This window comes from Boleophthalmus pectinirostris, unplaced genomic scaffold, assembly GCF_026225935.1.
Source record: "Boleophthalmus pectinirostris isolate CB_2022bp ecotype Guang Dong unplaced genomic scaffold, ASM2622593v1 HiC_scaffold_21, whole genome shotgun sequence".
Lineage (NCBI taxonomy): Eukaryota > Metazoa > Chordata > Actinopteri > Gobiiformes > Gobiidae > Boleophthalmus > Boleophthalmus pectinirostris.
In genome coordinates this window covers 5,507,117-5,629,012 of record NW_026571175.1, presented here as the reverse complement: position 1 = coordinate 5,629,012, position 121,896 = coordinate 5,507,117, and the positions used below count along the sequence as shown (strand labels likewise).

General features: G+C 37.0%; 3 protein-coding genes and 2 long non-coding RNA genes across 7 annotated transcripts in view; 3 read left to right on the top strand and 2 right to left on the bottom strand.

Annotated features, from left to right (window-relative positions):
• Positions 1-2,239: 2,239 nt before the first annotated feature.
• On the bottom strand, positions 2,240-18,130 carry LOC129410108 (uncharacterized). Its single transcript, XR_008632732.1, has 5 exons — positions 18,016-18,130; positions 16,630-16,807; positions 15,663-15,726; positions 4,506-4,549; positions 2,240-4,416 (listed from the first exon to the last, which is right to left on the bottom strand). It is a non-coding gene; the product is annotated as an uncharacterized LOC129410108 (long non-coding RNA).
• A 5,608-nt stretch (positions 18,131-23,738) lies between these two features.
• Positions 23,739-41,894, bottom strand: LOC110162165 (prolyl endopeptidase-like). 2 transcript variants are annotated; one of them, XM_055157532.1, is made up of 15 exons: positions 41,584-41,894; positions 39,536-39,610; positions 38,872-39,005; positions 38,651-38,781; positions 38,082-38,294; positions 37,339-37,460; positions 35,909-36,014; positions 35,063-35,254; positions 32,390-32,587; positions 31,625-31,728; positions 31,119-31,255; positions 30,631-30,725; positions 30,330-30,461; positions 29,600-29,756; positions 23,739-25,633 (listed from the first exon to the last, which is right to left on the bottom strand). In XM_055157532.1, the coding sequence occupies exons 1-15, from the start codon at positions 41,743-41,745 to the stop codon at positions 25,339-25,341; spliced, it is 2,253 nt and encodes a 750-aa protein (XP_055013507.1). In that variant the 5' UTR covers positions 41,746-41,894; the 3' UTR covers positions 23,739-25,338. The 2 variants fall into 2 exon arrangements, with proteins under 2 accessions (XP_055013507.1, XP_020782682.1); XM_020927023.2 differs by having other exon boundaries at positions 41,701-41,894.
• On the top strand, positions 41,839-48,538 carry LOC129410124 (uncharacterized). Its single transcript, XR_008632741.1, has 4 exons — positions 41,839-41,974; positions 42,230-42,281; positions 44,466-44,563; positions 48,343-48,538. It is a non-coding gene; the product is annotated as an uncharacterized LOC129410124 (long non-coding RNA).
• A 24,106-nt stretch (positions 48,539-72,644) lies between these two features.
• prdm1b (PR domain containing 1b, with ZNF domain) lies at positions 72,645-93,201 on the top strand. 2 transcript variants are annotated; one of them, XM_055157534.1, is made up of 6 exons: positions 72,645-72,841; positions 79,602-79,721; positions 85,790-86,033; positions 88,990-89,882; positions 90,317-90,445; positions 91,446-93,201. In XM_055157534.1, the coding sequence occupies exons 1-6, from the start codon at positions 72,671-72,673 to the stop codon at positions 92,004-92,006; spliced, it is 2,118 nt and encodes a 705-aa protein (XP_055013509.1). In that variant the 5' UTR covers positions 72,645-72,670; the 3' UTR covers positions 92,007-93,201. The 2 variants fall into 2 exon arrangements, with proteins under 2 accessions (XP_055013509.1, XP_055013508.1); XM_055157533.1 differs by lacking the exons at positions 72,645-72,841; positions 79,602-79,721 and adding an exon at positions 84,991-85,088.
• An 8,104-nt stretch (positions 93,202-101,305) lies between these two features.
• crybg2 (crystallin beta-gamma domain containing 2) overlaps positions 101,306-121,896 on the top strand; it is a 101,921-nt gene continuing 81,330 nt past the window's right edge. Inside the window, exon 1 of the mRNA XM_055157455.1 lies at positions 101,306-101,644. Within this exon, the coding sequence (XP_055013430.1) occupies positions 101,409-101,644 (236 nt within the window). The 5' untranslated portion in view covers positions 101,306-101,408. The remainder of the gene's footprint in view (positions 101,645-121,896) is intronic.

Sequence of the window (121,896 nt, the reverse complement as noted above, 5' to 3'; positions counted from 1 at the left end):
TTTCAGTTTGAGATACAACACAACTCAACTCCACTTATGTTTGTGATGAGGAAAAAACATTATAACATAGATCAGACACACATATTAAAAGGTCTAGATCAAGAGTCTCCAACCTGTAGCTCAGGAGCCACCAGTATCTCTCCACCACCTTCCAAGTAGTTTCTGAATCATACATATTGTGTTGAATAAGTAAAACTGAATTAATTCAATGCCTCTCACTATGGTAGATTTATAATTTTGATGCCTAACTTTATGCACTAAGAAATGGATAATGGTTTATCTTTTGTAGGTATCTAACTCAGGGTGATCAGATTTTCAAAATAAAAAACTGCGACATCTTCGGTTTGTGGTGGTTGGTAATAATAAATTTGTGAATCCAGTGTGTAATTAAGAAAAACTTTTCTGCACTCAGCCCATTTATGACTAACATGTGATTCAGTACAGTCACATTTTCTTTGCGTTTTGGTCATTTTTCAGCACCTTTTCTGTATTTTACTTAAACAAATTACAATTTATGCCTCTCTTTACTGTTGACAGGGATCAAATTGGTCAAAAATAGGGACACCTGGGACATTTCTTGTATAAAACTGGGACAAATCACTGGTTTTGGATAAATCCGCTGGGACAGGGGACACAGGGCTCAAAACTGGGACTGTCCCGGGGAAATAAGAATGTCTGGTCACCCTAATCTAACTGTACCTCTTCTAAGGCTCACAGAGGCTCTTTTATATACTAAATTTTTTGTGAATGCTAAAACTAGTAGCTCTCTGGCATTTTTGTTTTGTAATGGTAGCTCACCGGAGGAAAAAGGTTGGAGACCCCTGATCTAGATTAACCCCTGCATGATTTGGTTTTCAGAACAGTTGTTAAGATTTTACTAGTTTATATGATCTATTTCTTTGTTGTAAATTCAGAAATCAGATAAATATAACATGTCTATTTGGTGGGAAATCCATGTATATAGATTCAGAATCTTGTTGAAGACTAAGGTACCTGGTAAAAGGCATACTTCACTGGATTAAAAATAGTCCTCAGTTGTATGATGGGGCTGATTAAGACCCTCACCTCACAGCTCAAATGTCCCTCGTTTGACTGACTTTTGGAGTGGGGCTTTATTGTCTACAGTTTGCATGTTGTCCTTGTCTGGTTTTCCTCATCAACCAAAAAAATGTACAGTAGGTCAAATCCTCCAGCTGAAATATTCCTGACCAAGACTAGCTCCAGATCTGGCGCTATTCCACAACTGCCCGCTACTTCTGACAGGTTACCCCCGGCAACACTGAAAGATGGGTCAAATGCAGAGGATGAATTAGCCTATTATGTGATTACAGTATTTGTACAGTATTTTATGTATTATTATAGTTTTGACAGTATTATTAATAGGCTACATCTCTACACTTAGATACCTCCACTCTGTCTGTACACGCACACTGATTCAAGTCACCTCCATCTCTGCAGTCCAAAAAATAACTTCTTTGTCCTCCATATTTTTTTTGTACATTTCCTGATGTTTTATGCACTCCCCCTCCCCCCTCTGCCGCGCTCCTCTTCTATGGACACTCTGTTCGCTTTTGGGGTTTGTGTATGTTTGTGTGTGTGCGTGCATGTGTGTATGTGTGTGTGTGTGCGGGTGAAAGGAGGAGGGAGGGGGAGAGAGGGAGGGAGGGGGGAGAGGGGGGCCTGTTCTATAATCACCAATCACAAAACAGAAAGGGGGGGCGGTGGTCGTCATGGAAACCCCAATTGCTTTTTTATCCATACATGTACAGTCGTCGAATTGCGTATTGCATATTGCATGTTATGATTTATATGGGGGAAAATGAACCAGGATAGGAGGAGTTACATGTGTGTGTGTATATATGTGTGTGTGTGTGTGGTTGGAGAGGGAGAGAGGGAGGGAAGGGGGGGCATTTTTTGTCTGGTTGTCATGGCGATGGGGTCAGATTTCCACGTTAAGTGAAAATGTATATATATATACACTATGCTATAAAAACAAAGACGACTCCACCCAACAGGCCTACTACTGCGTGAAGTATACTCTGCAGACTGTGCAAAGAGAAAGATAATGAGATCCAATATGTCTGCTGCCAGAGATAATCAAAAGTGCAGAGGAAAAACAAATACATAATAATAAGGATGTGTTTCAGATGACATCACGACACCCTGTGAGGTTTAAAACCACAGTATGAAAGCTTTTAGTCAAAACACTCAAGTAAAAGCATGGTTGTGTTTATTGCATTGAAAAGCATTTGATTTTACTGTTCCATTTTGGTGCTGTATCAAGGGTACTCACTGCCAGCTCAGTCCTGCATCATCAGAGGTATAATACTCCCTACAACAGAAACATAGCTAGACTGGAGTGGACAACACTATCACAATGTTTGGAGGGTCCATGTCTCCAGGTGCTGGGTCTAGTACTGGTGCTCAATTTATACTTTGCAGTGACGTCACGTTGGGGGTGTTCCACATGTATCTCTATTGGCGAAATGTTCATCAGTTACCATGGTGACACAGTGTATACATTAACAAACAGACAAAAAAGTTTTTCGATAGTATGTGGTTTTAAAGGTGGGGGTAATAACTGCAGCACGGGTAATTCTTGGTGTATGGAAGAATCCTTCTCCTCCAGACTTTAACAGATGGACAATTTGATGAAAATACTCTCCTATGAGACATTATTGGCTTGGTTGAATGATAACATGGACATTTTTGTAAAATCTTGGGCACTGTTTTTGATTGAAATGCCTTTGACAGGTTTGATTGCTCAATTGTCTAAAACACATTTAAAACTGGTACATTGACAAAAGTCTTTGTTTTTCCACTGTATGGATGTGGTATCGGCCTTTTTATTTAGAACTGAAATTACTTGTATTTGTATCAGGTTAAATTGAATGGAAATTAGAGAGTTACGGAGGCTTGTCACATGCACTTTTACTTTTGTTATGGAGTGCACTTGCATATGCATATATACAGTTAAATTTGTTGTTTTATTCCTTTGGCCCAAAGTAATGTGCTGCTGTCTGTTATATTACATGGTAAAAACTGTAAAATAAAATAAAAACTTGAATTACAAAAAAAAAAAAAAAAGAAAAATTTTCAGGAGCTTGTGATCAGTCTGAGTGTTCATGGTTCTGTTTAGCAGTTTGATTTTCAACAAAAAGTTAAGAATGACTGAAAAACTAATGATAGTGAGCTTGTGACTGTAAAGTTACGTGTGAGAGACTTATTTAACAGCACAAATCACCAAACCTGCTGTAGTTTCATCTAAGTCAACTCTTTCTGATTGTAAGTGGACCAAACAGAAAGGCAAAGACAAGGTATAAAAATAAATTTAAATTCAATAAAGTAAAAAAAGGAGATAAAATTAAGAAAATCATGAACAAAAAAGTCGGGCCCAACTGGGGTAACTCAGATCAAACTGAACAGAACAAAACTAACCCAATCAAACAAAGGAACGAGGATGTGTAAATACTTGAGGACCAACTAAAGCTAAACACAAGAGGAAGGAAGGAGGGAGGAATTATATTAAAAAATTAACTAATCTACTAAGTTATCAAAGTAACAAAAAGGCAAATAATTATAATACAGAAAATAATAAGTAATAATAAAGTGACCTTAACACAAACTAAACAAACTAACTTAGTAACACTAACTAAATAGTGTTCCCTCCCTCCTTGTTGAGTCATGATGGTTTCTCCTGAGGGTCCTCTGTCTGGTGCTCAAAAAAACAAAAAGAACAAGTGTAAGTAAATCAGACTTACAGTATATTAACTAAAATGTGTGCACTCAAACTAGAATATAAGTCTAAATAAAGGAATTAAAGTATGTGTAATGTGATTAACTTAATGTAAATGAAATTAAATGAAATTATACTGACACTATGGAGTGGTGGCAGAGGTATCCACCACACTGATTAAATTGTATAAAAAACCTATTAGATTAAAGTATAATTTGAGTAACAGAGCTGCAGACAGAGTGGTGCCTACAGTTAGCCTCATACCTCCAGGAAATGTTGATGACATCAGCTGCAAAGTATCAATAAACCTGCGTTAGAACTTCAGCCTCATGTCTCTTCTCTTCAACTCTCAAGCTACTACAATGTATTCTTCAACACTGACTGTGAGTGGGCTTGCATCTCCACAAACCTGACTCTTATTCAACCTTTGTTCCATAAAAATATGGTTTCTTTGGCTATAATATTCTACAATATGGCATAAAACGTATCTATCTCCATGGAGAATGTTTCAAATTATGGTTTTAACTTTCTGTTTCCGTATCATATAATCATGCAGGTGATGTGGTACCTCCAGAAAGTTCCATACTGTACCTTTAAATAGGTAAGGGTTTGGTGACTACAGTGGGATAAAGTCACCAGTATAAATTACCATCAGCGTTCTTCACCTTTTGTGGAGTTTCCTTTTGGATATTAAGAGGGATACAGATTACTAGGCCCTATATTTATCCAAAATGAGTCTGATTTAAGAGAATGTAAACATGATTCTCACTTCGTGGACAGTTAGTGGTTACTTCTTGGTTAGAGTCAGTTGAGCTATAAAAAAAAGAGAAGAAGAACATTAACAAGTAAACAATAAGCCGTGGAACAACCTGATAAGTGACTACTGGTTAGGAGTGGGCGATATGCCAAAAAAAAAAAAAAAATCATTCCACGATTTTCTTGGAGCCAGATCACACTTTTGATTTATTTGCAATTCACATTTTCTTAATCTTTACACCATGTCTGCGAGGTAAATAAAGCCATCTGCTGTTTCTGAAGGTTCACTCTTCACTGAATTACAATAAGACCATTTCCACAAAAGCGCATAACCACACATGGATGAAATCATGACTCGATCACCACTTCGCCCAGTCCATCTGCTTACACTACACTCTCAGAATACTTTTGAATTCTAAGTTTAGTATTAAGCGTCGTAATCATGAATCATATTTAGAACCAAGTTGGACAGCTCATAGTGTTGGCATAGTGTCAGTGTCTCCCAAAAGCAGCTCTCAACTATGTGGGAGATCATGGATGTTGTTTTAAAGATTGGCAAAACTTGTGTGGTGAACTTAAAGAACCTATATTATTCCAAAAAATGTATTCTTGTGAGCTGCTGTTACCTCCTCAAAAACATACCCAGAGTTGTGTTTTGTTTCATTCACACATGTTCGAGTAACATTTCATCTCCAAAGCTCAAAATGCTCTGTCCACAATCCGTGTTCATTCATTTTTCAAAATAAAACCAAAAATAAGAAAATAAAAAAAACAACAGTTTTCTTCATTATTTGTCTCCAAAACCAAAATGAAAAAATTGGATAATGATTTTATTTTATTTTTTTAAGTTTTCGATTTTGTGTTTAAAAGGCCATTTCCTGTTTCTGTGACTTAAACTGTGATGCCGGACTGAACCAGGACTTAACCAAGACTTAACCAAGACTAAAACAGGACTAAACGAAAACTAAACTGTTTTCAATCCTGGTCTGGTCCTGGTCTGGTCCCAGCGTCAGTCCTGGTCTGGTCCCGGTTTGGTCTCGGTCTCAGTCCCGGTCTTAGTCCTGGTCCTGTTCCCGGTCTCAATCCTGGTCTCAGTTCTGGTCTGATCCCGGTTTTAGTCCTGGTCTCAGTCCTGGTCTGGTCCCTGACCTGGTTTAGTCCTGGTTCAGTCCTGGTTCAGACATCACAATTTAAGTCACAGAAACTGAAAACATGAATCGTTCTCTGTTTTTTCATTTTGGTTTTGGAGACAAATAATGAAGAAAACTGTTGTTTTTTTGTTTTCTTATTTTTTGTTTTATTTTGAAAAATTAATGAACAAATGATACATGGATTGTCCACCTTAACAACTTCCTTTTACATGAGATGAAACAAGCCACTACAATATAAAAGGAACCTACATGTTTTAAAAAACCCAGACTCAGAGCCAAGGTTATGGACACTAATGTGAAAAGAGGAAACTTAACAAAGATATAAAAGAATCAAGTACAATGATGGCATTTTAAAAAAACACAAAAAATCAAAAGCAATGTGTACGTATGAAAAAGAAAACAAATTTGTTGTGCATAATAATGAATATTTCTGTTTGCAGTTGTTTAATAAATGTGCCTGAACTGAAATGTACAGATTTAATTGTTTTAAAGTAACTATTGGTGTTAATGTTTTGTCTTGAAAAGAAAAAAAATGGGCAGATAACATAAGACGACTCTTCTTTCTGCTCCTTTTCATTCATTTCTTGTATGTTTGATGTTGTGACACTGTTGACGTCTTTTTATACTTTATGAAATAAATAAATAAATAAATAAAAATGAATAAATAAACCTTTCTTTTACTAGAGGTGGGAAATCATCCAAATGATTCTAGTGAAGGTGTGGAGTTTAAAAACACAGTGGAGCACTTCCTGTATTACCACATGACATCACAAGTTGGAGGTGAGTGTTTTCTATTTGTGTGTTAAACATGAATGAAACAAAACACAACTCCAGGTCTGTCTGTGATCAGGAAACATGATAACATCAATCAGAAAATAGAGCAATATGGGCCCTTGCTCCATTTTTGGCAACACTTGATTTGAAATAGATAAATCCGATAAAACATTTAAAGGATGGGTAACAGCAGAAGGCCATCACAAATTCACATTGTTCAGTCTGGGTCTCAATAATTTACATTTGGAGCTGGGTGGAAGGGGGAAGGGGCTGGGCTGATGGAGGGAGGTGAGGCTTTGTTCCTGAGTTTTTGATCAAATCGCTGCAGCAGACCCCAAATCTGAATGCAGTTTCTCCGATAAACCGCACTCAATTGCAATTTCTGCTTTTGAATCTTGATTTGCATAATACAATTTGATAATGAAATGTCCAGCGAGCCTCGAGGTAAAATGCTGTAGATTCAAATGTAATTTACTGGGAACAATGTCACAGTTGTTACAGGTTAAAGCAGGGTTGTATTTGTCACTTAAAGGACCCGTATTACACAAAATGATTTCTTGTGAGCTGTAACACATATCTGGAGTTCTGTTTTGTTTCATTTACGCATGTTTGAGTAATCCTGCATTATTAGTCTGTCTACATCTCCAAAGGTCAAAATGCTCCGTTCCAGTTTGATGTCATGTAGTGGTAGTTTTCAAATTGGCAATTCCAGGGTTGAAACTATACATATGATTCTAGTGAAGATGTATGGAGATTAAAAACACAATGGCGCACTTCCGGTATTACAACATGACATCACAAGGTAGAGCAGAGTGTTAGTGATGCAGAAACAACATTAGAAAATAGATCAGATTTAAAGGTGCACTATGGAAATTGTATAGAAGAATCACAGGAAATGTTTCACAGTAGAAACTATAGTTTGCCAGTTCATATTGTTTATTGTGTATTGTGAATGTAAACCATAAATTGCAGTTCTGAGCAGTTTCTTTCTTTTGTCAGAATTGCAAACAAAATATGGTCTCCGAACTTCTCAATCTGTTTTTATGAATTCATTCCAACTACGCCATCTTGTATTGTCATGGTCATGGACTTTGTATGGCGGTAATGTTTTACTGAAGTGTGGCACTGACTAAACTTAGGTGTTTTTTGGCCGAAAGGGTAAAGATTTTATTCGTTTTGGCCTTTCATGCTCACAGAGCCGGCATTTCGGGTGGGAGAAAATGGTGTTCCAGAGTGGAGAAATCTAAGAACGCCGGTGTTGTGTTGTAGCCTGATTCATCAGTCTGACCTCGCAGCATTAGAATTCTTTCGCTCGATGGTAGGTGGGTGCTTTTTTTCATTTGACCAATCGCTGATATTTAATCGTGATGTATGTAATGCGCCGCTAACGGGGCTAACTGGTATATTAAGCTTTTTCCAAATCCCGTAGGAAGAAGGACAATAACGTTTTTTCCCATGATAAAATTCACCAAACATTCTCGTTGTTCCAGCTTTAAATCCTCGATCTCGGGAATCATTGCCAACACTGAATATATGGCTCTTCGCTGTTTGGCTGGTGCCCGAACTCACACTTCTCACAAACCATCTAGTGTATTCCGATTCCTGACCTAGTCGCTGGAGACAAATGAAATTGAGTGGAGGCACTAGGTGGCGCCAGCCTGGCTAGTTGCGTTGTAGTGTGGAGAAGCATACCACAGCTTTTGGAAAATGATAACATCACGACCCCGTCATCGCCACGTGAGTTTGTTTGTTGCGGAATAGGAAGGACTTTATGTGCATGCACTCTGTAGTATTGTGTACAGTGGCTCTGGCTGTATCCTGTTTACAGCACCACATACAGGTGTGGCATGTGTATTATATCATTTTCATTCCATGTTCTATTGTCGTCTGGACGTGAATATTTATTGATCTGACACGTGTGGATGCAATTTTTTTTCAACCCGCAAAATAATAAAAAAAAATATCCAGGAGCGTTGTTGTATGGATGTACCCAAACGCATCACTGTAGAAATTGGGGTCAGGTTGGGAAGGACATCTGGCATAAAATAATGTTTAAAAATGTGTACTTTCAAACAGGGTTACAGCTAACAATTATTTTAGTAGTTGACTAGTCAGCGACATTTTATTTCGATAAGTTATCAAATAGTCAAATTGTTATTTCTATTGTACATCAAGTTTAAGGTGCAATTTATTATCCCTGTAGGGAAATTAGTCCTCTGCATTTGACCCATCCTTCAGTGTCTCTGGGTTAAACCTGGTCAGGACTAAATCAGATGGAGGATTTGACTTCTGGTTTTGGAACTTTTATATCAGCCAAAAAAAGTAAAGGTTAAAATATGGTGACTGGAGGCTTTTAGATAGAGAATACTTAGAAATACAGTGATATTTTCTTTTCTTCTTTTCTTTTTCTTCTTCTTTTTGGACATTCCAATTTCACTATCACTGTCTTTGTTACAACAATTATTTATTTATTTTTGTATGTGCTTTCGAGTCTAGACAAAGATTATGATTACAAGTACGATTATTATGATTAATCACCGCAACCCTACTTTCAATCTGGTTCTTTTTGCCTCCAACTCAAATGATCTGCACCGTATTTGAAAACTGTACACAAGTTGGCTGTTCAATTCCCATAACCTATCTCCTATACTTACTGTAAAAGAGATATTCTATTGTGTTGTCGCCCATTCAAAGCTTAACACTCATTTTTTCCAAATTGTGGTCTAACCCAGCACCCACATACAAGCCGAGCGACAGTCCTTTCCACAGAGATTCAAATGGAACAAATGTCTTGCATATTACTGAGTATGAAATCGAGAATCACATATTTTTCGCCGCTTGGGACGAGACATACTGTACCATATTAAACAGGAAATCATAGTGACGAGCACGGGAGAGGGGGAGGGGTGAATGCAAAGAAAAGAGAGAATTAGCCCTGCGCGATTATTATGGGATGGCAGAGACTGGTGCACAGAGGAGGAAGTGTGTGTGGGCGGTTATTTATGCCATTGCGGGGACTCAAATCTGTATGCGATCTACGGCTTGAAAGACGGGAAAACATGTAATTGCGATTTTTCCATCTCGAATTGAGATAGCGAAGGATTCTGTCCACAGTTCACATTTAAAAGCTCCTACATCACGCTTATGTGTTTTGTTTCGTTCACACATGTTTGAGTAATGCTTTATTATTAGTCTGTCCGCATCTGTTCCACCTTGTGATGTCACGAAGCGGTAGTTTTCTTTTTAACACCTACGTTTTAGATTTTGTTTAGTAGGATTCAATGCTGAAATGATCCGAATGACTAGGGTGAAGGTGTATGGAGTTTAAAAACACAATGGAGCACTTCCTGTATTACCACATGACATGAGTGCTTTCCTTTTTAAAGAAGAGCCTAAATAAGTGGGATTTGTGCGTTAAACATGTGTGAATGAAACAAAACACAACTCCATGGGCCCTCTAAACATGTTCAGGACAAAAAGACTGAAATCTGAGCTGCCAAACTGATACAAGAATTGAATTTCAGAACATGTTTGTACACATCTAAACTTCAGGGTTAGCTGTGTTTATGCAGAATAAAATGGGTGATTTTGTTGTTTGTGGAGGAAATTATGATTCTAATTCAAATTCCGATTTTGGTTGCGATTAATCTCGGAGCCCTATGTGGACAAAAACAGCTCCCCATGATGTAAATTCTTAAAGGAACTGTACCAGATTTTTCCCATATATTTGAGCAAAATGATATAGATATATTGTACAAGCAGAACTTGAGGTCAAAATAAATCCACGGTCTGCGTCTAATTATAAAGCGTTTTGTTGGCCTATAATGAGGAAGTGTGTGTTAACATGCTAGCTGTTCTTAGTGTTACTGTTATGGGAACCGTCCACTCTGGCCTCTGAAAGTTTAAAAAAGAACTTACAAGTCCTGGTTTAGCTCTGCTTTAGTTCTGGTTTAGTCCTACTCTAGTTATGGGTTAGTCCTGATTTAGTTCTGGTTTAGTCCTAGATTAGTCCTGATTTGGTCCTGGTCTAGTCCTACTTTAGTCCTGGTTTAGTACTAATTTAATCCTGGTTTAGTCCTGGTCTAGTTGTAGTTTAGTTCTGACATAGTCCTGGTTTATTTCTGGTTTAGTTCTAATCTAGTCATTTTTTATTCCTGATCTAGTCCTGGTTGAGTTCTGGTTTAGTCCTAATGTAGTTCTGGTTTATCCTGGTTTAGTCCTGATCCAGACCTGGTTTAATCTTGGTCTAGTCATGGTCTAGTCCGAGTTTGGTTTTAGTTTAGTCCTGGTTTAGTCCGGGTTTAGTTCTAGTTTAGTCCTGGTCTAGTAATGGTCTAGTCCTGGTATAGTCGTAGTCTAGTTCTGGTTTAGTCCTGGTTTAGTTCCTGGTTTAGTCCTGATATAGTCCTGGTTTAGTCCTTATCTAGTCCTGATGTAGTCCTGGTCTACTCCTGGTTTAGTCCTGGTCCAGTCTTGGTTTAGTCCTGGTCTAGTCCTGATTTAGTTCTAGTTTAATCCTGATCTAGTCCTGGTTTATTTCTGGTTTAGTCCTGGTTTAGTTCTAGTTTAATCCTGGTCTAGTCCCGGTTTAGTTCTAGTTTAGTCCTGACCTAGTCCTGGTTTATTTCTGGTTTAGTTCTAATCTAGTCATGGTTTAGTCCTGGTTGAGTTCTGGTTTAGTCCTGATGCAGATCTGGTTTATTTCTGGTCTAGCCGTGGTTTAGTCCTGGTCTAGTCCTATTCTAGTCCTGGTTTAGTCCCGGTCTAGTCCTGGTTCCAGTCCTGGTCTAGTCCTGGTTTAGTCCTGATCTAGTCCTGATCTAGTCCTGGTCTAGTCCTGGTCCTGTCCCGGTCTAGTCCCAGTTCTCACATGGCGTTTGTGTAATTGTGCCTTAGTCAATATAATGTCCCCAACAAAGCACGGAAACCCAACATGTGTGTGTATATGTGTGTGCGTATGGAGGGGGGAGTATTATGGGATGTCGTCTGGTGGGGGAGGGGCAGAATAAAGATGGGGTAATAAGGATCAGAGGTGGGGGTAGAGACTGGACCAGGTCTGGATTTTGGTGACAAGGTTTTGGGGGTAAAGTCAGGTTGGTTAGATACTGAAATTTATGCAACCAGTGCGCTGTGAGTCGTAAAGGACGCTTCTTCCACTAGAATATAAAAAGTGAACACGTACTAGAGCTGGATTTCTATGTTAAGAATTTATTACTGTTTTTTTTTTTTGTTTGTTTGTTTTTAAAGCCAGATGGCCTTCCAAATCGATCTATGCATTCAGTGTGGTATAAATTCTATACTAAGACATGGTACTACTGTTAATGAAATCACAAAATGACAATACAAGACAAATGACTTCTTCTATTTATCCTTCCTAATATAAAAGTACTATAATTTACTTTCTATTGTAAAGACCGCTTAGTGCAATGATGAAACAGTAAGCATGAAGTGTAAACCATGTACTTTATCCTATTGCTCAATCAAAAGTTCCAAAGTCCAATTCCAATTTTAGATTATGTCTGAAGTAATATTTCTACGACTAGTAGTAGTACCATTAGAATAGTGGTAGTATTAGTAGCTGTAATACCTCGGGTTTAGTAGTTTAAGACTGTTTTACACTATGGCATGTTTTATTGTCTTGAATTATTTACAAAAAGCAATAAAAACAGATTTGCATAATTACTTGCGTCATATGCGACAATGTTATGACCATCAGGGTTTTATATACAGGAAGTTCCATATAAATACTATACTATATTGAGGTCAAACTTCATAACAGTTACACCCTAATTAGCCTTTTAGTCTAATTAGTCTAATTAGTCTTTTTCTTCCCACATGCTACAGAAATGAACAATAAAATGTATGTATAGTGGATATGATGAAGAAGGGAATGAGTAATATTTTCATTGCACTAAGCCAGACATGTCAAACTCAGGCCCGGGGGCCAAATTTGGCCCATAATATAATTATATTTGGCCCGCAAGATTATATCAAATATGTATTAGAGCTGTCTGCCGGCTACAGAGTTATTATTTTATATTATGCTTGATCTGGATTCAATGTTTAAGCAAAATGATTATTAAACATTTACTTAAATAACAAAAGGTTTAATATTACATATCTCGAAAAAAGAGAAAACATGCAGATGTTGCTGAAATTTTTCAATAAATATTTAGTTTGACCCACGATTTGGTGCCAGTTTTTAATTTCGGGCCTCTGTGAATTTGCGTTTAGCACCCCTGCACTAAGCCAAACATTTTAACCTTCAAGCCTCAGTTGATTTTAAAATGGTACTTATCTGTTTTTGCAAATAAACTCTTAAAATTCTTAATTCATAATGAACAAATAGTGTATTAAGAATGACCATGCTTAAAAACAAATTATTTAAGGAGTTAGGAGTCAAAAGATAGAGTTTTAATTAAGAAGTTACAAAACCTGGATCATTCTTAAAACTATTTGTTTATTATGAATGAAGTCTTGTTTCATTATTTTTTATTAAGACTACTAAAGTGTAGTTATAGTGTTAAAGAGTAACTCTATATTATGTTGACCATTCCACTTAGAAACAATGCATGTACCTATTTACTTGGGTTTTACTTTTATTATGGTTTAATTCTAACATCTAAAATCATAATTTATTTATAATGTATTCTTAACTGTGTACTTGCCCCTATATATTAATATAAAAAAAAGATATAAAAAGTTACTGAGCCTGAATCATTCTTACTAAACTCTTTGTTCATTATGAATTAAGTCTTTGTTCATGCTTTATTAAGGGTAATTAAAGAGCTCATGTTACGCTACTTTCTGAAGCTAAGTTATAATGTTTTCTCATTACAAACATACCTGGAGTTGTGTTTTGTTTCATTCACACATGTATTTTTATTTCACTCATACATTAACACACAAATCCTGCATGTTTAGACTGAGTTCTTCTCTCAAAACAGAAAACACTGTTCCAACTTGTGATGTCACGTGGTAATACAAGAAGTGCCACACTGTGTTTTTCAACTCCGTACACCTTCACTAGAATCATTTGGTTGATTTCAATCCTGGAATTTCCCATCTCTAGTAAACATCTCCCATCTCTAGTATCTTGAAATTTACCGCTTCATGACATCACAAGGTGGAACAGAGCATTTTGAGGTTTGGAGATGTCGACAGACTTAAAATAAAGTGTTACTCAAATGTGTGAATGAAACAAAACACAACTCCAGGTATGTTTTTGATGCGCTAACAACATTATAACATGGCTTAAAGTTCACAAGAGTCAGTTTGGTGTAATATAGGACCTTTCAAGTACAGTTAATATGTATTACTTCATATTTTACTGACCATTCCACTTTAGAACCATGGTTATTATTTTACACTGACTTCATTCTTGCATCTAAAATCACACTTTATAATGTATTCTTATTGCTGTCTCCTCCCTCTACATGCTTGCAACATCTGATTAGACTTGAACTTAAGCTCTGAGACAATCCTCTGGGGACAGACTGTACGGGCCTCGCTGCTGTCGCCGCCATTTTGAGTGTTACCTCCTTAAAATAACGCAGTGCACGGTTCCTTAGCCTCGTGCACATGATTATAGCCTCGCACGCCCATCCCCCACTGAGTCTGCCTCTCTCTCTCCCTCTCTCTCACACGCACGCACGCGCACACACACATGCACACACACATGCACACACACACCCAAACTACCCCCCACACCCCACACACCCCACACACACTCACCCCCCTCGCCTCCCCGTTCGAATTCATAGTGCACAAAACAAAGGGCAGACCATAATATTCGCCGTCGCCGCACAGTACGCATGGCAACCGGTTATGTCATAGAGAAATGAGAGGAGACGCGAAGGGGCCTCCGAGTGTCTGGGTCGTAAAATACTGTAAATATATGTGACTCATTCCCACAGACAGTCGCTTCCATTGGTTCTGAGAGTGTGTATGTAAATACACATACAGTACTAGAAATGAATACTACTGTGTACTACTTCTACTATGGAAGTACAAGGTGATTATATGGATTGTGAGCATTCAAATCTAATCTTTTTGCAGTACTTTCCACTACTGCTATACATACTACTACTATAACCAAACCACAAACTACTATTAGTACTGATGCAGACAGACAACAACAACTACGACTACTACTACTACTACTACTATTAAAAGCACAACTTTTAGTAAGCAAAATAAAGAGTCATTCCTTCTGATAGTCAGTTAGGTTCACTTTAGACTATTATACTACTACAACTACTACTGCTACTGCTACTGCTACTGCTACTACCACTACCACTACCACTACCACTACCACTACCACTACTACTACTAATACTATTAAAAGCACAACTCTTTGTAAGCAAAATAAAGAGTAATTCCTTCTGATAGTCAGTTAGGTTCACTTTAGACTACTATGGTAAATGGTCACATTTTTCTATAGCGCTTTTCCACGTTCAAGGCACTCAAAGCGCTTTACAACAAGGAACCACTCACCCATTCACACACACATTCACACACCAGTGTACGCAGACACTGTGGGCAAGGTGGGTTAAGTGTCTTGCCCAAGGACACAACGACAGCATTCATCTGTGGGAGCTGGAATCACACCAGCAACCTGTGGGTCAGTGGATCTGACCACTCAACCTGTGATGAGCTGGATTCGAACCGCCAACCTTCAGATCAGTGGGCAAATGCTCTACCAACTGAGCTACTGCCGACCGTAGTACTGCTACTGCTACTGCTACTGCTACTGCTACTACTACTATTAGTACTATTAAAAGCACAACTTTTGTAAGCAAAATAAGGAGTCATTCCTTCTGATAGTTAGTTAGGTTCACTTTAGACTACTTCTATTACTACTAATACTACTATTACTACTACTACTACTGCTACTACTGCTACTGCTACTTACTACTACTACTACTACTACTACTACTACTACTACTACTACTACTACTGCGATTACTTTCAATTACAACTGCTACAAATACTACTACTACAACAAAACCGATACTTACCACTACTTACCACTACTACTATTAGCATTAACTCAAATACTACTACTACTACTACTACTACTACTACTACTACTACTACTACTACTACTACTACTACTGCTCTAACATAACTGTGCCCCTTTCTAATGTGGTTTTAAACTACAAATGGGAAATACACTGGCTGAACAAGCATCATATAATTTGCAAAAATATGAGCTGTATCGGATTATTTTGGTAAATACTTACTTGTTAAAGACTTGATAGGACTTGAAACTCAAAACACTGGAGTTGGGATTTGACTTGGATTTACCTGAAACAAAACAGAGAGTAATGGAGCGTTCACTAAAACCACATTAAAATCAGGACAGAACTGAGACTAAACCGAGAACTAAACATGAACAAAGCCAGGGCTAAACCAGGACTAGAATAGGACCAAACCCTGTCTACATCGATGTGAAAAGCTCCTATATTACACAGAATAGAAACTTCTGAGCTTTAAGCCATGTTTTAATTCTGTTACTTCATCAAAAACATACCTGGAGTTGTGTTTTGTTTCATTTACATACATTTTTGAGTAACCCTGCATTATTAGTTTGTCTACATCTCTAGTTCCACCTTGTGATGTCATGTAGTGGTAATTTTCACGTTGAAATGATCCAAATGACTCTAGCAAAGGTGTATGAAGCCTAAAAACCCAGTGGGGCACTTCCTGTATTATCACATGACATCACAAGGTGGAACACTGTCTGACTGAGAGAAGAACTCAGCCAAAATATGTATATACGTGTGAATGAAACAAAACACAACTCCAGGTATATTTTAGATAAGGAAACAACATTATTAACAACACACACTATAGGACCTTTTAACAAGAAAAAAAGTATTTCCAGCTAATAATACCACTCAACAGAAGTTCAAGTATTCCGAAATACTTTGACAAAAAGACTGTAGTTAATTAAATATAAAGATGACACGCTCCATTTACAAAATAGCCAGATATAGCACTTCTGTATCCCTCTGCTAATGAATTATTAATGCAAGATTTCTATAGACCTAGGGCTCCATTCACATAGCATCCAAACCTTAACCTAACCTTCACTTAACTCTCTTAGTGTTATTAAGTGTCTTATCTGATAAAACACTCTATCCTGTTAGCATGTGTGGTTAGTTGCCATAATTCAAGTCTTAAATACAAATCAAAACGGATGAATACCTCGTCACTGCTCATATCCTTCCCCTCCTAAAATAGAAACCAATGAGATGGGCAGAGTTACGTCATGATTTTGTGGTTCTGTGCACTTCCTGTTTAGTTTTGAGTGATATAACACAGTTTGGCACTTCTTTGGAACCTCTGGTCTCAAATGGCTCATGGGACAGTTACGATTCTTCTCCTGTAAAAAAATAAAAAATAAAAAAATCACATTAGAAAAATCTTGTGTAAAATATATCCATTGGTTTCAACTTAGTGTTACATGGAGCCATTCTGAGGACAGTTTGCCATGAAAAAATATCATATTTAGTTTAATTTGTTGGTAATTGCTATGGCAACAGCCCTAACTTTTTATCATTTAGAAAACTATGGATATACGAACCAGGAAGCACTAACCAATCAAGGTTCCAATGTGAATTTATTATGTAACTTTCCTGGTGGAGAGCGCATTACCTGCTTGTCTCTATAGATATGTTATTATTTTGCTATTAATGTTCCACAGTACGGCATTAAACTTATCAGTCCTCACCAGGCCATGTTAGAGGTCAAATTTGTGGAGAGGCGCTCCGACCCTGCTCACAGTAAAAACACGTTTTCTAGGTATATTTTCTGAAATTAAAACACCTATAATTGAATAAATGCTGACAGATATGTTTAAATCCATATTGTGGAACATTTCAGGCAAAGCGATACTATGGAGACAAACACATGACTTTCCCTCCACCAGAAAAGTTACACAATGTGCCTTTAAAGTAGTCTACAGCAACATAATCAGTGGAGTTATTGATTTGAAAGTCATGTTTTTAAGCTTCTTGAACACACACAGCTCTTCTTTTAGTGACAAAGATTGAATTTATAGCACTGAAGTATGATTTTTAGTTCTTATTCTGCAAATATAGTCTGTAAAAACGCATGAGTCTGTAATAAATGCACTGTATGTCTATAATTTGTTTATGGTTGTTTTTATTGTCTCACTATGGAAGTATAAGTATTCAATCAAATTTATTCGTAGTACTTTCCCCTAGTGCTGTGACAACCAAACATAAACTACTATTAGTATACACCGGCTACTACTATTACTAGTACTAACCTTACTACTACTATTGCTACTACTGCTACTGCAATTACAACTACTACTTAACAAGTACAGCTGCTACTGCAACAAAACAAAAACTATTACTTTTAGTACTGATTATGCTGCACTTTGAGCTTCTGGCACATGTTTTCCAATGTGTTGTTTTTACTACAATTGTCAAATAAATTACTCTAACTAAAATGGTTGGTGAGTTTTCTTTAAGTAAGCGTGCATAGAGTTTTAATCACGAAACTTTTGATTGTAAGACAAATTCAGCTTTCCACTCTTGCACAGGAGTAGATCAGCCCTGTTACCTCCTGCACCTTTTAACCAGTAGTTCTACAGTAGCTCCTCTCTCACTCATATCTTTGTTTAGTCAGACGAGTGCACGTGGCCGGCCGTGCACGTGAGCCTACACACAAGAACAAGAAAAAAAAAAAAAAAGAAGAAAAAAAAAAAAAAAACCCCGAAGGGTCAGGTTTCTGCTCAATCCCATGATGCATCACTTCTCTTCCTCCTGGCTCCTCCCTCCAGCTGGTCGCCCAGGGCAACGCACTCATAATGAGGTCAGATGGACATCCCATAATACTCCGCCGCAGTGGCACAGAGCCGTGTCAGAGGTGTCAGGGAGAGAGACAAGATGGCCGACACCAAAATGACTTCACAACCTGCAAGAGATGGGGTCAAAAGAGTAAAGTTTATCAATGAGAAATCTGATACTGAGAAGCGCAGGGATTATTATACTCTTCATCTAAACAACAGTAAAGTCATTCTGATTGGGAAAAACAAATAGAAAGAGAAGAGTGAACTTAAGCCTCATAAGTGGAAGTACTTAAACCGCCTATATTACGCTACTATCTGATCTAAGTTATTTTTCTTCACCTAGAGTTGTGTTTTGTTTCTGCATATTTAGGCTATCTCTTAAATAGAAAACACGCTGTTCCACCTTATGTCATGTGGTATAATAGAGGAAGTGCTCCACTGTGTTTTTAAACTCCATACACCTTCACTAGAATACTTTGGATAATTTCAACCCTGGAATTGCCCATCTCTATTGATCTAAAGGTAAAAAGTAGCTGTTCAGATGAAAACTACCACTACATGACATCACAAGGTGGAGAGATCATTTTGAGCTTTGAAGATGTAGAAACTCAAAAACTGTTAAAGGGTTACTCAAACGTGTGTAAATGAAATAAAACACATCTCCAGGTGTGTTTGTGATGAAGTACCAATGTTAAAACATGTCTTAAATCTTGAAACTCCAAAAAATCCCTTTTGTGTAATATAGGACCTTCAAAGTTGCACTATGTAACTTTTCTGGTGGAGGATTAGTCACTGGGAGTATGCATTTTTTCATTTACATGTGTTTTATTGCCAACATACTTTGACAAACATGCACTCTTACTATGGGGGGGTCACTTCTCCACTGATCTGACCTGTGACTTGACCTGGTGGTTTCAGCTGCTTGTCTCTATGGATATATATATATATATATATATGCTGTGGAAAATTACAGGCAAAGCAATAGCACCTCTGCAGAGACAAGCAAGTGACGGATTGTCCACCAGGAAAGTTTCATGGCGCACCTTTAAATTATGTACTCAGACTGAAGTAGAGGTTGTCCAAATTGTTTTAACTAAAGTAAAACAAGAACAAACAATCCCACTGAACTTTTAGCCTTTACACCAAAAGCCACTGGAATTGCTCCCTGTCCGTGTGTAGTTTTTGTTACAGTATAAACTAAAAACACAGATACACGCTGTCTACATCCTGCTCGGAGTAAGTGATATGCAGATTTAACCAATCACAGTGAAGCGTGACCTTAATGAAAACACAACTATAACACTGATTGAGTGTTTAAAAGTGGAAGTTTCACCAAGATGCTCTTTAAACTGAAGATCAGAGTTATTATAAAACAAAAGCAGAGGCACTCAATTTGTTTACAAACCTATCTATAACTATGACCAAATCCAGGCCTTATAGATCCATGATTGACTTGGAGATTGGACAATTTTTCTTTCATCCCACGGCTCTCAATTAGCAGCGGCAACAGCACAGCCTGGCTATCTGCAACCTCTTTCTTTAATCAAAGGGTCACTGTCCCATTTTACTGCATCCATAAATCTTCTCTTTGGTCTTCCCCATCATGGCAGCTCTAACCGCAGCATCCTTCAATAGCTACTCTTCCTCCTCTGTACATGTCCAAGCATCTCAATATCAAAATTGAATCTCAAAAACATTTTAAATAAGCTGTCTTGACATATGTATCTCTGTTCTAGTCTGCTCCTGAGTGTAACTACCTCTGAAATATATTTTACAACAAATTCCACAAATAAAAATCTAATTTTTTTTTTTCTGATAATTAAAAATAAACGTCAAAGTCTTCTATGTGATAACTGTAAATCTCCACATGAGGCAGTGCTGCAGTTATAGTAACGCCGCATGCGCGAGAAGAAGACAGAACATGGCTGCCGACTGTGTTTGTTTACATTTTTAGCATTAGCCACATGCTAACACTGCTACACACAAAAAGAGACATTGTGCTTGTTTAAACCACTTATTCATCATTATTTATTTGTAACATAAAATCGAATACTTATTTGAAGATATTTAAGGCCGTGTAACTGAAATTTCGAAATTATATTGTGTTGTTTTCTTGCCATACTCTGATTTGTTTTGGTTAGCATTAGCCTTTAGCGTGTTCAATTAATCCTTCGATTTGCATATATAAATGGTTTGAACATGTACTTAAACGTCTAATTTAGAAACGTATTTTGTATGAATAAATATATTTACTTTATGTATGTTAGTATGACAGTAATAAGCCACAAATTAAGCTAGGAATCGATCAAAACAGGCGAGTGATCACACCAGTAGAAGGCGTCATTGCACTTGTGGATTTGAACTTGCGCACTGTCAACTTTACGTCCCCAAAAAGAAGACGTGCATCCGCAGAGGAGCAAAACAAACACGAAGAGGCAAAAAAATGGCGCAAAGAGAGCGACTCAGGGCGATGCTGAACGAGCGCCTGGCCTCGACTGGAGACGGCATCTGCGACCTTTTTGAAGGCAAGATCCGAGAGTACGAGAAGGAAGTGAACTTTCTCAATGAGGAGTTCAATTTACGCCAGAAAATGCTGGATGCAGCTATGAAGCAAGGTAAGCATTCTTCACATAATTCAATTAAGACCACTATTCTTTATGGACATTTTTAAGACATTGCATCAAAATACTGCATGCACTGAATCATTAGCGACTTGCCACCATCATGAATTGATTGCATAAAAGTCAAGACAGATTATATGCATGCATACTCACTCATATTTGTACTTGGGAGAAGGAGTTTTAAATTAGAATTATGCCTTTTACTTTGATGCATTATGACTGCTGTCTGAAATCTTGCTGTCTACTATGGCCCCTTTAAAGCGTGGGGCTATTTTCAGATCTATATTTTAATGGTGTTTCCTCGTCAAAAACATGACTGCAGTCGCTTTTCTTTTAAACACATAAATCCTGTAGATTTAGGCTTCTTCTCTCAAACAGAACACGCCACCTTGTGATGTCATGTGGCAATACAGGAAGTACTCCACTGTGTTTTTAAACCTGGTAAATTGTCACATTTTTATAGCTCTTTTTCCACCTTCAAAGCACTCAAAGCGCTTTACAACAAGGAACCACTCACCCATTCATGCACACTTATACACCAGTGTATTCAGACACTGGGGGCGAGGTGGGTTAAGTGTCTTGCCCAAGGACACAACAACAGCATTCATCTGTGGGAGCTGGACTCAAACAACCAACTTATGGGCCAGTGGATCTGACCTCTCAACCAATGATGTTTATGTCAACAGTGGGATTCAAACCGCCAACCTTCAGATCAGTGGACAAACACTCCAAATGAGCTCCTGCCGCCCATTAGACCTTCATTATCTTTTCATTCACTTCAATCATTTGGATAGTTTCAGCCCTGCAATTGGCAATCTCGACAGAAACAAAAGGTAAAAGGTAGCTCTTGAAAACTACTGCTTCATGACATCACAAGGTGGAACAGAGCATTTTGATCTTTGGATTACTCGAACATGTGTGAGTGAAACAAAACACAACTCAAGGTATGTTTTTCTGGAGATAACATTATAAAATGGCTTAAAGCTCACAAGAGTCAATCTTGCATAATATAAGACCTTGAACTTAGTAGGAATGCATTTTTTATTAATAATTTTGGCATTTCACTCCAAAAATGTGGTTCTTCAAATAAGATTTACACATTGGCATTGTCTATCAAGTCTGTGTGATAAAATATTACTGAAATGGTTTGTCACTGTAGAGCACATATCACTTCATATAAATTCACTTATGTTATCAGAATATGTTGAACTTTGTGCTAGTTTTGTTTCATATGGATTAGCCTAGTAATGACATAGACATTAACAATAAACCATGATAAAACATCTGCTTTTTGCAATATGTGTCATGGCAAAATTGACCATAGATTTCCTGCCCTCCAGCTAAATTTAAAACTGTTAAAACCGGCTCTATAGAATGATGTGGCTTGTCAAGTTTAGGGTTGCCAAAAGTATTGAAAATCAGATACTACTCTACACTAAAACTAGTATTGACTATAGACTAGTATACGCCCATGGACCACTATGGAACCTACCTGGACCACTGAGGGATTACACAAATATAATGCCACATGGGAATATTAAAGAAAGTACTACAATTTAATGCTGAAAATAAATGACATTCTGTTGTCTAAAGATTTTTTTTTAAATTATTATTATCATAGTATTTGAATTGGTATTGAGTCTATCCCTTAGTATCAAAATAGTTTTCGAAATTTTTGTATCATAAGTTAACAACACTAGTCGAGTTACTATCCAGTGCTGACCTTTATGTCTTTGTCAACAGGAATGCCGGTGGTGATGTTGTGTGATGAGGACGAAGCAGGACCCAGTGAAAATGCAGCATCTCAAGATTCACCTCAAATTGAACAAGAGACAGACAAACCTAAGCAACAGAAGGACAGCTCTTAAATCAGGACTCAAGTGACCAAAACTGTCACATCATTATATTTTTTTGTCTCCTTCCTGGGACCATGCTTGCATCTCTAAGGATACCAGAATGAGCTCGCCAGTTCAGTTGAGATTGTGATGTTTTAAAAGAGGACTCATTTTTAAAACCTATGATGTAAAACATCTTAAGAAACATAAAGTAATATGTGTCTACCTTCTTGAAAAATACTTTATGCTATATGTCATTTAATGCTGACTCCAATGAACTGGACATAGTTTTTGTTGTATTGTTATAATGATGCAAAAAGCTCTCCTTCCCGGGACCATGCTTTTGGATACCATAATGAGATCACAGATTCAGTTGAATGTATAACGTATACATTCTATCCTTGGTGACTGGAATGGATTCATTTTAAACATCTGTGATCTAGAAGTTGATCTATAAGTGTTGCTAAAGACTTAAATGTTCTTCACAGAATGAAAACAATATTATTTCACATATTATGTGATGTAAAGTTTATAAAGAAATTATTTAGTTTGCCAGGATGAATAAAAAATGCAATTTTTTTTTTAAAAGAGAAGCTCAAAGCTGTTTATAGTAGATCTCAAAAAGGCAGAATAAATCAAGATTTGTTTAATGCTTTATTTAAACACTTTAGTGTGAAGAGATAACAGCTCAAATGTGATTTCACTGCTCTCTGGAAGTTTTGTGATTAAAAAAGAGCTGGGTGAGTTTGTAGTAAATTTAAATGACAGAATAAGGGGAAAATAAGCCCATAATGATCAACAGATCTTGTCGGTCATTGGACTCAATGGACTGGGCCATGAAAACAAAAATAAAAACATGTCACTCGTTCTGTCAGTATGTTTTAAAAGGCAGCTGGTCTAGGCACCAGCAATAATAAAAAAGCTTTGAATTAAAGGTTGAAAATATGTTACTAACTACTATTACTTTGCATTGTGACAAATCCAAATAGGCAGTACACAATCAAACTTTCTGAATACAACACCATGAAAACACTGCAATTTTAAATTTTCAAATTTTGACTTTATTTTTTGACATGTCAGGTCAGTCTACAGTTTAGTTTTAAATTTCACACATGTAAAAGCAGTAAACATTATAATCCCTTTAAACCCCTTTTAGTGCAAATTCATAGTCATACAAGGACATTTAACAAATAATTTACTACAAATGATTTTGCACGACATTTTAGGATACAGTTTCCAAAATGACAGCATTGTACATTTACTTTGGTTTACTCTCATTCTAACACAGAACTAAGTTTAAGGCACATGTAGACTGTTCAAGGTGCACCATGTAACTAGATTGGGTCTGCCATCACTTGTTGCCATGGAAATGTTATTACTTTGTATAAGAATACTACACAGTGTGGCTTTAAGCTGCATAGTGCACCTTTTGGCAGTTATCCAGCCAAGTAATAATCCATGTAAAAAATGCATGTGTGAACATAACAAAATTGAAAAACGTCCTATATAATGTTTTTATCAGGCCTTTTGAACTATATTTCACTTTACACTTTACTGTATAATGGTATATTGTATTTATGGAATTTGGGAACAAGAATTACTGTATTGATTTACAGGCATACAAACATGAGATTACTCAAATGTGTGAGTGAGGCAAAACAGTTAATAAGGGTAGGCAATAATAACAAAATTATATCTGTATATTTTTTGTTTTTTTTTCATCCACATGACAATATTCAGACAATATTATGGCAACCAATCACTAATTGGATGAGTGGATAGTAGGCTACAGTGGTTCTCAAACTGTGGCTCACCAGATTCTTCAATTGACAACTGAACACATTTTTGTCCTCCTTTAGATTACTCCTTGGTTAGAACTAGTGTAGCTTTTGTGTAGTTGGATTAATATAGACTTTTAATAACCCTAATTTAGACCTGATTTAGATTTGGTGGTCTAGGGAAAACCAAATATTTTCTTAGGTGGTACTTGGTATGACAGGTTTGAGAACTACAGTGCTGTACAGAAATTGGCTGAGATTCAAGTACTGCACAACAGATTTTAAGTTTAACCTTTTTTTTGTCTCCAAAACAACAATTATGAAATTATAAATTTTTAAAATATATTTCCACCTCTGTTTATTGTAAAAAAAAATAGATTTACAGACGAAATTATTGTACGTTTTTGGGATGAATGATTTGAATATCCAATTAAGATTTTTTCTGACAAGCATTGTGATTAGATTTGCGATTTATAAAATTTCATCTTTCAGTTATTTTACCAATTCTCCCGGACACGCTAAAAATAAGAACTGACAAACTAATACAAGAATCACATTTCAGAACATGTTAGTACAGATCTAAACTCCAGAGACAGCAGTTTTATAAGCGAAAAGAAAAGATAATTTTTTTTTTTTCTTCTCAGCCCTACTTTAAAAGCCCAATATTTTCTTGTGCTAAAACATTCTTGTACACGTCGTGGTTAAGATTCAATATTGCACAAATGTGAATTGATTTGGACTAAAACACAGAAGTGCAGAATTATCCCTTTAAACCCCTTTTTGAGAGATTACTCTGCTAGTGAATTTGCGATTGACATAAAAAGATGCTTTACTCTAGATGTGTGTACTGTTCTGTGGTTTCACTCTCTCCAGTCCAGCCCCAGAGTCTCTGCGACGAATGAGAAGATGTGTGTGTCCTCCAGAATGGCTTTTGCTGTGGGTTTACCTGCCCCGTGTCCGCTCTGGGTGTCCACTCTCACCATCAGAGGCTGCTTCTGCTGAGGACTGCTGCCCACACCGTACTGCAGGGTGGCGCTATACTTCAGGGTGTGCAGGGGAACCACGCGGTCGTCGTGGTCCGCCGTGAGGAGCAGGACGGCGGGGTACGGGGGGCCGGTGTAAGGGGGTGAGGGGAGATTATGGAGGGGGGAGTATCTGAGGAGAGAGGAGTTAAACTTTAGACAGATTTTAATAAAAAATAAATATCGTTTTAGAATCACTAGTTTTACCACCAGCTTTTCTTGATGATATTGGTTTGCCTAAAATATCCCACAGTATTACTTTTACTTATATTGCATTTATCCAAACACACCTTTTATTGCTCAAAAATATCTGGAAAAAAGTGCATTCCTACTGTGAGTGGGGTGGCCTCTTCACAGATCTAACTTGTAACTGGGCCTGCTGGCATAAATCAGCCAAGTGTGGAAAATTCTAATCAAAGCAATAACCATGGAGATAATCAAGTGGTGTAACCTCTTCCAGAAAAGTTACAAACTGTGCCTTTAACTAAACTTAGACTAGAGCTGGGCAATATTAGCCTGATTCATCAGTCAGGTTTCCACGAAGTGAAACCGGCTGCACTGACTTGTTCCTTGGACAGAGAGGTCATATTTGGTCTGATATGAGCCAGATTTAAAAGATCTAAAAGTCTCTGCCTGGGACACAAACTATGGACTAGGCCTGTCACAGTCAATACATGACGGATGGAATAATAATAATAATAATGATAATAATAATAATATTATTATTAATAATAATAATAATTAGGGGTGTCAAATTATCGCGTTAATTGCGATTAATTAATTACAGTCATATTTAGCGCATTATGTTTTTTAATCGCATTAATCTAATTTTTAATCTCTAACTTTACTGTTTCTGTATGTGAGTTGCTTTATTATAAAACCTGTTTTTATGTGTTGTTGGGACAACAACAACACACACACACACACACACAAAATAAACATTTATACATTTTTTTTATTTCGGTAATTCCACTCATTGCCGGACACCCACACAAAACGCGCGCAGTAAGAGCGATATAAACGTCATGTTAACGTTGGCGGCGTCAGGTCGAAGAGCCAGTAGAACAGAGCAGCAGTGCACAGGTAAAAACACATTCGTGTCTTGGAAATTATTCTCCCGACGTGAAATATAAAAGAAAATAACAAATATAATATCGCCTGAAAACAACCTGCATAGGCTCATGATGTCTGCACTACTGTCCTATAGTGACCTGCCACATGAGGGGACACGCACACAAACACAAACACACACAAACACACACCTTCATCATCGTCATTAACCTGAGAACGCGCGGACCACGTTTCCTTCCGTAGACACTGCGCGAACACCGCTGTCCTCCCGTGAGCCGCGTGTGGACTGTGTTTTCTCACGTACGCTGCGTAAACCGCGCTTCCTCCTGTGCGCCTCTAAACCAGAACTAACACCAAGGCTAAAACCAGGACTAAACCAGGTCTAAACCAGGACTAAACCAGGACTAAACCAGGTCTCAACCAGGACTAAACCAGGACTAAACCAGAACTAAAACCAGAACTAAAACCAGGTCTAAACCAGGACTAAAACCAGAACTAAAACCAGGTCTAAACCAGGACTAAACCAGAACTAAAACCAGAACTATAACCAGAACTAAAACCAGGTCTAAACCAGGACTAAACCAGGACTAATCCAGAACTAAAACCAGGATTAATCCATTCCAGGACTAAACTAGGACTAAACTAGGACTAAAGCAGGTCTAAACCAGGACTAAACCAGGACTAAACCAGAACTAAAACCAGAACTAAAACCAGGTCTAAACCAGGACTAAACCAGGACTAAACCAGGACTAAACCAGAACTAAAACCAGGTCTAAACCAGGACTAAACCAGGACTAAACCAGAACTAACACCAGGACTAAAACCAGGATTAATCCATTCCAGGACTAAACTAGGACTAAAGTAGGACTAAAGCAGGTCTAATCCAGGACTAAAACCAGTGATCTCATATATAAAGTATTTCTCTATCAATAATATTTTTAATATGGTTAAGGAAAGATCTTTTTATTGTCTTTAAGTAGACAAAAGTTATTATGTTCAGATTTCCTCGTCTTTGCTACTTTACAGCAAACAGTTTCTTATTCATGGAGACTTGGGCTCAACAGCCAAATTGGAGAGATTTGTTAAACAATAAATGACTTTATAAAGTCACTTTTTTAAATCTATATCAGTCTTTTGATCTGCCACAATCATGTAATAATGAATTTAAATGAAAATACCTCAAATTGAAGGCTTTTCTCAGCAATTTTTAGGTGAGATTAAAATTTAATTTTAATTAGATTAATTAATTACAGATCATAATTAATTAATCTCTCATTTTTTTTAATCGCATGACAGCACTAATAATAATAATAATAATAAATATATTTTTCTGTAATAGTGAGCAACTGTTTATCTTTTGACAATGACATTTGAGCTGTAGAGGGTTGAATAAATAATTTCAATGTCTCATTATAAATTTAAACTACTCCTACTACTAATGTGCTGTTAATTAATGTATTTGTGTGTTTTTTGTTTTTTTTAACCGTATTGTGTATTTAGAATCTTTTTTAACTCTTTCCCCCCTGGACGCCTACTAGGAACATCCCATACATATGTTACTAAGGCTACACCCATAGAGCATAATTGCATAAAAGAAAACAGACTTCCACGAGTGATTATAAATGATTTTTACACTCATGAACTTAATTGTAACACAGACATATTTGTATCTCTGGAAACCTTAGACTCTGAACTATTCATTTATGGATGTTTAAATGTGATTCAACTCATTTATAGGTGTATAACAGCTCACTGAAAATGAGAGTTTACCTGGTCAGGTGCAAGCTCGAAAACAAAAAACTACATTCAGCATCTGATATCTGCATGTTCTGAGTACTATATTCATAAAAAAAAAAAATATATACTTTGTCAAAGTATTTAAACAGATTTCATATCACCAGATACAGTATAGCCAAGTGTACACCTGTTTTTACCTGTTGTACACCTGTGTGCACCCAATTAATTTTTTTTCCATTTAACTTATTCAACTCATTTAGCTTATTCAACTTATTTTATTTATTCAACTCATTTAGCTTATTCAACTAATTTAGCTTATTATAATATAATAATATAATAATAAAACTTTTCCCCATCAGTGTGTGTCCAGTATTTGTCATCTTGGCTATTTTCTCGTGCGCAGAGCTCCGCATAAGCGTTTTTTCTGTAGCGATTCTGTTATACATCGCATCTTGGAAAAAAAGACTGAAATATTTTAAAGGACTAGCCTGGGCAACATCCAGATTTTAGGGCAATTTTGGTTCATAATCGAGTATAAAGCTAAGATAGTTTGTTCGGATATCGCAGGACTCCACACAGACGCATCAGCGGCATTCTCATCTTCTCCCCGAAAGTCTGTCGCTGTCGCTGTTTTCCACTTTATAATCAACTTCAACATCATCACTTTGAAATCTATAAAAGTCACTTTCTCTAAACTTATCCATAAAATACGTCCGCTCCTCATTATTTCTAAAACTGTGCGCCGCAGCGCCGCGATCTTTCCATTGCACGTGTTTCATGTTGTGTTTTTTCCGGAAGCTACCATCGTCACTATTTCGATTAACTTCGGAAAAAATCCGCGAAAACATATCCTTGAATCCTATTGGTCAGTCTAGTGTGGGTTGTAGTGGCCCCCACCTATCACAGTCTCTGTTTAAATGTGAAAAACCGAGCCATTTCTAAAGGTCGTCAAATCTCGTCTTTAGTGATACGGCGGAGGTGTCAAAAGTCGTCATTAAGGGTTCAAGGGGGGTCGTCAAATGTCGTCTTCATGGGGGAAAGAGTTAAGGGAGATAATACTGGGTTTTCAGTGGCAAAAAAGTTGTTTCAGTATTATTTTTAATGTCTAGATTTTCTTCAGAAATATATCGTCTTTCAAAATGTGTTATCGCGACTGGCCTACCATGGACTCTTTGGTTTTAAAGCATGAGTTTGAGCCATGCAGCCACAAAATACAGCGCTCAACAATGCGTGGTACACCTGCACTGTTCTTCCCAAACATTCAGTATATTTTAGAGTGCCTGTGTCATACTTGATGAGCCACTGAAACTGCTGAGGATCGTCAGAGCAGCCGTAGTCTGTGGTCCAGGCATGTCCGATGGTGAAACGGTGAAACTTTAACATGTCCATGACCCCCACCTCCGCCACCGCACAGCCAAACAGGTCAGGCCGCTGGTTCACACATGCACCTGAAAGAAAAAGTATGTCATTCTGACTCAATATATGACTAAATTATGACTAAAGGTGCACTGCGTAACTTTTCTGGTGGAGGTGGAAGTTAATGCTTTGCCTGAAATGTTTCAACAATATTGCATTACACTTATTCCTCTCCACGGAGACAAGCAGATAAATAAAAATAACTAACTGGAAGATAGAGAAGTGTTATTATGATACTGTGGAATATACCAGGCAAGCACTAACATCTCCAAGGAGACAAACAGGTGGCAGACCCCCACCATCAAAGTTACATAGTGTTACTTTAAAATATAGGAGCCTGTAAGACTTGCATCAGGTAGAAATGATGTGCTCAACTATATTTCATGTCCTTGTAAAACATTACGAACATAACAAACAAGAGGTTAAGGTACATTTCAGTTTTAGACCAAGTTTTAAATCTGGCACACGTGAGAAACACATTTACGGAATTAAATGTGTTCAAATATGTTCAAATCAAGGACTGAGCCAGGTCTGATCCAGGACTAAAGACCAAACCTGGAGTCAAATTGAGGATTAGCACTTAAACCTAACTCAAAATAACTCACCCACAAGCAGTCCTCCGTTGGATCCTCCGTTGATGGCGATTTTACTGGAGGAGGTGTATTTCTCCTGGATCAGAAACTCGGCTGCGCTCTGGAAGTCATCGAAACAGTTCTGTTTGTTCCCCAAAGTCCCAGCTACAACAGAGAAAAGAAGAGAGAGAAAACTTGTAAAAGATTTTGTGAAATCAATCTGATAATTCTTAGGATCAGCCAAATGTAATAAATATAAAAGTCAGAGGGATTAGGTTTCTGGTGTAAAAACAAAATGCCCGTTAAGCACCCAACAGTTTGCAAATACTTTTACCTTTGTACCAGGTGAGTCCGTACTCTCCTCCTCCTCTGATGTTCGCCACAGCCAAGACTCCGCCCAAGTGTTGCACAAACAGCAAGTACGCTACACTGGAGCAAAATATACAAATGATTACAAATTATACATATTTATATATACAGCTTTTTAACTGAAGAAATATTGAGAATGTGAAGATAAAAACAGTTACAACAGCAGCAAGTAAGAAATTTAAAATGTTGTGAATTAAGGTGCTTTTTTACACATTTCAGAACTAGAATAACTTAATCCACAATGTAGAGATATCAAGTTAAAACAAAAATGAAACACTTTAAAAATAATATACAATAAATGTGTAATTGGTGATGATACGATAATGTTAATACTATTTTGGACATTCATTCAATTTTCAAGTCCCCCCTAGGGCCCTCCAATGTACTTCCAGAGGAGAATCAAGGCCTTAACAGTTCATTCAAATACTCATTAGACTCATCCACAGCACTCACTTATAGTACGGCTGTATTGAGGCCTCAAACCCTCCATATCCATACAGGAAAACCGGATTAGACCCATCCTTCTTCAGATCTTTGGCATGAACCAGGAACATGGGGATCTTGGTGCCATCTTTACTCGGGTAGAAAACCTGGAAAAGTTTAAGAATAATAAGCTGTGTTTTTTTTTATTGTTATCAAATAATCAAGTCCTAGCCCTGGCTCCAAGACAGAACTCCCAAAACAATAATCACTTGGTTTTGGAAAAGCCAAAAAAACAAAAAAAAAAGTATAAATACTGGCTATGTTAAAATTCCCTTAATTATGCAAAAAAGCAGCACAAATAATGTGACAAAATCAAAAATGAAAGATAAAATGTGAATTATTTTAAATTTCACTTTGTTACTTTGTTTACAGCATACAACAGCTACTCTAATATCTTACTGATTAACTCACTGTTATCAGATATTTACTGTAAATGTGTCCACATTTACTACTTTTAGCAGTGCACTTCCTTATACCTGTGTAGTTTGGTAGTCCTCCTGTTTGAATCCTTTCACTTCCACTTTTCTGAAAACTTTGGGCTCTGGGTTTGGAGAGCTCAGGTCACAGTGGTAAATGATTCCTGGACAAAGAGAGACGATAAATATGCATTATACCATTTTTAAGTATTTTATGATATATCTTCTCATTCAAAGGACTTTTTCTTCTTTATTTTTACTACCTTCTACATTTTTCTTTCTGCTTTCTACATCAAATATATGAAGTAAGATATATGGAATAATGTAGTAAAGAAAAAAGTTAAATGACACTACTATTTGTTTTTAAAATATTTTATATTCAAATCCTCAAAGTACCCTTTGCTTGTCAAAACAAAGTGTTATTTAACATTATTCTTTACTACATATTTGTATACATCTTGCGTCATATATTTTATGTCTTTTGTGTATATAACAATATAAATAAAGAAAATAAAACACTGAATGAGAGGGTGGGCCTCAACTTTTGATTGGTAGTGTATGCAAACAATACATAAAACACGAAGTGAAATATTGTAACTGAAAAGTTGGGAAAGGGCACTCCACATATTCCTATACAAACCTTTATCACATTACTAAACAATGACATTTTTGTACTATTCTGATTCACTTTTTCCCACTATTTCTGCAATGCATGTATTTCTTAATTAAAAGAAACATGGATTTTCTTGTGTGTAGCGGGGTTGTTACACTAAAATGATTAGGTTGTGAGCTTGATTTCTTCATTATATTTAATGAAGCTCAGACCTGGAGTGGTGTAGGAGGTGAACTTGTAGAAGACTTCAGAATATTTCTTTTTCCCGCTCACTCCGGACACCATTCCCACATCCAGAGGTAGATCCCGAATAAACGCTCCGGTCTTCAGCTCAAACACCTGCAGGATGTCCTTCACGTCATGGAGGTATGTGGCCAGCAGGTGGTGCTCATTCACACAAGTCACAAAGCCTAGAGGGCACAAAGTAAAAGGCATTAGACAGACAAGAGAACAAGGGCTTCACAATATACTGTATAGGAAAAATACTGATGTGGCAAAAATCGGCTGGTGCATTTTACAGAAATACATTTTTGGACAGTAAAACTGACAAAAAAGGCAGATTGTGTTCATGATTTCCCTTATTAGGTCCTACATTAGACTTGGGTTGGTCTTGATTTAATATCTAGTTTAGTGTTACATACATACACGTTATTTTACCAAATAAATAAAGGCATGTACATTTAACATTTTTTATTAAACTTATTATGCCGAAACAGTATATTAAAATATCATAATAATATTGTTAGCCCAATAGAAAACATATTAATGGATTTGTTCATATTTTTCCTCAAATTGTGCAGCCCTATATAGAACAAATGTGTAGTACTTAAAACATTCACAAATGTTACAACAGCAACAACAACAAAAAAAAGCCTATTTCTGAGACATACTGGGCAAAAATGTACAGTAGTTGTTGCGTGTTTAAACCAGCAGGGGGCAGTTGCACACTATATTGCAGGACTTCTACAAATAATAGCGAAGCAAAGAAGGGCAAGACATGGCATATGTACAAAAACTATTGTACTCACAATATAAAAATACACAGATGAAACACATGAAAATAATTTTGAGACACTTAAGTCTGTTGTGAGTGTTGTTGTTGTTCTGAATGTTGTAAAGGGCTCTATAAATAAAGACTGATTGATTATTACGACCACATGCAGGAATGTCTTCATTATATTTAATTAACATTACTTACATGACATATCACTCTCTGGCTCATACAAGTGATTCATGTTTATAAGCAGATAAGCAACATAAGCAGAGAATTCTCCTTGGAGATAGATATGCAATACTGTGGAATATTATAGCCAAAGGAACAACATTTCCATAGAAACCAAATAAAAAATAAAAGTCAAATAAATGTGAATCAGGTCAGGAACATGTGTTTTATCATTCTAAAAAGTTACACAGTGGGGCTTTAACATTGCAGCATCTCCATTTGCTGTAAAACTGATTTGTCAAATTTTCTTAACTCATTATACAGAAAAATCTAGACTATCATCATTTGGATCTATTGTGATGATGCTTAAATGATTCACACGAAACTATTAAAGTTAAGTTCCCTTTGACAAACATTTAAACTATCGAAACAATGGGAAAGAAATTCTGAGAAAAATGTTTTGTAACAATTGTTAAACTACGGAACTGGGTTTCTAAGTATTTGGGCATCCCCTTTCACTCATCTGCATCTCCGTGTTACGGTAGAACAATACAACACTTGTTAAAGTGGTTAAAGTTTAATGTTTAAAGGGCTTTGAATAAATAGACAGAAGGATCTATAAACTATTAGAGATGTTTGGTAGAGGGATAAACTAGAATACTACTAAAAATATGTTACAAAATATGCTTGAAATATCTGCAGCAATATGACTTGCTTTTAAAAGAGCCTGAAAAAGAGAGGGAATTATATAGAGAGGGGATGAGAGAGAGAACATGAAGAGGAAAAGAAAGAGGGCAGGGCAGAGAGAGAAAGAGGGAGAAAGAGATGGGGGGAGAGAGAGAGAGAGAGACAGAGACAGAGAGACAGAGAGAGACACAGATAGTTACTTCTGCTTCATCTACTTAAAGCAGACCTATTCTGCAAAATTGACTATTCAGAGCTTTTAATCATGTTATAGTTGTTTCCTTCTCGTTTACCCTCTCAAAGTTGTATTTTGTGATTTGGCCATGTCTGAGTCATCTTTATTCTCCTGTATTCAAGAGGCTATCAACTCCCGTTTTCACCGCCACCAGTACACGCCTACTGTGCTCACTGTACCCACATTTTGGTACAAATGAAAAAATAAAACCTGTTGCTCACTAGCGTGATCTGCAGTTATCCATCAGAGTGTGAATCTGGCGTTTACGGTTACGTCAGCTCCCACTGGGCACTGCAGTTTTCTACTGTGGTAGTCGGCATACTTGTTTCTTTTATTAAGTTGATTGTGATTTCAAATGTGCAATTATGACGTAATGATCCACTGGTATTATAGATTATAACTACATAGCAGACACAAGCACAATGTGTCTTTAAACTTAACTGACTTTCCCACAAATATACTCAATGAGTCTTAAGTGCTTTAACTGGAAGCCCCAAACAAGTTTAAATACAGTAGGAATTACCAAATACTTCAAATAGAAATATTATTTTAAAAAGATAAAATTATTTGATCCCAAATTACTTCCTAAATGGATTTTCCCCCCCACAGCTTGTCTGAACCAGGATTTATAACGATTTTGCAGAATTTAAGTAAAAAAGAGGGTTTCCTGCATTTTCTACATGACTATAGTAAGATTTGAGTAGTTTTTATATAATTTACATGCAGTGAAATTTGTAGTCGATGGATGTCCTTAATAGAATGAATATCTCTGTGCATCAGTAAGTGTTAAATATGTGTACTTACTCAGTACATCTTTCTCATGTTGCGGGATGAGGGTTTTCCAGTGCTCTCTCTCTGGTTTCTGGACATCAATGTTGATCAGACAGTAGCGAGGAGCGTCCAGGTTTGAGTGAAATGTGAAAACTGTCCCTTCGTTTGTGACATATGAAAACTGAGCCTCGAATGTGTCCACGAGCTTCACCCACGGAAGTAAACCTGTGGAGGATAAAACATATAGTCATACTGATACTGTAATACTGTAATATATATAATATACTGTATTACTGCGATAAAAATGGTGAAAACATTAAAAACAAGACAGACTTGAAAGGTGCAGTATGTAACCTTTCTGGTGAGAGTTGCAATTGCGTTGCACTGAGTGTTCCACAGTTTGACATTAAACTAGTGCAGGCATGCAGGTTACAGATATAATATGTATGTAATATGTAATTTGCCAAAAATACTGCCAAAAATGTGGTCATTTGACTGGTATACTATCGGTGACTTCACACTCCTTTAGTCCACTTCTTTATACAGTGTAGTTCCCGCTGGGCCCTAGTTTGGGCACCCGTGAATAGGCCAGCTATCTCACTCATTATTGTAAATTACAGTTATTTTATTGCTAAAAATACATGCATTCTTAATGTAAGCATACTTGCCTCTCGCCAGATCTGACCTCTAAGTTGACCCAATTATCATTTGCTTGTATAAGATGTTTAATGCCATACTGTGGAACATTTACATTTTGTGTTCTCATACATGTTATTCACCTGTCTGTCCGGATGAATTTGTTACTGCCATGCCTAGAATGTTACAGTGTATGACATTAACCTCTCCATGAAGACAAAAGGTTTCACTTCACTCTCTGACCTGTGATTCCATTGGGCAGCTGCTGAAGGTCACAGTACCAGAGGCGGTTCATGGGCTGACATCCTTCAGTGATGGACAAAACCGCATACCTGCCATCGTCTGAGATCTGGGAATGGACAAGGAGTAGAGGTGAGATATTGTCAAAAATGTATTTCACAATAATTCCTACAACAATATGCTAAAGTGTGCCAGTACAAGTCTTGGTTCCTCAACCAAGACTTGTACCGGCACATTTTAGCAAGTGTTGTAAAACATATGAATGGACCATAAAACTAACCACAAAATCCACTTCTTCAATCCATCACTTCATACCTTTGTTAGAGAGATTGCACAAAATGTTTTTGTTCAAGGTTTATTTATTCACAAAAATATTCTGTAACAATGTTACACAATAGTTTTCATTATTTTTTACTTTTCCTCCCTAGAACACCACCCTCAACTTATAAACATGAGAACATGAGCCAAACAGGTACAAGAAATGAATCGATAAATAATGATGAAACAAAATAAACCTAGAAAGGAAACTCACCTCCTCCAGTTATTTCCAAACCTGCTTCCACGGTTTGGAAATAAGACAAAAATGGATTCCAGATTATATACAATTTTTGAGCTTTTGAACTGAACCTTTGGTTGTATACCTGATTTTCTCCAACTGAATGTAGTATATGGCATGCCTGACCCAGAGCGGTTGTGGTTCCTTCCAGTTCAGTAAAATCCTCCTACGAGCTAACACTGTGCAGAAAGCCACCAGACTAGACTGCCCCTCAGTCAAATGTAAACTAGAATTCACCCCAAAAATTGCAACTAATGGGCAGGGAGCCAGTACTTTACCACATATCTAAGAGAGAACATCAAATACACATTTCCAGAAATTACTCAATTTTGAACTAGTCCAAAACATGTGCAATAAAGAGACAGGTTCTTGCTTACATCGATCACAAGTAGGGTCAAACCCGTTTATAATCTTACTTAGTTTAGTTTTAGACCAGTGGAGGCGATGTTCCACTTGGAATTGAATCACTATATCTCTGAATTATCCCAGGTCTCGTCTGAAATCTGTCTACTCAAATCCTCCTCCCATTTACACTTAAGTGGCTCCAGCGTAGTCAACAACTCATAGGCCACACTTGTGACCGTTTGGCATCTGGTTTCTTAAAGATATCATCCAAAAGGGACAGAGAAGGACAGGATGTGAAAGAGTCACTATTACGTCTGATGAAATTCCTAACAGTAAATGTTTTTGAAATCATCTTTAAAATTAATTACAGGCAATATACTCAATAGATATTAATTTGCATATCTCCAAAATAACAATTATGATATTATATTTTTTCTCTATATATCTTACACCTCTTACAGAGAGTTTAAACGCTAAAGATTGCTTTAAAATACTGTGCAGTCCTGACTTAACTTAATATTTTTGGACTTACAGTGACAGAGCTGTGCCATTTGGGGTGATCAGGAAACTCGGCCACCAGGACATCCTCAGACTGTTTGGTTCCGATCACATGATAGAACAATTTTTGGTTCATGTTTGAAGTTGTCTCTGTGCCTAAAAGCAAATGATCCAAGGTTAGTCAGACTAGCAGGGTATTGTCTGTAATCTGTGACCCATGAATAGATGCAAAATGTTTTTCCAAATGTCATAGCTACATATATAACATAACTCTGAAAAGTATGTAGAAATATCGGACCTACATCAAAATTGCACTACCCAAATACAGATAGATTTTAATAATGGCTATGAAAATATTCAGAGCAGAATGGTTAATTGTAAACCCTATTGAAAATGTAAATGACAACACTACATATTATATTATATTTGAAATATTCAAAGTAAAATGAACATAATATTATGTAGAAGTATTTATAACAAATGTAACATACTGGAAATGATGACAGTTTATTTACTTTAAGCTAATGTTAATTAATATTAATGAGTTAATTTAGTTTTGCAATGTAATTGTAATGCAATTGTAATGTATACTTTTGGTGTGTTCACCTGCCCAGGGACTGCAGATGGAAAGTAGCAGTAGCTAAATCAAGAACAAGTCATAATTTCTTTTGTAAGATTTATGAATATGTACATGGTCCCTGACAAAAAAGAATAATCTACACTAAACATTGACATATCCTGTATATATGCTGTGCAGTCCATTCCGCTCTGGCTCACCATCTGTTTTGCCCTCTTGTCGGGGGTAGCTGTTGTAGAAGATGCCCCTCCCATCGTGGGTCCAGGAGAGGCAGCTGAATTTGACCCTCTCCAAAACATCAGGCAGTTTCTCCAGGTCTCCGTCTGCCTTCATGAAGTGCACAGTGACCCAGTCTGACCCACTGCTGCTCAGGCCATAGGCAAACAGCTTACAGTCCTCAGACAGACGACCCACTGTAATGAGAGAAGAATTATTTGACCTTTTAGGTAAAAACATACAACAAATTATGTACATGATCACAATCATAGTCCCACTAACTGCTTGTTTCAACTTTGTGACATCACTGGACGGTAGGATTGTCAAAAGTAATGATACCCAAATAAAGATAATAACTGATACAAAAAATATTATTAAAAACACAAAATTACATAAATAGGAAAATAAATTGGACCTTATCTGAATAGTTTTGGAAAGGTCTGTGTCTAGATCAGAACTAGTGTTGAAAATAATTTATAGTCTAAAATATAGTCTAAGATTCTCTGCTTTGAAGATACCAGCTATTGTTTAAACCTCTTCTGCAGTTACTCACTCTTTAGCGCCACAGTTCCATCTTCAGACAGAGTGTTTGGGTCAAAGAACACAGAGGCCGGAGCGTCGAGAGAGTCCTGCACGTACAGCACGCTCTGGTTCTGGAGGCCTTTGTTATGGAAGTAAAAATACCTACAAAAGTACAGACACAGATACAATATAATCATTGTATGATTATGTAGGACACCATATCCCACTGATAACATGTCTGTGTTGCTTTACCTGTCTCCTCTCCTGAAGGGGGTGCTGTATTTGGGATAGTCATAGAGCTCTGTCAGTCGCTGTTGAAACTTCTCCCTGACTCTACACTTTTCTAGAAATGGCATCGTGACTTTGTTCTGCGCCTCCACAAATGCCTGGAAAAAGGAAAAAAGAGGGAAAAACACAATCTTTAGGGGGAAGTTGCGGCTCTATGGTAGAGCATTTGCCCATCATGCATGTTTGATTGTAGTACAGCGACAAGAAATTCTTATTTAGTTTTAGTCTTAGGCTTTTGACTAAAATGATTTTCAGATTTAGTCCAGATTTAGTCAATAATTATTTTAAGTTATAGTCGACAAAAATACTAATTACACTGACTAAATCCATAGTCATAGTTTTAGTTAGAACAAAAAAAAAATTAACTACAAAAAATTATGTTGCATTTTGTCCAGAGAGCATGTCTGTACATGTCCCATACATGTATGGACGTGCGCCTAGTTTTGGAGCTAATCAGTTCTTTAAGTGGCCAAAAATATTTACTTTTAGTCATAGTTTCAGTTGTTGAAAATTTAATGCTATTTAGTCACAGTTTTATTCATTATAATTACTTAATATTTAGTTCAGTCAGCAAAAATATGATTAAAACTATGACAAAATTAACACTGATGTGGTGTGTAATGCTCACCTTGGTCTCTTCACTTTCTGGGTCCTCCAGCCAAGCATAAGGATCACAGATCTCAGTGCCGTGGTAGTTATCCACCTAGGTAAAAATAAATAAAACAAAACAAGAGCATGTAATTTGTGCCAAAACATAAACCTATTAGTGTATTAATGTTCCAGTCTTTCGAACTTGTTTTGAAGATTCCAACATGCTCTGTCTTGTTGTCCAAATGCTGTACTGTACATAATCATAGTCAAAGCCTCTTATTGTAGTAACAGTTTCACACTACTTGCACTCACTGGTTCTCAATGGTAGCCAAAATCGGATACTAATCGATACTAAAATTAGTTTTGAAACTAAATACTCATTTGAGCAGGTATCAATACAAAAATGTCCTGTTCACAGGACAGAAATGAACCTTTCCTGAACAGCTTTAGAATGATCTTGAGCTATATCAGAACGAGTATAAGAGCACAGACCATGGATCACTATGGAACCTACCTGGACCATTAAGGGATTACACAGATATAAGACAAAAATGATCTAAATGTGTTTATTTATTACTCAAGTAACTACTGAACAGCATTGTATAACTAGAAATTCAACCACTATGAGACCTACTGAGCCAAATTATTACCCTAAATTGTCTTAATAGACCATTTTATATGTCCAACAAGGACATGTCGATCCGGCAAGTTTTTCACTATCAAATTGGTGCACCAACATAAAATAATGTAATACAGTTTAATGTTGAAAATCACATTCTATTGTCTAAAGAGAGTTTTTATTATCATTGTAGAATTGGTATTGAGTACTGACTGTATTCCGTAGTATCAAAATCAAGTTTGAAATTTTAGTATTGTGACAACACTATTGCACACTGTTTATTATTACACATCTTTGTAACTTAACTCCAGTACATTAAAATGGTCTTAAACAATTTTTAAAAAATTGTGATACATCTTTATTTTTGATTGCATATTTTCTATTCTCGTGTTGTGTTTGTTTTCTGCATTGCAACACTGGAATTTCTCCATTGAGGGACAAGTAAAAGTTCTGTTAACTTATCTAGAAAGTAATAAAGATTGTCCAAGCTCATATACTGCATTTCATAAGTTCATTCACATTTGACCATAACTAACCTGAGTTGTGACTATCAAACATGACACCTGACCTCATTAAGCACACACCGATCTAAAATTGTTGTACTTCCATAATATTTTATTAAATTTGAATGATTGTGGTATCATTCTGTTTTCATGGGTAGTACTCAGTTACATTTACTTGAGTAACTTTTTAAGTTACTCAATGATTTGAACATTTTGTTTGCACCGCTCCTTCAGATATTATTCAGTTTTTTAAAGTTTTGTACAAAATACAAGATTTTGTGGAATTTACATTCACTTCACATTACATTCACTTCAATCAGATGTTATGTCCTGACAGTTAAGTTAGAGTAGTAGTTTTCCTAAATACTTTTTTACTCTTTCTTCACTAATTTCTTGGACGAGTACTGTGTACTTGAACTTTGCTACTTGAATATTATTTTACCGGAGTAAAATGTTTGGCTACTCTACCCACCTCCGGTTTTCATTTGTTCAGTCATTCATGATATTGTAACAATATGGTTCATCTAGAGTTATTATTGAGGTATTTGACACGTATTTTTTAAATAGCCATGTTTTACCATTTGACCATAAAACAATATAATGAAAACACTGAAGTAAACCAGACTGAGAACAGTAGCAGTGTACGTTTAATGAGTAGTAGCTATAGGAGTACTAGTTGTCATAGCGTTTATTTACATCAGTACTTCGCAAACTCAAATTTATTTCCTATATTACTGAAAAAATCATCTTACCACAGTGAAATAGAACATTAGACAGCACCTTTTTACCAATCTGAGGCACGTATTTCACCTGTGCTGAGTCATAAACCTATTCATTTCAAGAAGCTAATTTCACTTCACAGCTAGCGACATGTTTAGCAAGAATTACAACTTAAAAACACTTTAGTTTTCGTTCCTGACTTAGCCATTCTTTTCATTCAACCCTCCATCTAAAATGACTCACTTTCCTTTCTGTCCTAGTATCGATTTTCGTGCACAGCCAGCTCAAAAAAAAGCGCATAGTAGAACTTTCTGTAAATGTGTTAGCAACAACCAACAACTTTGAAAACACGATCCAAACCTTGCTCTCGTCTCTCCTCGCAGCTGGATACTTAAACGACGTCATGTTATAAGTTGATAACGTGTTTTTTCACGCTTTTCTCTCGGTATTTTAAGAGTTCAATCGATGTTTTACGTGTTAAAAAGTCTAAGTTTACAGAAGAGAAAGTGAAAGTAAGAAGTTTGTACTCCGCGCCCCTGACGCTGCAGTACGTGCTGTTCAGGAAGAGCTGCGTCACGATGCGTCACTGTCACGTTAGGCACAGGTGATGATGGGACACATGGTCACGAGGAAGGTTAGTAAGTTTTTATTTTCATCTTTACGGTAAACTAGGGGATATTTTTTAGTTTATTTATAGTTTTGATGCTTGAATGCTGACTGGTAAAATCCAATTTTACACAGGATGCTGACTCTTAGCTGCCAGTCTAATTTGATTTTCAAAATAGTATTAGCCTGAAAACTGCTGCTAATTAGCCTACTACTTTATAGTCATTTTCCAATTAATGTAATTATGTTATTAATTTTTTTTTTCTATTGTCGTTTTGTATAGGCTTTGGGTCAGTGTGGACCTTGGAAAATTCACAATCAAATCACTGACATGGGTGTGTGAACATTTTACTTCCATGACTTTAAACCAAGTGTGATTTATGAGTGGAAACTTTGGTCATATGACCTACAATACTTGACATTTTCACGCCATAAATTGTATTTGATTGAATCACTGAGATATAAAATAAAATAAATAAAATAAAAATACATGCGCAATAAAGTCAGTGTTATCACTTAAAGTATCACTTAAATCTTGGGGAAACACTGGTGCTATTTTTAAAGATATAGTCAACATTTTTGTAGTTATAAACACAGAGTTTATCATTTCTATTACACAACTAGATGTTTAAAAATACCAGCAGACAACAATTAGATCAGTTTTGCTACAGATTGTTAAATGTGCACTGAGTAAGTTTTCTGGTGGGGGGGTGACCATGGAGATGTTTTTTGCCTGCAATGTTCCAGAGTATGGCATAAACGTTGTCTGCATTTATTCAATCACAAAACTTTTGCCTCCTCATATTTGACTTATAACTGAACATGGTGGCATTATTTGCTTGTTTTCATGGATGAAAACATTTAATGCCATACTGTGGAAGTTTTTGGCAGGCCCTCGACTAGAAAAGTTATACACTGCACCTTTAAATACCCCAAATTATCCACAATTCACCTTGCAGTTTGTTTAGAGTTGTATTTTCTGTTTTGATCTGAAAACAACATGTGGAGAGTCTGGTTTGCGGATTGTCGCACAGAAAAGTTTCAGACAAATAATCTGTGTAATCCTCAAATCTGTGAAAAAGTCTGTAGAAAAGGAGGGAAAGACACGAGACGGGGGCAGACATGGCTCATTTCAAACTAATTAAGTTAAGGTGATTAAGTGAGACTGGCTTTGATGATCTGTTAATCTGTCAGTTGGGCCTATGACCTGTTTGATTGTACTTACCTGTCTGTGGCATCAATGCAATGGGACCAGTCTTCAGTTAAGTCAATTGCACGCAGTTGTATTAACGCTTTAAAAAACTTTCTAGGATATACATAACAATTTACTTGTCTTAAAATTTTACATTTTTATTACATAGAATAAAAGAATTTCATGAGTCAAACATGAAATAACTAATCTTTTTAGAAATTATTCATATGGAGTCGATAAGTATTTTTGGGGAAAAAAAATAAAATTCTTTCTACCAGTTGCATGACCAAACCAGGACTGAATTAAAATTTAACCAGGACTAAAATAGGACTGTGTCAGGATTAAAAATAACTGAACCAGGACTAAAATAGGACTGCTTTAGTCCTTGACTAAAACAGTTCAAAAACAAGAGTGGACCAGGACTAGGCTTAATTAACTTACTAATTAACTAAACCAAAAATAATGCAGGACTACCAGCTACCATACAGGGCTAAAAATATTGACTTAAAGATGGTCATGATTCTTGTAATAGACCTTTTGTACTTGTGAATCATAGTTACACATTTTATAGAACAAAACAAAACTACAAAACAGCATTCAAAAAGCACAATCACAAAGCAGTTGCCGGTTCAGTCCCAGTTGTGACTCAGTGCGTTTCCCAGTATTACCTAATGACTGCCGTGCTAATTGGCCTGAGAGAGGAGGGAGGTGGAGCTCTAATCTGTGGGGATGAAAGTGGACCAGGGCAGGGGCAGATGGCTGTTATGGAGGCTGAGATGGGAGCCCCTCAGACGGGTTGAGCTCCTCCACTGTGCCCCTTAAAGCTCCGTGGCTCTGGATTACGCCACATTTGACCATGCAGCCGCGGCGTGCAGGACAGATGGGCGTCTAATTGGCTGCACTCAGAAACAGGTAGAAGAGACAGAGAGATTAGATTAGTCAGATTACAGCCCAGACTCGCCCACTGTGAACACGAGACCGAAAAACAAAAACAAATTCTCCTGAACATGAACCAAACTCAGTCAGTCTGTAGGCCTCAAATTACAGATGATAAACAGAATATTTTGAAATTTACAACTTTACTGAAAGCACTTAATTTGCCAAATGTATAACTTGTGTATCATCTTCGACTAATATAGACATTGGTTTAGTTATTAAATAATGCTTTCATAGGCCTGCAACTCAAACCCAGATTTCTTTGTTCCTGTCATACCACCAAACACTGAAGTGCCTCGTTCAAGGACATAATATAATATAATATATTATGTGTGTATATATATATATATATATATATATATATAACTATAATAATTATTTGTCATTATAGAGTGGCGAGCTGTCCTTCTTGGATGTATTGGAGACCTATATGGACACCCACAATCTTCTTGTTGCCAGCAGCACATGGATTAATTCATCAAACTTCAGGTTAGTGGGCAAACGTCTTAACCTACCATGACACCCAAAATGCCTTACCTTTACATTCATTATTAAATTGTGTATATAATATGTACTTTTTTGTACACATAAAAGTTCAGTTTAGAGCACCATACTAGTATATCACCAATGCCAGGGAATTAACCATTAATCAGTGAAGATAAGCGCTTGTAAAATGACTCATTCATGGGTCATTATGTAACTTTTCTGGTGTAGGCTCTGCTAACTGCTTTTGTCCCTGAATATGTTATTGCTCCAAAATTTCACATTTAAATGTGATTGGAGTCACCTCTTCATAGATCTGACCTGTAACTTGGCCTGATCACGCCACGTGCTTATCTATGGAGACATATGTTAAAAATATAAAACCATACTAGGTAACATTCTTTTTCAAAACAATATTAGCTCTCACTGTGCAGAGTTTATTTAGTTTGTCACAAACTAAACGATGAGGTTCAATATTTGGTGATCTCTTATAAACAATATAAACAATATAAATAAATGTCTCTTGCCCCTCCTTCAGAATCTGAAATCTCTACCAATTAAAATTGTAATTGTAAGTGTATTTGAGTCAATGTCACCAGTAGTTTTACCATGACAGCAGCCCCCTCCCCTTTCTCTTCAGACCTTAAACCCATAAACTGTACATGCTGAATGCCTGTCCACAAACATATGAAGTATTATTGACCCCCTCTGCCTTTTGTGACAGATGGCTCCTGCAGCTCTAACCCATAATCCCTCATTGTTCTGAATTCTTTTATTATTTTGCTGCTCGTCATTTCAAAATCTTCCCCAAATCGGCCTCTAACCTCTGCGTGATCCTGGGCTTAGCTGTGGCCTGAGCTAATAAAAGTGGATCAGCTGCACGGCCGTATTGTTTTTGAACCATAATCTCCTCCTGCTATTGTTTTATATGTGCACACAAGACACAATTTAAACTGGGATTTAAAGAAGAAAATTTACTTGAAAGAACTTTTAATCATGTTGTAATTGTTTCTCCTTCTCATTTACCCTCTGAAATGTTCTCATACATGTTTGTGTAATCTTTATTCTCCTGTATTCAAGATGTCATTGCTCTGATCTACTCGGTTTTCACCACCACTGCTTTGTACTTACGTTGTTCTCTAATTTTATTTTACTAATTAGTGATACACATAAGATTCGGGGTCGTGTAGCCACTCATAGCGCCACATTGTGAGTTTTGCTGTTTTGCTGCTAATGTACAACAGGAGCGTGTATGTTTTTTCTTTTCTTTTTTTTTTTTTTTTTAGGGGTTTGTTCCTGATGGATTCTGGTTTGAGTCCAGTTTGTAGACTCTCCCTTAATTATGTTTTAGTCCTGGTTTAATCTAGTCTGGGTGTAGTCCTGGCTTGCGGAAGTGTCAAATCACACTTTGGGGACAAGATTCAGGGCTTCAGGCCAACTTAAATTTTCTTGTACACGAGTAAGTATTTTAAACCCAATGAATTCTGAACATAAAACACAAAGATGAGAAGAACAATCTAGAGGAGTTTAATGACATTTAATGATATTCTAAAGTAACTAGAATGTCCTTAAAAGTGCTTTAAAAGTGGCAAGCCGGGCCTTTCTGTGTGGAGTTTTCATCATCTCTGTGTCTGTTTGGGTTTCCTCTGGCCTCTCGGGTTTCCCCATCAACCCAAAACATGCATCACAGGCCAAATCCTCCAGTTAAGGTAGTCCTGACCAAGACTAGCAATGAGATCTGGAGATGAGTCCCACTGCTCTTGTACAAATTTGTATATGGTGTCAATAAAGAGTACCCCAACCCTATAGTTACAGATTGACCAAACCCATGTATTTTAGCTTTTAAGAGAAGGCTTTAGTCAAATGAAACAGAAAACGCAGACCAAAGTTCTTGTAGAGGTGCAATGCAAGGAACAGCAATTTAAAAGTGAAAAAATGCATAGCACACTCAGATGGCTGATGTCCAAAAGCATTTTTTAATTTTCAAATAGCATTTCGGCAAAAAGTCTTTGTGAGATAATTTTTTTTGCTTTGGATCACAGTATAGAAAATGGTTGCCAGTCCAGGTGCTCATATCCCCCACCAATGAATCGGAGGTCTCAGAGAAGGCTTCAGTACCACAGAAAGGACATGTTGATTTCAAATTCACTTTAATTGATTTTCTTAACGAAGACCCTCGCTTCATGACTCTATCTGAAACCCCCCACCACTACTATTACTCTCGACTGTGCTTGGATTCACTGGCTGTTAACTTGTACCCTCCAATTCACCGTTTCTAATCTCAATCTCAAACAAAGCACATTTTCCCGTTGACAAGTTGTGCCTCTTTTTAATTAAACTCTCGGGTCCCAAACTTCATTAGAAATAATCGATAATGTCCACGGGTCTGTTAGCATGCGGCGTGAGGCTAGTATCGATCGGCGCGCGTGTTTTTGTCCCTTAAGCATGCATGACGCGGCCCGCACAATAAAAGACCAGTGAGATTAAGACAATTAAGAGGAAGGGGGTAGGGGGCTGCGGTGACCAGAAGTCCAGGAGAAGGACAGGATTAGACGGACGAGATTTAGGTCAAAGAGGTGCTGCAGCAGTTAAAGGAGGAAGAGGAGAGAGAGGGCGGGGGGAGCGGAGGAGTGGAGAGGGCGAAAGGGGAGGGAGAGAGGGATGACGGAGACAGGAGGGAGGAGAGAGGAGAGAGAGGGAGAAAAACTGAGGAGAGAGAGGAGACTTGGGTGGGTTGGGGAAACCTACTTAGACATTTGCCTTGTTGATTGATTAATGTTAGATAGCATGCTCTGGAAGAACAGTCTGCTGTAATTGGTCTTTTGAAATGACAATGTCCAGGAACAAGGTTATAATTTGTAACTTTAAATGGGTTATGGTCAGGGTTTTGAAAATGTTTGGGTTAGCAGCAGTTAAAAAGTCCCCTACTAGTCCCCTACTTCACATCTGTCCTTCCAAACTTGACTATCTAGCACTAACTTTGCTGATTTTTGCAAGAAACAAAAGTTGGAACCATTGCAACACAAAGTTAAAGAGCAACAGGAGATAGAAATATGCAATCCAAAATCAATACAGTTAACGTAAAGGGGAGCTATTATGCAAAACTGAATTGTGATTTCCTTTCTCATTTAGTGATTCATGGATGTTTGACTAATTTTTATGTTCCTATTCAAGACGTCATTGCTCCGACCTAACCCTGTTTTCACCTCCATCATCATCAGTACACACCCATTGTGACATACTTACTTCGTTCTCCAATTTTATTTAATTTTATCAGTTATATATAGGATTCAGCAGCGTCACATAGCAATTTTGGTAAAAAGTAAAATAAAATCCACTGTTCGCTGTATCCATACAAGGGGCTAGCACTTTGTTCTGATGACTTTTATGGCAACATCAGCTCCCACTGGACACCACATCTGTCTAACCCGGAAGTCATCGGACTATGTCATAGATTATAACCACTGTATATAGCAGACACAAGCACAATATGTCTTCTTTAAATCTAACTGACCAATCTAGAATAATAGAAATACTTTGAATAGGGTTAAGATACTAAAAGGTGTGAAGATAATACAATAAAATACAAAACTGTGCAAGTAGAGTCAAAATATAGTAATAATATAATATGTTTTATTGCTAAATTTAAAATCAAATTCAGTTCTAGTCAATACTATCTTTCCCTTTTACCTGTGGGCTCTTTACCTGACCTGAGCAAAAAGGAGGTCAGAGGTCGAAGCGTGAGTTGAAGTGTGCCTTTGGTCTAATCCTGGTCTGGTTTTCAGTGGATTGACCCAGTGACAAGGATCTTCTGTTGGACCTGGTTTGGACCTAGTTTGGACCTGGTTTGGACCTGCAACAAGGCGTGTCCGACTGGGATTTCCCTGATCCTGGTCTAGACTAATGATTCAGCACCGCCTCCTCATTGTCGTGCTGTTGCGTCACGTTTTCCACTGGGAGTACTAATCAAGTCCACGTAATAGAGAGTAGGTTTTAGAACGATGAGAAATTAGGACTGTTTCATAGAGATTGTTTTGATGCAGCTCAGGATCATTCTAAAGTTATTCAGGAAAGGTTCATTTCTGTTCTGTCAATGGGATTTTTTATTTTTTTGTATAAATACCTGCTCAAATGAGTATCTACTTTTCAACAATACTTTTGACAACACTAGTTTGACTATAAGACTCTCATCATAATAATGTACAATAATGTACTTTTCCCCACTTTTTCCATAGATAGATGAGTTACTGTTATACTGTTTCTTGGGAAGTTAAGATTTCCATTTAAAATTACTGTCACTGCAGGTTCTCCCTGTGAGTAATAATTAGTCATAGGATGAATGTGTTCTATAGAACACCTTTAGGTACAGTGCCCTTTAGGAAAGGCTTGACAGGGAGGTTTTATTGTTGGATTTTATTGTAAATAAAAGCAGAAAACTCCTTTTGTAAACCTAGAGTGCACTATAGAGCTCCTCATTGGGCCTGAATGTAACCTATACTACAATTAAACTATGACATAGCAGTCAAATTTTAGTATTATTTATTATTGTGAGAAACATTACACCATGATTTATTATTATTATTATTATTATTCATGATTATTGACCCCAGGATCAAACTGTGATATCCAAAATGTTCTTTCATTTCTGTAATGCAGCAGTATGTGACCTGTTTATGAAATCAAACTTTCTGAAGGATAAAGTACATTTGAAATTCCATTAACACACAAAAAAAAACTTGTATGAATTGTAACTATTTTTTATAGAATAGAAATACCTTAACTTTGCAAAAAAATAAAAAATAAAAAATTGTGATCACTCCTTATGCTCTTCTCACCACATCATGCTTATTATCACGGGCAGCTCCAGCAGCTTTCAATGAATGTAATCCCTCCATTCTTCTTTTAAACACACAAATGATGTGGGTTTGAAAAAATGTCATAGCGTAAATAAGATGGCTTTGTAACCTAAAAGACAAAGCTAGCATATGATATGGTGAGCATCATGTCAAAATATTCAAAGGGGAACAATAATGGGGGCAACCTAATGAATATTGTTAAAATGCAGATTAGTGTCGTAATATACTGAGCTTTAGGTTGTAATAATAAGTATAAATGATCAGGTTCAATATTTGTTAATTTACCTTTTGAACATTTCATGGCAAAGCACTACATAGCTAATTGATGGGAATCCATACTGGGAGTATGATGTCACATTCTAGATGGAAGAAGGTTGTGTTGGCTAAAGAAAATCTAAACCAAGAAAACCACTATGAACCGGAACAAAACCACAACATTCTATTGAATGGGTGGATTCAAAGTCAATAGTAATGATTCATAAAATTCTATAGAATTCCTTATCAACTTTGCCTGTAACATGCTGTTATGGAGAACTGAATTGCAAAACGTTGAAATCCCACATTCCCAGTTTTTATAAGACGAGGATAGTAAGGTCTTTAAAGAGGTAGAAGGTGGTATATATCTGATCATTTTGGTTATTCAGAACACAACTTTAAACTCATCTCCTCTTCTAACCCTAACCCCCCCCCCCCCCCCCCCCATCTTCTCTCCCCCCCTTTCCTCTCTCCTCTTCACTCTCTCCCCTTCTGTCTCTCTCCCCTTCTCCTCACGTCCTCTTCTCTCTCTCCCCACCTCCCCTCTCTCTTTCTCCCTCTCTCCTCTCTCTCCCTCTCCTCTTTCACCCACCCTCTCCTCTTTCACCCGCCCTCATGGTCTCCTCTTCCTAATTAGCAGACATTTTTATTGATCGCCTTAAATCCTCTTGGTCTGGCAGACAGATCTTTTGGATAAACTTCCCTGCCCGCTGGTCGGATCGTGCTCGGGTGAAGAGGGAAGAGATGAGGGGGGTGAGGAGGGGTGAGGGGGGGTCAGTCCCACCTGTTGACCACCTCACATGACCAAACAGTACCCCCTACAGTGGTGGCAGAATTAAGCTCTATTGCCAACTAAAATATTTAAAACAATGTAAAAGTACTAGAAAAACTACTACAATTATTTTGACAGAGGACTAGTCAGTAGTTATTTTGGTTAGTTTGTATGTTTGTTTATTTATTTAGTTAGTTATATGCATGTAATTGCAGTGTTAATATGACAGAATTAACGATTAGATCAGAATAAAGATGCCAGTTTCAATATGTTGTCCCTAAAAATAACAAAGAAGAAAGTAGCAGTAGTAGTAGTAGTTGTTGTTGTAATTGTTGTAGTTACTGTAGTTGTAGTTGTTGTAGTTACTGTAGTTGTTGTAGTTGCTGTAGTTGTAGTTGTTGCAGTTGTAGTTGTAATTGTAGTTGTTGGAATTCCAGTTGTAGTAGTTGTTGTAGTTGTAGTAATTCTAGTTGTAGTTGTTGTAGTTGCTGTAGCTGCTGTAGTTGTTGTAGTTGGTGTAGCTGCTGTAGTTTTAGTTGCTGTAGTTGTTGTAGTAGTTGTAGTTGTTGTAGTTGCTGTAGTAGTTGTAGTTGTTGAAGTTACTGTAGTTGTTATAGTTGTTGTTGTTGCTGTAGTTGTCGTAGTTGATGTAGTTTTAGTTGCTGTAGTTGTAGTAGTTGTAGTTGTTGTAGTTGCTGTAGCTGCTGTAGTTTTAGTTGCTGTAGTTGTTGTAGTTGATGTAGTTTTAGTTGCTGTAGTTGTTGTAGCTGCTGTAGTTGTTGTAGTTGCTGTAGCTGCTGTAGTTTTAGTTGCTGTAGTTGTTGTAGTTGCTGTAGTTGTTGTAGTTGCTGTAGTAGCTGTAGTTGTTGTAGTTGCTGTAGTTGTTGTAGTTGTTGTAGTTGCTGTAGTAGTTGTAGTTGTTGAAGTTGCTGTAGTAGTAGTTGTTGAAGTTGCTGTAGTCGCTGTAGTTGCTGTAGTTGTTGTAGTTGCTGTAGTTGCTGTAGTGGCTGTAGTTGCTGTAGTTTGTTGTAGTTGCTGTAGCTCCTGTAGTTGTTGTAGTTTTAGTTGTTGTAGTTGCTGTAGCTGCTGTAGTTGTTGTAGTTGCTGTAGTTGCTGTAGTTGTTGTAGTTGCTGTAGTTGCTGTAGTTGTTGTAGTTGCTGTAGTGGCTGTAGTTGCTGTAGTTGCTGTAGTTGTTGTAGTTGCTGTAGTGGCTGTAGTTGCTGTAGTTGCTGTAGTTGTTGTAGTTGCTGTAGCTCCTGTAGTTGTTGTAGTTTTAGTTGTTGTAGTTGCTGTAGCTGCTGTAGTTGTTGTAGTTGTTGTAGTTGTTGTAGTTGCTGTAGTTGCTGTAGTTGCTGTAGTTGTTGTAGTTGCTGTAGTTGCTGTAGTTGCTGTAGTTGCTGTAGTTGTTGTAGTTGCTGTAGTTGCTGTAGTTGCTGTAGTTGTTGTAGTTGCTGTAGTTGCTGTAGTGGCTGTAGTTGCTGTAGTTGCTGTAGCTGCTGTAGTTGTTGTAGTTGCTGTAGCTCCTGTAGTTGTTGTAGTTGCTGTAGCTCCTGTAGTTCTTGTAGTTGCTGTAGCTGCTGTAGTTTTAGTTGTTGTAGTTGCTGTAGCTGCTGTAGTTGTTGTAGTTGTTGTAGTTGCTGTAGTTGTTGTAGTGGCTGTAGTTGCTGTAGTTGTTGTAGTGGCTGTAGTTGCTGTAGTTCCTGTAGTTGCTGTAGTAGTTGTAGTTGATGTAGTTGCTGTAGTTGCTGTAATTACTGTAGTTGTTGTAGTTGTTGTAATGGCTGTAGTGCTGTAGTTGTTGTTGTTGCTGTAGCTCCTGTAGTTGTTGTAGTTGCTGTAGCTGCTGTAGTTTTAGTTGTTGTAGTTGCTGTAGCTGCTGTAGTTGTTGTAGTTGTTGTAGCTGCTGTAGTTGTTGTAGTTGGTGTAGCTGCTATAGATGCTGTAGTTGTTGTAGTTGTTGTAGCTGCTGTAGTTGCTGTAGTTGTTGTAGTTCTAGTTGAGGTTGTAGTAGTACAACTACTACAACCTCAACTAGTGGCTGTAGTTGCTGTAGTTTCTGTAGTTGTTGTAGTTGCTGTAGCTCCTGTAGTTGTTGTAGTTGCTGTAGCTCCTGTAGTTGTTGTAGTTGCTGTAGCTCCTGTAGTTTTTGTAGTTGCTGTAGTTGTTGTAGTGGCTGTAGTTGTTGTTGTTGCTGTAGTTGCTGTAGTTTTAGTTGTTGTAGTTGCTGTAGCTGCTGTAGTTGTTGTAGTTGTAGTTGCTGTAGCTCCTGTAGTTGTTGTAGTTGCTGTAGCTCCTGTAGTTGTTGTAGTTGCTGTAGCTGCTGTAGTTGTTGTAGTTGTAGTTGCTGTAGTGGCTGTAGTTGCTGTAGTGGCTGTAGTTGCTGTAGTTGTTGTAGTTGCTGTAGTTGTTGTAGTGGCTGTAGTTGCTGTAGTTGTTGTAGTGGCTGTAGTTGCTGTAGTTCCTGTAGTTGCTGTAGTTGTTGTAGTAGTTGTAGTTGTTGTAGTTGCTGTAGTTGCTGTAGTAGTTGTAGTTGTTGTAGTTGCTGTAGTTGTTGTAGTTGTTGTAGTTGCTGTAGTAGTTGTAGTTGTTGTAGTTGCTGTAATAGTAGTTGTTGAAGTTGCTGTAGTTGCTATAGTTGTTGTAGTTGCTGTAGTTGTTGTAGTTGCTGTAGTTGTTGTAGTGGCTGTAGTTGTTGTTGTTGCTGTAGTTGCTGTAGTTTTAGTTGTTGTAGTTGCTGTAGCTGCTGTAGTTGTTGTAGTTGTAGTTGCTGTAGTTGCTGTAGCTCCTGTAGTTGTTGTAGTTGCTGTAGCTCCTGTAGTTGTTGTAGTTGCTGTAGCTCCTGTAGTTGTTGTAGTTGCTGTAGCTGCTGTAGTTTTAGTTGTTGTAGTTGCTGTAGCTGCTGTAGTTGTTGTAGTTGTAGTGGCTGTAGTTGTTGTAGTGGCTGTAGTTGCTGTAGTTGTTGTAGTTGCTGTAGTTGTTGTAGTTGGCTGTAGTTGCTGTAGTTGTTGTAGTGGCTGTAGTTGCTGTAGTTCCTGTAGTTGCTGTAGTAGTTGTAGTTGATGTAGTTGCTGTAGTTACTGTAGTTGTTGTAGTTGCTGTAGCTCCTGTAGTTGTTGTAGTTGCTGTAGCTCCTGTAGTTGTTGTAGTTGCTGTAGCTGCTGTAGTTTTAGTTGTTGTAGTTGCTGTAGTTTCTGTAGTTGTTGTAGTTGCTGTAGCTCCTGTAGTTGTTGTAGTTGCTGTAGCTCCTGTAGTTGTTGTAGTTGCTGTAGCTCCTGTAGTTTTTGTAGTTGCTGTAGTTGTTGTAGTGGCTGTAGTTGTTGTTGTTGCTGTAGTTGCTGTAGTTTTAGTTGTTGTAGTTGCTGTAGCTGCTGTAGTTGTTGTAGTTGCTGTAGTTGCTGTAGCTCCTGTAGTTGTTGTAGTTGCTGTAGCTCCTGTAGTTGTTGTAGTTGCTGTAGTTCCTGTAGTTGTAGTTGCTGTAGCTGCTGTAGTTTTAGTTGTTGTAGTTGCTGTAGCTGCTGTAGTTGTAGTGGCTGTAGTTGTTGTAGTGGCTGTAGTTGCTGTAGTTGTTGTAGTTGCTGTAGTTGTTGTAGTGGCTGTAGTTGCTGTAGTTGTTGTAGTGGCTGTAGTTGCTGTAGTTCCTGTAGTTGCTGTAGTAGTTGTAGTTGATGTAGTTGCTGTAGTTACTGTAGTTGTTGTAGTTGTTGTAGTGGCTGTGGTTGCTGTAGTTGTTGTTGTTGCTGTAGTTGCTGTAGCTCCTGTAGTTGTTGTAGTTGCTGTAGCTGCTGTAGTTTTAGTTGTTGTAGTTGCTGTAGCTGGTGTAGTTGTTGTAGTTGTTGTAGCTGCTGTAGTTGTTGTAGTTGGTGTAGCTGCTATAGATGCTGTAGTTGTTGTAGTTGTTGTAGCTGCTGTAGTTGTTGTAGTTCTAGTTGAGGTTGTAGTAGTTGTATTTGCAGTTATTGTAGTTGTTGTAGTTATAATTGTTGTAGTTGCTGTAGTTGTAGTTGTTGTTGTAGTTGTAATTGTAGTGATAGTACCTGTAGTTGTAGTAGTAGTCAAACAAGTATTTAGTCATATTTTTTTTTACTAAACAAAAGGGGAAATGTGCCAGCCGCTTTAACATTTAGATTTAATAATGCTGCTGTCTTTTTGCATGTGTTTAATGTGTAGTCCAAGATTATCAGATACAATTGTTATAATTTTAATAGCATTATAGAGACAATCATAAGACATTGCCAGGCCAAGTTACAGGTCAGATCTGTTAAGCGGCGAGCCCACTCACAGTAAGAGCGCACGTTTTCAAGGTATTTCTGAGCAATAAAAACACTTGTAATTGAATAAATGCAAGTTAGCCAAGTCATGCTGAGGAATATCTCCATGGAGACAAGTAGTCGACAAGCAGCCAAGCAGCCGACCAGAAAAGTTACACAGTGCATCTTTAATAGATCGCCCACCCGTCCCCCCTCCATTGTCCCAAACTGCGCAGATGACCCCTCTTACATCACTGGTTTATCCCCTGCCCTCTGTGCCCCCTGGACCCTCTGTGCGTAGGGTCTTATGGGGGTCCGCTTTAAGTCGTGGGGGTCTATAAGCTTGGTAAACTGTGGAGGATGATGAGCGGTAATTGGGTATTTAAGATACTGCTGCACGCTAATTTTCTGCGCAGATTAGCACACTCCCGAGATTAGCGTGCCCCGGGAATATTGCGCTAGTGTAAGAAATCACAAATTAGCCAAAAACAAGAAGAGATTTGCAAAGTTAACATATGTTTTGGCCTAAAGCGTTTGCATGTTATTAGATGACTTTGGTAATTACACTTCCCATATTCTAAAGCACAGGTTTTAAATTAGCATATTAATAATGCTTTAAGATATTCATGGCCAAAAAACATATTGTTACTAGGATAATCTGTCAAAAAGTCAGTGTTACATTTGGCATAAGATTAGTTATGAATTACAGCATTAAAGGTTTAGGCACTGATTTAAATTTAAATTTGATCGAAAGGTTTTACAGATACTATAATGTAAAAAAAAAAAAGATGTTTTTTCAGACAGCTACTCTTACTTTTGAAACTTTAGTAATATTGCATCAGATTTATATAGTGCTTTCATCCACACTCAAATTCATTCACTCAACACACGGTGGTGGTAAGATACTGATGTAGTCACAGCTGCCCTGGGACAGACTGACAGAAGTAAGGCTGCCAATCTGTGACTTCGGCCCATCTGCAATGTGGAAGTGCCTAAGGATCTACCAACAACAGTTGTTGCCACAGCTGCCCCACTGTGGCACTTGGTATTCCTCAGCTGCCCCTTTCAGTTGACTCTATATGCACAACAATAATTGTCTTACAGTCTCATCTCAGATTTGCATAAATACTAATAGTGTACAGGTATGAGCACAGGTTATCATGAATTCACACATAGAGGACATCTCTGTTGGTTCCTGTGTGAACACTGAATGTCACTTTTCTGAAAATCAAAGACTGAGCACTTCTGCTTCTGCGCTTGTAAATAAAGAAGTTGACACACCGATGAGCTACAGTGTCACTTAAACCTTAATATAATAGACAGAAAGACTAGACTTGTTTTGAAGCACTATATATATATATATATATATATCAGGCTATCAGAGGTGAGGTGGGTGAAGTGTCTTGCCCAAGGACACAACAACAGCATTACATTCATGCATTCATCTGTGGGAGCTGGAGTCACACCCCCAACCTGTGGGTCCGTGGGTCTGAACGCTCAACCAACAATGTTTATGTCCAGAGTGGGATTTGAACCACCAACTATGCTGATAAGTGGAAAAACATTTTGAGCACACTTGATAGACCTGGTTTAGTTCTGGTTTAATGCTCCACTGTGTTTTTAAACTCCATACACCTTCACTAGAATCATTCGGATAATTTCAGCCCTGGAATTTTGAATATCTAAAGGTAAAAGTCTGCTGTTAACTTGAAAACTATCACTACATGACATCACAAGGTGGAACAGAGCATTTTGAGCTTTGGAGATGTAGACAGACTAATAATAAAGGATTACTCAAACATGTGTGAATGAAACCAAACACAACTCCAGATATGTTTTTGAGTAGGTAATAACATTAAAACATGTCTTAAAGCTCACATGCATCAATTTCATATGATATTGAACTTTTAATTTTAATATTTCTACAATTAAGATCATGCATTATGGGAAAAAAGTTGATAGAGTTGCAAAGTTGACACAGTGTTAATACTTTAAGTCTTTTGTAGTGGAAAGAGGTTTCAGAAGAGTGTGTGAAGGTGCAGCTAAAATCAGAGAAGAGATGCTGAGGAGATAAAACTGTTTCGTGGCCTTTTCCTTCCTCTTTTTTGGAGTGCAGAGGTGTGAACATGTTATTCTGATCTGTCACTGTCCTGCTCTAAGAAACACGCCCCTGAGAAAGTGTTGAGCAAACTGAGAAGCAGCCTTATAAGGAAGAACGTTAACTCACCAATCTGCTATGCTATGTTATGCCAAATTAGTGTGACTGTGGCCTTCGTAGCTGTGTCATTAGGGGTGTCAAATTATCGCGTTAATTGCGATTAATTAATTACAGTCATATTTAGCGCGTTATGTTTTTTAATCGCGTTAATCTCATTTTTAATCTCTAACTTTAGTGTTTCTGTATGTGAGTTTCTTTATTATAAAACCTGTTTTTATGTGTTGTTGGGACAACAACAACACACACACACACACACACACACAAAACACATTTATACATTTTTTTTTTTTCGGTAATTCCACTCATTGCCGGAAACCCACACAAAACGCGCGCAGTAACAGCGATGTAAACGTCATGTTAACGTTCGCGGCGTCAGTCGCACAATGGACGAGGTCGAAGAGCCAGTAGAACAGAGCAGCAGTGCACAGGTAAAAACACATTCGTGTCTTGGAAATTATTCTCCCGACGTGAAATATAAAAGAAAATAACAAATATAATATCGCCTGAAAACAACCTGCATAGGCTCATGATGTCTGCACTACTGTCCTATAGTGACCTGCCACATGAGGGGACACGCACACACACAAACACACACAAACACAAACAAACACACACCTTCATCATCGTCATTAACCTGAGAACGCGCGGACCACGTTTCCTTCCGTAGTTACTGCGCGGACACCGACGTGCTCCCGTGAGCCGCGTGTGGATCGTGTTTTTCTCGCGTACGCGACGTAAACCGCGCTTCCTCCTGTGCGCCTCTAAACCAGAACTAACACCAAGACTAAAACCAGGACTAAACCAGGACTAAACCAGGACTAAACCAGGACTAAAACCAGAACTAAAACCAGGTCTAAACCAGAACTAAAACCAGGTCTAAACCAGGTCTAAACCAGGACTAAACCAGGACTAACATCAGGACTAAACCAAGTCTAAACCAGGACTAAACCAGAACTAACACCAGGACTAAAACCAGGATTAATCCATTCCAGGACTAAACTAGGACTAAAGTAGGTCTAAACCAGGTCTAAACCAGGACTAAAACCAATGATCTCATATATATTTCTCTATCAATAATATTTTTAATATGGTTAAGGAAAGACTGGACTTTTTATTGTCTTTAAGTAGACAAAAGTTATTATGTTCAGATTTCCTCGTCTTTGCTACTTTACAGTAAACAGTTTCTTATTCATGGAGACTTGGGCTCAACAGCCAAATTGGAGAGATTTGTTAAACAATAAATGACTTTATAAAGTCACTTTTTTAAATCTATATTAGTCTTTTGATCTGCCACAATAATGTAATAATGAATTTAAATGAAAATACCTCAAATTGAAGGCTTTTCTCAGCAATTTTTAGGTGAGATTAAAATGAGATTAATTAGATTAATTAATTACAGATCATAATTAATTAATCTCTAAATTTTTTTAATCGCATGACAGCACTATACTTTTTCCTGGATTGTGACATACTATGACATTAAAAATATCTTTCTTCATGGAGACAATTCACCAAAGACAATATCAATAGGTTTAAAGCCATAGTGTGGAAAATTTCGGGCAAAATATCAGCATCTTCTTAGGGATAAGCAGGTTCACCTTTAAATGTTCTCTATCTTTTATGTATCTTTGAGGGTCTGCCACTTGCTTGTTTCCATGGAGATGTCTGGAGTGACACCTCATGACAAAAGTTACAGAGCACATCTTTAATTTGGTAGTACTTCCAAATTCTGCCCCGTAACTGCTTGTCTCCGAGAGCTTCATTTGGGCAGAGGCAAATGCTATAGGTGATGCCACACTCCCCTAGTCTACTTCTCTATACAGTCTGTGGGTAAAATTAATAAAAGGACAATGTTGCCATATAATTATTACAAAAGAATCACTTCTGTTTAATAAAAGGGAAGAATACAGTTTACCATAAGAACATTCTCTATGGGATTCCCCGGTAAACATGCACCTTGCCTCACCTCCAGCTCTAAGCTTTAGGACTCAAAGGTCATCCCGCTCTTACTGTAATAAGGAGGCCATAAAATGATTGACAGTGTCTTATTTGCCAAAGATATTAAAATGGCAGCTTATAGTAATGCATTTGAGTATTTGAAATAATCTGTAGTATACGACCATAGGATAAAGTGTAATCCTGCATCACGGTCAAATGCCAAGTTATATTTCCGTAGACTTTCTGGAAGTAAAACCATCATTCATTTTACCTACAGACTTTTGCGTTTTAAAGGTTCAGGGGACTCCACTAGGCCAAGATACAGGTCAGATCTGTGGAGAGGCAAGGTAATTTTTTTTGCATAAAACACCTTAATAAATACATGATAGATAATAGATTATAGATTTAATGCCATATACTGTGCAACATTTCAGGCCGAGCAGTAACATCTACATAGAAATATGCAGGCAAAATTTACTGTAAGTAGTAAGTACTGTAGTGAAGTATATATTTGAGGTATCTGTAATTTACTTAAGCACATTTTAAAGTGGATTCTTTTTATTTTTACTTTTGAGATCAAGTGTGTGTGCTTTCTTCTCAAGTGTGTGTGCTTTCTTCTCCACTACATTTCTGAACAGGACTGAAAAGTAAAAGTATTTTTTTTATTATTGTTTGTGATTTATTTATTTTTTTTACATATTTGTGATTTGAGGAAACAAAAATATACAAAAAAAAAGCTGGAAAAAACAATTCAGTTCAAAATTCAACATACATTTTTATCAATACCACTACATTTGAAGCTTTAATAGAACTCAAAATATGTGTGAAATACTTTTATGTTATACTCTAAGTACATTTTTAAACAGATAGATTTTTTCATGTGATACTTTTATGAATATTTTTGCTCCAGTATCAATCAATCAATCAATCAAACTTTATAGAGCCCTTTACAACATTCAAGGTGGCCAAAGTGCTTTGCAATACAAGCAAAATATTGCGAAATATTAAATAATGACATAAAACAAATTCTGCAAAGTGTCACTACATTACTAAGTGTTATGCAGTGTTATGTATCTATACTTTTGTATCTGTGCTTTCACTTGAGTAACAAAATAGACTACCTCTACCACCAGTGCCCTAGGTTTTGTTAGTAAACAAAATCAGAAACAGACAAATGAGTGAGGTGCAAGGAAGATAAACACTGATGCTTTGACTCCAGCAGGTAGACGTCAGTGATGTGAGCATTTGTGATCTTTATTTATGTATTTATTACACAGAGCGTGCATACTGACACGCAATAACTGTATAATGCGCCAGAGTGAGCCAAGTCTTTCACCAGTTGTTTTGAATACACAATTAGAATGTCAAGTATAATACACACAATGCTGCTAAATGCTGCCCTTGTGTGAGTCATTTTATCGTCTTTTGTCATGGAAAATATGTTTTTCAGGGGCATAGACACTAGGGATGTAACTTCTTGGTATGTTATTTTCACGATATGCATCTCATGGCACAATATTTATTGAGTTATTCTGTAAAAATGCCTTGACGAGCTTTGTTTCTGTCATAAACCACTGTGTTCAGATTTAAAAGTGCTTAATAACTGTTATTTCATCGTGTATATTAGACTGAAACAGCAAAAGACCATTGTCTTTGTAGTTCCCTGTGTTTATTTTAGCTATTGCTGCACCATAACAATGAATTTTAACAAAGAAGCTTGAGATTTGATATATGTTGATGGCCTATGATATTATTGTCAGACTTTTGATGACACGATATCATGATATTTCGGTTATTGTTACCCACATCCCTCACACTGTTGGTAACAGAGAGGCTGAGGAGGCTCGTGGTCCTGCTGCTGCTATAGAAATGGAGCAGATTAGGACAGGATTTAAAACAGTACAAATATCCAGAGGGGGGTGTGTGTGGAGATTGACTGACAGTGAAAGATAAGCATTCGCATATAGGAACACAGTGTTATGTGCAGTCTTATAACATAAAGTGACCAAGCAAGGCCTTTAAATCCACTCTTTATATTAAGATGAAGAGGTTCAAATCTCACCTTTATTAAATACTCTGAACTTTTCACCTTTGTCTGATAAACCGGTTCAGCGTATATTCATTGCCAACAGGGAAATATAGCAATTGTTCTCACGTAAAGTGCTACAGTAGTGGTGTCATTTGGCAAAACACTTCACCCGCATGGCCAACTAACAGCTAGCTCACAGGAAGGGCAAAGGAGCATCAATTTTAGTAATGCGAACATGCTTTATATAAGGTGCACGACCTTTGACCTCTGTGATTTCTGGATCATCACTTGAAAAAAATGCTTATCAAGAGATGGATAGATAAATACATACACAATGCAAGTTGTTATCATAGCTTGGCATGGATTTCAGAGTATGACATACACACTGTATCTTTAACTCAGTTGATTCTTACATGCATTCTTATGGTGACCGGACTCGCCTCTCCACACATGTGACCTGTAACTTGGCCTAGTAGCATCACCTGCTTGCCTCTAAAGAGACAAGTCATGTTAATGCCAAACTATGGTACATTATAGATAAAGCAGTAACATCTCCATGGAGACGAGCAGGTGGTGGACCTTCCAACAGAAATCCTTTATTGAATTTGTGCTATTTATTTATTAAAGGCCCTGTATACGATTTATCTCAGCAAAATTTGTCTTGTACATATATACTGTATCGTAAGCAGCACTTGAAGTCCAAATAAGCCTGATGTGAGCTGTCTGCATCTTATTAGAATGTGTTTTAAGTGAGGAAGTGTGCAGTAGCATGCTAGTTGTTATTAACGTAAGCGTCTCAGCAAAACTCTGGGAAAAGTGCATCAGTGTGATGAATAATTAGGATGCTCTGAATGCGTAAAGTAAGTGAGGAAAAACTTTGGACCACTACAAACTGTTTGAACTTTTACATTTTTTAAAATTTTTTAAACATTAGCTTTTAATTAGACAGATTCTTAATGTTAATCTTTATGCATGGAGCCATAAGTCTACTAGTCCATCTGACAGTGAAAGTTGCCATAACAGTGCGTGTGTGGTATCAGTTGTATTGCTATAACAGAGCATTCATTATCTTCAGTGATAATGAAAGTGGAAACAGTGAGTCCATAGAGTGTCCCACAGAAATGCCCCTCCCAGAGACGAGAGGACGAAGGGCACAGGTACTTTCCATCATACTGTATATACGCAACAAAAAGTGCAGGTGATTGAGTAGAAGTCATTTAAATCAAGAGTTTCAAAGTTCAAGTTTCAAAATCAAGAATAAACAGCAAGTGTTAGTAAGACTGTGCTGTTAGTAAGACTGTGCAGTTAATCACACTTTGACCAAATCAGATACCAGAAATCATGATCACATCGGTGCATCCCTATAAATGATGAGGTTCGAGGGACCAAGTTTTTACCACCGCAGCCACCCCCTCCCTCTGGAACTTACTCCCACAATCCATCAGGAACTCTGTCTCACTGCAGCACTTCATATCACTACTAAAAACTCACCTGTTCAAGCTGACACCCCATGATTCCCTTGTTTTCTACAGTGTCACTTCCTTTTTGTTTGTAAAGCGTCCTTGAGTGTCCAAAAAGCGTTATATAAATCCGATGTATTATTATTATTATTATTATTATTCAACATTTGTAATTTAACCTTACTAGTGTATGTCACGGCAAAGTACAGTGTTATCAATTGGAAAAATCTGGCTCTTGTTCCTCCATCTCGGAGCATGACATCATCATGAGCGAATACCTGTCAGCTGTAACATTTCGCACATCACACACTAACCTGGAGGTTGTATGTTCTCTCTCTGCCCATCAGTGCATACTACCATTGTGTCTTTAGGCAACACACTTCCTGGGTGATGGTAAGAGAAGACAAAATAGTTGCACTTCTATGAGTCAGTTAGACCCAGTTTGTTTAAAGCCAACTGATATTAATAATAAAGCTATCTGAGTTACCACAAAATATCATTGTGAAGTTGTTGTGAAGAATATTGTTTTTGAACCTTTTAATATCCATGGGTAAATTTTTATGGTTAAAAAATATGTTTTATAGACTCTATTTTAAAGACTTTTGAACATTCCATAGACAGAATATTTCAATTTGGATGGTAAAAAAGTAATTTAAATGTCCTTTATTATGATCAAATTAATCTTTTGAGCTTTAAACCATGTTCTAATGCTATTACCTCATCAAAAACATACAGAACACATAAAAGGTATCTATTAACTTAAAAACTACCACTTCGTGACATCACAAGATGTGACAGTGCATTTTGAGCTTTGGAGATGTAGACAGACTTATAATAAAGGATTACTCAAACATGCATGAATGAAACAAAACACAACTCCAGTTATGTTTTTTATGAGGAAGCAACAACAAAAAAAAAGATAAAAAAATAGCATATATGTGCCCTTTAAATGCTATGGCAATGATTCGGATTTCACCTCTGCTCTAAAATCTCTAGATAATTGGCTATTGTTTATGTATGTGAGTAATACATATTTGCAGTAAATCTACTTTCTCTCCTGGTCCTATGAGGTACTTTTTTCTGGTACAGCACCAATCTTCCTGATGGAGCTGTTTTTCCAGTTCAACAGCAGTAAACAAAAACATGACACACAATATGAGAGGGAAGAGGATTAAGCTTTATTATGAGGAATTTACTGTCACTGCTATTGTCACCAGGAAGAGATCATAACATACTGAAAATTATACACAGTCATACAAATGGGAAAATACTAAGACTAACACGGCTGCCGCCCTGTCTCGTATATTGTGGTGCAGATTGGCAGCCTCACAATGTCAGTCAGTCCCAGGGCAATTGTGGCCACAATAGACTAGAGCTTGGAGTGAATGACTAATGACAATACTGTGGCGCTTTGAGATGCTTTGAAAAGCTTTGAAAAGCTTTGAAAAGCTTTTTACAGCGCATTGCAACTGAAAGTAGATTATTATTATTGTTACGAGTGCTGCTACTACAAACTTTTACTATTACAATTACTTCTTTAAATGAAAAGGTCAATATTAGACTATAACGTTGTTTCTTCCTCGCAAACATACCTGGGGTTGTGTTTTGTTTTTTTTCACACATATTTAACACACAAGCCCTGCAGATTTAGGCGGAGTTCTTCTCTCAAACTGAAGATCCCCTGTTCTACCTTATGATGTCAGGAAGTGCTTCACTGTGTTTTCCATACACCTTCACTTGAATATTTGAATATTTTCAGCCATGGAATTGCCAATCTCTAGCTGTTAACTTGGAAACTACCACTTTATGGCATCACAAGTTGGAAACAGAGCATTTTGAGCTTTGGAGATTAAAACAGACTAATATTAAAGGGATACTCAGACATGTGTGCATGAAACAATACACAGCTCCACGTATGTTTTGGATGAGGTAACAACATTCTTACATGGCTTACATCGAGTCAATTTTGCGTAATATGTAACCTTTAAATTCTTGGCCACTGGACCTAGACTTCCTTCCGTACCTATTATTACCACTGTGTATTAGTTGTATGTGTTTAGCTAAATCCAGATATGGTACAGATCTATAAAAATACTGTACAAATACCATCCATTCTGAGTTGTTTACCCCATGCACGGCCTAATGCCATCAGATCTTTAGCAGAGATAATCCAGGACCTTAAATATGTAAAGATTACTCTTGTATTATTGTGGCCTAGGGTTTAAGACTCGGAGGTGTTTTTGTCAACACTGTTTTCAGAGCGGATCAGAAAATGGAAAGCAATCCTTTGTTTTGTTTTGTTTTGTTGACTTAGGCTTAAACTTAGACAAACTTTATTGATACAGAAGGGAAATTACAAAGTTACACAGTAGCACACTCAATCACAATATAAAATAATAACAAAGACCAAATGTATAAATTGCAAAGAAGAAGACTGGTGTCAAATAAGACATAATTATATAAATGTAAATGTAAATGTAAATGTAGAAGTAAAACAAACAAAAAAAACATATAGAAATATAGTAATACAAATATATTTCAGTTATTCACAAAATATCTTAAATAGACAGTGCAAAGATGAAATAGTGACTGACAGGACATAGGTTTATCTATTGCATAAAGATGAGATGTTGCACAGTTGTAGGGAGTATTATCTGTTGCATAAGGGTGAGTTGTTATACAATTGTAGGGAGTATTATCCATTACAATTATCTGTTACATTAGGATGAGTTGTACAGTTGTAGGGAGTATTATTATCTGTTGCATAAGGGTGAGTTGTGGTACAGTTGTAGAAAGTATTATCTATTACTATAGGGTGAGTTCTTTTACAGTTGTAGGGATTATTATAATATGAATGTAGTCCTGTATCTCTCACTGTTTGAGCGGAGTTGTAGGAGCTTGTTGGGGAATGAGCTTCGTTGTCCCTCTATAGTCTGATGCAGTGGGTGAGTTGTTGTACGGTTGTAGGGAGTATTATCTGTCCCTCTATAGTCTGGTGCAGTGGGTGAGCAGGAGTGTCCATGATGTCCAGTGTCCTTCTGTCCCTCACGGTGACAGATGTCTCCAGCTCACAGCCGATCACATGACCAGCTTTTATTTTCACAGCAAAATCTGTAAAGGTAAAAGCTAAAAAAGCTGATTTCATGTTATTGGGAAGCTAGAAATGGACTAAGTATTGGTTTTAGTTATTACTATTCCACAATATGGCATTAAACATGTCTACTTCCATGGAGACAAGCAGGGGGCGCTAACCAGGTCAAGTTATACAGGTCTGTGGAGAAGCAAACCCACTCTCAAGAATGCATGTCTTTGCAATAACAAAGCTAGTTTACATTGCAGTACACCTTTTAGTAACGTTTTATTGACGTAATTTTGCTGAGTAATTTTTCCACGGAAACAACTGGAAGGGATCCAGTGTTTCACTAGAATAATTTACTTCATTGAATTCAGCCCTCGTATTTCTAATTTCAATTTTAATTTGAACAAAAAATAAAAGGCAGCTGTTAACTTGTTTGTAGACTGACTAATAATAAATGATGACTCAAACATGTGTGAATGAAATTAAACAGAATTCTAGATAAGACATAAGATAATTTTATGTATTATAGAAACATTAAGCAACCTTTTGTAATTAGTTTTTATCATTTTGCATTAGACAGTTGTGGTAAAATTCCACGTGTTCAACAAACTTTGGCTCATTTCCACATAACTTTCTTTTATTCAAATTCTCACAAAGACATGTTTTCACTTTTGATTTATGTTCGTGTCATACTGAAAGGCTCTTAATCATGTCACAGTGCACTAATTATTGTGTAACTAGAGCTGTTGCTGTTTGTTCGGCTGGAGTCATAGCATCTTATCAGTTTAAAGGGCTGATTACTTTACAGTTGTATTATTTCGAATGAAGTGCACGGCCCCAGTGGCACGCACAGCTCTGTGAGTCAGTCTGCACTGACAATGAATCAGACACACAAGACTCCTTATGTTTACTGATTGGGATGGGCATTTAATTACACCATAAAAATAAGAGTCAAAAGGTTCTGTTGTTGTGTTTGATAATTATATATATCACTATTTCACCTTTTGCTTATTGACAATATCAGCTCATCTTAACAATAGAACAGTTCATGACCTTGGGACAGATTCTTACCTGCTGTGTACTGCCATCTCTTTGAGAGCCTTATAGGCAGAAGGTTCTGGGTTTGATTTTGCATTTGGCCTGCAACGATTAACTGATTAAACGACTGACTGGTTATGATAATTACAATCATTATCTGGATGATACAGACTAACAGACAGGTGCACTCCAACATCATTTAGCAAAAATATAGACTATTTAGTTTGTGAAAATGTACAGGGAAGCATTTTGTGCATTTGTGCTTTTCTCTCAATTGGATGTAACAGTAGTTACATTTTTTGGCTTGTTCAGTCCAATCAGATCGACCAAACAGATTCAAGTATCTGCCATGACTTTTCACATTTTTCAGCTCTTTCAGCAGGTTTATCCCAGAGACACTGAAGTACAGGCCAAATGCAGAGAACAACACACGGGCACATTAGTCAAGAGGAGATGGAAGCAGGCTGTGATTGACTATGTGTATAATTACACGTAAAGGTCCCTTGACTCAACATAAAACAGAAACTTTTCACATTTTTACTCACCCAACATTCCCTCATTGCACAACCTGTTTTGATTCTTCCACAGATGAGAGGAGTTCACTTTCTATTGCTCAAGGCGTCTAATGTCTCTGTCTGATTTGACACTCCTTCAGTAAACATGAGGGTTAGCTAGACTCTTTGGCCCCTGTAGGTAAACATAAAGATAGAGGAGGAAATGGGGAGAACACTGTATTTGAAACCTACTTCCTTTTAGATGAGCTAACCACTGTAAAACCACTCACTCACTGCTCCTGAGAGGTTGTGTCCAGGAGCATGAACATTTGTAAGAAGTCTGATATTCGCTGTTGGGTCTGCGACCTGCTTGTGTAGATTGTCAGAGTTATGTTCCACAGTATGGCATTAAGCTCATTTATAGATTTCTTCAATGACAGGTGTTTTAGGGCGAAAAACATTCAGATCAACAGGCATTCCTACAACTTGCCTCTCCACAGATCTTGGCCTGGTTCTCGTATAGCAGATGAGTCAAAGGCTGTGGAACATTCCAGGAAAAGCATGACATCTCCTTGGTGGTGGATCCCCTCTAGAAAAGTTACATAATTCACCTTTAACTAATACCAGAGCCCTGTGCATTTCAGAACATATTTGTAGAGGTCTAGATGACAACAGTTGTTCTCTTTTTTGTCAAATTGTGATGTTTCCATTGTGTTTAATCTTCCCAATCAGTTAGTGAGTTAGTAGTTCGTTTTTATTTGCTTATTAAAAAGGACAGAACAGTTACAGTTTCCACCCTTGCCATGTCCACAGACCATTCAGAGAAGAAAGTGTGCAGAGAGAGAGGTTGTAGGGTGAAATATGAATAATAAAGATGTAGAAATACAGATGTAAACAAACAAGAGAGAGAGACAGAAGAGAGAGAGGTTGCAAGAGAGAATGAAAGAGAGACAAATGAGGGACACAGAGAGAAAGACAAATGTAGAAAGATCAATAAATTAAAAAGAGAGGAAAGATAGCAAAAGAAAATTTTATTCTGTCAACTGGACAAAAGTTTTTTGAGTGACGCCATTTCGCTGCTCATCCAAGTGGCTTCTGCAGCTCACCAAAACTGAAGGTACAGAGACGAGAGATTGAGCTATACAGAAAGACAATCAGATTAGAAATTAAGTTATTGAATGAGGAGAGAAAGAGAGAGACAAGGGAGAAAAGGAAACAGGAGAAAGAGAGAGAAGAGAGGGAGATGTTTGGTGAGTGAGCGAGAGAAAAAGAGAGAGGTAGAGAGATAGAGAGGCTTAGAGCTCGCCGGGTCAGGAGAGCAGACAGATCAGAAAGTCTGGACTGTGTGTAAGACGTGACCTGGTCCCATTGAAAAGTCTCACCTGTTTAAAGTGCACTGATCTAACTCTGTAATCTAATGTAACACAGAGAAAGGCTCGTATGCCACACCATGGTACCACAATACTAAAGTACTAAAGAATAGACTTGATACTTAACACTCTTTCCTTAGACAATAGAATGTAATTTTCAACATTAAATCATAGTACTTTCTTTTATATTACCATGTGTTGATCTGTGTAATCCCTCAGTGGTCCAGGTAGGTTCCATAGTGCTCCATGGGTGTATACAAGTCTGTGTGCTCTTATACATGTTCTGATACAGCTCAAGATCATTCTAAAGCTATTCAAAAAAGGCTAATTTCTGTCCTGTGAATGGGAATTTTTTAGTATTGATACCTGCTCTGATCAGTATCTAGTTTCAATACTGGTTTTAGTTTTGATTAGAATCCGATTTTCTATTTTTCAGCCCTAGTATAAACACATTCTTAAGAAAAAGAGACAGAGATAACAAAGTGATCGAGCCTTTCATTGAGGAGATAAGGCTCGCACGATAAGTTTCATCTTTTAAGTCACTTAAGACTCATTTTTATCGGTTGGATTTCCTTGAACTGGTTTTAGCTTGACTTTATTCCTTTTTTAAATTCTATTTCTTTCTATTTATTTTTATAATTTATTGGATTGTTTGCATCATTGTCTGTTTCTGTTCTGTTTCTTGTATAGCACTTTGTAAATTGTTTTTAAAAGTGCTTTATAAATACAGATTTATACTTATTATTATAATGTGCTTGTGATGGCAGTGCATTATGTTTGAAATCCATTTGGAGTCTTCTGTTTTACTTGGAGGATAATGGATGTTTATGTTCAGATTTTTTTTCAGATTTTTGAGTTTTAAGACATTTAAAATGACATGTAAACAGTAAAATCATCTTATCTCTTTCTGATCACAGCCCCGCTGATTACTTGCATGATATTTTGTGGGTTGCATGTCAGTTAAATCATCTTAAATGTCCAGAAATCAGATAATACTCAGATTTTGATGTGCATGAACGTAGCGATTGTCTGTAGTGGTTCTTAGTCCATCTGTAAACATTAGGAAATAATTTAATTTGAGTGTTGAAGCTTGTTATGTATCATGAAAGCGCTAGTAAAATAGTATTAAATGTCCTCAATGCCAATCTTAGACATTGCACTACAATTTCAAACTCCCTAAATTCTTAAAAAATAGCATAATATCTATATCTACGTTACAATGTAGTTTCCTTATCAAAAATATACATGGAGTTGTGTTTTGTTTCATTCACACATGTTTAACACACAAACTCTGCATATTTAGGCTGCAGGGTTCTTCTCTCAAACTGAAAACACTCTCACAGAAAGTGCTCCACTGTTTTTTAAACTCCAGCCACCTTCACTAGAATCATTTGAATCATCTGAACGCTGGAATTGCCAAGCTCTACTGAACAAAAGCTAAAAGGTCATGACATCACAAGATTGAACACAGCATTTTTAGCTTTGGAGATGTAGAAAAAGTAAAAGATTGAAACAGAATGAAACTGAAAAAGCATTTCAGATATGTTTTTGATGAGGTAACAACATTCTAACATGGCTTACAGCTCACAGGAATCCATTTAGTGTAATATAGGACCTTTAAAATAGCCCATATTAGACTGCCGTGTCTCTACAGTTGTCCCAGTCTATGTGTGATTATGCAAAAGTGTGTCTGGTTCACGGCACGTCCTCTTAAACCAGTCCACCCAAAGTCTTTGTCCAGACTCTAAACCCTATGAGCCTGAGACTAGACTGTCTGTGAAGTACACAAAGTAGCGGTAGTGTAGTAGTCCAATCCTCTCCCTCTCTCTCCCCTCTCCCTCCATCTCCCTCTCTGTCCCCCTCCCTCCCTCTCTCTCTCTGCTCTCTCCTTCTCTGTCTTGATGGTGGTCAGAGAGGCCGTTCGCACAGATTGTCAACCTTGCTTAAATCAGTCTACCTCGGGGCAGTTGTGGCTACTGACGTCTAACACCATAGAGTATATAGTGAATAAATAATGTTTAAAACTGTATGGCAACTTTGAGTGTCTGGAAAATCTCTATATAAGACTGTTGGACTTTTTTTTTTTGCTTAACTTAAGTACACAACTAGTTTTATTTCTATTTATTTTACAACAATGTCCATTCATCTCAGTGTGTTTCTTCTTATAAAGTGTTTTAAGTGGCCAATAATATCAAATTTGTGAAAAAAAAAAATCCACATATATTAGTTAAATTAATGTTGCAACGTTGTCAATCAAATGACTGATTGTGTCACTGAGCAATACACTTGACCCACATTGCTTATTACATATTACTGCAACCTCTCAAGTGATCTCACTGTTTGTTGACCTTGTTTTTGCGCCACAGGTGAACTGACCTCTGCACTGTGTGGATGGTGTGACCGAAAGTAAATGGGTTAGCTCATACTCAGACAGGTGTCGCGGGCTTTTCCTTCTTTTTGACTTAACCTACATCCCTCTCTCCCTCCATCTCTCGCCCTCCCTCCTTTTCTCTCTCTAGCCAGCTATTTCCCGATGTATGTACATTGCCAGTCAAAACTTTGGACACACTTTTTCATTTATTTTTCATCTTTATTTCCATGATTATTTACACTGTAAGCTTCAAAACTATAAATGAACATATATGGAATGTAGCAAACAAAATTAAACTTAAAATAACTTGTTTTAGATTTTATATTTTTATAACAGCCTTTACTTTTTGCTTTGAACCCTGCCTTGCACTTTCGTCATTTCTTGATCCTGACAAAACACAGCTGTAAAGTGAAAACCATTTCAGGAGACTTCAACATGAAGCTCCATGAGAAAAGGCCAAAAGTTTCTAGTGCTGTCATCAGAGCAAAGGGTGGATACTTTGAGGATTTGAATCTAAAATATAAAAAATTGTTGAGTTATTGAACTTTTTGCTACATAATTCCACATGTCTTGCTTCATATATTTGATGTCTTTTTTAAATTGTAGAAAATAGTAAAAATAAGGAACAGTATGTGTCCAAACTTTTGACTGGTAGTGTACGTATCTCCAAGAAAGAAAAAAAACAAAAAAAACACCAGCGTTATGTATTATGTGGATGCGGGAGGGTTAGGGGGGTCTTAAGGGGTCTTATGGGTAAAGATGTAGGTCAAGAAGATAGAGGCACCAGATTGCTCGTTAAGTGCCCATCCAAGCAAAAGTGTACTGGAGTGTGTGTTTTCTATGTGGCATCAGGCCGACCATCTGCCCACCCTTTATTCATTCATTTAACCACACACAAAACAGATATTAGGTCCCAAGTGCGCATCACTCTGTTGTTGTCCTAGAAGAAGCGCTAGCCAGATAGGTTAGGGTCACGTGATTGGAAACGAGGCTCGCGATTAGTCGGGCCGGTAAGCTATAAACGCCACGCGTGGAGTCGAGGTAGCTCATAAGCAAAGTGGGAGCATAGGAGGCGACAAAACGAGAGAAAACTGGATGTAATTTTGTAAAAGAAGTTGGAGGAAGACAAAAGCAAGAAACAGCCAAATATGGAGCCTACAGCTGAATGAATGTGATGTAAGTGTTATTTTGTATTTGGTTTGTTTAGTTCCTAGAGTTTCATTTTAAAATGTCAACAAACAACTGAATAATCTTCCTAAGAACTGTGATTTCCAGTGAATGAGGAAGGAAGCCAAAAAGTGATAACGATCTGTAGCAGTGGTAAAGACTGCAAGGAGTTTTAAAAGAAAGTCTCTTGATTTAATATAACTGTAATGTTTTAAAATAAGTGGTTCTGAAGTGCATTCAAATTTGTGGCAGTTATTTTTCCTAAATGTTTTGACTGATAAACTTTTAAAACATTTTCTATGAAATTTTAAAACACATTTAGACATAAAATTTGAACATTACATTTTAAACCTGAAAATCGGTTTCTGTTTTAGTAGACTTTTTTGTAAATCTGAATATACTTTGTATATGATGTAAAATTCAAATAGACCAGACAAGCATGTTCATCTGATGTCAATTCTGATGACTACTACTACAAAAAAATATATATTATTGAATTGTTAGTTAAAGCACATACAGATCAAGGCGAGTGCATTGGATAAACTGAAAGTGAAAACCAGAGAGGACTCTTATTATTAAACTGTTAGAAACACCATAGAAACATAGCAGACAGTTTAACCTCAAAGTGCATTATCTTTTTTCTTGTTTTCAGATTTTGAGCTTTAATCAGCAAAAACCTAAGACTCGAGGGACCTAACCCTTCTCAACCAAAGTGTGTCTCTACCAAAGCATTATTTACAAACCAAACCAAGAGCCCTAAACAAACCCAACCAAAGTCGAGATATTTCTTGATCGTTTCCTGAACCGTTCCTACAAAGATGAAAATGGAAAGCGGAGCCGCAGACATCAGCAGTTGGAGGGAGGTGGATTTCGCTCTGAACTGCACCTACATCGTCCCAGACCAAAATTCAGAGCCCAATTTCAGCCTCCCCAAAGCCATGACGTCCATACCCCGAAACCTCACCTTTCAGTACGGAGACGACAATGAGGTAAGAGAGGACATTTACGAGTTCAAATCAGATTTAAAGTGATAAACAGAATGCATTTGTTGTTTTGGTGCATTTATGGCTACGTTATTCCTTATTACTACAGCTTAAACTGAGATATATCGATTTTCATGAACCTTATTTTAAAAAATGAAAGAGATACACATTGAATTATACTAAATTATCTCAATTCTGTAACATTTCTAAAGTTGTAAACATATGCAGATCTTTGAAATGAAAAATTACATTCCCTCCTCGCATTGTGCATGAAATAGTTAATTGAATCTCAATACTTCTACAGATTCTTTTCCTTACTCTGGCTTAAAATGTACACACCAAAATCATATTAACCCCAAATATCTTAAATTTCCCCGCTATGCTTACTCCATTTATGTTTAATTATTCAATTCAGACCTCATTTGGCTACTGTATACATATATTATAAAGTTGTGAATACTTGTTTTGTGCTTGTCTTGCTAAAATTGGCTCAAAGAAGTTGTATTCAAATCTATTCATATCTTAATTTGTGCTGGTATCATTAGTCACAGTTGTTTTAGTCATTTTATTTTCAAGTGTATATTTAAATTCCTGTTGCATAACGTTCTGTTAGGCCATCTGCATGGGGGGGTGACTCAAACAAAAGAATCGCTGACTGTAGCTGGATTTCACCTGCTTTGGCCCTGCTCCATTTAAGTACATTTATACAGCTGAAGACTCCCAGCTTAAGGTCATTATAGGCTATATCAACAACAGCTTCCCTGTTTTAATTTAGTCTGTTCAAAGCTGCATTGACTACTGCACAACTAGCCTGTATATGTAATGCAATGAAGGCAGTGATAGCTGACTGTGAGGAATAACAGATTTTAAATGAATTCAAAAATTGCTATTATTATTTGTTTTCCCTGTCTAATTCTTTGGATAAATTATATTTGTTCTTGAAAAAATTTACAAACCCTATATATCTCTTTCTAAATTCATTGGAAATTGGGTAACTTTGTTAATATGATGTAACAGTTCTAGTTGCTAAATGGTGCTTTTTTATTTCTTTCTTCATTAATAGGAAATGTTGTAGTAGTAACACACAGAGAACTATTATTATTTATTATTGAATATTGCTGAGTGTAAGTTGTATAAATTCTTGACAAAAACGTATTTAAGTCTCAATTAAATATATTACAGCAGCAATCGAACAGGCTTAGTTCATATGTCAATAAGTTGCATCACCTGACTCTTAATTTGGGCCTATGTTAAGCCACTTGAATTCATTAGAAAAACAAACATCATTCTGCTACTGTGAGTAAGCTGTGAGTAGCATGGGCTACATTCTCCAGCTGATTTCTTGGCATTTGTCTCTTTGACTGTGCCTCGGTATGTTGGTTGCGCAAGGTATAGTTCCTCGTAATATTTTTAGCGTTGTTTTTTAAATATGTTATTTGAGTGCTGTCTTTGTCATTGTCATACTGGAATCCAGTCCTAAAATGCAGCAGTGAATAGTCACCAAACTACGCGAATAAAATAAATACCCAAAACATATAAAACCAAATCTGATTTAAATGAAAAATTATGCATTGTTTGAGAATACCTGTTAGATAAATGTGTCAAAACTATAACTGTGATATTTGCTACAGCTAGGTGTACCAATTATCACATTTTAAATCAAATTGTGAGATTGCCAATCACAAATATTGGCTTCAAAAACAAGTTTACAGTCAGTTGGGACTGTTTTCAAGAAGAGTGAAGACTTAAGAGTAAAAGAAATGAAAACAACTGATCGACGCAATAAGTAGTACAGTAGTGTAAAGCAGTAATTAGTTCCAAATGGTCTATCTTGCTCACAGTATCTCTATGAACCCTAATTAACAAGAATTTGCATATATGTAAAATAGCAATGCGTATTGATCTGATTGAATTTATAATTTTTTTATTTGTTGTGCTGTAATCGTCCTGCTCTATAGCAACAATATTTAGCAAGATGTTTAGTGCACATATTGAGCAGTTTTGAAAATGGGGAACCAAGAACTATGTCACACTCACTTGTTCGTCGTGTTTGATGCTTTTGCGGTTCGCTTCAGTTAAATCTTCCTCTTTTTCTTTTGACGACGACACTTTCAACTGCAGTTCCTTATTTGTAGTTTGGTTGTGGTCCCTCTTTCTCTGCATCACTTACGGCAACTTGGCTTTCCTTTCTCTATTTTGTGCGTATGATTGCAAAATAAAAACTGCGTCTTAAAAAATAACGGCATGAGAACGTCCAAGTCAATATATTACCCCTGTGTTTGTGTGTAATCTGCTTTGCCACAATTTGCATCGTTTTGCTTTCTATTAATTTAGAATAGTCAATCTAAAAATGTTAATCTCTGTGAACAAAAACTGGGAATTTACTGTAGCATTACCAATATGTTTCTCATTATTGATATATAGGTGTGCCACAAGGTTCAGCATTAGGCCCACTACCATTTCATATTTTGACTGAATATGAGAGAGAATTGTAAAATTTTCTAGCATACCCATGTCCCCAAATTTAAGATTAAGGTAGATCTGACTATGTATCATACACTACCTCAAAACCAGGACTAGACCAAGACCAAACCAGGACCAGAAGAGGACTAAACCAGGTCTACATCACAACTAAACTTAGAAACTTAAGGTTATGGTAGATTTGGCTATATTGCACACACTTCATCAAAAGCAGGAATAGACCAGGACTAGACCAGGACTAAACCAGGACTCAACCAGTGTGAAAGCAACCTCAGCAAATTTGACCCATTCAAAATAACACTCGAGGATTAAAATTTAATTGTACTTTACCTCAGCATCATTTTCTTGGCATTTCAATCCAAAGCATGGCAAGACGAGGGTACAGCGGGGCAGAAGGGGCAGTGAGGGCGTCAGGGGCACGTGGCAGATGGGGCATTAGTAACAGGTGCCAGAAGAGGGGGGCACAGAACGAGATAGGAGCATTGGGGTGGAGTTAATACAGTAAGCAAAGAGGGACATATTGTGCAAGGAGTGTGTGGGGGGATTTAGGCTTGTACCCTCAGATTAACTTTCGTCAAAGAGGCAAACAGGAGGCATCAGGTTTCAAGCAAATGATACAGTATTAGTACAGAATCTTACTACTACTACTACTACTACTACAAGTAGTAGTAATTCCTCAGCAATGATTACTGATGGTATATCAGCCTAATCTTTTCCTTTTCTTCTTTTTTTTTCATTTCTTGTTGTTAGAGCTGCTGTTACAACTATTTCTAAAACTGATACTACCATTACTATCATTACCCCTATTGCTACTACAGTTACTCACTTATGAAAAGCAGGTGCATTTGAAATGAGTAAAATTTGTGAGGTGTGAGGAAAATTTACATTACATCAGTTAAGAAAACTCCTACTCATACTTTCTATATGGTTTGCAACAACAACAGCGACTACCTAGTCTTTAACTTACATTTTCAGGGAGAATATGTGAACATTCAGAAGTGTAAGGTACTTCATTGTACTGGTACAAAGTACAAGGCTTACTACTACTACTACTAGTACTACTACTACATACTTTTACATACATCTTCAGTTTGATTAATTTTGACTAGCATGTGCAGTGGGCCCATTGACATGCATTGCATCATTACCCCACTAAGAAACGCTCATTTATTTAGCTTTTCTTTACTGCCCCTCTCCCCTTTACCCCATCTACCCTTTCACCCCCCCTCCCACCTATAAACCCTATAATAAAGCGTTTAAGCAACATTTATTAATTACGCTCCATCGGTGAAACACAAAATCTCGGGCCCCAGCGGCTTCCCTGCACAAAGCTTCAGTTACATGTAGCTTCAGTAATTAACCTCTGATACAAGCCCCGTTCACACTCACTCCAGCATAAACCACATTCACTTTCAGTCTATTGTTCCCATTCAGGGGGTACGCTACGGGCTAAACACATAGGCATTGGTGGTTTTCAAGTTCGAGAATGTGATGATGTCATACTGTCAGACAGGTGGCCAGCACCAGATTGATTGCATTTAATTGTAAATTGTAAAACGTTTCAAAAGGTAAATTCACAAATGTTGAAGCTGATCATTCCGGTTAGTGACTCGACCAATGACTCACTACAAATCAACAGAAATCTGCACTTAAAGCTTAAAATCTATGCTGAATTGTTTGAATTGTGTGAAGGCAAGTTTATCTGTAGAGTACAATTTGTACGCAAAGTAATACAGTTGTAGTAGTAGTAGTAATAGTATTGGGAGTAGGAGGAGTAGGAGTAACTGTCACAAAAAAATATCTCTTCAATAAGCAAAAGGGTGTAAACTATTATATCAAAAGTAGCAATAGTAGTAATAGTATTAGGAGTAAGAGGAGTAGGAGGAGTAGTAACTAATATAATAATTATTGTTGTGATATTAATTGAATCCCGTCTTGTACGTTTACTTCCTCCATAAGAAACAGTGTAATTTTTAGTGTATAGCGTTTCCACATATTTGACTCACTATAGCCTCATATCCTCTACATTTACGCACAGGTAAACTTGTAATGACTGACATATTATTGACATGACTACGCTTGCAGACGTTAAACCAAAGCAGGAAATTTTGTGCTGTCTGTTCCTGGGAAGTCTGAGGAGGTGGTAATTTTAAATATGAAGCAACCAAATATTTCAAGGACAATAAACCCTTCAGTGTTTGTGCTTCAGGGCGTAAGATCACACAATTACATGCAATTATCAGCTATTACTTCATTTCAAAACATCCTGTCTTGTCATCCGGTTTCTTCTTTCTCTGTCTCACTCTTTTCAGAATTATAATTGTGTAGTTAAATTGATTTAAATGGAGTTTTTCAATTTGGTTTCCATTTTTTCAAACAAAAAGAGGTACTTACTGGCTAGGGTGTGGAATTTCCTACCTCTCTTGAAAAAAATGTCACTTGGAATTTGTTTTGAAACTGTCAAATTATTCACACCTGCATTCTAATCAGTACAGTCAGAGTTAATTCCATCTGACACGTTTTATAATTGGCATGAATGGCTATACAAGCAATTTTAATCACTTGCTGTGCAGAGAAACTGTGATGTTTTCTTATTAGTCTACTTATTATAGGCAAGGCAGTTTTGTTTATACTGTGCATTTCATACACAAGGTCACTCATTAAACCTTACAAATACAAAAATATTACAGCAAGACAAAGTAAATCATGTAAATCATATGAAAATTGTTTAGCCATATCATGTAAAGAAATATCTTGATGTAAAATACGAATGTTTGGGTATGACAATCTGTTTAATTTATTTGTAGCATATAGTAGGGATGGGACAAGACGAGATGAGATAGGAGACTGGATACACGAGAAAGAAACCTAATATATAGATTTCATGATTCAGTTTCCAATTTTGGACTCACAATTTTTTTTATTTACTTGGTTTCAATTTTTTGTTTCCATTCTAGTACTGCTGAGATGTAAGAAGAAATGTAACTCACCAACACGTCACCCATTTTAGTCCAATTCAAACGTAAACGGTTGAGAAAAAAATCTCAGAAGATCATTTTTCTCATGTGTACGAGATCTTGTGGCACGAGATCTTGTACCATCCTTACTTAAAAGGCTTAATTTTATTTAAAGTATTTTACATAGTACATAGGTTTTAGCTTCCTGTTATGTGCCACATTTTGAAGCCTTTTTGCCATTCATAAGTATAATATTTTGATTTCAATTGTTAATAGGTACGCAATTGTCCTACATTTTCATCATTCTGAAAACCATGGATATTGATAGGATTTAGTTCATACATTTTTTGACTGCTATTGTTGTATATGGCATTGCAACACTGAAATTTAAAACGTTCTCTTATCTTATCAGATCTTATATCTTTACAATCGCACTCAATTTAACAAGCAATCATCTCTATTTCCTTTATTGTCTCTTTACCTGCTCAGGTGAGTGATAGCAATGGGAGGTCAGGAGTTAGTGGAGCAGGGCAGAGAAAGTATTGGTTTGGATTAGCTGTTTTTAGAAACTGGGTCACCTGCCTCCTGTGTGCGTCTGGGTCAGTGGAACGAAGCCAAGGAGCAAAACGTAAACATCAGATTAGGCTCAGCTCCTTCATACCCACTTGAAATAGATATTCCCGAGATACCGTGATGGTCTCGCCAGGAAATAAGTCAGACAATGGACAATGCCAGTGACTCTCAAACTTCTCACACCAAAGACCATCAAAGAGAAGATCTGGCTCTCTACTTTAGTACTGCCAGATCTAAACCAGGTCTATAACAGGTCTATTCCAGATCTAATCTAGGGTTAAACCAGATCTAAAAGTATAATTAACACTGTACAACTACTACTACTACTATACCAATACTACTACTGCAACTACTACAAATACTGCTACTACTACTACTGTTACTCCTACTACTATTGCGATTATTGCGATAAGAAATCTTTAATTTTCTTTCATTCGCATTTCATCAGATTACAGAAGCAGGGTGTGGGCCTGGTTAGTACTTGGATGTTAACAGAAGCGGCTCTGATGCATACTACTCCTGTGATCTTTGGCAAGTCCAGTGTGAATGTGGTATGTGAAGGGCCGAAGGTGGAGATCGGAAGGCTCACTTCTGTCAGCCTACCCCAGGGCAGCTGTGGCTACAATAGTAATATAGAATAAATAATGCTATATAAATCAGTTGCGTAATTACAAAATTCATTACGACTTCACGTTTGTCAGTTAACAGAATAATCTTTTAATATATTTGTATATTCTCTTTCTCATGTGTTGCAGGTGACAGGTGTGTTCAGTAAAGAGTACATTCCGATGGGCACGCGCTTCGGACCTCTGCAGGGGGAAATCTACACCAAAGACACTGTCCCAAAACACGCCAACCGCAAGTACTTCTGGAGGGTACGTACAAATCACTTTAACACTACTTTACTCCAACAAAACTATTTTTAAATGTACAGGTTACACAATATATGACACCACAGATGTAAAAGGGACCGATGTGTGCTGTCTGTTTGAAATTATTACGCATTTTTATCATCCGTGAACCAGGAAATAGGGCTGGTGTGCTCTTAGCATGCTAGTTGTTGTTACCACTGGCCTCTAAAAGTTGTGAAAAGTCAATAGTCAATAAAAATCTGGTTCATTACATAATATTTCTGGTGTGGGGCATGTAATGTGCTTGTCTCCATGGAGATGTTATTGCTGTGCCTGAAATGTTCCACAGCGTAGCATTAATCATATCTATAGGTTTTACTCCACTATGACTGTTTTTATTGCTAAAAGATACCCTGAGAAACATACATTCTTATTGTGAGTGCAGTCACTTCTCCACAGATCTGACTTGTAACCTGGCCTGATAGCGTAATCTGCTTGTTTTATGCAGATAGATAAGTTTGCTGCTATACTGTGGTATATTCCTGGCATGGTGACAAGCATATGATTAACTAAGCAGAATTTTAATTGTCATGAAACACAATCTGACCACCTAATTGGAATTTCCTATAGCTGCACACATTTTGCAAACCATTTGATTTCCCATTGATGCCAGTAAGCATTGCAGAAGTTTCATAACAATAACAGCTAGTATTTTTCCCCTCTGATTTTATTTAAATGGAAAAGTACTATTTGCTGACCTTATAACTATATTTGCTCATGGGAAGTGACATTCGTGCCTGACTTCCTTTATTGAAAAACTACAACCACGTCTGTAGTGCGTCAACGAGGAAACGACTGGTTCTCACGGCGACAAGGGCTTTTTGCTCAAGTTTTTTTTATTTTTTTATTTTGGGGAAGTTCAGATTCACTCTCACACGATTGTCATAACTTCAACAGACGGATGCCAACTCGTACGCAAAAAGGAAATGACTATTGTTTAATATGTCAGTAATCTGCATTCAAGGATATGTGACACAACTACTACTAACTATTATTAATCCTACTGCTACCACTACTACTAAAACCAATGATCATACTACTTCAACTACTGTGTCATTTTTCTGATGAAAGATCTGCCATGTGGTCTCTATATAAATGCCATTGGCTTGCCTCAAATGTTCCACAGTATAGCATTAAACCTACCTATATCCATAGAGATATGCAGGTGACGCCACTAGGCCAAGTTACATGTCAGATCTGCTTGTAATTGAATACAAGCAAGTTATATAAGTTTTGGTTACTACTGCTACTAACTACTACTACTGCTGCTGCTACTACTACTACTGTTACTATTACTACTTTTACTTCTACAGTGTACTTGCTACTCATATTGTTTAGGCAACAATATGCATACAACTGATATTGATATTACCACTACAATTACTACTACTACTACTACTACTACTACTACTACTACTACTACTACTACTGTTGCTATCTCTACTACTATTACTACTTTTACTTCCATAGTGTATTTGCAACTCATATTGTTTAGGCAATGTATTCCCATTACAATTACTACTACTCCTACTACTACTACTACTCCTACTACTCCTACTCCTACTACTATTACTACTGTTGCTACCACTAGTACTATTACTACTTTTACTTCTATATTGTTTAGGCAATGCACACAAGTGATATTACCACTACCATTATTACTACTACTACTACTACTACTACTACTACCACTATTACGACTACTACTACTACTACTACTACTACTACTACTGTTACTACCACTACCACTATTACTACTTTTACTTCTACAGTGTACTTACTACTCATATTGTTTAGACAATGCATACAACTGATATTGCTACAACAATTATTACTACTGTTACTACTATTAATATTACTATTACTACTGCTACTATTTCTTCTACTACCACTTGGAGCAAACAAACCACAGAACCGTGATGTTTTTTTCTTTAGCGCCGTCACACGCTCATGCAGGAAGAGTCCATTGTTTCTATCTCATTCATCTCGACTCAAGGATAACCTGCATGACTCTAAAACTCAATATTAATCCCAGCGGAGATTCACACAATAGTTTTACATGGGGTTTCAGGTCTGGTATGTGCGCACAAGGTGACTCCTGTCTATGTCATGTTAATTATATCAATGTTTCCCATTCAAATAGGTGTTAACATTCTCCCACAGAGTCAAAATATGGCATCAAAGGGCCTCTACGTGATTAATAATTAGTTATATGTCTCAGTTCAGATGCTAATAAGTGCTTCTGAAATTTGTGAAAAGCATTTATAAACTCATCGTGGTGAATGCTCAGAATACGTAATATCAATGAGGAATAACTTTGGACCACTGCAAACTATAAAATTATTCAGATTTTCATGTTTTTAACACAGATACAGGTGCAAGCACCTTTAATCTTCTGTATTCAATCATCTGTATGTGTTTTTTTTGTAATAAACATGGAGATTTGCAGATTTGCCTCTCCACAGATCTGACCTGCCAGCTGCTTTTCACCTTGAAACAGAGAGGTTTAATGCCATACTGTTGTTCAATCCAGGCAAAGCGGTGCATCTCCATGGAGACAAGCAGGTGGTGGAGCTACAAAAGTTACACAGCGCACCTTTAAAACAACTGTATGACCTAAAAATTAGCAAAAAATTTAAATATACAAAATGAGTGGTATAATCAGTAAGTATGGCCTTGTGTAGAGGGTTTGCGGTTCACTCATCACTCGAGACTTAACTCCCATACCTTGTGACTGTAATGTGTGACAGTGAGAAAAGGGCATCCTGTATAAAAGTCTAAATCATCTCGTGACTTGTATGTGAACTCACTAAGCAAATCTTTAGTTTCAATTGACTAACACGAGAAAATGTGAAGTTTATGTTCCTGGATTTGAGGTCAGATGATGCAAAGGTCATTCTCTGAACTAGTTGTCATCAGGATCGATGGGAAATACAGTCTCATTATAGGACATAAAATAATAGGAAGGAAGGAATAGGAAAAATTAGTTTGAGTTAATCATCTGTTGAGAATTCTAAGCCAAGAGATCTTTATATAGATATTTATGACTTATTTCAAAATATTGTTTTATATTATTTATTATATTTTGCAGTCTTAAAAAAGTTATTCCTCACTTGCCTATAGCTAACAACAACTAGCATGCTTATCACGCACTAACTGATAACCTAACAATAAAACGCTTGACTTGGATGCAGGGAGTTCACAGTGAACCTCAACAGTTGTGTATATAATATATCTGTACAGGGGCAAGACTTGTGCACAGGGCCAGTATAGTTCCCACCGTAATAAGAAGTGACTTTTTTTTTTTTCACTTCACAAACTAAAATTCCACTTTAAATCTTGTGCTTTTTAGATATTTCCCCTTTAAAATCAAGAACTAAACCTGGAGCAAGCCAGGACAGGTGTGAACACAGCCTATATAGTATGTTTTTATTGCTATTTGGGAAAATTTAATTGCCGTGTAAAAATAACTGTTGGTGACTCATTAAGAACACTAATATTCCCGGACTAGGTCTAAAACAGGGCTAAAGCAGAACTTGAAATGGGGCAAGGCTAAACCAGGATGAAACCAGGTCTAAATAAGGTCTAAACAAGGATTAAACCAACTTTAAATCTGGACTAAACCAAGACTAAACCAAGTCTAAACTAAGACTAAACCAGGACTAAACAAAGTCTAGATCAGGACTAAACCGGGACTAAACTAGGACTAAACCAAGACAAACTAAGTCTAGATCAGGACTAAACCGAACTAAACCAGGAGTAAGTCTACATCTAGAGTAAACCAGTACAATCACAACAAAACCAGGGCCAAACCAGAACTAGACCAGGACTAAACTAGGACTAAAACAGAAGCAAGTCTACATTAGGAGTAAACCATCACAATCAGAGGACTAAACCAGAACTAGAACAGGACTAAACTAGGGCTAAACCAGAAAACTAGGACTAAAACAGGAGCAAGTCTACATCAAGATTAAATCATACTAAACCAGGACTAAACCAGAACTAGAACAGGACTAAACCAGTATCAAAGCAGGATTGGTGAAAGCAGTTGTTTGTTTATGAAAGTTAAACTGCCATGTGAAGATATGTGATGACGACTCAGTTTGGAACGTGCCCAAACTCACGCACCTTTGAAATTGGACGTGGCCCAAAACAACGTCATTGCCACACAGCTGTATAATGTCTGACTTTCTCTCTCTTTATTACGACGAACTTAAACCACAGCTTACAGGAAATGAATGCGAACCGGAAGGAAGACAAAAATTCCACTTTGGGAATTAACTCAGAGCCCACAGAAATGCTATAGACTTGGCAGGGCAGAACAGAAACTGACTCATGTTACAGGGGATACACAGGAGATACAAGGCTATCCCCGGTCATGGGAAAACTGCGCATGTGTAAAATCAAACATAGGGCTAAGCAAATCATTATTGAATAGTTTAGGGCTTTTTATTTATGTATTTATTTATTTTTTTATTCATTTAAATATTTTAATTTGGTTTTTTTTTTGATTGACGCATTTGCAGCCAATTATGACAGTAAGAGTAAAACATAAATTGGAGTAATTATAATCTTAAATGGCAAGAGATGAAAGCATTTTTGTGGTTTAAAAGTGCATTGCGTAACTTTTCTGGTCACCTTGCTGTTGCCATAGAGATGTAATTGATGTTTTCCACAGTAAATGTATCTATATCCATGAATAATCCCACCAGGCCAAGTTACAAGTTAGCTATGTAGAGAGGCGACTCAGCTTACAGTAAAGAATTCATGTTTTACAATGTATTTAATCAGATAAAAGCAAGATAGATAAGTTTAATGTCATACTGTGGATTATTACAGGCAAAGCAATCATATCACCATGGAGGCAAGCCCCAGGCAAGTTTGTTTATGTATATTGTTGTAAGGAGCAATATTTATTTAATTATAATAAAAAGAATATAGAATTGTCTAACCGAAATTGCAGAATGATTAAGCAATACAGGTAGGTTTTTGATGAGAACAATATTACATCATAGTTAAAACCTTTTTAAAAAAGCCAATGTAACATATAGTATATATCAATATTCAAACTAAATTAATGTATTCTTTCACAATAGTTACAAATCACTACAAAAATGTACAGGATATTTTACAATAATGCTGTAAGGAGAAGAGGGGGGAGGAAGCATGACTGCTGTAAAATAATAGCCCCGCCCCCTTCAGGCAAGTACAAGTACAAATGACAACACAAGTTTCACCTCAGAACACGCTGCAGTGACAAGAGCCAACAGAACAGAAGAGCGAAAGACAAACAGAGAGAAGGAGTAAACAAGAGGATTGTACATGGCAGAGGTGACTACATGGACTTACTATGGATTTGAATGGCTTTTATTTTTTCAAGCAAGATTCTGTATTTCAATTTCAAGACAAACTGGTATCTGTGTATATACAAAAACATTAATTTCATGCTATTTGATTTTTCTTAATGTGATTTCATAGCATATTTTTCAAACTTAGCATTCAATATTATTATTATTCAGTACTCAAGTATTTAATGTTTTGGTATTTCTCGTAACATTGCATGCCCATAAATGTTATTTTGTTAAGTTTTTCTTTCAAAATAGTCAAAGTTAAGATGTTTTTTAATGATATATAATAATAATAATAATATAATGTTTTAAAATGAATTTCATTTTTTGTTTGAATTTTTAGTTTAAAGTATTCAATTTGAGATTTGTCGCAAAAATGTAACTGCATACATTACAATCCAATACTTTTTCTTTTTAATCAACTGTAAATACACGTTTTTGTATTATTTTGCATAAATAAATAAATGTATTGTAAGCTTTTATAAACTTGATTTTCGCAAAACATGTAATCTCCTTATAAATATTTTTAAATAATTTAGTATTTATGAATATGAGAGTATTGATTATTTTTATTATTGTTATTTTACTTAATTTTATTGTATTTTTTGTTGTATTCCATTGTGTTTTTTATTATATATTTTATTATTTTATTAATATTTTTTTTCTTCATGTATGTCTCCACAGATCTACAGTGGAGGGCAGCTACAGCACTTCATCGACGGTTACGATGTGCAGAGGAGCAACTGGATGCGTTACGTGAATCCGGCCCGGTCCGCCTCGGAGCAGAACCTGGTCGCCTGTCAGAACGGGCGCGACGTCTTCTTCTACACACTGCGCCCCGTAGAGCCCAGCCAGGAACTGCTCGTGTGGTACAGCCCCGAGTTCGCCCAGCGGCTGTGCGGTGGAGGACAGCAAGACACCAAAAACAGTGAGTTCGAATGCATTGTATAGGGAGGGGATGTTTATTTAGTCCTTGTTTAGTCCCTGTTCTAGTCCCTGGTTTAGTCCCTGGTTTAGTCCCTGGTCTAGTCCCTGGTTTAGTCCCTGGTTTAGTCATGCTAATTTGCCTATTTCCATGCATTTTTTTGGTCGATTTCCCATTCAGAAGATTATATTTGGTAATTGTCAATCGCTATGGCAACCATCCTAATTTCTCATTGTTCTGAAACCCAAACTCAAGTTATTGTTAAGAAAAGTGGCAAAGTATTGAGCCCCTGTATCTATTTCCATTCAGTATAAATAAAAAGAGGTCAGGTTTTCCTCTACTAATCAGTCTAAAGATTTTATTTGTTAGAAAATTCTTAGAAGTTGTTTGAAAATATGTTAGAAAACTGGAAACTTGTTTATCTTTTGAATGGCAAAAAGTCTTCAAATTGATCCATGTAAGAGGAACCTGAAACCCAAGAATAGTGTTCTTTCACTTCTGTTTGAGATGCTGGCAGTTAAGTGGGTGAAGTGTCTTGCCCAATGACACAATAGCATTATGGAATAGGTATGAGCAGGGATCAAACCACCAGCTTTCAGTTTAGATTCAGCTACCTGCTCCCGTCTTCTTTGCAATTCTTGTGCTTAACGTAAAATTAAAAAAGGAATTGAGAGAACTAGGCCTATATAAATTATGTCTTTGAACTAATTCAGTTATTTATGTTAATTTGCTTTTAATATTATAATTAGATGTTCAGAAATTCTTAATATTTTGCCTTTTGATCAGTATAACGCAAATTAGAATTATAATAATAACGATTCCATGAAAATTTTTGTCTGAATTTTACACAATTTGACCAAACTACAAAAAATGTACAAGATTCAAATAAATGAATCCTTTACGAGCAGCTCAGAACAAGTTTGACGGAACACCTATTTATAGCCTGACTCACTCCCTAATTACCGCGCAGTACTTTTACTTGCATTTCCGTCTGCCTTATCTGTCTGTTACTCAGCCTTCAAACAGCTGTCCAGCACCACCTTAAACCCATGACTAAAGATTCTGATAATAAAAATGGGATAATAAAGATGGGATATTTGTGACTGACTGTAATGGACAGAACAGTGTGTCATGGTTTGATAGTGGTTATCTTGATAATTAAGAACGCAGTATTCTTTCACATGATGTTATGTTATCAGAAACAATCAGCAAATATGATAAACCGTTACAGTGTAGAATAAACAAAATGACAGTCAATATTTTATTTACTTTTTATTTTTAAGAATGTTTTTATCAGTAAAATGAATACAATTTTTAATATTTTCCTGTAATTCTGTAAACGTTAGTACCTTTTCCAAACTGTAATGTAATTGGAACAGCAGTGGTGCAGCAGGTTAAGACTTTGCCTGAAGGGTAGGTGTTTCTAACCTCATAGTAATGTTTTTACAGTGTGTCGTTGAGCAAGACACTTCACACCCAAACTCCTGTGGTCTGTGGATGTGAGAGGAAGGAGAGCTGGTGTAGAAACTTTCACAATCACAAAATCTGTTACAGTTACTTTATTTGAACTCAGTATAATAATATTTTTGGTCATGTTTTCGCTGCTATTCCTACTTCTACTATTACTACTACTACTACTACTGCTGCTACTGCTACGACTACTACCACTACTACTACTCAGTTTTTACCTTGACAGCTCAGTCTCACTCATCGATACTGTTTATACTGAACTGAGGGGGTGGAGTAAATGGGGGGAAACTTACCGGTCAAAGTGCGTGCATGACTAAGTATTTGAAGTACAATTACTGCGTTGTCATTCCCACGTGACACATTGAAAGGTCATGAATCACCAATAACAGGATCCTCGAGGTTTAAAGAAAGCATTACTCTGCAGGCTATAGATGCTCATTATAAAGCAAGTCCGGACATGTTTCAGACTGTGGAGAGATGCCTTTGTTGAGTTCAGAGAATCAGGAAACATGACAACAAATACTTTTTATAGGAATAATAATCCAATTTTATCTATAGACACCTTGCAGAACAATCAGACTGAAAATCACAAATGAATAAATAAATATATGATGTTAATTTTAATTGGAATTTTTTCTGGGTTTACCTTGAAAACAGCTATGTCTAAATTTAAATTGCAGTTTGGAGAATCAGAATATACTTGACATTTAAAACAGTGCAATGTAATTTTTCAGTTAAAAATGTCCTCAGATTCCCCAGTGTGGCATTAAACTTATCTGTCTCCGTGGAAATAGATAAGTCAACGGCAGACGACGCCATCAGCACAAATATTTCGTTATGCCGCTGTCCATCATGGTATGCTGTTAAATCCATTGACGCAAGCACAGACAATGAGAAAAAGAGACCTAGAAGTACTTAGAACTGAGCTTCACAAAGATAACCACGAAAACAGAAGTGAAAATAGAGTGATGACAGTCCCTAGAAAAACGTATAACTACCACTGGTATCAGACCAAACTCCCACGCACTTCAGTACAATAATACCATATAGTTTAACTGTTACGGTAATTGTAAAAATGTGATGCAAGAAGACCAAATCGAAAGCAGTACCGTCATTTACCATCAGAGGGAGTGCGGTCCGTGGGAGTGGGAGACAGAGGGGGCGGTTTTTGAATGACAACGTGAAACTAAAAACGTCTACTCATGCTTCTGATAGTAGATAGATTAAGAATAAGCAGAATAAGCAATTTAGGGAGCTTATAGAAATTAATTAACTAACTAAAACAAGAGTAAGTTCCAAGTTTTAGGTAAATTTACAACTTATATAGACTCATTTTGCTCAAATACATGAAAAAAAATCTGGTAAAAGGCCTCCAAAATGATGAGGGTTAAGAAAGCAATATTCGTCAAAAAGTTCTGCAAGTTAAGGAGCAGTTTTAGCTTTTTACAATGTTAACTTACTTAATTGTAATGTTTTTTTTGTTTTGCAGAATGCACTGATGAAGATATCGAACCAGAGAATACCAAACAGTACCTACCTCAGAGAGCGTGGCCGCGAGAACAGACCAAAGACCAGCTAAAGGAAGAGTGTGAAGAGGAGAAAATTGACGTCGAAATCTTGGAAAGGGACACTCCCCCGGACACACCCGACGACCAAGTGATGGACTTCAGCAAAAAGGAGGAGAGAGAAGAGAGGGATGAGGAAAGAGTGGTGATCCCATCCCCCCAGCGTGAGCAGCAAGAGCCCAGTCACACTTTGAATCAACAGTACCTAACAGATCGCGCTCCCATCCCACCTAGAAACTTCCCGTTGCATCTGCACGGACTGTACGGACACAGAGAAGGACTGGTCAATTCGTATCCGATGTATCCTCAATCAAGACCTCTACAGCCCGCGTACCATCTCCTCCCTTCATACGGGACCCACTATCAACGGCTACTTCTTCCCTCATACTCTCCTCCTTTCCCCGGCATGTTACCTTCAAGAACCCCCTTACGATACGGCAACTATTTAGGCACAGATGGGCTACCGTACCCTCCGATCGCCACGCCGAATTTGGTCAACTTACCTTATTCGTCGTCGCCGCAGGGAGGGTTGAAAGAGCTGACTGCGAACGTGTCTCCCCCTAGAGGCGCACCAGCCACTCCGGAGTTGTCGCCAATTCCGAAATCAAACTCGCAGCGTATCCACTCCCCAGAGCAGACTTCCATGAATTCAGAAGAAGCGATGAATTTGAGCCTAGCGTCGGCCAAGTCCAACCCAGGGCCGAGGAACGGACCTGGGCACAAGTCGCTGCCGTACCCTCTTAAAAAGCAAAACGGCAAAATCAAATATGAATGTAACGTCTGCATGAAGACTTTCGGGCAGCTGTCAAATCTTAAGGTAAATAAAAGTTTGTGAAATATTTTTATTAAGCAAAACACGAAAAGGTTCAATCTCTTGATAATGGGTTGAAGTTTCGCCAGCAGGTGAACATTTGATCCTCAAAATTTAATTTTGTACTAGTAGGAAATGTTTTTAGCAAGTTCAACAAATTGTGATGTCATCCCAAAAACCGCAGCTCTTGGTCCTTGTCAGACCTGGTTTAGACCTGGTTCAGACCTGAGTTAGATCTGGTTTAGACACGATTTAATCTGGGTTTAGTCCTTGAAAAAACTAAATTTTAAGCTGATCATTTATATCAGTAACAAGGCATTATCCCACTATATTTTAACTTAATTTCACTTATTTTTCATTTAAATTACCCTGTTTAATATTTTGATGTCATCTGAAAACCAGCCAAATTAAACAACTTATTTCATATTTTGTGTTTTCAGGTCCATCTCAGAGTGCACAGTGGAGAACGGCCTTTTCAATGCAACCTGTGTAAAAAGAGCTTCACTCAACTCGCCCACCTCCAAAAACATCATCTGGTCCATACGGGGGAAAAACCACACGAATGCCAGGTATGTACTTTCTCGTTACTACTTGCTTGTAGTAGGAGTAGTAGGAGTAGTAGGCGTTGTAGTGTAAATATATGATACAGAGAAGGAACAGAAAGAGCAGAAAAGAAGCCTAGAAGGAACACCCAAAATAACTTTATTCTTAGTCTAAGTTGAATCAGACTTACTGACTGTAGTGATCCACCTTTAATGTTTTTCAAGTTCCATAACAATACTATAGGACCTATTTGTTTTGTTGGAGTGTGTGACACATATAGGTGTTGGAACAGGCACCGCCCATTTCTATCAATAGCTGCTTAAGGTTAAACTAATACTTGCGTTGTTACTAGATGACGTCTTCATTTGCAAGTCACGAAACAACTCACTGCTATTTGTTTTGATTTGATTTGATGCATGAAACTATTGAGTGCATCTATTTTGATGCCATGTTGGTGAAGTATGTAGTGTTTCTCAAACTGTGGTTCACTGCCTTCTTCAGTTTTTTTTCTTGGGGTCATTTGTAGTTTTGTATAGCAACATTTTACATCTTTGTTCCAGCAACTTAAGTCAGGGTGTAGTCCTATTTAAGACCCGGTTTTGGTCTTATTTAGATCTGACCTGGTTTAGACCTGATTTAGATCTTGTTTCCATGGAGATGTTATTGCTTTTTTACAAGTTACAGGTCAAATCTGTGGAGAGGCAACCCCGCTCACAGTCAGAATGCCTGTTTTTCTAGGTATTTTTGAGCTGTAAAACCACCTGCAATTAAATAAATGCAAGGTAGAGCTGTTTAATGCCATACTGTGGAACATTCCAGACAGAGCAATGACATCAATGACATATCCATAGAAACAAGAAGGTGACAGACCTCTAACCAAAAAGATACATAGTGCAGCATCGAGTAATTTGAGCTATTCCTAGTACATTTTTGCATTCAGAATTGTGTGTAAAATGGACTAGCTAAGTGTCAATAGCCAAATCATTGTGAAAGTTGCTAACTCTCGCTTTGTTTTGTCTGTTTTAGGTTTGTCACAAGCGTTTCAGCAGCACCAGCAACTTGAAAACCCACCTGCGCTTGCATTCTGGCGAAAAACCGTACCAGTGCAAACTGTGCAACACCAAATTCACCCAGTATATTCATCTGAAACTGCACCGAAGACTCCACAGCGGCAGAGATCGCCCATACCGCTGCCAGATCTGCGCCGCTGCATTTTTCCACCGCTTCTCCCTGAAAATCCACCAACGCAGCTGCTGCCCGGCCAGCTCGAACTCCCCGGTTAACGGCAGCATGAAAGAGATGGTGGAACGCTTCGACGCCAGCCAAGAAGCCGATACGCTCACCGAAACTGCAACCGCGCCACAAGTGGAGGAGGCCGTGGAAAGATGGTTGGCCCGTACGCTAGAAGGAGAAGGAAAGGAAGACCAGAAAGAGGCCACGATGCTGCTCAAAACGTTAGCGTCGGTGTTGAATTCGCCGATGGGGCAGCCCGGCGTCATGTCATCGCACCATACGCCATCAGTGGGCTATCAGGAGCGGGCTAGCGTGGTCCACCTGCATAAAACTGTAAAGACTGAAGCGCAATAAGAAATGTAGCATTGCTAACGGACTCGTAGCTAGCATGTGTTGCTAACAAACTGTCGCCAAAAATGAAGTGGTTTCCGATGAAGGAACACAAATCAAGTTAACCAAAACAAGAGCACTCCAAAGTATAGGCCATAGACTTAGCATTATTCATATAGAAATATACATTAACTGACGTAGCTAGACTAAACAAATATTGCAACTAGGCATCTGATTGGCTACTGGTTTTGAAGGACAAATTGTGATTGGCTAAGGCATCTGTCAATCATTCTCTAACCGTAATCGATGTAACAGTTGATGGTCTTGGCCAATATATTTTTTATTATTATTATTTCTAACCAAAATTGAACAGCAAAACTAAAACTGTGAATAATTTAACTCAGGTAGTGTTTGCTTTTTGTGCTTTAACTTATTATTTTTATACTATTATTATTAATTCAACATTTGCATTATTTAGTTTCATAGTTTGTTTATTGTGAATATTACGTTGTTGAACTCAGGACAATTTGGTAGCGTTCTGTTTGTATTTTGTCTTTATGGTGTTTGAAAAATAATATTTAAAATGCACTGTAATGGCACAACTTTTCTGACATTGATACTATTTTATTTATTTATTAATAAAATGAACAAAACAGAATTTCACTGCAGCATTTGCCAAATTAAACTGAGTGTGGAGTACATGCATAACACGTGTATTTATGATGGTCATATAGAGAATGAATGTACGAATCTCGGTCATGTCTCTTAGTATTACATAGGAAAAAGAACCAACATTTTTAGCAATCTACTTGAAAGTCTGGAAATGAGAAAACACGACACAAATTTTACTCAAACTTTTAACTTATTTTTATTCAAACCCGACTTAAAGCCAATAGATGCTGAGCTATGCACTGACAACTTCAATGTCCTCTTTTCATTTTTTACTTTGTATTTATTCAACTTTAGCCTAACCAAACGAAATTGCGTCTGCATTACGTCTAGCGTTTTGTTAGCATAATTTCAAAGACATGCTAATAGTAACTAGCTCTCAGGAAACAAAGGGAGCCATTTTGAAGACTTTTGATTTACAATTTTGTAGTTTTTTCAATGTTGTTTGTCATTTTTTGTCATTGTAGTTTATTTTTTGAGATTGTTTATATGTGAGAGACTATACTTTTATATTTGATGTAGCATATTAATAAAGATATGGTTTCTATAATGTTGGTGACTTCCCTGGTCTGATTTTTAGGCAAGACAAGCCAAGTTTATTTGTTTAGCACAGTTCGCACACAAGTAATTCAAAGTGCTTTACAGAATATGAAATACATTAAAATCACAATACAAACAGATCAGAACATAAATAATCTTCATGAAATTAAAGAGAGAGATTAAATAAAACAGAAGAGTGTGGAATAAAAACCTTTCAGTCATATGCAGCTAAACAGGACTGTTTTGAACCTGGATTTAAACAGAGTCAGAGCGGAAGCCTGTCCCACATGTTCAGAAAGACTGTTCAAGGCAGGGGTGTCAAACTCATTTTGGTCCGGGGGCCGTATCCAACCAACTTTGATCCCAAAGGGGCCGGATCAGAAAACTCATGGCATATAAACCCCCAAAATAGCAATAAGTTCAAATATTTGTGCAGAGAAACGCAAATCTATTACAGAAATGTTTTTTAATTGATGAACTCTTGATGAAAATTGACTCTTGATGAAAAATGCGATTTCAACACAATGTTTTAACATTAACTTCTATGCAAAAAGGAATAAGTCAAATTTCTTGGAAAATCCTGCACTCGGCGTCCACTTTTCTCATTTTTTACATTTTACTGATGAGGGTCTCACAGTCAACAGTCAAAACGATCGTCCTTTAAGAGCCTTTGAAAAGAGGCAAGTCTTCATTTGTGCTGCTCTGGTGGGAGGGGCCATGCACAGAGGCACTGGAGACGCTGCTATGCTAAGCGATGCAGAAAATTACCAATATTTTAATAGAAAATATAATTAAAATATTTTAGTAGGAAATCCGCCGAGGGCCAGATTAAAGGTCTTGGAGGGCCGGATTCGGCCCCCGGGCCATATGTTTGACACCCCTGGTTCAAGGTTTTAACTGCATAAAACTAAAATGCTGACTCTCCGTGTTCAGTCCTGACTCTGGGCACGAGCAGGAGACTGGTCCCTTCATATGGCACTAACATGTCACAGACTTGTACACAAGGAGAACCACTTTAAAGTCTGTTTTCTGAGCCACAGCGGGCAGCGCAGAGACCTGAGCACAGGTCGCATGTGCTCGTACTTCCTGGTTCGAGTCAGGACCTGAGCTGCAGTGTTCTGGATGTACTACAGGTCTCACAGTGAGGAGGCTGTTACAGTATCTAACTAACCTACTGGAGACAAACTATGGATAAGTCTCTCGTAGTCTGATTTAGACAGTAAACCTTTGATTTTTGCTATGTTTTTTAGATAAAACGCTGCAGATGTTATTGAGTCTGAGTCCATTATTACCCAGAGATTTCTTGCCTGATTTGAAGGTTTTAGAGAGAGACTGGAGGTGACTGTTGACACTGTCTTTGTTTCTGTGGGCCAAACACTCTGACTTGTCTGAGTTTAGCTGGAGAAAATAGTTTTGCATCCACACTGATCTGTTGGACAGTGGCATTTTTAGCTAAGTTTCAGATTACTTCACAGCACTTTATAGAAGCTTTGTAGCCGATGTAATCAACATCAACTTCACCAGGCATGAAGCCAACTGACAGCACTACTCTGTTTGAGGCTTTGTTGGACTTTAATGTGATCTTTATTTGAACACAATCTGAACATAAAGAACTGACTTGGCTGGAACTACAAGAGGAGAGCTGATTTGTGCTTTTAAACAAGTTCCTCTCACAATATATATATAAATAATATATTTTTTGTACATTTTCAGACAATGATTTGTGTCAACATTCCACCATACAAATACATGTAAACACCCCCACTGCAAAGTATGAATAGGAAAAAAGGGTCGCTTACCCCCATGTGGGAGTATGACATCCTCACATTCTACAATCTGAAAACCATCAGTAACATTTTTGGACTTGCTAAAGCCATGTTTTTGTTATTTTGGAAAACATATTTTTATATTTTACTGGAAAATCAAGCACAGAGTTTATATTCAAGACACAACTTTTTATTCTTAGTTCAGATAAAATAGATAAAACAGATTCACACTTACTGTCCAATGAATCACCAACATTATTGATATATTATATTCAAAATTACTTTCCAATGTTATACAATACCAAGTAATAAACATTCCTTTGAGGCCCCCTTGTGGCTGATTGGTGCTCTATACGCCTGCACTGCCTGTCCTATAATAACTAACACTGAATTCATTATTTCATTGCAGTGGAATATTGAGAGAATTATATAAATAAAATAGATTTGAACCAGAATCAAAGTTAGCCTACTCTGATTCTTTTTGCCACAGTCATGCAGCTGATCAGCAGAAGAAATGTAATCATAATCTGAGGTATTCTGTTGATGCATTTTTTTTTTACCTTATGGTTATTTTAAAGCAGTTTTCTGTATTTTACTCTTATGTTGACAGGGATCAGACAGGTCAAAAATAGGAACATTTCTTGTTTAAAACTGAGACAAATCCCTGGTTTTCGTATAAATCTGCTGGAACAGGGACACAGGACTCAAGACTGGGATGGTCCAAGGTAAATAAGGACGACTGGTTACCCTTGGCTTGCATTTCCACAAACCTGACCCATTCTCGGTCTAGAGGAAGACTTCCCGCTCATTGTTTCCAAATGTCTTTCCTTTGGCTCCAATCCTCCCCAGTATGGTATAAAATGTATCTCCAGGGAGAGTGTTCTGAGGTCTGGTTTTAACTTTGTATTTTCATAGAATCATGCATAAAGTTACATACTATACCTTCAAATTCAGTTTATTGCTCAGAAATAACTTGTCAATACATTCAGTTTTGGCTTTTAAAAGATGTGACCCATTAATCTGACCTGGTCACAGTGGAGATATACACACAGATATGTTTAATACCATGTTGTGGAAGATTACAGCCAAAGGATTCATATTTCCATAGAAACAGATGGCAGACCAAATATATTACATAGTGTGCCATATGCAGTGTTGGGAAGTTTACTTTTAAAATGCATTCCCCTATAGATTACAGATTATATATCCCAAAATGTAGTTTGTAACGTAATCCATTAAATTACTTAAAGTGAGTAATGTAATCTGAATACTTTGGATTACTTGATTTTCTGTAGAGAAGCAAAGACGAGGATATCGTAACATAAGATGATTTGTCTGCTAAAAGAAAATAAAAAGCCCAGTCTTTCCTTAAACGTATTAAAAATATTATTGATAGAAAAGGAGGAGACACGTCCGCCCAGCATGGTTTAGTCCTGTTTTAGTCCTGTTTTAGTCCTGTTTTAGTCCTGGTTTAGACCTGGTTTAGACCTGGTTTTAGTCCTGGTTTAGACCTGGTTTAGACCTGGTTTTAGTCCTGGTTTAGACCTGGTTTAGACCTGGTTTAGACCTGGTTTAGACCTGGTTTTAGTCCTGGTTTAGACCTGGTTTAAACCTGGTTTAAACCTGGTTTAGACCTGGTTTTAATCCTGGATTTAGACCTAGTTTAGTCCTGGTTTAGACCTGGTTTAGATCTAGGTTAGATCTAGTTTAGACCTGCTTTTAGTCCTGTTTTAATCCTGTTTTAGTCCTGGTTTTAGACCTGGTTTAGACCTGGTTTTAGTCCTGGTTTTAGACCTGGTTTAGTTTCCAGAAATAAGTGGAATTACCGAGAAAAAAAGAAAAAGAAAAAGAGATATAGCCCAAAATGTGAAAAGAGGAAAATCCCGTAATGTAATCAATTTATTTCAACCAATTCACTGTAATCCAATTACCACTCATTGAAACAGTAACTGTAACTGAATACAGTTACTCATAATTTGTACTCTGATTACGTAACTCCAGTATGTGTAATCTGTTACTCCCCAACACTGGCTATATGCAACTAGTGGAGGTGGAGGTGACACATCATCTGCATGATTACAGAGAAACAGAAAGTTAAAACCATGCTGTGGAACATTCTCCATGGAAATAGACAGTTTATGCCTGTGCCTTTATACTGTGGAATAATAAACATTTCCACGGAAACAAGCCTCCTCCAAGCCAAATGAGAGTCAGGTTTGTGGAGAAGCAAGCCTGCTCACAGTAAGGACACATTTTTATATATATTGCTCAAAAAAATTAAAAGAATACTTTGAAAACACATCTGATCTCAATGTGAAGAAAAAAAAAGATGTTAGATATCTATACAAATCTGGTCAGGGCAATGTCTTAGGAACAAAAGGATGCTCCTCTTTTAATAAGAGTAAACAACAGGTCCAGTAGAGTGGCAACAATGAGACAACCCCTAAAACAACCCCTGGTTTTACATGTGGAGATCATTTTTTGTTTCTCCGTCTTGGTCTTTTTTTGGCCGGTTTTCCACTAGTGCTGCGCTTTGGTTAGAATAATGATCACTACTGAGAGTATGAGGCCATTCCTTAACCTTACAGACTGTCCAACTTCTCTACGATGGTACATCTGAATATGATGTTGCAAGGAGATTTAATGGGTTTCTATGCACAATCTCCAGAGCAAGGAAGGAAGAGAGTAGACAGGCAGTTATTCTAGAAGAGCTGGACAGGGCAGTAGAAAGTTCTCAACCCATCAGCAGGACTGAAATCTGCTCCTTTGTGCGCAGAGGAACAGGTTGAGCACTGCCCGTGTCCAACAGAATAACCTCCAGCACTGGTGTGAATGTCTCTGAAAAAAATGGTTTGAGACGGAGGGAGTGGTGACCAGACTTTTTTTTTTTTAGCCATTTATTTTCATTTTCATTTTTAAGAAAACAAAACAAAATATAACAAAATATATAGAAGAAAAAACAAAACAAAAACTAAACAAATCAAGTTCAAGAAACAAAAGTAGGCTTAACAGTATTTTAGAAAAAAAGATATATACTGTACATAATAATAATAATTAATACATATGGGGGGACAATTGATATTATCAACAGGGACTGTCACCAGATTTCTGTATCTGATCTGATCTGTCTGCATAAAAAAATCAGTCTCGATTTGTAGGTTCAAAATTACATCATCTTCATGGTGGCATTTCCTCATAGTGAGAAGTAGATTTAAATTTTTTATTGTTTTTATTGTTGAAAAATGGCTATGTGACATTTCAGAACCCAACATGTATGACCAGACTCTTCTGACTTATCCCAAGTACTGACAAGAGGACAAAGAGATGTTTATGTTGACCCATAGCAAAAATAGTCTTAGTTTTAAAATAAACTACTTAAATAATAATGTTAAATTTAGGTACAATCGTGCATTCTGAAGGCTTATTCCACAAACTAATAATGCTGAACTCACGCGTAACAGTGCAAGGGCGAAGCACGGGCGCCACCTGTAGTTAAAAGTGTGTAAATACAAGCTGATGGAGGAAAAACTGTGGCTGCAGTTTGCACAGTGTCCAGCAGAGGTCTCTAGTAAGTTGTTCATATTTCGATTGAGAAGTTTGCAAGATCTAATTAGATTAGATTAGAGTTGTCAAAAGTATAGGAAAATCAGATATTAATTGATACTAAAACTAGTATTGACATAGATACTCATTTGAGCAGTTAATGATACTAAAAAGTCTGATTCATAAGACAGAAATGAATCTTTCCTGAAGAGCTTTAGAATGATTTTGAAGCTGCATCAGAACAAGCATAAGAGGACTATGGAACCTGGATCATTGAGGGATTACACATATATAAGGCCACATGGGAACAGAAAAAAGTATATAAATGGTGTTTGTAATTATCATTGTGGTATCACAATCAGTCAAGTCTATTCCTTAATATAAAAATTTAGTTTGAAATTTTAGTATCATGACAAGACTATTATAAATGAACACTACACTAGGCTACTTCAGATTTCAAAGTTTATCCCTTCAAATAGAGTTGATTTGGGATCACAATAGATCACATCATACAGAAGTGATCTTTTTCCTTTGTCTATATTTATGTTATTCTGCTTTCTATTTAAAGGGCCCATATTACTATATTTTCTGATGTTATAATGTTGTTTCCTCACCAGTAACATATCAGGAGTTGTGTTTTGTTTCACACATGTTTGAGACACAAACCCTGCATATTTAGGCTGAGCTCTTCTCTCAAACTGAAAACACTATGTTCCACCTTGTGACATCATGTGGTAATACAGGAAGTGCTCCACTGTGTTTTTAAACTCCATATACCTTCACTAGAATCATTTGGATAATTTCAACCCTGGAATTGCAAGTCCACCAAACTAAAGGTAAACGTTAGCTCTTACTCTAAATTAAAACTACCACTTCATTACATCACAAGGTGGAACAGAGCATTTTGAGCTTTGGAGATGCAGACAGACTAACAATAAAGGATTACTCAAACATGTGTGAATGAAACAAAACACAGCTCCAGGTCTGTTTTCTGAGGAGGTAACAACATTATAACATGTCTTAAAGGTCAACAAGAGTCAGTTATGTCAGTTACACACACTATTTACACAGACTCTGTACAGGAGAACAAAGACAAAACAGTGATTACAGGATTATGTTAGTGCACACATTTAGACTTTCCACTGCACTAAATGGAGTGCACAATATTTTATTGTTTGGCCCACTATGACCCCAGCTCTTTGGGACAACCGATGGAAATTTGCCATAGGCTACAATAAACAATGTGTTTACATTCATGTTGTGTCATGTTTGTTCATTAACATGCTCTGTCCTAAACAAATAAATAAACAAACACTTCATGAGCCCCTGCACTACACACATTCATATTGCACACTTTGATTGCACATACTTCTGTACTGCACACATTCATATTGCACACTTTAATTGCACATACTTCTGTACTGCACACATTCATATTGCACACTTTAATTGCACATACTTCTGTACTGCACACATTCATATTGCACACTTTAATTGCACATACTTCTGTACTGCACACATTCATATTGCACACTTTGATTGCACATACTTCTGTACTGCACATATTCATATTGCACATATTCATATTGTACACTTTGATTGCACATACTTCTGTACTGCACATATTCATATTGCACATATTCATATTGTACACTTTGATTGCACATACGTTTGTACTGCACACATTCATATTGCAAACTTTGATTGCACATAATTCTGTACTGCATACATCCACATTGCACATTTTGATTGCACATACGTCTGTACTACACGCATTCCTATTGCACACTTTGATTGCACATACTTCTGTACTGCACACACTCATACTGCACATATTCACATTGTACACTTTGATTGCACATACTTCTGTACTGCACATATTCATATTGCACAAATTCCTATTGCACACTTTGACTGCACATATTTCTTGTATTGCACTGTTTCCTACTGTATTTTAACAAGGTGCTTGATTGACATTATCTTTAATAACGTAAGTAATTAAAGTAATTAGGTGGAAGAAGTTCTCAATGTTGTTACTGGAGTAAAAGTACAGATAGGCCTAATGGAGCAAAAAAAAAAAAAAACTAAACAAAAAAAAACCTAAGTAAAAGTATCAACTTTAAGAGTTATTATTTAGTATTAATTATTTTACACAGAGTATACAATAAAGTAAATCAAATATAGTGATTTTGATACAGATTGGTGCTAAATTTTTCAATGGAAACAATTAAATCAAGTTATTATTTTTTTCCCCAGCTGTTTTTCTTTGTATGTTTTTATTTGCTCAAACCATGAACGTCTTCAAAATCAGCCTCAGCCTTTTCAGCAGGTCTCAAACTGTAACATAACTAATAGCTTCACTTTACAGTCTTGTTCAAAAATGTAGTGGAGTAGAAAGTACAGACCTACTCTTAAATTAAGTCAAAAGTCTCCACAAGTAAAGTAGCGTACAGATACCTGCCTACTTTTTTTTTTTTTTTTTAAATGTGAGTACAGTGGCCTACTTTACTACTTTTACTTTGTTACGTTCCACCACTGGTAATTACTTAGGGTATATTTTCTAGGTTATAAACTACACAACCTATAGCCTATATACAAAATACACCCTACAGTCTACATACAAAATCTAAACAAACATAAGATTACATTAAAGCTCCAAATGACATCTTATACAAAGGCCTAACAAATCGGCCTAATTACGCGAGCACTTTTACTCGATACCACGTGAAGGGGGCGTGTCTGTGTTTTTTTTTTTTTTTTCTTTTTTTCCCCCACTCACCTGCTTCATCATTTGTCATCGCTCCTCCACGCTGCACCTCCGGCTCGTCTGACCAAACGCACGCCGAGAGAGGACCGCTGCGACACGGCTATCGGACCTGCGCTTTGGGGGGGGTCTTGTACTTAGACCATGGCGAAAAAACTCAGCTCCAAAAAGACGTTCAAGAGCCTGTTTTCCAAAAGCGAAGTGAATCTGAACGAGACTGTGGCCGCTTTGGCTGAGAGCGGCGCAAATGGCAGCAGCACCAGCGTGGACAGGAAAAGTAGCACGGACAAGAAAAAGTTCAAGTTTCCAGTTTTGAAGAGTAAATCGAAAAGCAGCGATGTGTTGGGGAGCTCTGCCCCGGAGAGCGCGCAGGTGCCCAGGTATGAAACACTCAGCACCCGTAGATGAATTAATATGGAACTTTTATCTGTCAGTGCATCCAGATAGCGATTTAAACGATAAAAAATGACTCGAGCAAAATTATTCTACGCATATTTGACGTTACTTGCATGCGTAATTTTGAGTTTATCTTTGCTTTTAAAGGAGCGCTGCGTAACTTTTCTAGTAGTGGATCTGCCTGCCACCTGTTTGCCTCCAAGGAGACGTTTTTTACGCATGTCAAACCGTTTATCGAGACTGAAAAGTTGCATTTAGCTGAACTTTAATTAAAGGTGCCCCATGTAACTGTTCGATACCATGGAGATGTTTTTGCTTTGCCTGTAATATTCCACAGTATGGCATTAAAGCTACTGAGTTTTGATTTATTAATTCTTTGGTGTTTTATAGCTCAAAAATGCCTTGTAAAACATGCATTCTCACTGTGAGTGGATCGCTTTTCCACAGATGTGACCTGTAACTTGGCCTAATTTGTAAGGTTATAGCAATAACCAAAATATCGGGATATCTAGGGGTTTTGTAAGTCTCACAATACGATATTGTCATGGTATGAACCTCACGGTACGATATTTATTGCGATGTCGTGGGAAAGCTCATGATTAGGGGTGTGCAATATCTGGGACTGCTGTATTGATATATTGCCAAGGGTATTTTTTGGTATTTTTTACTAAATAATTTTGTTACAGCTACAGTTTTGTTGCTTGTTCAGAGGAAGGAAACTCATTTATGCGACAAATTTGACATTTTCACTGTTTTAATGATAAAAATTTTTGTGTTTTGTATGAATTTTGCACAAAAAGTGGTTTAACAAAGACTTTTAGTATCACAGCCATGATTTAGCCTATTTTTGTATTGAACCATACTGAATCGATTTGAAATATATCGTATTAACCCGAAAGTGCACTGTAGTGAGTTATGAATTGTATCGTGGCCTATGTATCGAGATATGTATCGTATCGGCAACTTCTTAATGATACCCAGCCCTACTAACAATATCCAAATCTCTTGGTACGATATTTTCACAATATACATCTCACGGTACGATATTTATTGCGTCATTTTGTGGAGGCTAACAAAACTGTGAATATGCAACTTTTTACTCTTAAAATGCCTTGACAAGACTTAACCCACAGAACTAAGACTTAAAAGTGCTTAAAACTGTTTTCTTCTTGTAGTCTGCACTGAAATGGAGCAAAGGATCATGGTCTATGTAGTTCCCTCTGTCTTTTTTTAGCTATTGCTGCACCATAACTCTTAATTTAAGCAAAGAGACCTGTGATTCGATATATTGTGATGGTCCACGATATTATTGTGAGAACTTTGAGGATACGACATCACGATATTTCGGTTATTGTTACATCCCTAGAGCCATCGTATCGTCAAAAGTCTCACAATAATATCGTGGGTTGTCACAATATATCGAATCACAAGTTTCTTTGCTGAAATACATGGTTTTATAGTAGCAACAGCTTATAACACAGCGAACTACATATAATTCATTTCAGTGCAAACATGAAGAAAAATGTTTTTTACTTGAATTCTTGGGATTATGACAGTAATAATTCACATCAACCACACATTCAAAAGCAAAACAGTGTCCTATCTCTGATTATATCAGCCTCTCCAAAATATCATAGCAAATATTGTACCATGAGATGCATATCCTGATGATATCGTACCGAGAGATTTGAATATCATTACATCCCTACTAGTTTGGTCTTCTGTCTGTCTTCAAGGAGATAAATAAGTGTAATGTCATACAGAGACATCTAAACTGGTGGCAGACCCGTTACTGAAAAAGTTACATACTTTAGCTTTAAGAGGGTTTAAGTATTGCACAGTGTTGTCCATGGTTTGACAAAATAGCTAAAATAACTCCACAAATATGCCTTTATTAAACTGCTAAGTATATATCGAGGCTGTATTTTTGCACATCTAGCTGGACATGAATTAAAGCTGCCCTATGTAACTTTTCTAGTATGTTGTTCGTCACCATGGAGATGTTTTTGCTTTGCCTGGTAGTATTATTGTACTTGCACGTCTATATTGCATTTATTGAATTACAGGTTTTGTTATTCTTTAAAAAAAAAATACCTTGAAAAACATGAATTTTTACAGTGAGCAAGGTCGCCTCTCCACAGATGTGACCTGTAATTTGGTCTAGTTTGGTTTTCTATTCATGTTCAAGTAGATAAATAAGTGAAACGCCATACTGAGAGACATTACATGAAAGAAAACAATAGCATCTAAAACTGTTGGCAGACACTTTACTGAAAAAGTTACAATTACTTCAAACCTAAAAAGACGCAGTTTACCATATTTCGAGATTGTGTAGTTGCACATCTAGCTAGAAAGAATGAATTAAAGCTGCCCTATGTAACTTTTGTGCCACTGTGGAGATGTTACCACTTGCTCTAGAATATCCCACAGTATGGCATTTAACTTATCAATCTGGTATTCATTCCATTATGGGTGTTTTTATTGCGTAAGAATGACTGTGAGCAGCGTCGCTTCTCCACATATCTGACCTGTGACTTAGCTTGTTTGTGTCTCCATGGAGATAAATAAATTTAATGCTATACTGAGAAACTTTCCAGGATTTTTTTTTTTAAATCTAAACTGGACCCTTTGCCCTTAACAGTTTCATTATTGCACAATGTTTGGCATCGTGTGACAAAACGGTTTTTATACATGACCAGTCAAAAGTTTGGACATGCCAACTCTTTCAATGTTTCTTTTTTATTTATTTATTTTTCTTTTTTTTTTTTTACTGCTTTTTTACACTTTAGATACATATGAAAAGCATTAAATATATGAACAAGATATATGGAATTGTGTAGCAAAGGGAAGAAAGAAAGGAAAGAAAAAGCAAAGGGTGGCAAATTTGTAGCCAGGCTGGCGCCAACTAGTGCCTCTGCTCGATTTCATTTCTCTCCAGTGACTAGGTCAGGAATCAGAATACACTAAATGGTTTGCAAGAACCCCAGAAGTCCAAGTTTGTGCACCAGCCAATCAGCAAAGAGTCATGTATTCTGTGTTGTCAATGATTCCCGAGATTGAGAATTTAAAGCCGGAACAAAGAGAATGGTTGGTGAATTCGTTATTGCCCTTTTTCCTACGGGATTTGGGAAAAGCTTAATTTATCAGTTATCCCCTTTAGCGGCGCATTACATACATGACTACCAAATTGCAGTGGTTGGTTAAATGATAAAAAGTCCCCGCCTACTGTCGCGCGAACGAATTCTAACAGTGTGAGGTCAGGTTTCTACAAAGTGAAACCAGCTGATGAATCAGGCTAGTAAATTGGAGTAATTGTTGATAGAATATGAAATAGTTTTAGTATAGTTATTTCACTTTTCTTAGCTACATAATTTCATACTTTTTACTTCATATATTCTTCTGTGTGTAGCCAAAATGTAGTAAGTAGTAAATATAGAGTAAAAAAAAAAAAAAACACAATGAAATGAACAGAATGAAAGGGTGAGTCCAAACTTTTGACTCATAGCATATGAATTCAACTCAAGTCTCTAAAGCAGGCTTAATTTTACTTATTGCTAATCACTTTCATGTATCATTTTTGTTATTGAAATACAAAACCTAGTGATCAAATATTACATGTTGTTCTGATGCGGTGCAGTCCTGTATCAAACACTGTCTGTATGCATGTGTGTGGAGCGACAGCTGTGCACTGAACCCTCAGAGTAAATACTAAGTGATCCAAATTCAACAGCCCTGGAGCTTCAGATCACACGTTATATAATGAACAGAGAGCTGTCTAGCTTCAATTTTAGTTAATGTCATTACTGCCTGAAATAAGTACTAGTATTTATTCAGAAATGCATTGGAAGAATAAAGATTAGGCTTGTCAAAAGTATCAATAATCAGTACTAAAACGAGTATTGTAGGGATAGGAAGAGATACACGATACGAAACAAGACAAGATTTTAACATCATTTTTGGTTCAGTTTCCAATTTTGGCCTTGCAATAAAAAGGACTTCTCTTTGGAACTGTAAGAGTCGTAACTCACCAATAAACAATCCTATTTTGTCCAAATGAAATAGAAAACTTGGAAAAAAAAATCTCACAAGATAATTTTTCTGTTGTGTGCACGAGCCCGTGGCAATTTTGTCTCGTGAGATCATGTGGAACGAGATCTTGTACCATCCCTAATTAATACTGAAAAGAATAAATAGAAAAGACAAAACTGGACCTTTCCTGAGTAGTTTTAGAATGGTCTTGATCTATATCAGAACTAGAATAAGATTGTAAATATTATAAACTGCTATGTTTGTGTAGCATGTTGGTACAAACGTCTATGGTCCAAAATAAAAGCACTTTTAAAATGATCTCTATGGTATTGATATTGAAATTTGCTTTATTGATACCTGTGGAGAAATGATCCTTGAGTTAGTCTTGGTCAGGACTACCTTGAGGATTTGACCTCTGGTGCGTGTTATGATGAGGGAAATCTGAGTGCCCAGAGGAAACTCACTCAGACACTGTAATGTTCAAGTACTCGTAATTGGGGATGTAACAGTAACCGAAATATTGTGATATTGTATCGTCAAAAGTCACAATATATCAAATTATAAGTTTCTTTGGCTATGTTCAGACTGCAGCCTGAAGTGACCCAAATTCGATTTTTTTCACTCCTATGCTCCTGTATCTGATCTTTTAATGATTAATTAAATCTTTTTTTTTTTTTTTAAATGTGACCCAGGCCACTTGGATATGTGCTCCTAAAACCGACACAAATCCAATCTTTTGACATGTGACTTCAGTCTGAACGGCCAGGTCACATTCATCCCACCTACACGTCATAAAAACACTGTAACGAGCACCTGCCGCGAGCCGATACAGCCCAACACCGATGCGTTTGCTTACTGAAATTGTCTCTGCACCCACACGTTCCTTTCTACGGATGTTGCTGCCACTGCGCCACAAAACACCACGGCCAAAACCTCGTCCTTCTCAATCTCCTCGTTAAAACAAAGCCATACATGTTCTGGTTCTGGTACGACAGCAACTTTAAAATCTCCAGCTGCTCAATGCTCACGTCCATGTTTAGGCGACTTCTGTAATCACTAAGCCTGGTCGCTATGTGACGTCGTTGTGTCCTCCAATGTGCATGCGAGATACTTTTCGGACGTTTAAAGTTCACACTGGAGATCACGAACAAGTCGCATTTAATTAGAAATGTGAACGACCTTGCAAAAAAATCGTATTTCACAAAAACATCCAAATTGAGCATTAAGCCCCGCAATCTGAACGTAGCCTTTGCTTAAATACATTGTTTTATAGTAGCAATAGCTGATCAACATAGTCCATGATTCATTTCAGTGGAGACAACATGAATAAATATGTTTTTTACTTGAATTCTTGGGATTATGATGGAAATAATTCACACCAAAATCTTGTCAAGGTATTTTAAAAGCAAAAAAGTCTCCCATCTACAATTAATATCTTAACCCAATAGTGAACCAGGTCTGAACTGGTCTAAACTAAGTCCTGAAACCAGGACTTGAAGCACTATTTAAATCCTGGGCAGTGGTTCAGTGACAGAGCGGTTCGGGCTGTTGAGCAAGACACTTCACCAGCCAACAGAGGTGTGCAGACTTGGCCTAGGAGTCTAATTTTCAATAGGGAGTAGTGAAATATGCAGGACTATCTATTTGACACACTTTTTAAACATATAATTAAAGTTTAACTCTCAACATGCCAAAGTTGTGTGTCCACATAGACACAGTGTGGTTTGTTTACAGATGTGTCTCATGTTTGTTTGTTAAAGGCGCACTGTGGACTTTTCTTGTGCGGTGTCTGTCATGTTTTTTTTAATCTTAAAAATAAACATTGTGAAACATTCCAGGAAAAGCAATAACAGCTCCATGGAGGTGTTGGATCCTCCACCAGAAAACCTCTCTGATCTGTGGTCACTACGTAAACCCCAGCTCCTGCATCTCAGGGGGGAATTCTGGAGGTTCTGAGCTTTCACAAGGCTTCTCCAAATACTGAAAATGAGACAAACTTGGACGTATCCTCTAGGTTGTAAGTTAAGGCACCGATAACCAAGTTGTGATTGTAGTAGTAGCTTTTTTAAAAGTGTAAGAGCACAGGCTACACACAGTTCATCTAAACGGTATCTGGAGAAAGTCCTCACTCCGTTGAGAAAACCCTGTATATCGGATCGAATTAAGGTTTTCTTGACAAGCATTGTGATTAGATTTATGTTTTAATTGAATAAATGTAAGGTAGAGCTGTTTAATGCCACACTGTGGAACATTCCAGGCAGAGCGATGACATATCCATAGAAAAAAGCAGGCAGTGGACCCCCAACCAAAAAGTTACACAATGCACATTTTAGCAGGTAGTTTGTGTCTGTAACGAGTTCATAATTCAACCTACTGCAGTTCAAATTGGTTCAAAAGACAGAAAAATAATGAAAAATGTGAAATTAGCATAAAAGAAAAAGTTCCTACAATAAATATCGACCCCCAAAAGTAATTATTCTCTCTCACTGAACGATGGGTCCATATACTAATTATTGTGACGGCCTAGTCTCACCTCAGGGTTTATGTTTTAATAATAGGATTCTGTTGAAAGTTCACGTTTGAAATGCAACTTTGAAACTGACAAACTACTACAAAAATCACATTTCAGAACATTTTTGAACAGATATAAACAACAGAGTTAGATTTTATGCAGAACAAGATCATAATGGTATTAGCTGCTTGTGGAGGAAATGATGAACCTTGCAAACTTGGAAATTGCATCATCTAATTGTATTGACTGAAACTGCAATGAATCTTGAAGCCACAGTAGAGTAGATTCCGTGTTCTTTGAAGTTGTATTGTTGGTGGTGGGACTGAGTACACTGAGGTGAAAAACAAACAATAGGGCTTCAGCCTCGTCAGGGGTTTGTTCTTAAATATTGACACAGGTTTGGTATCTCCGGCTTAGACAGTGCAGTATGTGTGAGCGCGTGCGTGGTCTGAGCGCGTGCGTGGTCTGAGCGCGTGCGTGGTGTGAGCGCGTGCGTGGTCTGAGCGCGTGCAGTGAGGAGAGGTGACGAGGGGTGGAGTCCAGCATGCCACTGTAATGCAATCATGTCACTCACTGCTGCAGTGACACTTCTAAGAAAAGGAGATACTGAGTAATATGTTGTAGGCCTGTCACCATAACACAATTTAAAGTGTGATAAATGAAGTAAACATAGATAATAATTAGGGCTGTAACAATATCCAAATCCCACAATATGATATTTTGGTTATTGTTACATCCCTAATAATAATAATACATTTAAATGATAATATTGAAACCTAACCTTAAACCAGAATTATTCCTCCAAAAATTTTTGATGCCGTTGCTTTGTCTGGAATATTCCACAGTACGGCATTAAATGTAAATCGAAATCTCAGACAACATGATTTTAGGAGCGTCAAAGCTGTGTTTTTGTGCAGTGCTCCTAAAGCCCAATTTATGGTTTTATGGATCTGCGTAAAGGTCTATGCACTGCAAAGTAATTCACTGCCACAATGCGAGGAGGCAAGGATTTAAACCTGGCGTATAGTTTATGCAAATTAGCCATGTGGTTTTAAATTTCATTTCTGTAAACAAATGTGTGCAAAGCTGCATTAAATGCATTATGAATGTTTGTTCAAACAGTAATACATAGAACATGCATAGTAAACATAAATACGTAGATATAACACAAAAAGTAAATGATCCTTTTCTATAATAATAAGCAAAAATAAATGTCACGCAGATTATACTTGTGTCTGAAAAAGGAGAGGGAAGAAATAAATACTTATTTAACAATGTATATTGAAAGAAAGGAAAGCGGAGTACATGGAATTGAGTATAGGAAATTTCTGTAAAGCTGTGGTAGAGAGAACCAATCACAGCCCTTATCGTCCGCTTCACTTCCCCCTACTGTCTGCATTGTTTTAATGTGTAGTTAGAAAATTTCAGAGGTGCACAACGGTTGACGCAGATGGTGTGCGTAGGGGGTTCATATCGACGCAGACTCTCTTCATTCAATTTAAGTAGTTTTTATAGCTCAAAAATACCTTGAAATACATACATTCTTACTGTGAGTGGGATCACCTCGCCATAGATCTGGCCTGTAAATTAGCTTGGTGGTGTCACGTGCTTGTTTTTATGGAAACTGCCAAGTATAATATCATATTGTGGGACATTCCAGGTAAAGCAATAACATTTCTTTGGAGACAAGTATTGAGCGGACCCTCCACCAGAAAAGTTATGCAATGCACCTTTAAAAAATAAAACAAATGACAGAATGCATAACTAAAGGTGCATTTTTTTCTGGAGATGTTATTGCTTTGTCTGGAATATTTCACAGTATGATATTAAGTCTTTCTGTCTTCATGGAGACCAAATTACAGGTCCGATCTGTGGAGAGGCAACCGCGCTTACCGTCAGGATGATTGTTTTTGTTTGAGCTGGTTTTATTTGAGCTATAAAACATCTGTATTTGAATAAATATAAAGTAGAGCTGTTTAATGTCATACTGGGGAACATTCCAGGCAGGGCAATGACACAGTGTACTTTTTAGTATTTATTTAGTTTGTGTTTATATTGAGTCACAGAAGTTAATAATTCAACCTTCTACAGTTCAAATCCTATCAAAATACAGAAATACAACAATGTCAAATTAGCACAAAGAAAAAGTCCCTGTGATAAATATTCACCCCCAAAAATAATTGTTCCCTCTCTCATGTTTTGAACGATGGGTCCTTATAGTAATTCCATCGTCACACCCAGTCTCACCTCAGGCTCATTCTAAAGCTATTCACGACGTCTGCCACGGTATTTACTATATTGCCCTATATCCAGTACAGACAGAACTAGTATTTTTGGGGATCAGTATTTATCGTGGGGACTTTTCTTTGCACTAGTGAGAACTTTTTGGCAACTTTCTTTTTTTTTTTAACAATAAAATCTGATTTGAGGTGTAGAGGGTTGAATTGATAACTTCTATGACTCATTATAAATACTAACTACTAACTAAAGTGATTCTTCTATTTTGTCATTCTTCATATAGAATTCTTCTATTCATTAATTGCAGCTCATGCATTTTAACATTTAGAATAGTTTTTGGGAATAATCCTGCTTCAGGCTTATGGTGTCAGTGGTATAAATTAGCTTCAGTATTATCGTTTATTGTCTATATTTTCACCAACAATATATAACACTTCAAAACGTGTTATCGTATCAGGTCTACTGTTCAGAAAAGGTTCATGTCTGTCCTGTGAATGTGACTCTTTAGTATGGATACTGGCTCATATGTAGTTTGTTGAAAGCCTTACCCACATGTTCTTACAAAGTCATGATTTATGTGCTAGAATACAGACTGTACACCAGTGCTGCCTTGAGCTTCTACCTATTTAACTCTATGTTCATTGACACTGCAGAGCTGAAATCTGAAATCAAATCAAACCTGCAGTTTGAGTTGGAGCAATTATCAAATGTCAAAAGCTGCAATTATTTAAATGATAACATTGTAATGTCCTCTGCCAACAACATTTTTTTGAAATTGAAAAATCTGGTTGTACCTGTAGATCAGACTAACTTGGCTCAGGCAGATCGATATGTCACTCTGAAGTAAATTCTACACATCATCAGTGTGGAATGGCTCTCAGAGTGTCATAATAACTATCTTAATCTGATTGGTTGAAGAGTCATAACAGCAGAACAAGCCAAAAAATCTAACTTTTCTTACTGAGAGAAAAGCACAGACATCTTCCCTGTGCACAAATGCTCAAAGCTCTTACTTCCTGCACGTTTTTGACAAACTAAATAATGTATTAGTTTTTTGCAGTAGTATTGGTGCTTAAACAGGCTAAAGTACATCTGTTGGCTTTGTTTGTTTTGGTTTGTTTGGATCCTTTGTCTTTGACTTCTGCACAAACTGAGACGTTGCCCACCAGACAGAACCTGTACAGTGGGCACATGCCAACATGGATTGTCATCAGTTTGTGAACTCACATATATTTCCAGAATCCATCTTATTGCACCTGTATTTTAGACCCATAAACATGTTCTGAAATGTATGTGGTTCTTGTATTAGTTTATCAGTTTGTATTTCAGTCTTTTTCACTCTCCTGGGGTTGTTAACAATGTGCACTTTGAACAGAATCCTACTTTTAAACATATGTCACAAATCTAATCACAATACTGGACAGAACAATTGCAATCATGCAAGGATCATGCAACACTAATATACAGAAAGAACCCGCAGTGTGTCTTTACACAGCCCTGAGTTCACAACAGAGGACATGTCTATCTGTGCATCTGTTATTATGTAAACATGTCATGGCTCTATGGTTTTGTCTTTGGGAACATGTTTCAGATAATACTGTGTACTACCAGTCTTAACGTGGTTTTAATCTGTTTGTAGGAGTTTAGAAGACAAGGATTTCACAGTCTGCTGCTTAAATCTTTATTATGATTTTTTTTTTTTTTTTGTAGAGATTGACTTGAAAAATATTTAATATTGATGCACACCAATGTTGAGGACAGGCAGTTTGAGTTCTGGAGAGGGAGGATTACATAGAAGGCACAGTGAAACAAAACATAACTCGAGGTCTGATTTTGATGAAGATCGTATTTTAGGAGCCTATACTGGCCCTTAAAAGTTGCACTGTGTAACATTTCCATAGGGGTACACCACATGCTTGTCTCTACGGAGATGTTATTGCTTTGTCTGAATTGCTCCGTTGTTTTAAACTGATCTCCATGGAGATGAGCAAGTTACTGGTCAGATCAGTGGAGAGTCGAGCCCACACAGTAATGCATGTTTTTCAATATTTTTTTTCAGTAGGCTAATTAGTTAAATCTATTTTAGAAGAATTTAATACTATACTGTGTAAGCTTCCAACCAAAACAATAACATTGACAAGCAGTGAAGTCACCTCTCCAGAGATCTGACCAGTAATCTGACGAGGTGACATTCCATTTGATTGTGAAACATTTCACGCAAAATGATAACTTGGAGACAATCAGATGAGCATCTCACAGCAGAAAAGTTACGCAGTGTGTCTTTTAAGTTTACTTTACAGTTTTCTTTTTCTTAAAGATCAGAATTATTACAATCACGCCTTTTTGTTGACATCCTGTTTCCATCTTAAATTACTATTTTAAATACTACACAAGAAAAGTTACATAGTGCACCTTTTAATGTCCTTGTATATAACTTTCTGAAGGTGGAAAGTGAAATACTTTATTCTGTAGAAATAGAAAACTACATACAGTAGATACATTTTATACCACATTGTGTAATATTATACCTAAAGGAAAAGCATTTCCATGGAAACAAGCAGGAAGAGGCAATCCTCCAGACCAAGTAATAGTCAGGTTTGTGGAGTTGCAAGCCCACACACAGTGAGAACATGTTTGGCATTAAGTTTACTTTATATATTATATATATATATATATATATATATATATATATATATATATATATATATACACACACTATATACTATATAGCACTTTTCTTTTTCTTGCTTCATAGTTTAAATATTCAAACATTCTTCCTGGAGATGGATGAGTTTTATGCCATACTGTGGAATATTTTAACCAAAGGAACAACTTTTCAGTGTCTACGCCAAATAAGAGTCAGGTTTATGGAGATGCAAGCCCACTCACAGTAAAGACATACGCTTTTCCCTATGTTTTTCAGTGCTATAAAAACATCCGTCAACACTTATTAACATCTAACTACCTGCTAATTAACATAGGTGTAGATGGTTAATTTGTCATTAATTTGTATTTATTCAGTCCTTATTAATGTCTAATTCCTCATCAATTTATTCTGCTATTAGTGAGACATTTACAAACACTTTCCTATTAAAACACTTCTTATTGCTTCTTATTAGTACGATACTACACCATTTTTTCCCCCATGAATTATGATTCTAATAAGCTTTTAGTAATAAGTGTGTTGTTAAGGATTAGTAGCACAGGAAATGTAGTTTTTACTTATTTGCACTTAAATTTAGCTTACTTATGTAATAAAACACTCTTTATTAGGTGTTAATAGAGTTAGTATCCATGAATTAAGTCATTAAGCTCTGAATATGTTCCCCATTCTAAAGTGATGTTTTGATTGATTGTAAATGAGTAGTTTGACAGAAATTAAAATTAATATGGTGTAGTGTCTTTAGCATGCATGTTTACATACATTCACCGCTAACTGGAGAAACATGTTTACCTATGTTCAGTGTTCAGGTTTTAGGTTTGTGCTCTCTATACAGTATAGTCGCGGTCCCTTTAAGACCCGTTGACGTTTGAGGCACGCTGTTCTGTTTACCGTTATTAGCTGTTTCACTGGAGTTGTGAGTTGAGTTAATGAAGCGGCACACGATTTTTTTGTGTCTGAAATGTGAGAAGTTGTTGGCTCCTTTTTATTACGTACAACTTCCACAATGGTCACTATTCTAAAGTGGTCTCTTCTTCACCATGCATATTAATAGTTCATATATGAATAGTAAGGGTGTAACGATATCCATCTCACGATACAATATTTAGAGCGATATTTTGTGGAGGCTAACAAAACTGTTAATATGATACTTTTTCCTCTTAAAATGCCTTGACAAGACTTAAAAGTGTTTAGAACTGTTATTTCTTCTGGTAGTTTGTACTGAAATGGAGCAAAGGATCATGGTCTGTATAGTCTTTTTTTTTTTTTTAGCTATTGCTGCACCATAACTCTTCATTTAAGCAAAGGGACTTGTAATTTGATATATTGTGATGGTCCACGATATTATTGTGAGAACTTTGACGATACGATATCACGGTATTTTGGTTATTGTTACATCCTAATGAATAGGTAGTTGAAAACAATGTAATTGTTCATATTTATTTTATTTACAAGTATATTCTAGTCTAGGTCACCTTTACCTCTATCAAATGTATTATATATAATATGCTTATTTGAATATATTTATTTGCCGTAAATAAAATAAATGCTGTAACTGAAATAAATTATACTTTAACAGAAGAATAAACATAACTACATTCTTTTTATTCTAGTTTATTGTACACAGAATGACTTTGAGTTGACTTTGAACTCCAAGAAAAAGAAGAAAGGCCCTCTATACGATCAAGGTTATAGGAATGGCACCTCTTTGTTGACATCCTGTTTCCTTCTTATGTTACCGTTTCGATACACTTGCTTTGCGCCCACACCCCATTCCTTCCTCCAGATGAGAGCTCCACTGTCCTGATTATAAAGAACCTCTTTAAGCCAACCTGATCAGCCACATATTTTTACCCATTGTTCCATGGCGATAAATCAACACCAGCGAGCACTGATACATGTTCGACACCGTGAATGGCCCCAGATGATGCTAGCATACAAACATCCAGCCCCATTCATTTCTGTGTGTCACGGGAACCTGTTGTTAGCTTTGTTAGCAAGGTGTTGGCTTACATAAACTGCGACAATGCTTTATTTTCACATAGTTACTCCATTGTCAAATGCTTTGATACAGAACTCAGGTAGATTTCGAGAAAAGATCGTAGATTTGGGTCACAGATTTGGGTCGTTTTTAAAAAATTGACAGGAAAGCCCGAGTCCCGTCTTTGATTTTGAGTGTTTCGATTTCAGATTTTGACAATACGAGCAGATTAGCCGCAGCCAATTCTTTGTTTTGATGTCGGTATCTCTCATTCTTTTCACTGGGTGTTGCTTTTGTAGATAACATTACACTTTTTAGTCAGAGGAAACTACGCAAAAAGGGCATATCAGGTTTTTATCAGAGCTTTGATCAAGAAAACTGAATTTCATCATGATTAGTGTATAATTAGATTTTTAATTAATATATTTTGGTATATCTCGATATACGATATATATCTCTATCTGTATAGGAAAAATAACCCGCTGCAAAAACAAATCTGCCAAATTCAACCATGTCTTTTTTTTATTGAAGTGCAGGAGGTGGGCAGTTCATGTAGGAACAAAGTGCTTCTGCCACATTTAAGATTACGGAAAATCCCTGATTACATAAATAATAAAACTGTAAAATAAAAGAAATAATACATGTTGCCTTCTTTTCATTCATAAATAAAATAACTCAACTCAAGCTCATCTTTGCATTAACTCTGTTCACCATACAATAACCAGAACCATGAGTTCCTTTAGCAGAGGAAGCTCGGGAGGTTCTTTATTTTAACACATCCATGTTCCTCACCAGTGTAAGGAGCTCTGAGGTTTCCCACAATCCACTGCAGATCAAACCCAACGTTTCCAAACACTATTGTACAAGTTACACTGCAGCAGATTATTCATTAAAATCTTCTGCATGAAGAAACTTTTCATTATTAAACTTTACAACATATATACCATAACTACTATAAAGCCACATCAGCCTGTTTGAGATTATAATGTGCTTAATGCAGTTTTGCACACATGTGTTCATGTTTAACAGAAACAAAACTTAAAACCACATGGCTAATTTGCATAAACAGCGTGCTCCTTGTGTGGTTCAGCTTCTTTCAGACTAAAGGACACGACTCAGTGGAATATGAGAGTTCTCTCTGTGACAGAGGATGTGCTGCTGATGGTCTTGTCTGCAAATGGTGGAAAAGGTTTGTGGTGCTTGAAGCTTTTCACTGTTACCAACTTTCGGCGTTCACGGCGGTAGTGAGGCAGCACATCAGCAAAATCAGGGAGACGGAGGCGCGCACAGAGGCGGCAAACAAGTGAAGCGGCAAAATCAGAGTTGAATATAAGCATTAAATCGATATATACGATATATCAGAATCCATATCAAGTTTGAAAAATATCTCGATATATTTAAAATATCGAGATATCGCCCACCCCTAGTGTCACAGGTACATTTTGACATTATTCCACCGACCGAAAAGGTGTCGGCTGAAGCTTGAGCTGCTTTTACCCTTTATTCCTTTATCAGAGCGTCATCTTGACACCAATTCATATTCATAAATACAGCAAGAGCCAAGAAACAAATCAGTAACAGTACAACAAAGTACTACAGCTCAAACTAAGTATCGTAATTCATTTATCTGCCCAGAGTTAAACATTTAAACTTCTTTATAAAATGGAAGAGTGGTGCACAGTTAAGGTCTTCTGTATAGTTGTTCCAGATATACAAACAGAATTTAAAAGGATCCCCGACTACTTTGACATGCTGATTAACGTTGGCATCACTTATAAATACGTAATACCGAAAAACTCAAATATCTTCGTTTGTAGTGTTTTTTAATTAAAAAAATTAAATGCATAAAAAAAAATTTAAAAAAATGAAAATACGATCACTAGTAATTCGCCATATTTGTTTATCTCGCAAAGTTTTCTGGGTAACCTTGAGGTTGTATGAATTCACCATCTCTGTTGATGAAGAGTCTCTGCAAGATGAACATGGCTTCTGTTCAGCCTTTTCAGTTTGAACCAGAGCGCACATCAAGTTTGGAAGACAACTCAGTGGACAATAATGATGAACATGAAGATGTTCAAAGAGGTGAGGAAGAGAGAGCTGGTCACAAATGATGGTGCATGTGCAACAAGTGCTCGCCAGTGCTAACAGAGAGAAAAGAGTGTCTGTGGTAAGGAACTCAGTTTTCTGTCAGGGGGAGTTCAGGGGGAGTAAATTTACTAGTTGTATTGGTATGGAGTAAGAAATATGGAATAAGAAAGCTTTCAGAAATATCCGTGTGCATAGGTAAAAGTAGGTGCATAAGTATATTGTCGGACTTTTGCACTGCATATCGACTGAACCAGAACTAAACCAGGACTAAACCCAGGAGGACTAAATCAGGACTGAACCAGGACTAAACCAGGATTAATCTTGGATTTGAGAGAGAGAGTAAACCCTGAGCCCGCGGAGCAGGGTTTTCTCTCTCTCTCTCTCTCTCTTTCTCTCACTCTCTTTCTCTCACACTCTCACTCTCTCTCTCTCTCTCTCTCTCTCACACACTCTCTCTCTCTCTCACACACTCTCTCTCTCTCACACACTCTCTCTCTCTCTCACTCTCTCTCTCTCTCTCTCTCTCTCTCTCTCTCTCTCTCTCACACTCTCTCTCTCTTCTCTCTCACTCTCTCTCTCTCTCTCTCTCTCTCTCTCTCTCTCTCTCTCTCTCTCTCTCTCTCTCACACTCACACTCACACTCTCACTCTCACTCTCTCTCCGTGGAGTGCGGGGCTCTGCCCCGGTCCTTTCGCCCACGGTCACTCAGTCCTGTTCTAGTCCTGTTCTAGTCCTGTTCTAGTCCTGGTTTAGTCCTTCTGGTTCAGTCCTGGTTTAGTCCATATGCAGTGCAAAAGTCCGGTCTCTTGAAAGTGTAATGGTAAATTTTATTTTTGTGATTGTAATTCTTGATGTTATTACTTTTCAATTCATATTCTGATGGATAAAATACACACAATACATTTTATGTCTGGACTTATTCTAGAGTTTACAAATCATTATTTTATGCTCAACTACAGACAAATAAAAAGCTTGCTTACTCCATAAATTAGCATCATTATGTGATGAAAACTGTATTGGTGGTTTTCAGATGATATAATTTGTTGTGCATCTTTAGGTAGTTGTACTCGTCCGACAACATTTTCCCATTGCTTTCTTTTTTAGCATCCTGTGAAAAGCAGTGAATGCTCACATCTGTTTCCTTGTTGCCTTTAGACTGGAAATTACAACTGAAATATCAATTGATGGTGTTAGCATAACAAAGCTTAAGTTGAACCCGACGACAGAAGACAACAACCTTGTAACCAGGTTACCCAGAATGCTTTGCGACGTAAACAAATATGGAATTACTAGTGACCGTATTTTCTCCTTTTTTAATAAAAAAAAAAACCCCAAACAAACATATTTGAGTTTTGGTATTATGTATTTATAACTAATGCCAACGTTAATCATATAAGACCAGCATGTCAAAGTAGCCGGGGAGCCTTTTAACAGTCATATGTTAAATGTTAATGTTTGTTCTGATTTTCTTGGTGATAAACATTCCTGTTCCTTTGAGCTCATATTGACTATTTTGGATTTTGAACATGTTCTGTAATGATTTTGACAAGACAAATATGGCTGCTTATGAGGAAAAATAAAGGAAAAAAGAATCACAAGGGTCTGAAAAACATGGAGGATTTCTGTGTAATCAATGACTGAAGCACTAAATTCTGTCCATGAAAGGGGAGAGAAATGTAATTTGAGTTTGAAGGTTTATAAATAATGCATTAGTTGGTTCATTATAAGTTGATAATGTGATTGCTGTTATTACCTTTTTTGCAAGGTAAAGATTGGATTAGTCTTATATGTATTGACCCAAATCTCAATACAGTAGGTTGTGCAGGTCATAACCAGTGAGTTGTATATAATACAAATTAAAGATGCTGCCTCTGATTTTTACTTCTTAAAAACACACACAACTAGTTCATTTTAAATAGTAATGGGGATGTAACAATAACCAAAATATCATTATATCGTATCATCAAATTTCTCACAATAATATCGTGGACCATCACAATATATCAAAGTACAAGTCGCTTTGCTTAAATTAAGTGTTATGGTGCAGCAACAGCTAAAAAAGACACGGAGAACTACATAGACCATGATCCTTTGCTCAATTTCAGTGTAGACTACAAAAAGAAATAACAGTTCTAAGTCTTAGTTCTTTGGATTAAGTCTTGTCAAAGCATTTTAAGAGAAAAAAGTAGCATATTAACAGTTTTTTTAGCGTCCACAAAATATCACAATAAATAAATTGTGAAAATATCATACCGAGAGATTTGGATATTGTTACATCATGAGCCTCCCCACCACATCATGAGTTTTCCTACGATATCGTGATAAATATTCATACCTTGACGATATCGTATCGTGAGACTTGGATATCGTTACACCCCTATGATGCACTGGTCCAGTACTGGTGTCACATATTAGTGCCGATAGTGTCAAAGTGGTTCCACATATTGATTGTGATGATAGCCTGACTGGACATATAAACAGATTTAATAAAACTATTTATTGGTCATAATAGGCTCTATTCATACTTACCAAAAGACATGTAGATGATGACTTCGGGTGTAGTTACCGACACTGAGCATGTGATAAAACCATGGATTCAGCAGCAGCATCTTCACAACCTGCCAAAGCTTTCCATGAGGGACGGGACTCTAATTGCGTCTTCGATGTCTCTCATAAGCAGCTGGTTGGAACTGTTGATCTGCCGAACATAACGGAACGCTGACATCTTTTTTTTGTTTTTAATTAAGTTAGACAAATCATAATACACAAATTAATAGGCAGTTTATAAAAGAATACATCTAGACGAAGAAATCTGGGCCATTTTCTCAGTTTTCCCAGATTTTGTAAGTTACTATCACCATCAGAGCCCAAAGGAAGTAGTCATCCACATGTTTCCAAACGTCTTCTGGTTTTGTGATGTAAGCGTGACTAGAACCCATTAGTCTTGATATTTGATATCTGGGATATAAATGATCAGTATCAGTTTTGTCTTATTTTAGTTTACAGGGTTCCCACTCTTTGATGCAACTACAGCATTCTGTTTAGTTATCATGAGGCTATTATGATTATTGCCAAACGTCTGCGCATTTTGTTTAAAAGAGACGACAATAAATGCACTGACAGTATTTTGAATGTTAAAAAAGCTATAATCCCAAACAATAAGGTGAGTGGAAAGTGTTAACATTTCATATTTATATTTTAAAAGTCTGATCAATTCTACACATGTGATTTTGTGACACATTTTTTTTTGTGTTCAATGAAAATTTAATATCAAAAACATTGTATAAACAAAATGATATCAAATCAAGTAAATAAAACCGTAAAATATTCAATTGGTCAATATGATCTCTAGGTTTAAGTATCATACAAATGTGAATGTGCTATAAAATGACCCACAAGTACAGTACTCTCTAAGCTTACATTTGAAACGCGTCCAGAAGAAACGACTAAAGACTGAAATGTGAACTGACAAAATAATACAAGAATCACATTTCGGAACAGGTTTATACAGATCTAAAGCTTAGCAGTTTTTATAAGAATAAAACAGGAGATTTGTTGTTTTGTGGAGTAAATTATAGCACTTCAAAAACTGCAACTGCGTCCATTCAAACAGCAATTTCGATTCAGTTTGATGATTTGAACGATTTTGATTTGAACGACGTTGATTTTAACACATCTTACTGATCACCATTGTCATCATCATTATTATTATTATTATTACATGTATATACTGCCCTACGTGACCTGTTTGTGAGTTTAAAGCTGGACCACACAGCCGGCAGATTTCATGGCTCTGGTGTTTTGAATAGAAATATGAAACTGAAGTCTGTCGGGTCACGGGCCATTTGCTTTCACCGCCGCGAGCTTTAAATATTCAAACCTTCTGTGTCCAGTGTCACTTTTGTCAACAAAAGTGAAATAATGATTTTTAGCCGTCACTGACTAAACGTTTTTTAATCACATTATGTATTACATGGTCCATGACGGGCAAATCCAGACTGATCTCTCTGTATTTTATTGCTCTCCACTCCCTTCGCCACGTCTCGAATCAGAACTAAACACGATCATCCAATCAGATTTGTTCATTTCAGTGACGCGTGTGAAACGAAGGAGCTCACCAGTCGCTCATTGTTGGGCATGGGACGATACTGAAATTTGGTGTCACCATTTGATTACCATTGCCATTATGGATCACGATAATTATGAAAGTTGCTGACCGTTTAAAATGGCATGGATATAAAGAATTGTAGTTTGTTATAAGTGAAAACAGCAATGATCTAGAAGAGAACGTGATGGGGAAGCAGCTTTTTTCTGCACTTTCTGGTGATATAATGGTGAATCTCTTTGTTGGCGATTATCACCATTATATAAAATGTCCCATGAACGATTATTGTCTACCCTTTTTAGTTTATTGTTTATTGTTCCATCACTATTCATTAGGGGTGGTACAAGATCCAAAAAAATGACAAAAAATTGTGCAGACATGAGAAAAATTATCTTGTGAATTTTTTTTCCATTTACATTTTTTTACATGTACAGTTTACATTTGTATTGGACAAAAAAGTTGGTAAGTTACATCTCTTAGTTCCAAAAAGCAGTCCTAGAATGAAAACAAAAACATGAAATCAAATTAATAAATAAATAAAGTGTGTGGGTAAAATTGGAAATTGAATCGTGAAATGTATATATCAAGAATTATGTTAAAATTTTGTTTTGTCTCTCGTGA

What these genes read in the sequence shown, in the direction of transcription:
- LOC110162165 (XM_055157532.1), bottom strand. Translation starts at nt 41,745, where the DNA reads ATGACGTCGTTTAAGTATCCAGCTGCGAGGAGAGACGAGAGCAAGGTT. An exon ending in ATACTAGGACAGAAAGGAAA is followed by an intron (nt 39,611 to 41,583) that starts GTGAGTCATTTT and finishes ATTTTTACCTAG; the next exon opens with GTGGATAACTACCACGGCAC. An exon ending in TGGAACTGTGGCGCTAAAGA is followed by an intron (nt 38,295 to 38,650) that starts GTGAGTAACTGC and finishes CTCTCATTACAG; the next exon opens with TGGGTCGTCTGTCTGAGGAC.
- prdm1b (XM_055157534.1), top strand. Translation starts at nt 72,671, where the DNA reads ATGAAAATGGAAAGCGGAGCCGCAGACATCAGCAGTTGGAGGGAGGTG. An exon ending in GGCAGCTGTCAAATCTTAAG is followed by an intron (nt 89,883 to 90,316) that starts GTAAATAAAAGT and finishes TTGTGTTTTCAG; the next exon opens with GTCCATCTCAGAGTGCACAG. An exon ending in AAAAACCACACGAATGCCAG is followed by an intron (nt 90,446 to 91,445) that starts GTATGTACTTTC and finishes TGTCTGTTTTAG; the next exon opens with GTTTGTCACAAGCGTTTCAG.